This window comes from Porcisia hertigi, chromosome 31, assembly GCF_017918235.1.
Source record: "Porcisia hertigi strain C119 chromosome 31, whole genome shotgun sequence".
NCBI classification, from domain to species: Eukaryota; Euglenozoa; class Kinetoplastea; order Trypanosomatida; family Trypanosomatidae; genus Porcisia; species Porcisia hertigi.
This window is the reverse complement of record NC_090590.1, coordinates 570,878-688,753: the sequence shown is the minus strand read 5'-3', so window position 1 is coordinate 688,753 and position 117,876 is coordinate 570,878. Positions and strand designations below refer to the sequence as shown.

The window sequence follows — 117,876 nt, the reverse complement described above, 5'->3', positions numbered from 1 at the left end:
GTGTCTGTCTGTGTGTGTGTGTGTGTGTGTGTGTATCTGAACCTCGTGTGGGAGCACAGGGGGGGGAGGAAAGATGCAAGCTAAAGCCAATGCACATCAATCTATCAAAAAAAAAACGCAAGATCTCTCACGAACATGAGGGGAAAAAATTAAAAAGCAATTAATTCTAGGTGAACATCTTGAGGGAGAACAGAACGTTCAAATTTTTCGAGATGGTGGTCACGGTGAACTGTTGCCTCTCGAGGCAGAGTGCCATACTCGTGACTCCGTCTCAATTTTCTTTTTCAGCATTTTCAATGTTTTTCGCGCGTCCCAACGCCCTCCGAATAAAATCGAAAATGTGTGCTTTCTTCTCTCTTCTCCCCCTCCCATCATCATCATCATCCCTCCGAATCTCCCTCAGATACAAAGCAACACACGTTTATCGTGTTGACTCTGTCATCCCCTTCCCTCCCTTTTCTCCTTCCCTCTCTCATGCCTTTGCATGTTTGTCTTGTGTAATTCTGGTTTTTGTGTTGATCTTCAGTCTCATTCACCACGTACTCTCTTCCTCTTCATTTCCCTATTCGGATGTAAGGTCCATCGGTAGAGGTGCCCCCCCCCCCCTCTCTCTCTCTCTCTAAGCCTTTTACTTTTTCTTTTGTTTACACAAATCGTTTTTGAACCGCTGAAAAGGCAAAGCACACATGGAAACATATGAGCATCTTTTTTTTTTTTCGTTTTTTTTCTCCATAGCAGCTGTGCATCTCCCCCCTCCCACCTTTATCTTCTCTCCCCCTTCCCCTTGTCTTCGTCTCCACCCCAAATATATGTTTGACTATGAATACTGTGACCAGCTGATGGAAACAGAAATGAACCGGCACCTTCCGATGTCTGGCCTCTATCTAGACCGGGCCATAGAAGGGAGAGAGGGAAAAAAAGGGGGTCACACATAACTCACAAGTACGACTACCGGGATACAGGCAAAGTCATACGTAAGGGAAAGTGTTGGTCGACTCTAACACAGACCCATCCCACTGTATTGCCGTCCCTCTGCCTTTTTTTCTGTCACTTTATTTTGTTTTGGCCCTCTCTCCTCCCGCCCTCCCTCAGATACGCGCACATCTCCACTGTACTCTTGGTTCACTCCATTTCTTTGTATTGCATGTTATGAGTGCTGTGTGTCACTTCCGCTGCAGCTTCTCTTTCAAAGTAGAGTGTGCGCGTCTTTGTGGTGTTTATAGACGTTTTCATTGCGCTTTGTTTTGATTTTTTTTTGTTTCCTCTCGCTTCACTGACATCGTTTCTTCTGCCTGCCCTCACCCCAATGGTGCTGGCACTGTTTTTTTTTTCTTGCTCGAGTGGTTTATATATATGTATATATAAATATTGTTGCTATTGTTTCGGCTACATGCGCCTTCTTCCGCATCCTTTTTTTTTTCCTGGGGGGGAAGGGGAGGGAGTCTGTACGGTTTTTTTCTGTTCACTCGCAGCGTCTTCTCATGCTGCGCTTTTTTCACTATACGCACTTCTCTTTCTATCATGAAAAAAAAATAAAACACACACATACACACACAAAGAAATGCGTCTATTCTCTGTATATGCATTTGCGTGTGTGCCTCCCTCTGCGCCTTGTTTACGGCGTGGCTCAGATCGTTTTTTTCTCCCCGTACGCCCCGCCCCTTATTTTTGCCCTATTACACGCACAGATGTGTGCAAATGCTAGTTTGTACGTATACATATATATATATATACATCCATATGCATAGGAGTATATATGTAACTATATATAATTGCTGTATTAGTTTTATCCATTATATATATATATATATTTTTTGTTCAAATCTTTAACCCTTGTGTGGATCCATCGGGCTGCTTTTGTAGGCGGTAGACCTTGCTGTTCATGTTTTCGTTCTAGAGACGTACCACACCCATACTCACCTGCTTCTATGCACATCTGTTAAGATAATTCATGAACTATTTTTTTTCTAGGCAACCATAATCGTTTCTGGTCTTTTGGATCGATAATTACTTTTTGGTGGTCCTTTGGACGGCTCTCAACCCGCCCTCCTCTCCTCTCCCCCGCTTCTCCCCCTTTCTCGAGTGATTCTAAAAGTCGAACATGTCATCGGCTTGTAGAAGCCGGCCAGACGGGGGAGAGAGGGGGCAAGATCTGTCTCTGGTCTATTTTGCAGCTCAAATATGCATCGTGTGTCTGCTTGAACGACCAAAAAAAAGGGGGATGTTTTTTTTCTCCCCCCCCCCATAATAGTCGCTTCCGCGACGTGGGGGCCGATACGCATGTCTCTGGACGCGCCCCATAGGCCTCTAAAAAGCCCAACAAGAAAACGTTAATAGGCTCGACGATGGCTGAGAGGGAGAGACGCATCCACTCATACTATTTCATCTTCGTGGAAAAATACAACAAAAAAGAAGGAGGGTAAAAACAGAAAAACGAAAATTTTTGTCTTCTCTCCGTTCCTTTGCTGGGGTGGGAGAAGGGAAGGGTGTATGTGTGTCCGGCAGATTTTTTTGATTTTTTTTTCGTACTAATCAGTCCCCCCTCTCTCTCTCTCTGATCTAAGCATGTTCAAAAAAAAATGCGCGAAAGACAACAACTGTCAGTAAAGCTAGACACACACTACAACACAGGCTGTGCGTGTGTGTGTGTGTCTGTATTGGAGGGGGGGGGGGGGGGAGGCATCTGTCAAAAAAAAAATGTTGAATGGACCCCAAAATGGATGTTATGAAAAAAAGTGGTTGCCTTTTTTTTTCATTTTATTCTATTTTTTCTAACGTTCTCAATGTTTTCTCATTCTTTTTTGTTGATGTTTTTTTCCGTATGTGTGTGCGTGTGTGTTGTTGTTTCTGTTTTTCGATTTGTTGCGAACAGGTTCCCATGCTCGTGTGCTTGATCTTCTGTGGATACACGGCATATTGCTCCCCCGCCCACCCACCCACGGAGGGAAAGAAGGAGGAAAGGGGGGTGAGTGAAACCCCGACTCTCGCGGCTTCTCTGCGCCCGACACCCTCCCCTCAACACCCTCAACACCCCTCTCCTATAAAATTATATACCTGTAGACACGGGTGCGTACGCGCGCTTGTCGACCGATGAAGACTGTGCATTTAATGAAGCAACGTGATTTTTCCCTCCCTCCCTCCGGCCTTCCCCTCCTCCCCCTCCCCCATCCCCATCCCCCCTTCCAGCCGTCTAAACCCATCGCCGGTATGCGCATCGATGATCATCGCACACACACACACACATGCACGCACGCACATATGTGAAGTTGTGGAAGGGCCGCTGCTAAATGGGCCGGAGTTTTTTTTCAGTCTTGGGATGTCGCAGCACACACACACACACACCGCTTTCATGCTCACTTATGTGTGGGGGGGAGGGGGGAGGGTTACGGCAGTTTTTGTTAAATTGTTCATTGTATTTTTTTTTTGTGTGTGTGTTGGTTTATTGACAATTCCCAGGCCGTCCAAGCCTTCGTGGCCTCTATCGCTTTCTTCCCCCCCTCCCCCCCCCCCATTTGCAAGCCCACTTTCCTCCCTACATATCGTTTATAATCTGACAATGAAAAAAAATTGTTCAACTAAGCACACCAATTCAAGTGGTGTGGACTCTGACTCGCCGCCACCTCTCACAAATCCATAATGCTTTTATATTGATGTCCCCCCCCCCCTCCCCTCCCTCCCTTTATGTACTACCAGGTCGAAACAAAGAAAAGATGAAGCGTGTTGGTAGATGTGGGCCGATTCCATTTTTTTCCATCACCATTTTTGCCGCTATCGCTCCCAAGATGAGGTCGGGAGGCCAACACATCAACCACTCGTTTCTCCGTCTTCGTCAACCTCTGTGAACCCTCTTTTTATCGGTCCTCTCTGAAAAGATGATTATGTTGATGGAGGGAGGGAGGAGGAGGGGGTGGGGATAAAGATAGAGTGAAAAGGGAGCGTGCGTATGTGGGCCATCTCGGCTGGCTCTCTTCCCCCCCCCCCTCCCTCCTTCTCCAGCATCAACAGACGAAGGATTTCGGACTAATTTATGTCTCCATGGCCGTTAGCATGTGTTCGGGGTGTCTCTCAGAATAACAAACATGTATCGTTTCTTTTTTTTTGTATGCTCTTTGTTCGTTTTTGCTTTTGCAGTTTTCTTCATATCTTTCCAGACTAGCACTGTCTTCGTGCTCCATCAATCCTCCACTCTTTAGACACATACACGCACACAGTCTCCCGCCCCCTCCCCCCTACTCCCGCTCCATCCTCTGTGCATCGTTGTCTTTTGCGGCTGGGAGTAACTAAACATATGAACGCACGCCCTCCATCCTCTGGAGCCTATTCTTCTTGGTTCTCTTTTGTTTTTGTTTGTTTTTACTTTTTTGATGCGAGAATAGTAGACACATTAGCAGGGTAAAGTCAATGCTATTTTTTAAAAGAAAAAAAGAAAACGTAAACGGAACCGATCAAGCTCACCTCCAGATATCTGATTTGAGGGGGGGGGGGGGACCAACGACGAGAGGCGAGACAGTGGCGCATATCTGACTGCGTGCACATCTGTGGGCGTTCATTTTCGCGTGGCCCAGCCCCCCCCCCCCCCGGACTATCTCCAGTAATGGGAATGTGCATATGGTGCGATCTGAAGCAACCGGAGTACAGCCGGGTGCCACGTTTCCGACCTCACTTCACGGAGATACTTTCGGGGCGGGCGGGGGGGTGTTATAACCACATTGTGGCTTATGCCTCACGCGTCTTTGAGAATCACCACTAGCACACACACACACACCACTTTGTGTGCTTTTTTCTCGAATAAATCCACGGTGCACACCTCCTGTATCCCTCATCGATGTATTTTTTTCATTCATTCATCTCGTTTCCCTTCCGCCAAAAAAACAAAAACGCACATTTTTCTTTTTTTCCCCTCGATATTCACACGCACACGTGCGCGCTATCAGACAAGGACACTCCTACTTTTTCTCTTTACCGTACCCTATCCTCATACACACACACACACGTCGATCCTCCTCAGCATTAGCGCAGTCTTAACTCACTCTTCCTTTCCCACGGACCATATCTATTTTTTTTTACTTCGATCTCGTCGGATCTTATTTCTGTTCGATCTTTGTCCTGCGAGCATTCAGACATCTCCAAAAGCAACCCCCCCCCCTCCTCCCCCCAGGCGGGCCTCTCTGGAAGTGGACTACCCAACGCTGTCAAACACAACACTGCCCTGAATCTGCAACGCCACACGTGAGCGGGGAATGTACACCTGAACCGTTCCACCCCCCTCCTTTGTGTTTCCCGCGCCTGTCTTGAGCAGAGGCATCGGTTCCCCCCTTTGAAGGAACAAAGGAAGGAGACTAATTAGGCGCATCCCCATCTGTATCCACGCCGAACACACTCCAAAAAAAAAGGTCTGTCGTCTTTGGGTGTTTGTTTTTATAAGGGGGAGAGTGCTGCCTTCTCGGTGCACCTCCGCCCCCCCCCCTCTCCCCTCTTGGTGTCACCTATCGCCTCTCTCTGTGTCTGCGAAATTCTCACGCCTACTGACAGTCCTGGTCTGCCTCCACCCTCCTCTCTCTCCACTCATTCCTCGTGTTGGTGCACGCGCCCCTTTGTCGGCGTGTCAGTGCGTGTGTCTCTGTGTGCTCGTGTGTTTTTTTAGGCCCTCCCTTTCTATTTTTCAGGTTTCCCGGAGAGTACCTTTGTGGCCGTCTATCCGCTCAGCCCTCCTTCGCGCCTTCGTTCTCTCCTCCTCCCCCTCCTCCCCTTCCTCCCCTTGTTACCTTTACAAAAGTTCTTTTCCTTCATTCTTTTTTTGTTTTTTTAAGACAGTGCGTATGACCTCTCATGGGTTCACCCTCTCGCCTGTTGTCTTACTTTCTGTTTTTCTGTTGTCGTTTACTCACTGACGTCTCGAATAGCCGCCGACCGCCCCCTCGCTGACTAAGCTCACCCCTCGATAAGAGAAGTGGAGTGGAGTGGAGGGGAGGGGGAGCAGAAGGGGGGGGGGGAAGGTGATTCGAGTATAGCACACACAACAAAGAAAGCGAAGAGAAAGCTAATAATTTATATACGACAATATGTTATATGGATGTATTTGGCAAGCATTATTCCTTCAGCTTGGCCGTTTTACTTTTCTCACACACCGGCTCATTTTCTCACACATCAACCACGCCGCACTTCGTTGGTGGAGCTCATTTCAAGTCCACACGGTTTGGATCTCGTTGCTCACACTCTGTACGCATAACCTGCGAGCACTTTTTTTTTCCGGGTAGCCGTGCTTGACTTCGAGAGAGAGAGAGTGTGTGTATGTGTGGTGAGGAAGGGGGAGATTCTTTTTCTGTTGTTCGCTTCTTTGGTTTTGATTTCTGTTTTTTTTTGTTTGTTTCCACATCTCTGTGTTTGCTGTCGAAGTCGCTTGCATTGGCAGTTCACAGAACAATATCCAATCACCCCACTTTCACATCGACCTTCTGAACGGACGCTGAGCTGTCTTACGCCACATATTCAGTTTTTTTGGCCGTTTATTCCCCACCCTCGCCCCCTGCCCCCTCCTGTCCTGAAAGGGAGAGGAGAAAGAAAAGCGAAGCGCAATAGCGAGCGGTTTGTACACATCCCATCATTTTCTTTTGTGTCGGTTTGTTTGTTTGTGTGTTTTAGGGAACGGCCTGGGGCGGTGGTGCCTCTTCCCCTCTCTTTTTTTTATTGTTTCTGTTCATCTCTTTGTATTACTTTTTTTTTACGCTTTTGCCTCGCCTGTGACTCCTCCCACGTTCGTCACCCCCCCCCCACCACAACCACCAACAACCCACCTCTTTTTTTTAATTCCACTTATCTTTCTCTTCCTTTCTTGTTCGAAACTCGTCTCTATTTTGGTTTCCTGTGCTGGTCTATTTTTTGTTCTCTCTTCCCCCCCCCCCCGCCTCTCCCTCCCACCCCTCTGTGTGTGTGTGTGTGTGCACGTGTGGGCATTGGGCGCTCTATCCGCGGGGCAACACCGAACGGTTCATTCCCACCTCTCTCCGCCTCACTTTAGTCGAGTGTGCCCATCCTTTGTTCTCTTGTTTACCCCATACATCTTTATATATATATATATATAATGTATATTTATGTATATATCGATACTATTATTATTGTTTGCCCTGTACTTTCCGTCTTTGATTTTTTTATTGGTCCCCTTTGTGGTGTTTGCCCTTGATCGCATTACACGAAGCGTTTCTTCGTATTCATCTCTACACTTCTGACGAGTCTCCTCCCCCACCCCACCCCACCCCTGTTGTACAAACCCCCTTTCCCCCTTTTTTTTTGATTACCGTGTCATCACTGAGAACTCCCCTCGCTGAGGGTGTGCGTTTGCGCTGTGTGTGTGTGTGATCCTCTCTTCTTCGATCCCTCCGTTTGATTGTTTGTTTTCTTCCCTTCCCTTGCGTCGTGTTCGAGGAGACCGCGACTGCTGAGTCGAGCGCACAAATCAAATCACACATTTTATTTTTCACATCCCCCCCCCCCCACCGACTTACCCTTTCATCTCCCCCCTCCCCGCATCTCGTCAGCCTCGAATGTTGAGCCGTCGCGTTGAGCGTTTTCCTGCTACTATTTTTGTTTCTTTTACTCTGCGACAAAAATGAGGTCTGGTGGGCGCAATACCTGGAGTGGTGTCGGCAGGGGTCACACGCGCACCGGCACCGAGGGAAATCAAATCTACCGCAAACTGCCCGATCACTTGAACCCTAACGATGACGAGAGATTTGATCATGTGAGTTCTTTGCCGAGGAGAACGCAGCCTCCGCATAGGCTGTTGGGTAACCCATTCTCGCACCGGACGTCAATCAGTGCTGATCGCACGTCAGACTGCACACACCCCTCTGGTGCAGCGGCATGCTCCCCCCTCAACGACAACACCGCGAACTCGCCGTCGCAGTCGTTTCACAACTTTGATCGATGCAAGGACCATGGAGTCCCCATCCCTGTACAGGTTGACTCGACAAATCTCCATTGGACTAGCATGTGCCAGGAAGTGCCAGCCTACTCACACCACCATTTCCGAGCTGGGACAGATGTTCGCACTCCGCAGTCTTGTAGCACGAGCCACGCTCAGAGCGGCGTCGGCTTTCACACGACTGCACCCGCACCCCTGTCGTCTCCGCCGGCTGCCTCGTGTTTGGTATGGGGTTCCAACAACGGCGGCTACCCATGCGTCAATTTAATTGGGGATGTTGCTGTGGCTGCAGGTTGCGGTACTGTGTCGGGCGTGAAGGAGGGAGAGGGCATTATGGTTCGGCCGCAGTTTCTCCAGATGCTTCTTCAGCAGCAGAACCAACCACAACACACGATGGCCCTGAACGGCTTCACACCCTCCAGTGCTCCGAGGATGGATGCACCGAGAGTACCGAGCAACACGTCTGCTCTCGGCAGTGCTGCAATAGTGTCCAATACGGACGCATCTCGGATGCAACTCCTAAGTGACGGTGTAGCCAGCACAGCCCAGCTGCCGCTTCCCACACCACCCCAGCAGAAGCAGCACCTCGGCTCCAGCCAGCCACCGCTGTCTTTTCCGTTTACGGACCCGGTTCTAGAGGCCTCTCACCTGAACAAGACCATCGGTGTAAACAACAGGAGGACAGCACATTGTCACAGTACCTGCAGCGCCAACAGAATCTACGGCGAACCCCAAAAGCAAGGCAGGAGAGCGCCTGCATCGGCGGAGAGTAGCCGTGGCACCAACCCAGAATCAGGGTTGTCCACCTCGCCAGACACGACAAAACTTTATCACCACCACTGCGTGTGGTCGACACCCCGGACACCATCAATAAAGGGCTCCGATAGACTCACTCACATGGATACGTTCTCCCCCGCAACTTTTCTCGCTACAATGAGCCCACTGCCCTACTTGTGTGGACTCGCGCTCCCTTCAGGAGAAGTGACGGCGCCGGTCTTGTGGTCTAAGGTGGGAGAAGTGTACCCCGCTTTCATGGGCTCCGCGCTGTACGGCTCGCCCACCATCCCTTTACCGCCACATCCACTCCCACCATCGACAGCTGCACAATCGCAGTCCCCCATGAAGCCCTCGAAGCGTAGCGCGAATCTCCATGGAAGTCAACACATCGCCAAAGCGCCCATTACCGAAAACCTATACACCACCGCCGCTGATGTGAAGGGCCGCAACGATGTCCAGCTTGAGGATGGAAGCGACAGTTGTCACAAAAACAGCGGGGCGGGCGCTGCTGTCGACGCGGTCGTGGGTGAGGCGCACGCCGGGCAAACGAATGGTGAAAACTTTGTCGTTGGCGACTGGTACGAAGGCATCGTGAAGCGTTACAATCCGCTACGCGGCTTTGGCTTCTTGACGTGCACACACCGGCTGCACTTTGACCTGCACGCCTGCGAGAGGGCCTGCACTCGCGACGCCGATGCAGTGTACGCGAAACAGCAGGAGTGTGAAGTGGTGAATTCTGTGACTGCCGTCATTTCTGGCATGAGGGCAACATCGAAGTCCGCCAACGAGGATGGAGTAGAGCAAGGCACGCAGAAACTACAGGAGCTGGAGTCTTCCTCAAACAACAGTAAAGCACAACACACAGACGACACCAGTACGACACCACTTATGACCTCGAAGCAACCCGTCAAGGAAACCGACACTCACTGCCCACCTGCGGCTGTTTCGACGACACACGCAGGGAATGTTCACGACTCCGATGCGGGTGATGCCGCTGCGCCGCCGCCGCCGCCGCCGGAAGTACCGTTGACTAGTAAGGCCCACAGAACCGTCGTGTACAGCACGATGCAGCGATATCTCTCTCTCATAGACACGGCAGGGAAGGAAAGGCTTCCCCGGGATGCCGGCGACGAATACACCAGCCGTGCACCGGCGAAGGAGCTTGGGAAGCTCGAGCGCGAGCCGGCGCAGCTGGGCGACATATTCGTGCATCACTCCTGTATTTCCATGAGCGGCTTCCGTGTCTTTGCTCATGGCACAGCTGTTCGCTTCAGTGTGGCAGTGTTGAAGGAAACGGTCCAGGCGGTCGACGTCGTCCAGCTAGGCCTCGAGTCGGTGGAGTCGCTGTCAGTGAAAGCGCTTCCACAGCCTCCACCTTACAAGGTCACCCCCGCCGCAGCAACCGTTTTGCGATACCACCGCCTGGAGGCTGAGCGCGACAACAGGGAATATAGAGTAGGCGACGGCAAACCGCAGAGTTGCGTGGGCAGCACGTCCGTGCAGTGGACTGACATGGCGGTGATTCCCTCCCCTGCCATACCGAACTCTCTCGAGGGTCAGAGTGAACTGCGCGTTGTGCATGTTCCCCCACCGCCGGGGACCATGTCACACGAGACAACTGCCGTGGTGACAGGGGAAAGGCGCAACCACGGAGATGGCAAGGACTACGGCGTTAAAGCGCAAACTGCCAACGCCACCGATCCTGCAAGCGCCACCACGAGTACTAGTGCAGCCGCTGAAGCCCATGGCGTCCCTGAGTGCCTCAAAACACCCACCGACATCAGCTCCGTGAAGGACCCCGACCACAAAGCATCGTTGGTCGTCGTTGTTGCTTCACAACAACAAAAAAACTGTCACAACCCAGAAGAGGAACACAGACGCGACGGAGCCAAGGACCCCACGACAAAACTCAACTCTGGAGGTCGAGAGCACGGCACCTGTGTGAAACGCGTGTTACAACAGAAAACGAGTGAAGATTCGAACAGTTTTTGTGGCGGTGATCTGACGAGCAGCAGAAGCGATCAGACAAGCGGAGCCGGTGACTCCCGTTTCACCGGCGCGCAGACGAGCAGTTGCGGCTCGCGCAACAAGACGACGACCACGACGACGGATCTTATGCAATGCATGTATGAAGACACGGACAAGCTAAATCTGGTGCTGCAGCACTGCCTCGAACATAGGAAAGAAATCCCCCGCGACGTAAAGTGCACAACTTCACACGGCTCATCCGGAGGTCGTGCCGAGACCGTCTTGACTCACTGCATGCATGAAAAGACTTCCTCCTCATCTCAAAGCGCAGGTGCCGGCCACGGAGACGAGAAGAACCAACTTAAAAACAGCGAAGCGGCACCACTGGCCGCTGGCTCCACGGCAACCGCACCGGCGCGCACATGCGCTGCAACAGCTGGAGATGGAATCGCACCGGCGCCGGCTAACGTAGAGTTCTCTGCCTCTCAAACAAATGACGACACGGATTCGCCGGCAGAGCACGTGTGTCAAGGCGGCAGTGGCAGCGGTGATGGCAGTGACGAGGAAAAAGCCCCCACGACGACTACGACGGCGCCCACTACACCCTTTGGCAACACGATGCCTGGGTGCAATCGTGGACCGGCGCCTGACTGGACAGATCTGTTCGACCTCAAGATGGCCACTGAAAGGGAAAAAGACATCGTCATGCACAAGACAGACTTCAAGCTGCTTCCTCATCAGAGCTCGAGGGCGGCAGCAGTCACAGCGGCGCCAAACCACCAAAAAAGTGGTGCCGTCGTCAATGTTTGTGCGCTTGTGCTAAACATGGTGTCGTTTACTTCTGGTGCGGAGCTCGACAGCACCTCTTCGCCGGGTATCGCGGAAAACGAAGACGTCCAAGACGGCGACTCGCGCCCCGCCCAGAGGCTCCCCCGCCGTGGTCTAGGCGAGTCGAACAAATATGAGATGAACCCATCGTCGTCGCCGCAGCAGCTGACAAACAGCAACCACAATGGGGAGACAGACACAAGGCCTCAGAGTCCGCCAGAGGCTCACCGCCAGTGCAATCATGCCCACCCACTCTAACAGGCAAGACGAAGGAAATCCACGGCGCCGATGACAAAGAGAAGCCGCGTAATGATGAAAGAATGCCTGAGCTCGTGGTGGTGGAAGTGGCTCGCATGCCCCCCCCAAAAAGCTGGTAGTGCCGTTGCCATCCAGTGTTTTCATCGTGGCGCTGCCACAGCACACACAGTGAATGGCCTTAGCATCACGACTGTTTCCCTGACCATAAAATGCGTGCAGCCATTCCTGCACTTCCCCGCCTCGCGGTGGTGGAGCGTACTAAGCTCACACTTCCACAGCGCCACCATCAGGCGGCGGCGGCGGCTATCGGTAAAGTGCATGCAGAGTTCTTAACGCAATGGCGCGAGCGGCTGGTGGAGACCCCCCCCCTCCCGCTTCACCTGTATTGGACACTCACAAAAGAGGTGATAGTGTTTGGATGCAGAGCTCCGCAGGGGGGGGGGGAGGAAGAGGGGAGCACTGAGAGTGAGGGTTTTTTTTTCACAACCTTGTGGTCACCGCCGGCTGCAAGGACGACTGCGACGAGCAGCGCATACTCGAACATTTGTGAAAAGTCTTCACTGCCATGCAACCAGGAGAAAAGCCGTAGACTTTTTTCTTCACACTTTCCGTCACACTCAACAGTCCACCAGGTCTCGCAAGCCATGCAGAGCGCATCGATGGGGAGGAACTCCGGCTCCAAAGTGATCAAGAGCAGCGGACACAGCATGGGCGCCTTCAACATCCCAGCACCACCATGGTATGATGAACACATCTGTTTCATCAAAGTCCCTTCTCTACCCCTCAGCAGACCGCGCACAGCCGCTCTCCCGGAGGACCAACTCACCCCTAGAAACCCACCACCACCACCCCCCCGACACCCCCGTGTGATGTCATGAAAAACACTGCGCCTCCACAGGGCCCAGAACCTTTGAATCTCGTTACCATCTCCTCTCCCCTCCCTCAAAGACGGCAGAAACCTCTGTAGGCGATATACTGTAATTGCCTCAGGCCTGAATGCCTCACTGGGCAACCAAAGACTTCATCCAAGACAACACGCAGACCCGGACGCTGTTACCGGTTCCGATCAGCGACTGCTCCTCGAGACTTCCAGGCCGGCCAAAGCACCTGCCGAATCCACGCATGTGATTCCTTCATTCTCAAACCCATCGCTGGCGGGATCCCCCGACAGAGCGGGATCAGCAGTCCCCCACCGTAACCCCCCCCTCCAATGTGGGACCTCACCGAATGGAACCAGAGTTTTTTTTTTACGGTGGCCCTGTAACTGGCTTGTTCCTATCACTGTGTTTCTCTGTGTCCGCCTTGGAGTAATTTATCCACACTCCCGCGCCCCTTCTTTTTGTTGTAGGTTTGAGTGTCTCTCTTCGGCAAGCTTGACATTTTATTTTTTTCCGTTCTTGTCTTCAACGCCCTTTTTTCTCCATACTGGCTGTGGTCTGCTCACTCTCGTCGGTGGGGAAGAAAAGGCGAGGTCGGGAGTGTGGGCTGTACGTCTTTTTCCTTTTTTGTCTTTCTCCGGTGTACTTTCTCTCTCAAAAAATCGTATCTTGTGTGTATGCGGTGGTGTCCTCTGTTATCTCCACGCCTCGTGCGCCGTCTTGTCTGCATCCCGCGTCGATTTCTCTGGTCGGTGGTCCTCCTTTTTTTTTTTTAAACCTCCTATCTTCACCTTGGGGGATCGCGTCTTCTCTGTGAACGTGTGTGTGTGTGTGTGTGTGTGCTATTATCGTTTCTTCCTCTCCCTCTCTTCCCCTCTTCCCCTTCTTCTTCCCTCTCCCCCTTGTCGCCTTCTGACTTTCTTAGTGCTGTACCCATGCCTGCTGCATCTCTCTTTGCGGGATGAGTCCCACTCCTCTTCGTATTGATCTGCAGCCTCGCCTCTTCGCACAGAGACGGTCGCCATGGGAGCAGTTACAGCAGAACACAACAATCGTCGGTTGCCTACAAACACGTCACCATTATTTTAGGTACCCTCAACGCATATATTTGTATACATATTTATATATATTGTGTGTGTGTGTGTGTGTGTTGTCGCGGTTGTTTCGACGGTGCAGTGACCCCCTTTTGGGAATCGTATGCCCCCCCCCTCCCCGAATGACCTTCGAGTAATCACTGAATTGCCCGAGGTGCGGAGCATACCTCGTCTCCTCCACTGACGATTGACATCAATGACTTCCATTCACACCTCCTTCCGCCCCCCTCCCCCCCTCCCCCAAAGTTCCGCGCCCGCGTATCCCGGTGAGGCATTCACCGTTGTACGCCATGCCTCCTTCAGGACGGCGGACAACACGTCTTTTGCGCGTAGTGACATCATCACCGACGATATCCACGCAATTCACTCACTGCTGCCCAAAACGAATGAGCTCAAAGGAAAACGCACCCCTAATGAATAAAAAAAAACAGCAATTCACCCCTCTCAGCCAACTGCGGAGTCGTTTGGTGAGCTGCTGCCACCCTCCCTCCCCCCCCCCCACACACACGCACACAAGTGCTGTGCCACAAAAACTTTCTTCTATTTCTGGGTTCTAGTATACATATATGGATATATATATACATATATACCTTCGTCTACTTTTGATGTAGGATAAGCGTGGTTGTAGATGCCGCAGCCACATTTTATATTTTTATCATTTTTGTTTCGTATGTCTTTTTTTTCCCCGGTTTCTGCACTGTCTCGGCACTTTTTGTTGTTGTTTTCAATTGATTTTGTCTTTCTGCAGTTTTCTCTACGCCCCCCCCAAAAAAAAAAATATATATATATCGGGTGTGTCCAGGGTGTGCTGAGTTTTTACCTTCATAGTGTTCCCCCTGTGTAACCTTCTCCCCCCCCATCCTGTGTTATGGCTTTGTGTGCCGGTGTGGGAAGGAGAGGAAGGTTCCTTGTTATTGTTTTAGGGCTGCCGCGCTCCACCTCTCTCTCTCTCTCTCTCACAGGGCCATATACACGCGTATATATATATATATATATCTAAACAGGATGTGTATATATGTGTGTGTGTGTGTGTGTGTCGGGTGGGGGAGGGGGGCGTTGCTCGAACAGAAATGCGTCGATTATCACCATGAATATGCACCCATAACGATGTACGCACACACGCACAGTGAATCACTCTTCATGGGAGTAGAAAAAAAGAAAACAGAAACGCACGCAATGACATTAGAAATCAAATGACTGGATAAATTAAGTGGTTAGTCATGGATAAAGCCGCACCCATGCCAAGTGGCGTAGCCTTTCAAATGCTTAGACTGTGTACTCACTCGCGCACCCACAGCAGGGTGACAGAGAGTACGTAGTGGCGCGTAGAAAACGCATGGGTGCCCCTTTTAGATTGCGTCTTCTATTTGGTGGTGACCGTTACTGCGTAAAGAATTCTTCCCTGGAACTATGAAGCCTGATCCGCTGCTGCTCCGCTCAGGGTAAGGGCTCCTCCTCCCCTCCCCCTCTGGGGAAGTGGATGTACCCTCTATGCTACTCTCCGCCCTCACTCCTCTCGCCTCTCACCGAATCCCTCGCTCGCTCTCGCGGTCTGTTTCTCTCACCCCTCACGCGAATATATATATACTTATGTTTATATCCATATGATGACACACACACAATGTCACACAAACACACATGCACAATATGTATATGCATATACTTCATTATTTTTCAAACACGACACATGAAGCACGCGAAACTGGCAGACCCACAATAAAAAAAAAACGATCCCCTTTCTATCTTGCCAACGCTTTTGTGTGTGCGTGTGTTTACGTGTATTTTATTATTATTTTTGTTTCCCGTCTCTTTGTTTGTGTAAATACCGGGTGGGGGAAATACTGCATAATTTGTTTTTTTATGCGTGTGTTTTTGTGCGTTGTGGTTTTTGGCCTTTGCGTGAAGTGGTCGAAATCTGCACACCCTTCTTTACACGCCACGAAGTGAAAAACTGAAGGGGAAGAGGGTTGTACACGCACCGCATTGCTTTTTTTTTGGGAGGGTAGTTAGTTTGCGAGCTCGCGCTCCCTCCTGTGGAAAGTTTGAGCTGTTAATCGGCACGGATTAGCTCACCTCTCAGTAAATAAAACAAAACAGGGTCTTTTGGGAGTCGTGTGGCACGTCCTGACTTGCAGAGAACCGCTTTTGACTTCGTGCGCATAGGCGCCAGATAACCGCTCAACTCTGCCGACCTCTTTCTTTCTCTCGCAAAAACTCGTTTGTGTAGCCTCCTATACACCTACAGTCCGCCCCCCCCCTTGTTTATCTTCATCTTGAGCACGCCTCTGTGCATCTACAGAATCTCTCCGAGTGTCGGTATTCAGGGCGCGTGAAGTGTCTGTAACGCGCAGTGAAACACTCTCTCCCTGCGTGTGACGCTCTCCGTGCTTGCTGGTGTAAACACCCAGGCTCATCTCTTTCGATTGTTTTTTTTTGTTGCTGCTTGTTTCTGTGCGAGGCGTTACCTGTGTCTTCTCCCAAAAGCAGGGTCGTCTGTTTTTTTTTGTTTGTTTCCTGCGAACAACGGTGCAGCGAAGGTTTAGTCTTCTATACTTTCTCTGTGTGTGTGTGTGTGTGTTTCTCGTTTGTGGGGGACAGTCGCTGATCGAACGATGTACTGTGCCTAGCTACCCTTGCTGCTGCTGCCCCCCCCCTCCGAAGCTCTTTTCCCACTGCGCTGCTTGTTTCTTCTTCCACATAATCTCTCGTTGTATTATATATATATATATACTGTTGGCGGTGGCATCTCATATCATCTCCGTCACCGTTACAGTTGAACAGCAGACAGTCCCTCCCCCCCCCCCCAAAAAAAAAAAAAGGTGCCACGTTGACACCATTTTCCCGTCTCATCTGTGTGGATTTTTGTTTTGACTGTTGTGTGTGTGGCGCAGGCGTTTTATTATCGTTTTCACTTTTTGTTGCTGTTATTGACCGGAGACTGACGGTGGTTCAGCCCCCTCTACTCTTCGTCACGTGTCCCACTTTTTTTTTTCGGACCCATCACACGGAGATCAGAGCCGCGGTTAGGAAAACATATTTGCATTGTTTGCTCCCGGACAACGCACCGCTGATCTCTCGGTGTGGTGAGTAGGGAGTGAAGGTGATTTACCCCGCTTCCTTTTGGGTGCGTTGGACACCAGAAGATCTCCGAGGATATAATATTATATATATATATATATCGCTTTGGTCGCTTAACTACCCCACCACCACCACCACCACCACCCTCTCTTTTTTTTCTGCCTTCGTACCTAAGGTGATCATCGCACTCCTGCGTCCTTTTTTTCCCCCCCTGCTCCGTAGTCACCCTTGTTGTTATCGTTCCCCGATCCCCCTCTACACCGACACCCCACCCTGATAAATAAAGAGAGAAACAGACGAATACAGAAAGAGAGAGAGAACTCCTTTGCTATTGCCACAACTGCTGCACGTGATTATACGCAGATAAACAGACACACACACACACACACTCAAGTCCTAATAGCAGAGAGAAGTTTCTAGACAGAGGCAGAAGCAGCGTTACGGCGTCGTCTTATCATCCCCATTTGTGTTTCTGTACTGTAAAAGGTATTTTTTCTCAAAGTGGGTCATTGCCTCCTTCTCTCCTCCCCCCCCCTCCCTCCCCGTCTTCTCCTCCTCCCTCCTCCCTCCACCCCCCCCCCGCAAACCTCCTTGAAAATTACTCCACAGCCCTATTTTTAGTCCGTCTTTGTTGCTTTTTTTTTTCGATTCCTCTCTGCTTCTTTCTTGGTTTCGTCAAGTTTTTTGTTTGTTTTATTATTAATATTCTGTGCTCTTCCACCAACAAATCTTCTCCCCTCTCTTTGTGGCCCCGCCTCATTTTTATTTTTTTCTCCTTCCCTTTTTGTGATCATACGCCTGTGAACGAAGTCCGTACTCCCTTTGCAAGCGCTTGTGTATCGACACACGTGCCGTCTTGTTTGCCTTCACAGACCGTTGTGACACAACCTCTTTTCCCCGACAAAGGGGTTCGAGGCCGCATTTCGCAATGAGCTTCAATACCAAAGTCAAGAGTCCGGTGTCTGCCGACACCTCGGCGACTTCATCGCCTTCGGCTGTGGAAGCCCATCAGCACGGAAGCGAGTTCACCTCACTACCGACGCTTCGCACAGACGCCACACCATCGGGCGCGACCTTATCCCCTGTGAGAAACACAAGCAGCACTTCTCAAAGTGATGCATCCCCTCAGCGTAAAGAAAAAAAACTCGTCAGTTTCAAGGACAGGCAACGCCAGGGCACTAGCGCTCACGCTGGCGCAGGCTGTGAGTCCGGCGGTAAGAACAGTCTAGCGCGGACCTCGGAGACGAGCACCGCGTCTCCGCCTTCGCCATCCACGTTGAGTCTTGCTCCCTCCCGGGAGCCTCCCCATCAGCATTCCACCTTTAGGAGGACCACCGAAGCCGCATCATCCTCATCCTCCACCGGGTGTGTGTTTACGGCGGTTGAGCCTCCCAGTCGGGATGGCCGATCCGGCGTGTCCCGTGCACCCAATCCGATGCAAATGAGAATTGCCGGCCAGGGTAGGATTTCCACGACGACCGCCGTGCGAAGGGACTTGAAGGCGCCTACCTCGCTAGCTTTGCAGGCCTGCTCATCAAGCTGCTGCTCCCCAACGAACAGGCAGGCTAGCCCACCACACGCGCACTCCGCCAACCTCGAATCTTCGCCGTTATCGCAAAGTCCGCGCGATGCCTCTCCAGTGGGTACCACCCGCATTGCAGCAGTGGCGTCGGCCCCCAAACTGCGTTTAAAATCGTCATCTGACTGCTGCACCTCTGCTAACTCGTCGTTTGGCGCGATGGCGACGCAGATGAGTGGAAGCGACACGAAGGCACAGCGCCTCGTATTACGGGCCCCGACGATCATTGGTGGCGTGATAACCCCCCCCACTCAGTTCAGCAGTCCAGCATCTCCGGAGGATTTCCCCGCATTGCTATCCGTGTCGTCCCTCTCAACAAGTTCCCCTAAAATGAGCTTCAAGGACAGGCAGCGGGCCGCTGCGGCTTCGCGGACGCCTCTCATCGCTACGGGCACCGCTGTTTCAGGTGGCCTACCCCCCAGCGCAACTGCCCGATCCTCTGCTCCTTGGGCCACCCCCCTACAATCCACCGCACACAGCCCCGCGGCTGGGTCGGCCGAGATGACGCCTTTCCTTCCAGGGGCGCCTGTAGTGCAACATCACGGTCCGTCATCGGGTTTTCTTTCTTTTAGCACTTCACCACTGCTACCCGCACGAGCACCGGCTGCAGAGGCGGACCACACAGCACGGACACCGGGGAATCAAGATGATAAGACGAACACCGAGGGTACGGGGGAATCCTCAATGACCCGAACACCGTTACAACTACCGCTCGCCGAGCACGCAGCCATCCGGAACCCCAAGCCAGTCAGCCCCTTGCAGACTAGCGTTCCGCCTTGGGCCTCATCTCCGAAAAGGTGTGCGAATCTCGCACACCCACAAGCGACAGCCCCGAGACCACACTTTCGTTTCTTCGCTCAGAGATTACAGGCGCAGGAGGAGGAAAGCGAGAGCCGAGGTGTCATGGAGAAGAAACTCGCCGCGCAGACACCCGAGTTACACAACCGTGTCTGTGGCGCTGCAACGGTCTACGTCGATCCCGTTGACGCGAACGAAGGAAACAAAAACCGCACGAATGAAGCAGATAGCCCGCTAGCCTGCACTCAGAATGAGACCCACCTGCCCTTTTACAACCCGGATATCGGGACATCGCCGATAGAGTTCACAATGGCAATCCCATCTCAGCGGCAAACGGCGATGTGTAGCGGAGCTGCCTCACGAGAAAGTGCTATCTCTGTCGTAGAGACCTGTGCACAGCACTCTGACACGGCGCTTGCTGAAGGACAGCGATCGTCACAGACGACGCAAAGTGCAATCACTAGCAATCCGGAGACGATTCTGGGAAGCTTGACCTGTTCACATGACCCTGCCCGGTTCTGCACGGGAACACACACGGAAAGCCTCGAAGCAGCAGCATCAGCAGCAGCAGCAGCAGCGTCTACTGAGAGTCGTATACAGTCTCGACGTGGTTCTGCGGAGTTGTCTCACATGGCGTCAACGTCAGGCCCGCGACGGCTGAGCTCCGAATTTGAGCAGCAGCATTACAAGTGTGAAGCATCTGGCATAGCCAACTCAAAAGCTGGCGTTCGTGACCAATTTGCGCGGACCCATAGTAAGATTGTTGGTCGGTGGAAGCACAATCATCAGCCGCAGGCTTCGCAGCATGGTTCTTGGACGCCTCGTGAACTTGCCTCAACGAGCTCAACCCTGGGACCTGCCGCCTCTACCAAAGGCTTACCGTCTTTCAACGATGCGCACCAGAGACACACCGTGCGCTCACGCAGGGGGCAGCGCAGCAAAATGTTGGCTCCGGACGGCGCCCTAATCACCACCCCGCGCAGCAGCCACGTGGACGGCCCGGAGAGCAGCTCCTTGCCGAAGTCATCGTTCCCGAAAACTCATCAGCGCAGCCGCACAGTCGACAACTTTGCATTAATGGCGAGCGCATCTGGGAGTTGTGGCAGCGCTACACTGGGATCTTTCACACAGGCTCCTGGGTCGACGTCTTCACGATCTAGACTGATGTCGCAGCCCACCCTCAGCCCTGAACTGCCACCCCATGCGCTTCGAAGGGTGATGACAGCTTCACAATCCTCTCTCGTGGGCTCAGCCGACATGCGCTGCAGTCGTGAGGGGGTGCCTATTTCGCTCTGCCAGGTCCCACCTACCGCACATCTGGTGACTGAGAAGTCTGCGATCCCTCCAGAGATGCTGTTAGCGAAAAAGATGATGGATACCGGCGGTGTCCAGGCCTCCCCCTTTCTCTCCCCGCTGCCCGCAGTACATCCACGAACGAGTAGCCACATCAGTTCGCTTTCCAAAGCTCCTTTTGCGATGGCTGCCGTGCTGGTCCCGCATACGCAGTCAGCTGACGACTTATTTTCGACGACGCCAACGATCCACACGGACACCCCCATGGGGTTCGGCTCCGTGGATGAGGCGCACACCTGCTCAACGCTTCGGCAGCTGAGTGTAACGCACACCAGCGCCTACCCCTCCACGGGTGGTGGCATCGCCCCCATCACGGCACCTACAGACGAAGCTGAGGACTCCGATGGTGACTATATGCTGCGTACGGTCAATAGCCACCTCAGTACTGACAACGTGCTAAATACAACCACGGCAGAGCTGCGCAAGTTGCGTCGCCGCAGCACTTACTCCAGTCTCCACTACGGCACCATGACGGGCTTTCATCACAGGCGCAACAAACAACCCCTGGGCAGCCAGTCAGACTTGCGTCACGTCCGGCGCCACAGCAGAAGTGGTGTTTGGCGTCGCCAGCAGCATACCAAGGCGAATAATGGCAACGCGGAGGTGTCGATGGTACTCTTCTCAGAAACAAACGGCTCTGGAGAGGACGGCGCCCTTAGCCGGGCCGACAAGGAGTACACAGATGACGACGATGAGACGATGTTAGTGCAGAAGGGCAGCGACGAAGACTTCGCTTCGGATGAGGCGGATCGTACCAGAGAAAGGGGAGATAAACACGGGGGGCGCTTCCCAAACAGAAGTGGGGAGAGAGGTGCCGCGGCCACTGCTGGAGTGGCAGCCGAAGATGACGATGGCAGAGAAAACGCCCACCGCCGCACTGTAGGCTTGTGGACATCAGTCGAGCACGTCTTCCTTCCTCGATACGAACTCGTTCCAGAAAAAGCGTCGACAGTGCCGCTCACCGTTCCCGCGTCCCCAAAGAGTAACAGAAACCCCAGCATCAGTGCCGTAAGCAGCGACATGGACGCAAAACAACGGCAGCACTCCCCGCTGGGGAACACTCTCGACAAGAAGGAAAGGGTAACGCCGAGCCTGACACCTCACAGTGACCCACAGCCCGCTCACCCCGCGCCTGCCACCGACTCCACCTCCACATCCCAGCGGCCCAGCTTGGTGCTCCTGGGGGCCCCCAGCAGCAGTTTCGTAATGCCGACGCCCCTCAGCGCACCAAGAAGTCAGTCCATGTATATCGGCGGCAACGTGAGCGGCCTGCAGCCGAGCGGCCTTGTCGTGCTACCAGATGCCAACTGCAGCGGTGATGCAAGAGGAACTCCCTCTCTTTCCTGTAGTCAGATCCGCCGCACTTCTCCACAGGCATCCAGCGCGAAGCCTCTTGAGCCCGAGGATTACACGTTCGGCACCGTTGCCAGCGTGTACAACTTGGATCCGGCAGAGGAAGAAACGCTCCAGGAAGGTTCGTGCGATGCCAAAGTGGCAGCCCGCCTCGTGTTCGACGTCGCCAACGGTGTGATGCTCATGGACCCGGAAGACGAGGTGTCCCGGTACGAGCGGCAGGGATCCATATCGGTTGACGACCAAGGGAGTCCGCTCTCAGGGCCACCGGAGCAGAAGGAGGAATCGCTAACAAGGAACAGCCAGGACGCAAGCGATGACGAGGACAACGGAGGCGCTTGCCACTGTGATGCAGCCTTTATTGCGAAAGACTTCAAAGGACCTGACTGTAGCCGATATGATGCGAGAGACCTGTACGATCACTGCAGCCGTTGTCAGCGCCGGCCAGCCGCGTTCCTGTGCTTGCACTGTCTTGAGGCGGTATGTCCATCGCACGTCCGACAGCACCACTTACGGAACTCAAGCGAGTGCACACTCTTTCTGAATCTCCTGGACATCATGAACAGCTTCGACCGTATCTTTTGGTGCGAGAAGTGCCATCTGTTCACTTGGAAGTACACCGACGTCTACGACGCGCTGGTGGATCAAATCGCCAGCACGCACGGCACGTACCTAAAGCAGCCAGCACGTGACATCCACTGCGTCGGCTACGAGGTGCGACTTAAGGATGCCACCCTTCCGGCAGCGGTACGCCGTGCTGCAGGATCTGTGGTCGGCGCTGAGAGTCTCCCCTTTTCACAGTCGACTCACGCTTTTTCACCCGTCACAATCCCCAATCATGCAACATCTGCCTCCGGACCGGCTACCGCGGCAACGGCAGCGTCAGAAACGCCGCCTGAAGCCCCAAGAAATCTTCAGTTGGGCCCAAGCATGTCTTCACTTCCAAATGGAAGGTCGGAGTCGACGAGGAAGGTGGATGCTGGTCTCCTTAGTTGCACCCCCGGGTCTCCCTTTGGCGGCTCCGCGCTCATGCGGGCGCTCCCCACGAGTGCGACTAGTCCCTCCCCATCACAGCTCCCCGTACACTCGCCGATGCAACAGTTCCTTAGCCGAGACCTACTCGAACTCTCTGTTGGCAACGCAGTCACCGTCGGCGAGCCGGTCACGAAACTGTCTGCACTCGGCGCCAGCGTACAGGGTTGGCGTGCTACTCAAGAAGACGCAGAGGCTGTATTTTTGGTCGACATCCCCGCCCTCTCGGAGGAAGTAGTGAACCGCAAGGAGCTCCAGGCAGTAGTGGCTGCCGCAACAAAAAAGCCCGTCGAAACGCTGGACAGTACAAGTGCCACCCTGCACGACCCCCTCCCCAAGGCGCACGGCTGCTGCGAACTGAAGTCGTCACACTCCGATAAGCCCCTCATTCTGAACACGACACCACGGACCAGAGACCTCAAAGCGCACAAACATTCCTTGATGAGTGCAAATGGCGCAGGGGCTGCTGCTGCTACAGAAGCTGCAAAACGAGATGAGCTGGAGGTAACACCGAGGGAAACGATGCCAATGGCGGTGTTCTGCATGTTTGACGGGCATGGCGGCGATGCGGTGGCAAAACTGGCGGCCCGTCACTTCGAAGCGCATTTGCGGCATGCAATCAAGGAAACGCGCCCCGATGACGTGCGCGCTCGCGCACTTCTGTTTTTTCTGGAGGCTGAGACAGACTCCGCGGTTGCCGCGCGAGCAACAGCACCCTGGCCGCCTCTATCCTTGGCATCCGTGCAGCCAGGCGATGGCACCCTTAGCTGCACCGATCAGACTACTGCTGTGCTAACCACATCCGCATACCCTGCTGCGGCTCGTGTGTCCAGCCCTTCAGGGTCTCCTGATGTCTTTTCCGGTCGAGTGTCACACGCACATTGCCTCACACCCCTCCACAAGCCATGTTCGGCTGAAAACCTGTTCGCTCCGGACAACCACTCCCCTGCTCAGCCATCGGAGCCATTCGGCCACAGAACCTCTCTACTCCCCGACGCCGTTGATGTTGGTCCTTCCCTAGCCGATGAGCTGCGCAACGCGCCTAGCACTGGGTCCCTCTCCCTTGTTGTCCCAGTCACAGCTGAGTCACTGCGCCTTCACGTTGCAGGCGGCGCGCACGGGTTAGAAGGAGCCAGTGTGAAGGATACGTTGCCTGACACTGAAGACGCAAGTGTTTTTTCGAGAGGCAAGAATCGCCACTCCCCCAACACACGGGCGGACTACTCCGGCAATGCGAACAGCCTCCCTGGAAACTCAAATTTTTTGAAGCAATTTCGAAAAACTGGAGCAACGCTGGATACGTGGGATGCAGTAGAGGAGGACCTGCAGGACCCCATCTCCGCCTCGGCCAGCGTGATTTCACCCCTGATCGGGATGCACATACCGAGCTCTATCGTGGCCGCAGAGAACCTGCGGCGTGAGAGTGGCTCGAACTTCAACACGAACCTGGCTTCCGGCAGCACTGCCGCATGCGTATCCCCGGCGGCGGTGGTGTCGATCCCGGAGATGGAGATGCTCCGCCAATACTTTGCCAGCATCATGGAGGACGCTCTTATTTCTCTCGATGACTACCTGCGCTCGACACCGGAAGGGGTTCGTGGGGACTACGACAAAGTGGGCTGCACAGCGTGTGTGGTCGGAATCACCGCCAACTTTGTGCTATGTGCGAACATCGGGGACAGCGGTGCGGCTTTCTACACAAAAGACCGCATTAAGGAGATAAGCGTGAAGCACCGTGTGTCAGACGAGGCAGAGCAGGCCCGTATCCGTGCAGCCGGCTATGCCATTAACAATAATCGCATTGAGGGCATGTCTGCCGTGCCGCGTGCGCTAGGCGACTTCGACTTCAAGCAATGCGGCGGGGTGGGGCCGCACAAGCAAGCCGTCTCTGCAGTGCCGGACGTCACCATAATGCCCGTGCCAAACGACACGGATCGGTGGGGTATCGTACTGGGCTGCGATGGCGTATGGGACACGGCAACGTTGCACCAGGTTCACGTGGCATTGACAAACACCGTCAACGATCTCACCGTCTCTGGCTCGGCGATGGATGCTGTAATACGTGGTGCCGATCTCTATGAGCGCCACCTGCGAGGCACAGGCACTGATGGGGAGATTACACTGCTGAGCTTGCCCTCCAGGTCGCCCCCACGACCAGGCTGTGCTTTGCACAGTAGTGGAGCTGCTGGCAACAGCCGCAGGACCTCGTCACCCACTCACCGTGAAAACCTCGTTTTGAAGACAGGGACAAACAGATCCATCAGCGCCCACGACGATGAAGACGAGTACGACGCGGTGCCGCGGCTTCCCCAAGTTGATCCAATTCTACTCACAGCTGCTGCGGGCGTATTCGCACAGTGTGTTGCCCCAGAAGACAACGACGAGGGCATCGGTCTGGACAACTGCAGCCTCATCATCATCGAGCGGCGTAACGTGCAGGAATGATAACGACGCGTATCGCACATGGAGATGGGCTGGTGCCAGTACACGCACCCACCCCCCCCCCACCAACCCCCGTAGTGGAAGTACAAACATGAGCCTACAGTGTTTAAGCTCTCCAATTTTTGTAGTCGGCATCGCAGAAAGTAGTCGATGACGCGCCTCAACGGGGCTTCTCCCCCCCCCCTTTCCATTTTTATTGTCTTCAACGTGATCAGGCGGCCACCGTGGTACCCTTCTCTTTTTTTTTTGCGGAATACCGGCTCCGATCTTCTGTATAGTGTTTATTTTTTGTTTTTGTGCTATGTATGCTTGCCTTCCTCTTTTTTTTCGTCATGTTTTCCCGTTTTGTTTGTGCTGTTTGTAAGATGGATCGATCTCTTTCGTGTGTGCCGTTGGGAAAGGATGTCCTCTGTAGTCAAAGTTGTTTCAATGAAGACTTTCCTCTTCCCCCTCACCTCTCTGTATACGGCTGGGAACGCTCTGCGAGTGTATGTGCATGTTTAGCGACTGCTCGCTGTGTTGGGTTCAGATAGCGTAGGTACCGCAAGCGCTGTCTCCTGTCCATTTTTTTAGGTATTTATTGTGGGTTTCTTCGCTGAATCGATGATGTGGTGCAATAGAAAAGCAAACACACATACATACACACACAGCACCTTCGAAATGTTCTTTTTTTTGACAAGTGCTGCACAAGTCCGTGAAGCCCCCTGAATCATGCTCCTGGGCTGGATTGCGATCATCATGTACATACATATATATATGATGTAGGGGAAGGGGGGCTTCTCCATGCTGTTGTAACCGCGACAGATAATGTCACCCCTGGCAATGCATGCACCTCACCCGCTCTCTCTCTCTCTCACTCGCACACACAAACGGCTGTCTAATACCCTTTTTTTTTTGATACTCTCCTGGCCCCTCTCCTCCTCCCCACTCTGGAAACGCTTTTTTTCCCCTATCTGCTGGAGAAAAAAAAACGCGTTTGTATCTTCAAACCAATCGCGATCCACCCCACCCCCCCCAAAAAAAAAAGAAAAAACAGCCAACACAAACTTGAATCACCAGTCTTTGAGCTTACGACTGGGTGTAATCGTGTGTGTGTGTGTGTGTGTGTATCTCCTGTAAACTCTCGCATATCAACGCTGTGATATACACCTCACCTCACACCGGCAGAGACACAGCAGACTCGCTCAGGGAAAACACACTGTGAGGACCACGACGTTCACGTCCCCAGCCAACCACCTCCGTCCATCATTCAGTCATTCCTTTTCAACCTCACTCATACACGCCAAATCTCTGCAAGCAGTACAGGACATGCAACGCAGGGTGCACGTCAGATCTTGTCACTATTTCTATCCTCCTCTCTTCCCTCCTCCCTCCCTCCCCCCCCCTCCAACGGTCTCCTTCCCCTGTAGCGCCTGAAACCGTCTGCATCCTATACCAGCTCACAACGTAGGACTGTTGCACCTTAAGCGTGTGTGTGTGTGTATGTGTTTTTTGTTGTTTCTCTTGTCCGTGTTTGTCTCCCTGAACCCTCGATTGGGCTAGTTAAACGCTTTCGGGCATTCAAGCGCTTTGTTTTGGGTGCTGCTCTCATCCCTACGCATCCTCTCCACTCCACTCCACTCCCAACCCCGGAACCTGACACAGTGAAGTAGAGGAGCTCCGGAGCGCCTTGTACGTAATATCACACACACACACACACATGTATACATCTATATAGTCGCCCCTCCGACCCTCGACAAGGAATATCTTCTCTCTTTTTTTTCTTTTATACATACACACATATATATATTTATCCTTTAGGCCTTTCGTTGGTGTGTTGTAGTGTCGGCTTAACTTGGCGTGCTGTTCTTGCCGCCTTGTGTTGTTGTTGTACTTCAACGTTGCCGTAGTCCCACTCTCCGCTTGTGTTTTTCGTGCACCTGTTTTGTTGTTCCAGGGCGCTTTGTGTGTGTGTGTCGTCTCTGTTCCGTGATACATCTTTTTCGTGCGTCTCGCGTGCATCCTTCTTTTCCAGTCGGGTGACGTGGCTTTTTCACCACGTGAGAGTCGATACGCACAGGGCCTATCGTGCACGCACAACTTATGTGTGTGGTGTCGTCCGCTCGCGAATTCAAGCGCTTTGTTTTGGTGCCCGCTCTTCACTATCGTTGTTTTTGAGAGGGGGTTGTTTGCTATCTCATCACGCTTTGGGGGGGAGGGAGGGAGGGAGGGAGGAAGAAGAAGAGGGGGGGAGGAGGCGTGGCACACCAGCTATTCATTTGTAGTGGTGCAACCATGGGCCGCAGCAATGGCGTTGCAGAGGTCGCCCGGCCTTACGGGTCTTCCCTCTTGTCGTCGTACATCCTTTCAAATTTAGCTTGCTTCACGGAGTACAGCACATCTGAAAGCGGTGCTGGCGACCCCTGCCCCTCTTCTTCAGGTGCCACCATTGCGCCCCGGCACCAGAGTTACAGTGCAAAAGCGGCATCACATGCACTGCGCTCGCCTACGCCACAGCCACGGCTGGTCCCGGACCCGTACTGTGGCGGCCTTGTGGATCTTCCACCTCTAATAGGCACACACAGACCACAGCGGCACCACAAGGATTTCAACGAACTCCCACCGCAGCGCCGAACGTCTTTTGGGGTGCCCGCCGCAGCGCGTCAAGAAGTGGATGCCGCGACGGCAAAAGTGGATGTGTTCACATTCGAGCCTGCGAATTGTGGCTCATCAGCGTCCACGTTCGACAGACGGCGCACATCTTTGAACTTCGCTCCGTTCACGACAACCACAGCTTCCCCGACAGCATCGACTGCAGATTCAACCCCAGGCCCAAACTCTCTCTCCAACGGGTGCCACCAATCTCCACTGTCGCGAACAGAACCTGCATTGGCCAAGGCATCTGTAAACCGAACAGCCGACGGTAGAGAGGACCGCATCCGCGGCGATTCTCTTTCAAGTGACAATCCCCACGATTGCCCTGCTAGGCTGTCGTCCTCGCATCCCCGCGCTATGAACAGCCACCACCATCATCATCGCTACGAAAACGTTGGTGAACCAAAGTGTATCATCCGCAGCGATGCCGGTCTGGCCGAGAAATCACATAGAGCCCGACGACCCACAAACGTATCGACCGACCCACCGAAGGCGACTCACCATCTCTCTCCACTTTCAAGACAAAAAAGGATTCTGCACTCAGCTGGCGTAGCCCCACCCCAGCGTCACGAGAACCTCTCTCACATTCCCCCTGCGGCCTCCTCCATGGGAGCGGGGACTCGAGACTCCACCGCAGCCTCCCTCTCGATCACCGCACGGTCTGCCAGTGAGATGTGTGCTCGGCCACTGAAATCGCTGCCTCGCTCCATCCGCACCGCCCCGGAGACCCGCACGGAATGCCTGAATGTGCCACCATCGGGCACGTCACATCCTCGAAGGGCTTCCCATGAGCCAATGCCATCTGTACGGCTTTTCTACACGCGGTCCGCCAGCGGCAGTAGGGCTCGAAGTTCAGAGAACATCACAGATCTTGAGATGCCAGCGTCGCAGACCGCACCTGCCGATAGCACTTGTGCGGTGGCGGCAGCTATTGTGTCGACCAAGTCTGCAACAACGAGTGTCGAGATGGGGAATCCCACTGACAAAGGGGTCGCGGTCAACACGATAACCACCCCCGCTCCGGAGGCGCAAGCAGGACGGCTACGCCCCGGGCATGGCACACCTCCTCGGCAAAGACCGAAAAGAGAGGTGCGGCGGCTGAGCCCAACTGACCGTTTTACATGCCATCTTCTCACCACATCTGTATGCCCAGGGGAGACATCATCAGCGGCTCGGTCGCCCCATGAAGAACAAGGACGGACGGCCCGTCAGAAGTGTAGTGGTGCCACAAAAAAAGATGTCGGTGATGTGGCGAACAAGGCGTTGCGGTCCACATGCGCGAGGAGCTCCCAAGACCCATCGCAGTCGTGCCTGCAGCGGTGGCGCCAACGCCAAGAAGAAAATGCCGCCAAGGTGCACACTGCGCCGTCAAACAGCGTCTCGGCGACACTGAATGTGGAGATTGATACAACAACAATAACACGAAGAGACGCTTTAGTAAAAAACGAGGCAGGCGCCGCACCAAAAGACGATATGCCGCCCCCGTTGCGGAGCGTTCCAGAAACGAGCGCGGCCGACTCCGTCAAAAGGGACCTCGTCGTTGCACCACAGACGCCGGCGGTGGAGGCTGAAGGACAACACACGCCCCCTTTCATGGCAGACTCCAAAAATCATTCCACTGTGTCCACCTCAAGTGACTACTACAGCCTCCTCAGTGAAGTGGGACGAACCAACGCTGAAGCGAACACCGTGTCAGTTGCACTGCCGTCTCTCCGGACCAAGCGAAGATCAGAAGCGTCAAGCATACCACTCCCGCAAGCCCCACCTACTGTACACAGCCCGATTGGGGTTAACGGCCCTGCACCCGCACTCACCAGCACGTCTGAAGTACAGGCCGGCATATCCTCCCATGTGTCTACTTGTTCTTTGCAAAAAAAATCCCCCCTCACCGTCTACCTGGCAGAAGATCGGGTGGATCGAGCGGTAGCGGAGGGATGCATTCCGGTGGGCCCTGCACGGCAGTCATCGTCGTCGCCGCCACTGCGGGCCGAGCCCACGACTACGATTACCGAAAAATCTCCACGTCAGGCGCGAGGGCATCACGCAATCGCCTCTCGCGTTTTGTCAACAGCGGTCGAAGACATGGCTTCGACTACAGGCCGATCCCCAAACCGCTCATCGACGCACGAGCCTGCGTGCCGCATCGTCGCACAACAGCCCACTGCAACTGTCAAAGAATCTGCTGCGCCTTACCTATCTGTCAGCGGTGCCAAAAGGCAAGAGATGCACCGCACGATGCGCGAGTGCCGTGAGAAACGGACCCAGCCGCAGGACTACCTGAAAACTGCTGGTCGCGCTTCTCCTAACCTGCATACCCCCAACGACGTCTACAGTAGAGTGTCTAGGGATAGCGCAGAGGTGTCATCAGTGCCCTCTGGACACAATCAGTCAAGCCCATGTCACCTTACCGCCACCACTCCTCCCTCCGCATCTCCAGGGAACTCGACACAGGGAAAAGCCGAGGTATTCCCACTGACAGCCGCGTCTGCGTGCCTGGCAACACATGCGGCCCGCACTATGACTTCCAAGGGGCCCCGCACGCCTATTGTGCCGCACATGGCAAGTCCGACAGCTGCGCCCGGGCCTGACGAGTGCGCGCCACGCAGCAACAACGGTGCTTCAGCAGAGACACTCGTTGAATCCCCTCTCCCCGCCCATCTTATGAACCGCGATACTCGTGGCTCTGCCTCGGCCACGGAAACGGCCGTTGAAGAAGCGAGCCACGCTCTCACCACAGAGAAAATATCAAAAGGTAACCAGCTAGACAGTTTTGACTTCATCCGCCAGCCGCCTGCCGAGTACACTTCCCTCTCAGAGCCCATTCGCCTAGATAGAACGCAACCGCCGTACCGCACTTCTATTATGGCAACACCCTTGGCATCGGTCGATGTAGAAGCTGGCCTCGACACCGTACCTACGACAGGCGAGACTGAACAGGATGTTCACCATTCCAGGCGACGAGCCCTCGTCAACAAGTATCGACCACCCAGCAATGCCACCAGTGACGCCGAGTTGAACAGCAAGAAGACGAGGATACCTGGGGCGGATGCATCGAGGCACACTCCGAGGGCATCATTGCCACCCGTCTCAGAAAAGGCGTATGAGGTTCTTCGAAACGACGCCAATAGCAGCATATTGTGCATCCCTCCCTCTGTCAAGAGGGAGGCAGTCGAAAGGCATCTGACTCCAACATCTGCACACCCTCCGGGGCAGGCCGCTGCGGATGGTCGAAGCACTCCGAAAGCGGCTGCAGCGCAACCACCCGATGCACCCCGCTCCACCGCGCCTGCTGACACAAACGGCACCTCCTTCCCCACCACGTTTTCCCTTTGTGACATCCAGTTGGATGATCTGGACAAACTGGAGGAGAGCGTCGACGCCCTTTTGAGGAATTACAGCCAAACCAAAGAGACGAGAAACGAAAGCGCGCCTGGCAATGTTACGCTCGCAGAGGCGATAGTTCGCGCAATGCCGCCGCCTGACAACAAGACTGCAACCACGAACGCGATGCACGAGGTGGGCATGAGGACCTCCAAGGTACCGAAGAAGAAAGAGACACGGCTGCATTGCGATTCTGGAGATGAGCGCCCCGGCATGAACTTCCATCAAGGCGCTCGAAACGAAACCGATGACGACGACAGCTGGCTGGAAGGAAGCCGCCTTTGGTGTGGAGATGAACCCACGCACGAAGCCAAGCCACCACCAGTATGCGTGCCGCCGCTGGATCTGACACACCTGCTTCGCCCGACCAGTGCGCCTAATGATCTTCAGCAGTACCGCATCCCGCTACCCTCGGCTGTGCCAAACCCCGAAGGGGCACACCAGCAATTTCTTCGCATCATCGGCACCTTCTCGGCAGCCCTCGACAAAGAACGCACCACCGTAAAAGTGCCTGACAGCCCCAACACCGGCCCCCCACCCGAAACGCAAAATGCGCTCTCACCGTTGACGACTGAGGCCCACTCCGTGCCGCAACTCCCCAGTGTGACATTGTCGAACAGCTCGCGCACTCCTCCCGCACAGCCGGCAAACAGCGGCAGCACGTCGCTGGGAGATTTCTCATCGCTTGTGAATGCGCGAATCGGACAAATGCAAGCGTCGCGTCAGCGGTCATCGTGTTCATCATCGTTATCGTCGCTCGTGACGTACACCGCGGCCGCGCAGTGCCACAACGCACCACCCAGTGAAGGCGGCACTCTGGAAGCGAGTGCCAACCGAACGACAAGCCAGCCGGTCTCTCTTGGCAACGCAGCAGGTCTGGATGGATCTGCGTATGTGATCTCCATGGAAGATAAGCCCAAGAATCTTTCCAAGGAAGAGGTTGGCAGTGCGCAGCCCAGCATCACTCGTGTCGCCTTTCTCGCCGAGGATAGTGGACATACCTTGACATGGAGTCGCAGTGCAGAACACGATACGCGCGTGCGCCGTCAATGCAATCGTGTGCAACGGACTCTTCTGTGCTGCCAAGAGCAACATGAACGAAAAGACATTCTCCTTGAAGAGACCAGCGCCTTTGATATCCTGACCATGCCCTTCCATCGGCACAACCGCTACTATAAGTAGTGTGTGTGATAGCATCTGTCTGTGTGCGTAGGTGAATGTGTGTGTGTGTGATAGCTTTATTCCTGTGTCGTGACTTCACATTTTTTTTTCATCGGTTTGTGCTGGGCCCCTGTGATGCGCTGACAATATCTCCGTCTCGCCCGCTCCCTGCCCCGATCTCCCCCCTCTTTCCACATCTCGTTTAACCGCGATATCACCGACCTGAGCCATTGTTAACTGTGAGCTTCTCAGATATATAGCTGCGTTTTTTGTTTATTTGGTGTTTACCCCTCTGCTCTCTGCCTGCCCCTTTCTTCTTCATGTCTCCCCCTCCCCCCTCCCCCGACTTAGCCCTTTGCTCTTTTCACCATTGCCCTTCTTGTTGCCCCTTGTTCTCCCCGCCTGAGTTTTTGAGGAGTGCCAAGAACGCCAATGCTTTTTTTTTCCTAGCCCATATCATGAGAGCGACTACTACTCGTGACGTCACTGCAGGCGCAGTCTCTCATTTGCGTGCAAGCAGAGGCCCCTGCTTTTTTTTTAAACTGGCAAAGCACAGAGGCACTTCATTCCACGTCCGCCCCCGCCCCCCTTTTCCGTCTGTTTTTACCCCCCACCTGCTGCGGGAAACCTTTGGGGAAAGCTAGTGTTCGATGACGGGGCGGCATCCTCAACACTCCCCTTGCCCATCCCACCTCCATGGGTCTCTCTCTCTCTCTCTCTCTGGCTCTCCTCTGTGTCTTTTCTTTTTTTCTTTTTCCCCTCTCGGCTCATGTGCACCCAAGGCACTCGTGGTGTGACGGCGTCGTGTATTTGTGTGGGAAATGTTTATCCTTTTTTTTTGGGGGGGGAGCCGTTTGCTATTATTTGGATCTTCGCGGCTGCTTTCGTTGTCCTTACCGAGATGTTTTTCTCCTGTGCTCTTTCTTTCTGTGTGTGTGTACTGGTGGTACTCTGAGGCTGTGGATTGAGGAGGGCGGGGGGTATCCCCCTTCGTTTTTCCCACACGTTCATTCAACCTTTTTTTTCTTCTGAATCATTTCTTGTTCGAACCTCAGGCCTGGGGGGGGGAGGGGGGGGTGCCGCACTGTGCGATGAGAGAGCGACCGTTACCACTGCATCACGGAGAAAGGGGAGGAGGGGTGGTATCAAACAGACAACAAAAGAAAAGCACGACAAGTTTAAAATATTGAGGAACTGAAGGAAAAAATGTCGATCGATTCATGTAACCCTGCGCCCACGCGCACAGCACACCTTTCTTGTCATTTGAGACACTGTTCCTGTGTTTGTCTTGCGTTTTGAATAAGTGGCCCTCCGCTTCTTTCGAGTCCTTCTCAGCGTCTCTCTTCCGCATTCATTTGCGCAAAGGCAACACACGTACATGTCCACTGTGTTATGTTCCTGCAGATCTTGTTGTGTGCACGTATACACATATATGTACCGGGTTTTTTCTTCACCTCACCACCCCTTCCTTTCCTGTTCATCGTGTCTTTTTCCACATTCACATCAATCCAACTCAACTGTGAAGTTGTCAACATCACAATCACAAACCATTCTCGAGTCGCAGCAGGAGTCGGACATGCATCTTCCATGTTCCGAGCGGCTGTGAAATGCACTTGTGCAGACCACAGCGACAACAAATGCAAATGTGCACCGCCGTAGACGAAAAGTCAGGAGTACTGAAATAAAAAAGGGGCAAAAAAAAAGGGAGTTTCGCTTCACTGACGCTCAATAGCGCCACTATTTCAACTCTTGCGTCGCAGGGCAAGGGCATTGGTTGGGGTAGAGACCCATGATGGTCAACTAGTGACCATCTTTCATGCTACCCATCGAGGGAACAGCGGCAGCCCCCCCCCGTATCAACGCTCTCCCGCTGTCCACCAGCGTGATGAATCACAATTATCGTCTGAGAAACACGTCACAGTGACACTCGTATCCTCCTTTGAGGATACGCCTCTGGCGGACACAATGCCTCCTCCGGTCAGGCACGCATCGCGTCCACTCACGACTCCCCACCCTCCACCCCGCCCCGGTGCAGCCCCCCCCTGCACCTCCGCCCTTCCACTCCTTCCAGACGAGCCACAACCAATCGAAGAGGGATGGACAGCGCATTCACGCGCAGAAGTGAACCCAGCATTGGATGTACAACGGGGTATTTCGAGCTAACAGCGCCACGATGTCGTGATGCGGCACTTATTATTTCAAGTCCATGAGGACACCATTCGCCGTTATACTCAGCTGCAGCGATTTTTGTTGCACCGCGATCACTGCAGAGCTGAGCTCCGCATGCGCCTTCGGACACCACCAGCGGAGCGGGGAGAGGCCTGCGGCTGTCATGTGACTGAGTCTAAGTGCGAAATCGAGCCGCTCCAGGCAGCTCTTGCGCACGCAGCTGCCACTTCCCCGGGGCACGCACGGGCCTTGTATTGACCTTCACGACTCGCCCACGCCATCCCCCCCCCCCCAGTGAGCGCTACGCCTCCATCCAGCAGCGACGGCAAACTGCAGCAGTCATATCTCCTTTTCGGGAAATGTGGCGCGTGCGGGATTGCTGGACACCAAGGTGTGGCGCATCACTCCCCAAGTAGATGAGGTGGGGGACCCCGCATCTAACAACACAGCACTCGCGCCAGGCCCCTCGATCCGACAACTCGCAGGACATGACCGACACCTCAATGCTGAACATTGCCTCCACTGCACAAGTGGAATGTAGCAGGGACCCGCTCGGTAAGTCTCGGTGGCGCCACACGCATCCAACAACTCTGTGAAGCGATGCGCAACATCGCAGCAGCGCGCGGCGCTGGTGGCGTGGCGCAATGCTCAAAAGAGTGCCCTGTCGAGCGTGGCGCAGACGGCAAGAAGCGGAAAGCGCTTCTCGAGGGATAGTGCTGGAGCCACGAGGCGTCCGTGCACTACACACTGTGTCGTACTGGTAGCGGCGCCTCTCCCACGCGGCCTCCTCCCAGCATCCAAGTGGCACCGCACGCCTACGGTTTGAGGCTCTCAGTAGCACTCCAGAGCGCCTCTCCCTCGTGCACACGCTGAGACAACCCACAAGCGCCGACCCGCTCCCAATCGCAGACACCATCGACGTGCCCTGTCAAACCTCCTCTATGACGGCTAGCCCACAATGACAGGCAGGCGCCATCGACGATACCAGCTGCTCGCACCCTCGAGAACATGGCAAGGACTCCTCCATTGTGGCACCAGCTTGCGCCGAAGAAAAAAAACCGCATTCCAACTAGGTGGTGAAGTCACATCCATCCGTACATAAAGAACTGAGACCTCACGCAATCACAGGCACCTATGCTGCAGAACAACAGGAAAAACGGCTGACCTCGGTTGAAAATTCGCTCGTCGCACCCCGCGCTGATGCACTGGGGCGTTTTTTGGATGCCGAGGTCTCACTTTCCAGACTCCGTGAACTCCTCGCCGTCTCTCTCGCAGGTTTCTGCTGTGTCGAGAATGGGGAACCTGAGAGATCCCACCCTCGTTGTATCCGCGATAACCTCCCACCCCCCCCCTCAAATCCCTGAAGCGCACCACGCCTGTGCACTACCCAGCACTCAGCATCAGTGGCCAGTGCTCTACCCGTACGGAATTAGTCCCCGCTGCCATTTCTCATCTGCAAGGCACATCGACGTGGTTTCACGTTCCTCGGCAACGAATTCGCCAACTGTCTCCGATATTTCCACACATGCGATGGGCACGCATTATCGCAAGCCGCACAGGCGGTGGGGATCGCCTCCGACATCGCGCTCATCGGGCCCATCGCACTCACAGCCGAGAACTTTCCACAATGTCGCTGCCCCTGCGAAGCATTTTCCCTCCTGCTCTCCCCCACTCACCCTGCGCATCAATGCGACCAATAGCGCACCTTGTGTGTCTCATATATGAGCGAAATGGATGTCCCCCGGGGATCTGCCAAAAGTCGGGAACAAACCCTGGAGTCCCAGCCGACACCTTTCTGCACAGAAAAGGAGAGACAATGGAAGCGCCCCGTCCTATACAGAGGCGCGTAGATCCGTCTGGGGTGACTGCCCGGCGCTGGAGCATGGCAGTGGAAACCCCCAGATGGCCTGACTGCGGACCTACAAAAGCGTGCGGAGAAGCGCTTCGTCCCACTGGTGCTGCAGTCTGACGTCTGCCCTTTGCGTGACAGTACTCCTAATGTTTTTCCAGGTTAAGCGGGGGTGGGTGTGGGGGGTAACGCACAGGAATGCGGCCCGGCTCTTCTTTCCTCATTCCTCCTCTCACTTCCTATACAACCCACAGGACGTAGCGCGTGCGGGGACCTGTTGTGCTTCTTCCTCCCTCCGCCCTCCTCCCCTCCCCTCCTCTTAGCTGGCCGGCGCTATTCGTTTGAAATCTGCCGTGAAGACGTGGATGAGCAGTGTGACGCGCGTGCTTCACCCCACGGACAGCATCTGAGCTGGCACGACCTTGACAGCGCAAATGAGAGTCAAAGTTTCCCTGAAGGGACTATTGGTCGCTTCTGGGGTGAGCTGCCTGCGGCTCCGCCTCGTCGACTGAAGTCCGGGACCGTTGAAATTGGCTGTGTGTTCGACCACGTGGACTTGAGGTAGTGGTCGTGAATACCGCTGGTGTTGCGCGACGTGTGCTTTGTGGTGGCGCTGCGTGGCGCACACGGTCAGCGGCACGCCAACACCTCCACTCGGCTTCCCCGAAGCCGATGTGAAGATGTGTGCAAAAATAGTGGTTTGCGCACTCAACAAAAACGCCAGAATGTTCCTCTGCGTGACCTCGAATGGAGGCGCTGGCGAGCTACTCTTTGCGTTTGACTGTTTTTTTTTTAGCCTCCTTGCCGAGTATTGATTTTCTTCTGAACAACGGGCCATGTGCGCTCTCTTTTCTCTGGCTTGATTTATGTCTGCTTTGGTGCCCCAGCGCACACCTATTAGTAGTCGGGCTCCAGTCGAAATCCTTGCGTATTCTCTTTTGTTTTTTTTTCCATAGGGGCCGCTACCGTTGATGACCGAGGAGTTCCTCATCATAGGCTATCACGGGTCAGTCGCCCTTTTCCTGGGGGGCTTGAGACACCTTTGAAGTATGCACCATGTGGTTACCGGCATCGTGGGAGCTGCTGTTAGCCAACCTGCGAAGCTTATCTCGAGGTGGTGTCCGAGGCACGAACCCGTCCAAGAAGGAGGGGGCGGGCTGATGACTGAGTCGGCGTTACTCTGTAACACCAAAACAAATGCCGCTGCTGGACAGAGCGGGATAGCGCTCCGTCTCTTAAACAACCCGGTAGACTCTGGAAATTCATTTTGCGCGCTAGTATCGCGGAATGACCACATGGAAATAATTGATTGCAGGAGTCCCTTCTCAGCCATTATCTGCCATCAGCCGTGCATCAGCGCGCTCCCTACTGGGGTCAAGTGGTGAAAAAAAAACACTTGGTTGCTATTCCATTGCGTTACATTAACGTAGTGCGGCACAGCTCCGTCTTTTTTTTTGTTTGGTATGTGGTGCCTCTGATACTGCAAAAAGGAAGACGGAAGCACTCTGGATTCGGCTTTTGCCGCCCTCACCTCCTCTTTACCTTTCACCTTCACATGAGCACTCCTCAATTCCCCGCCGACCCTCCCTACCCACTTCATCTCCGTAGCAAAGCGCTCTCCTACTCGGAGCGTGGCCTTACTTCTGCAGACGCTGCTGTCACTTGTAGTTTTGGGCCTCGCCCCGTGTCCCCATACAGACAGTTACATCACCGTCATCCACATATTTTTTCTTTTTTGCTGCGTGTGTTCACGCAGTCAAGCACGGACTTCCCTTTCCCTGTGGTTTGGTTCGCCCTCCCCCCCCCCTCCATCCCCGTATATATATATATATATTTATATATATAGATATATACTCTCTCAGTTGTGGAGAGTGGCCTTCTACTTTTTCTAGTTTAGTCAATCGGGGGAACGGCCCCCTTTTCAGGGCCTGGCCCGCTCTTCGGATTCCCTTTGCAAAGATATCTCTGTGTGCACGCGTTTGTCTGACGTAGTTCTACGTGCGAGCACACACACACGCGCGTGCGCGCAGACCTGCATAAATACACGCGAACTGGAAAGGCAAAGCGCATCGTATCCCTCCCAGTGATTTAATCGATGTGTGGAGTGTGTGGGGGCGGCCCGTGATTTCCTTCTCCACTACACCGCGTTCCCATCTGCGATTCGCTGTACCGTTTTTTTCCTGCAGCGTTTGTAACACGGCCATCCGTGCGTACTGCACGTCGCCTGCAGTTTTGTTAGGTTGCGTCGGGTTTTTTCTCTGCGCGCCATATCGCTCCCTCCCTCTCACCACCTACTCTGGGGAAGGCTTTGACTCGCTTCTACTCTTGGGAGTCCGTCGGTGCAGCAGTAGCAGCAACAGCAGGAAAGAGGGAAACAACAACAAAAAAAAAACCGAAAGCGGCCGAGAACCAACCCTTTTTTCTCTTCACCCCATGCAGCGGGTGCACTCGACTGCGTCCGCCGCTGCCAAGGACGAAACCGTACAGCAACTCGCAACTGATCATCTTTTGGGGATTGAACGGGAATCCATGCATCCACTTTATGGGGCGGAGCCCCCGTATGTCAAGCAACCCGAGGACCATGCCGGGTGGCTCTTTGAAAGTCTCTTTCACACTTGGCTGGGTAACCTCATACACCGCGCGGCGCGAGAAGACTTGCCCATGAATGAGCTCCCACGGCCCATGCGCGAATACCGCGCCTACAACGCTGGTGTAGCACTCTCTGCAGAGCTGCAGCGCCAGTGGGTGCGCCGACACGCATGGGACGGCCACGTCGGCGCGCGCGTCGGTCTGCGCTGCGACGACGCCAGCGATGGCGTGCTGCGCTGGATCGGCGTGGTGCAGCAGTACAACACGCCGGGGCAGCTGTACGCGGGCGTGGAGTGGCGCGTGGCGCCGTCGCGGCGTCCTGGCGGATGTGTTGGCCGCTGCATGAGCTGGCTTATGCGTTGCGGCAGAAGCCGCAGCACTGCCCCTGAGCAGGGCCCCGGTGCGTACCACCGCGGCGAGGTAGACGGCGAGCACCTGTTCGACCCTGTGGAGGACGACACGGTTCTGACGTGCGAGCGGGTGGAGGATGTGATTTTCTGGAATGATCGGCCATCCACAGACAGTCGTGGAGCAGGGACGACAGTTGAGGACTCTACCGATGACGTGGATACCAACAGTCAGAGCCCATCGCAGCAGAGTGACAAGGATAGTCGCACCCCACCGGCGTGCATGTCCGTAACACGCGCCGTCGTGCGCGTTTTTTGGTGGCGGTTGGTTCTTCTGGGACCTTTGCGCATAGTGGTGGAGTTCTCCACACTTCTAACTCCAATGGCACTTGGTTGGTACATCCGACTTCTAGAGAGCAGCGCAGAGACGCCATCTTCCGGGGATGGAAGTAACGCAACCATGAATGCATCTACTTCGTCTTCGGAGTTATCCAGCCTCCCGCCAAGCGGGGGCATGAGTAGCGCTGCGTGGCGGCCTCTGGCGAGCGTGCTTCTTCTCTTCCTCATCTCGCTTGTGAGCAGCGTCTCCCTCCAGAAGTACCTTCAAGTTGTCTGCCGCAATGCGTACGCCGTCCGGTCCGCCTTGTCGTCCTGCGTCGCTGACAAATGTCTGCGTATTTCCCCACGAGAATTACGCCGACCCGAGCTGAACCCCGGACGCATCGTGAATTTTATCTCGACGGACGTTGCGAGCGTGGAGAGCATGATGTATGTTCTGTGGATGACAGTGACGATACCCGTACAGGTATGCGCAACTGTGTTCCTCCTCTACCGAAGCATGGGCTGGACAGCGAGTATTAGCATCGTCATGCTGTTACTCTCCTTGCCGATACAAGCCCTACTCACAAAGATGACTTACACGTGTACTGTAGAGATGGCGAAGCGATCTGATGCGCGTCTTCGCTTCGTCAACGAGTTCCTGTCAGGTATCCGCTCCATCAAGTTCATGGGTCTCGAGGACATCTTCGCGCAGGAGATTGACAATCGACGGTCCGCCGAGCTCCGTGCTGTGCGGCGATACCAGCTCATTTCTATCTTCAACTCAGTCATTTGCCAGTGTGTGCCAAGCTTCACGGCCGCAGCAGTCATAGTGGCCTACTATCGCACGGGTCACCCCATGTCCCCCGCCATCATCTACCCCGCGCTCTCCCTCCTCGGCCTCATGGATACCCCGTTCGAGCTCATCACCTACCTCATTGGCGTGTACTCGCAGTTCTTCGTGTCCATGAAGCGCCTCACTTCCTTTCTCGCCGCCGACGACGCTCAGGCACGCAACATCCTTGAGGATATGATGTCACCTCATGAGACCCCACAGCCTGGCGCCGTTCTCTCCCACGCTACGGTGAGCTCCTACAAACCCGTGCCGTTGCCCCCACCCCGCAGCAGCAAACAAACCTCTGAGGACGACACGCACTACGTCCTCGAGGCAAAGACCCTGCTGGCGGACGTGGACCTGCGGTTGCCGCGCGGGCAGCTGACGGTGGTGCTGGGGCCGACGGGCAGCGGCAAGTCGACGCTGCTGGACGCGCTGATCGGCGCGCTGGCGGTGACGCGCGGCCGCGTGGCGTGCTCGCGCAGCGTGGCCTACGTGCCGCAGCAGCCGTGGATCATGAACGCGACGCTGCGCGACAACATCGTGTTCTTCGGCGCGTCGGACGCGGCCACCTTTGAGCGAGCGGTGCGCAGCAGCCAACTTGCCACGGACCTGGCGATGCTGGCGAACGGCGCGGAGACGGAGATCGGCGAGAAGGGCATCAACCTGAGCGGCGGCCAGAAGGCGCGCGTCAGCCTGGCGCGCGCCGTGTACGCGGACCGCGACGTGTACGTGATGGACGACCCGCTGTCTGCGCTGGACGCGCACGTGGGCGAGCGCGTGATGCGTGAGTGCGTCTGCGGCGTGCTGGCCGGCAAGACGCGCGTGCTGGCGACGCACCAGGTCAGCGCCGCCGCATACGCGGACCAGGTGGTGCTGCTGGAGGAGGGCCGCGTTGCCTTTCACGGCAGCTACGCCGCCTACCGCAAATTCGCACACCTCCACTATGAACGCAGCATCAGCGGCCTGGGGAAGGCGTCCATGTACGCTGCACGCACCGTGAGCGAACTGGCACCCACTGTCGACCCAACCAGGCTGGATGATGTGTTGGACAAGGGATCGGTGTCAAAGCCTCTGTCAACGGAACCGACGCTAGGGTCGAGTGATGATGCACCATACGCCGCACAGCCACGGACGCAGAGCGTGTTCAACGACCCGCTGGCAAACGCCAACTCAGATGTGACGGTGATGGAGAGTGGGGAAGAGAAGGCCGTCGGTGCCGTCCCCTGGGCGGTTTACCGACGTTACGTGGAGGCGTGTGGTGGGCGGTCGACTCTCTACAGCACTCTGGTTTTTTTCCTCGTGACCGAGGCGCTGTCTTGCTCAGCGAACCTGTGGCTCTCTCTTTGGTCTGGTGGTATGCTGGACAGTATTTCGGCTAGTCGGCGTCTCTTCGTTTATGTTGCGATTGTTCTCGTGGCAATCGTTGCGTCTCCCTCGCGTGACTTGTGGTGCTACACATTCATGCGTCGTGCCTCTTATAACATTCATGCGGGGCTGCTACGCGTCTTGGCCAGAGCGAGACTTTCCTTCTTCGACGTCACTCCACGTGGCCGGCTGATCAATCGCCTGTCACGTGACATGGGCCTCATTGACTGGGACCTGCCGGCGAGCATCGACGTCTTTTTGTTCTTCATGTTTTACCTATTCTCGTATCTTGGAATCATGATAACATCGCAGCCCTTCATCCTTGTCGTGCTGGTGCCCGCAGCTGTGGTGTATGGTCGCATTTTTGTATTCTACTGCGCCGCCAGCCGCGAGGTGCAGCGCCTGCTCAACATATCCAACTCACCCGTCTTCTGCATCCTGAGCGAGATCCTCACGGGGCGCTGGACCATCAGCACCTACGGCCGCGAGCGCGCCATGATGCAGCAAGTGCTGCAGCGGCTGGACGACCTCTTTGCCTGCTCCTACATGCGCTGCATGGGCAGTCGCTGGCTGTCCGTGCGTGTGGAGCTGCTGGGCAACGTCGCCGTGTCGGGGCTGGCGCTCCTCGGCGTTCTGTCGAAGCAGCTGCCCTGGATGCACATGAACCTTGGATTGATTGCCCTCAGCATCAGCAACGCATCATCCATCACAAAGGTACTTTCGCGCTTCATCAGCGTTGGCGCGTCCGTGCAGGCGTCCATGAACTGTGTGGAGCGCGTGCTGTTCTACACGGATAACGCCGAATCTGAAGTGATGGCCGGCCTGGAAACCACCGTTGAAGAGTACGATGACGCCCCACCATTGGTAGTCGACGGCATTGGTGAGTCCGCCGCTCCTGAAGCCGCGGGATCGATTGTGTTCGACCACGTGGACATGCGGTACCGGCCGGGGCTGCCGCTGGTGCTGCGCGACGTGTGCTTTGCGGTGGCGCCGGGGCAGAAGGTAGGCGTGGTGGGGCGCACGGGCAGCGGCAAGTCCACGCTGCTGCTGGCCTTCCTGCGGCTGGTCGAGGTGTGTGGCGGCCGCATGCTGGTGTGCGGGCGCGACGCACGCGACTACGGCGTTCGAGAGCTGCGCCAGCTGTTCTCAATGATCCCGCAGGACCCGCTGCTGTTCGACGGCACGGTGCGCAGCAACGTGGACCCCTTTGGACACTGCGACGACGCGGCTGTGTGGTGCGCGCTGCGGCAGGTAGGGATGGAGGAGCGCGTGCGCGACGGCGCGGGCGGGCTGGACGGGCGCGTGCAGGAGGGCGGTGCCAACTACAGCGTGGGCCAGCGCCAGCTGCTGTGCCTTGCGCGTGCGCTGCTGAAGCGCGACAGCGCCTTTCTGCTGATGGACGAGGCAACGGCCAACGTGGACCCGGCGCTCGACCGCCAGATCCAGCGCACCGTGCAGCACGTCTTCCGCAACTACACCGTGGTGACAATTGCGCACCGCCTGCACACCGTCGCCGCCTACGACGCCATCCTGGTGATGGACCAGGGCCGCGTGCTGGAGTTCGGTTCGCCGCGCGAACTGGTGGAGCGTGAGGGGTCTGCCTTCAGTGAGCTCGTGAAGTCTCTCAGCCGTGGTGCTCTTCAGGCTTTTCACGCGGCACTGGATGAAAACTCTGCGAATAGATCAGTGTAAGATCCTGTGCCGTAATGAGAAAAGAGGGGGGCACAGACGCACACACACACACCAATAACAAAAAAAGACTCAAAACACACAGCGGACCATCACCAGCACTGCGTTCGTTTCGTGAACACCGCCGCGTGTGTGTCGTTATTGGTGCGTCAGAGTATTCCACCGCTGTGATTAAATCTGTCTATTGTCCCCCTCATGGTCAAAGGGGGCCTGTTGACATCATCGCTGTGTTTTTTTTTTGGTTTTCTGTTTTTTCCACTTTTTTCCCCTGATTTTCTTTGAGGATCCCGTGTTTGCATACAGTGGACAACTCCGCTTTCAGCGATGTCGTGCACGGGAAAAAAAAAATCGCTGACTTTTTTTTAGGTATTATTGTTGTTGCTGTTTGCGTGTGGGCGTGGCGGCGGGCGAAGGGGTGGGAAGCATTTTTCATTGGAGGCCGTTTTTTTTTTTGTGTTGTGTGTTTTTATTAGTTGCATGCAGGCGGCGTAAAGCCCCTCGACAGGAACCCCTCCCACCACCACCACCACCACCACCGTATATTCACCTCGGTGTGTCGTAAACGTGAAAGACACAAATTAAAAATCGACTTAATATGTTGTTGTTGTTGCAGCAAATGTGGGGAGAGGAGGGGGGGTGATGTTGCCAAATTAATGTCAACGCGACCTTTTTTTGACCATGTATGTAATCCCGGCGCTGAGAATCAGCGCGCATTTATTGCTGTCGCACGGCACGTGAATGAGGAGACAGGCTGTCTCGCTTCTTGCTGACCCTCTCACTCAGTTCCCGCCCCAACCAGCATACCGTGCACAGCTGTAGTGTCGCTTTTTTTTTCACAGCAGCTCCTCACTCCCACAAACCTACACTCGATCTCCTCCACAAGTCTTGTGGGCGTTGGTGTGCTCTCCCTCCTTTTTTTCCACACTGACACGCACACAAAAACATTTGACATCGCAGAATGTCAACCTCGGATCCCTTTTTTTCTCCTCTCAGTGCCGCACCAGAGATCCCCCCTTACAAATGATCGTGCGGGATGTGCTCCCTACGCACTCTTTTTTGTAGCTTGATCTCTCTCTCTCTTGATGCCACGGATAGTATGGATACATGTGTACACACACACGGTGATGAGCACATTTGCAGGGAACTCCCCCCTCCCCACTTTTTTTTCTCCTCCCCATGCCCTTTTTTTATCAAAGGCTCTCCCATTGTTGCCCCCGCCCCGCCCCACCCACAAAAAAAAAGAAAAAAATGGTCTCTGTTTGTTTTTCATGTCATCGATACCTCCAGTCTTTTCCTGCCGTGAACTATCGTTTTCTTCGGAGCCTAATGAACATGGCGATATATTTCATTGAGGAGATGTGCGGCAGAGATTACCCGTACAACCCCGTCCCCCCCCCCCCGAGAGGATACATGACGAAAGAGTCTGGGAGGAGGGAGGGCGGGGGGGACTCCTAGTTCGAATCGGCCAGAGGTTTTGGTCGGGCGCACATCCGCTCAATTTCATTGCTTACCCTCTGAGCGGCTCACTGGACCCTGCGGTTGACATCTCCATTCGTGTGTTTTCACCTTTTGCGACGTCTCGCCTCAACCGCCGAATTCTCCTCTCTTTATGCTCTATTTTTCCCCTTGAATCAACAATTGTCGGCACTGTCATCCGTCGCACCGACCTTCCCTCTCCGCCATTCTGTCAACTCACCCCAAAAAAAAAATTATATATATATATATCCCTCGACAATGCAGCGCCAGCAGTGTTTCTTGCACCTCTCAGATCTCTACACTCGGGCTCACATCCGTAAAATCCATCCTCTCCCTTCCCTTCCCCAGCTTCAGAAACACACACACGGGGGAGAGAAGAGGCCGCCTGGTATTACAAACCGTTAATATCCCCCTCCCTCCCTACCCCTTGGCGCAGTCTGTGCGTGTTCCGCACAGCGGTATCACCAACCCGTATCCATCTGCTGTAGTCCACCTCACTATGTCTATTGGTGGACCTGCCAGTGTGGCACATGCTTTGTCCACATCGCCGCCGCCGTCAAGCGGGGAGGCCACAGAGAGTGTTCTCTTCCCGCTGTCTGCAGCGGAGTATGACCTGGAGGAGTTCAAAGAGCGTGAAAGGGAGCAGGATATCTCCCTCGCATTGTGGAGAGAACGCTTGAGCGGCCTGTGGGGCACAGAGCCGCCTTACGAGGAGCAGCCCGAAGACCGCTCTGACTGGATTCTCGGTACGCTTTTCTATCGGTGGATCGGATACTATATTCGTGCGGCGGCACGAGAGCAGCTGACGGAAGACGCGTTGCCAAAGCCAACAAAACAGTATCGCGCCTACAACGCTGGTGTAGCACTTTCTGCAGAGCTGCAGCGCCAGTGGGTGCGCCGACACGCATGGGACGGCCACGTCGGCGCGCGCGTCGGTCTGCGCTGCGACGACGCCAGCGATGGCGTGCTGCGCTGGATCGGCGTGGTGCAGCAGTACAACACACCGGGGCAGCTGTACGCGGGCGTGGAGTGGCGCGTGGCGCCGTCGCGGCGTCCTGGCGGATGTGTTGGCCGCTGCATGAGCTGGCTTATGCGTTGCGGCAGAAGCCGCGGCACTGCCCCTGAGCAGGGCCCCGGTGCGTACCACCGCGGCGAGGTAGACGGCGAGCACCTGTTCGACCCTGTGGAGGACGACACGGTTCTGACATGCGAGCGGGTGGAGGATGTTGTGTTCCGGCTCGGCATCTCGGGTGAATTGAGCCAGTCTGCGTCAACGCGGAGGTTCTTGAAAGACTTGCCGCTGTCTGTGCAGCGGAGTCCACGTCTTGTGAAAGTCGAGTGGGCGGTCTGGACACTTTTCCGCCAAAGCATTATGCACATCGTTGCACTTGGCATCTTCCGGAACAGCTGCGAACTGGCAATTCCTCTCTTGCTGAAATACTTTGTGACGTACCTCAACGACGTGAGCGAGCACAACCGTCAGAGCACCGTTGACCCAATGGCCAGCAGCGCATCTGCAGGGGATCCATTTAGCGCTTCGTCTGCGGCGTTGCATTACGTTAGCAGTGCAGACGCACCCGACGTCAGCTGGCGGCGCGGCATCTGGCTTTCGGCGCTTCTGTTCGTTGCCATGATCGGCAGTACGCTTGCGAGCAACAAGCAGTACCACGTTCGCCGCCGTAGCGCTTTGCAAGTGCGCAACGCCCTGTCGGCGGCTATGTTTGAAAAAGTTTTCACCATGTCCGTGAAAGCAACGCACCACCCCGCCTTCAACACTGGTCGGCTAACGAACCTAATGAGCACCGATGTAGAGACGGTGAGTCGATTTTTGATGATGTTTTGGCTGGTGCTTTCGACACCCTTTATGCTGGTGATTATTCTCTACCAGCTCTACCTTTTGCTGGGCATGAGTGTGTGTGTCGGCACGGCATTGATGCTGCTACTGATGCCCCTGCAAACTTTGACCGTCAAAGGGATGAGCTCAAACTACCGCAGCAAAGCCCAGGCTACAGACCACCGCGTCAAGGCTACGACAGAGTTTCTCTCGGGCATCCGTGTGGCCAAGTTCATGTCGTGGGAACCGTTCTTCATCTGCCGCATCGAGAAGCTGCGCGACGTGGAGCTTACACACCTCAAAAAACTGCAGTACGCCATTATGATGGTATTCTTCCAGCTCAATGCAACGCCAGGTCTCGTCGTCGCCAGCGTCTTTTTTACATTTAGCGTGACTGGTCACATCCTGACGCCCACCATAGTCTTTCCCGCCATCGCGCTGTTCAACCTGCTCATGAGCACTGTCTCCATGCTACCTTTCGCCTTGCAGCTTGTGACAAAGATACTCATTTCCAAGCGGCGCTTGAATATGTTCTTTGACGCGGACGATGAGCGGGTGCCGGTCATTGAAGACATCTCTGACGGAAGAAGTTGCACTACACCCACAAACCTTTGCCGCGCCACAGCTGATCAGAGTGAAAAACAGCAAGCGCTGACCCCTCCCCTCATTGTTGATGCGGCAGCGGAGTTTGTCAACGCAAACCTGAGCACTTATGTGGTGGAGGAACTGAAGAAACCGGCAGGTGCTATGGACGACAATAGCACACCGGCAAACCCTGACGAACCACCGCCGCTTTTCGACGCCGCACCCTCCTCGCCCCACCCCCACTCGTCATCAGCGCCCAGTACAACCGCTGAACCCAATGAAATGAATTCACCCTCAAAAGCTGAGACCTCTCATGCAAGTCACGGGGACGCTCCCGCTCCAGCCGAGTCCCCGTCACCGTCTTCCCAGAAATCCATCGCGGATATTCACTTCAACGAGGACTCAATCTACGTCCTCAAGGCAAAGACCCTGCTGGCGGACGTGGACCTGCGGTTGCCGCGCGGGCAGCTGACGGTGGTGCTGGGGCCGACGGGCAGCGGCAAGTCGACGCTGCTGGACGCGCTGATCGGCGCGCTGGCGGTGACGCGCGGCCGCGTGGCGTGCTCGCGCAGCGTGGCCTACGTGCCGCAGCAGCCGTGGATCATGAACGCGACGCTGCGCGACAACATCGTGTTCTTCGGCGCGTCGGACACGGCCACCTTCGAGCGCGCGGTGCGCAGCAGCCAGCTTGCCACGGACCTGGCGATGCTGGCGAGCGGCGCGGAGACGGAGATCGGCGAGAAGGGCATCAACCTGAGCGGCGGCCAGAAGGCGCGCGTCAGCCTGGCGCGCGCCGTGTACGCGGACCGCGACGTGTACGTGATGGACGACCCGCTGTCTGCGCTGGACGCGCACGTGGGCGAGCGCGTGATGCGTGAGTGCGTGTGCGGCGTGCTGGCCGGCAAGACGCGCGTGCTGGCGACGCACCAGGTCAGCGCCGCCGCATACGCGGACCAGGTGGTGCTGCTGGAGGAGGGCCGCGTTGCCTTTCACGGCAGCTACGCCGCCTACCGCGACGAGTATCTGGCACGGGAAGGGAGCCGGCAAGGAGCGGCAGCGGATCACTGTGCTAGTAGTGAAGAGGAAGGTGCGCATTCTGTCAGGACGACGGCAGAAAACAATAACCACATGGATTTGATGTTTGACAGTCCCCCGGCTACGAGAAGCACAGCAGCGACGGGCTCAGAGGCTGGCGGACACGCCGCACAGGACAACGGGAAGCTGATGACAGAAGAGGAACGACTCAAAGGAGCCGTCCCCTGGGCCGTTTACATCCGTTGGATGAAAGCCTGTGGTGGAGTGGGGGTTTGTGTGAGTGTCGTAGCACTGTATCTAGCCACAGAGGCGGTCATGGTGTCGCCGTCCATATGGCTGGCGGTATGGGCCACCAACGGGCTCCCCATTTCCACTACGCGATGCAGCGGCGTCTATATCGCCCTCTCCTTTTCGAGCGCGCTGATAACGCCGCTGCGGTACTGGCTTTCCATGACCGTGATGCGGCGGGCCAGTCGTCAGGTGCATCGTGAGCTTCTCCGCTCCCTTTCGTGCGCCACGCTGGGGTTCTTCGACACGACGCCGCTCGGCCGCATTATCAATCGCTTCGCAAATGATATGAACAACATCGACAGCGACCTCCAGAGCAGCTACTGCTATCTACTCTCCACCATATCTAAATTTGTCTCCACTGTGGCAATAATGGTGGCAACGCAGATTTTTGTAGTGGGCATCCTTCTACCGTGCATGGTGGTGCACTACCACCTGCTGAAGTTTTTCACACGCGCCAACCGCGAAATCAGGCGCCTTGTCAATCGGGTCAACTCCCCGATGCTCTCCGTGCTCCAAGAAGCGCTCGGTGGTCGTTCTACTGTGCAGGCCTACGGTGCCGCTCCGGCAGTCATCCAGAAGGCACTTGGATGCGCCGATGTCGTCTTTAGCTGCTCCTACCTGCAACTCGGCGCGGAACTCTGGCTATCTGTGCGTATCCAGCTGCTGAGCACGCTCATCGCCCTCGCCGTGGCTCTCGGTGCCGTAGCTGCTATGCAACTCAAATTCCTGCCATCGCACGCTGGCCTTCTGTCGCTCAGCCTCACCCAGGCCCTCGAGATCAGCGGTCTCTTGGACGGTATTGTCTCGGTGCTGGCCTCAGTGGAAGCGGACATGAACAGCATTGAGCGCCTCTTCTATATGATAGACAACAGTGAGCAAGAGGACCTCCGAGAGGCCCTTGCAGAAGAAGTGCTGCGCATCGCGGCGGCCGGTGAACCCACAGTCCGACGAGGTGCAGACGCGCTTGTGGAACGTGGCACTCAACAAGCAAGCCACACACAGGTTGGATCGATTGTGTTCGACCACGTGGACATGCGGTACCGGCCGGGGCTGCCGCTGGTGCTGCGCGACGTGTGCTTTGCAGTGGCGCCGGGGCAGAAGGTAGGCGTGGTGGGGCGCACGGGCAGCGGCAAGTCCACGCTGCTGCTGGCCTTCCTGCGGCTGGTCGAGGTGTGTGGCGGCCGCATGCTGGTGTGCGGGCGCGACGCACGCGACTACGGCGTGCGAGAGCTGCGCCAGCTGTTCTCGATGATCCCGCAGGACCCGCTGCTGTTCGACGGCACGGTGCGCAGCAACGTGGACCCCTTTGGACACTGCGACGACGCGGATGTGTGGTGCGCGCTGCGGCAGGTAGGGATGGAGGAGCGCGTGCGCGACGGCGCGGGCGGGCTGGACGGGCGCGTGCAGGAGGGCGGTGCCAACTACAGCGTGGGCCAGCGCCAGCTGCTGTGCCTTGCGCGCGCGCTGCTGAAGCGCGGCAGCGCCTTTCTGCTGATGGACGAGGCAACGGCCAACGTGGACCCGGCGCTCGACCGCCAGATCCAGCGCACCGTGCAGCACGTCTTCCGCAACTACACCGTGGTGACAATCGCGCACCGCCTGCACACCGTCGCCGCCTACGACGCCATCCTGGTGATGGACCAGGGCCGCGTGCTGGAGTTCGGTTCGCCGCGCGAACTGGTGGAGCGCGAGGGGTCTGCCTTCAGTGAGCTCGTGAAGTCTTTAGGCCGCGATGCTGAACAAATGTTTCGAGAAACGATGCGAAGCATTGATTCAGAGTAAAGCATGACACTGACGTGTGGGCATGGACTGACCAGCGGTGTGGGTGGTGAACCTCTACTTTTTCGTGGTGGTCGCTGGTTGGGCTTTGCGCTCAAGCCTCGGTGGCGGACATGCGAGAAACACATCAAATGTCCTCCCCACAACCCGTGGAGCACACTGCAAACACGGAGGAAAGGGAGAGGGCACACACTAGAGTCTCCTATGAGCGTGTTTACAAATACATATATATACATATTTATGTTTATATAGGGAAATAAAGTAGCAGGTAACACACGGAGAATATCACCGCACCTGCGCGGAGACGCCCGCTTTTTGTTTTTCCAAATTGTTTTTTATTTTATTGGTTTGAACCCCAGCGCCTTATCTAAACAGAAAAGAGGCCGCTCTCTGTCTCACTGCCTACATTGTGTATCTATGTCTTCCTCAGCATAGAAGTACCCCACCCTCCTTCCCGTGGGTCGATGCCCGGATTTAGCAGTAGAAGGACACACACACTAACATGTTCGAGCATGCTCTCGAGGTTGTATTACACGCCCACCCCCCCCGCATGCCCAAAATAGATGGAAATGCTGTAGTTCACTAGTCCGTGCACCGGGCTCTAACGCCGATTCTCTCTCCCCCTTTTTACCTTCTCTTTGACACCCATCACGAGCACAGCCGGTGTTCGATCGGATAGGTTGTGCAGCAGGAAAAAAAAAAGAGGGGGTGGGATGGTGTATCTAAAGGCCTAAAGTTTTCTTCAACTAATACTCACGCTTCTTTTTTTTTCCGGGGGTGGGGGAAACCCTTTCTCCAGTTTTATCGCTATCTAACAGAAACACAACACGCACACCGAATTCGCCTAGACCTTTCTGTGCCGTCATACCTACAAAGGCATCATCCCCTGGCACAGCCGCGAAGTCTTCATACCACCATCCTGTTCAACTCCCCTGTATACGTTTATTTCTCTCTCTCTCTCTCTCGACTCTTTGTTTTCCAAAGAAATCAGAGAAGACTGTCAAACTACAAAAGAAAAACGTCTGGGGGACTCTGTTACGTGTGTAGTGTGTGTATGTGTGTGTATCTTCTGCCTCTCTTTCTCATTACTCCACAGGAGTCTGGCACACACGTGGTCTGCCTTTTTCCCACTCCTGTGTTCCCTGTAGAAATTCTCTCGTGTTCCAATTTCTGTTGAGGCAAGGGCGGCATTCAGTCGTCAATATTTGTGACCCCCTTTTTCCTTTGGTGGCTCGACCCGCATTACGCAACTGCTGGGACAGACATCTCTTGTTGTTGTTGTTGCATCACGTTTCAGTGATCTGTGGCTCGTCCTTCGACTCGTCCTATACCACATTTCTGATTGGGCTCCGTCGCCACGGCATTGAGTTGCTTCTGTTCCGGTTTGACTTTCTACTTTCTCTCATTGTACACCGCCCCTTCATTCCCATTTCTCATTCTACATATATACATACATATATATGTATATGTATATGTATATTGGTGCCGACTGATTTTTTAAAGTGTATTGGTTTCTTTGTTCTCGGGCATTTCTCTTCTTTCGCGACACACACATGCGCATACACGTACACGCATTTTATCAACTTCTGCCACCACCACCACCACCCCCACTTTTACACATTGATCACCGCTTCGTTTCGTGTGTGTCACCCCATATTCTACGCGACACCTAGAAGCTCCATTTTTATCTTCAGTGGGTATTTTGTACACACGCTTAGAATATATATACATATAAATATATACTTTTTTGCCGCCCCTTCACTCCCTCCACCCCCCCGCCGCCCTCGTTTAAATAGAGTATCTCCGCCCTCCTCTATTACCGACAACAACGAAGATATACACCCCCGTGAGTGTACGGTGCACATATAAATGAGTGACGCCTCACCTCACAAGGTGAGCCCTCTTACAGAGGTGCTACTCTCCTCCGCAAGGACGCAGTACTCCGTGCTTGACAAGATCAACAGCGTGGCCCACATTCGTATCGCTGTCAATGACTTAGTGGCGTTTGAGTATGTCTGTGAAAAGACTAAGGAGTGGAAATGGGGCCTCGGCACGGTTGCCGCCATCCCCGGCCCCCGTCTTGTGCAGTTGATGTTATGGGCCGGCAGCAGCGAAGAAATGCCACCCGAAAATTCACCCATATCGAACGCCGACCGCGCAGAAGCAGTAAAGAAGCTCGAGGAGGTGCAGAAGCGGCGGCAAGAGGCAGAGGAGGAGATGGAAGATCTGAACAAGACGCTCACGGTGCAGCATGCATACTACAACCAAGGCCGTGCTGCGTATGAGGCCAAAGCAGTGTATGCGGAAGAGGCCGCAGCAGAGGCGCATGAGGAAGTGAAGAACCTGGGGGAAGCGGACTGGCGTGAGATTCGCAGCTACGTGAAGCCACCAGAAATTGTGCAGCTTGTGACAGAGGCCCTGATGCTCATCCTGGGCGAGCGGATCGTGGACTGGAACTACACTCTCAAAGTGATCCGGCAACGGTCCTTCTCAAAGCGCCTGGTGGAATTCGACTCGCAGAGCATCTCCCTGGCAGCACGTCGCCGAATCCGCAAGGAGTACTTGTCACACCCTCGCTTCACCCATAAGGACTCGATGGAAGGCAGTCGTGCGCTGGGCATAGTGCAGCGCTGGGTTGCAGCGCAACTAGCCACCAGCGAGGCGAAGGTCAACATCATGGAATACGACAAAGCACGGGTCTCTGAGAGGAAGCAGATTGAGAAGCTGGAGGGCAAACTGCGGCAGCGTCGGAACGACGTGGAGGAGTACAAAAACGAGGAACTTCGACTTAAAACGCAACTGGGGGACTTGGCTGTGCGACTCGACTACGACAGGCACATGAAGGACACCCCAAAGACTGCCTCTGCACCGCTTAGGAAGCTCGGTGTCACCAGGGACATTCTGAGCCCCAGGACCAGGAGGCCTAGTATCAGTCCGAATGACTCGATGGCTCGCGGTCGCCCAGGGGCACCGCCGCTGCACGAGAACATCCATGGCTCGGCGAACACATGGATCTTCACCGACAAAACCAAGATTGTTTTGCACAGCAGCATCCTGGTCAACTACGACAAACCCGCGTCGACGGTGATGGTGCTGACGCCAGAGCAAATGGAGCAACTTTTAGATGCTCTAAAGGCCCGCGCCGTGCTGTTTGCGGAGCAGCAACGCGTCGATGACAAGAACAAAGAAATGCAGGACTACCTCGAGAACCTTCGCGGCGCTCTGGCAGATGCACTTCTGGAGTTGGCAGATTCAAAGGCTCTTCTGGCAGCACACGGTGCTGAGCTTGCCGCAAAAGACCGGGAAGCTACAGAGGACAAGAAAGCTACGTCCACTGCGCCGCCGCCGGCAGACACGAACAAAACGGAGCCACCCTTCCTGGTGGAACTAGAAAACGAACCTGCCGACAGGAACAGAGATCTCGGTCCGCTCACCAACGCCCTTGAGGATGAAAAGAAGAAGCCCAAAGACAAAAAGAGCGCCGGCAAGCGTGGCGGTGTGGCTGACGTTGAGCTGGAAAGGGAGCCCGTGATGAACATTGTGCCCCTTAACGACGCTACGCAGGCCCTCCACCACGCGAGGGATGACCGGCAGCTAGAGAAGATTATTGACCGACTAGAAAAGGAGATTTATATATTGCGCAACGAATCCGAGTCCGCCCACTGCGTACTGGAGGGAGTTCAGGACATCATCCGTGCCACTCCCGAGCTGAAGCAGTATATTGAAGATGGGAGATAAAATTGACTGGATAATGTTTATGCTTGCCTGAGGCAATAGCGAAATTGACTTGAGAAGACTTGACTTGGTTTCCTCTAACGTGTTTCTTCTTTTTTTTTCTGATATCCCTGTTTGCTGGCTCCCCGCTCCCCCCCCCCCCATCCACCCGATACTCACAGAACTCACTCACACCCACTCTCCTTGCTTGTGACATTCTCCTTTTTCCCCTTCCATGAGTCTCTCTCTTTTCTCGCGCAGCCGCTCCCACTGCTGTGGTGTAACGATTGCGACGGTTTTTTTTTTCCGCTGTCAGTCCCCTTTTGGAAGGACGTCGCGTTTTTTTCTCGATTTTAATAGTTTTCTTCTTGTCAGTGCGTGATTGGGGTGGGAGATTTATCCCAACGCGTCGTGAAACGTGGGAATTGTACGTGCGTGTGTGTGCGTGTGTTTAGCGAGAGGGGAGGAGGGGGGGACGATCGTGTGTACTGCTGCGCAAATACGCGTGTGTTAATATTAGATAGAGTGTGTTTAAAGCGATTGTATCGGTTTTTTTTTTCAAATCCCCTCCTCCTCCTCCATCTCGCCCCTATGGTTGCCTCTGTGTGGTGGATACAGCGAATACGTTGAGACTTTCTTTTCCCACTGAATTGCAGGACAGCACAGGATGTCGACAGTGACCACAGACAACTGGTCAAGAACACCCCGCCCCCCCCCTCCCCGACCCTCTCCTCTCTGGGCATGGCAGATGAGCATGCAAACATACGGGAAAATTGAAGGGGGGAGAGAAGACACTGTGAAAAATGTAGGCGGTGCGACAGTGGAGGCAACTCTACCCCATGTCCCCCTTCCCTCCATTTGCATTGGGGCCTTCTGCGCTTGTTCATCTTATTTTCCAAAAGTGTATTTTCAAGCTGTACGTGCGCCATCGTGTCCCCTCCCCCTCCCCCCCCCGCTCCACCTCCACCTGTGTTACCTCCGTGTGTGTCTCAGAGGGATGACGAACATTTTCTTTCGCCTCCTTTCCCTAGTTTTTGTCTGTGTGTGTGTGTGTGGGTGGATGCAGTCGCTACACGCGAATACACCACCACCACCACCCTCTCCCAATGTTCAACCTCTGCTCCCCATGGTGATGTGTCGCTCTTCCTCATTCTGCGTATTTAGCAAAACGAAAATCATCGATTCTTTTCAAATAAAATCGATGAGTGCAAGAGTGGATTCACAAATCTTTCGGGGAGCTTGGAGCGATGCACTGTCCTTCGGGATCCGCCAACTGACGGCATTCTCATCAAAGAAGAAAATGCGGTTGGCACTCAGTTGATATTGGACTCTTCACGGGCGCTCGGCTGTCTCGACTTCCCCACACCCCCCCCACACACCCCCTCGCTAAGTATAGCCCTTCGTTTTTTGCGGTGCTGAGTAGACTGAGTGGCCCACCACAACCCACGAGGAGTTGGAGAGAAAATGTGTGAGGTGACGGCGCCGACGATACGCGTGATTTTATCGAACCCTTTTTTTTCTCTTTCTCTCTCTTTTTTTTCCCCCTCGTCTCCTGGCCCGCCTACGCACACATGACACATAAAGCATTGGTGCAGAAGTCCCTCTTTTCGCTGGAGGGAGGAGAAAGAAGGTGTGTGTGTTTTTTTTTGCTTTCGGTTTTGCCTCTCGCGCTGCCCCCTGCTAAGATGCCTCCACACACAGCGACTGGTGCGCATACCGAGGTGGTCGTAAAGCCACGCACGGCCATTGTGTTCGTCACTTCGGCGGACGGCAGCCACTGCCTTCTCGGCCTAATCGCCTCTACACCCACCACGACCCAGGAGAATGGCAACGTTTTTGCACTCGTGCAGCCACGCCCCCTAATCCTCCTCTCTCCTCAGCGACGACAGGATGAGGGAAAAAACAGTGGACTGGTAACTGGTTGCCTTGTCGATGCCAACCATCCCTGCGTCACAGGCCTCAGCAGGGTCCCGATACCGTCTCCCAATAGGGAAACCCTCAGCAGTAGTGCTGCGCTGCCCCTGAATGCGGATGATTCTTTCACAGTATTATCAGCTGAAGAGCTTCGAGAAATGCGAGAGCACCGCGACAGCCTTCATGCGGACTTGGAAACGAGTAAAGCTCGAGTACGTGAAATTGACGTGCGTCTTCAGCAGAAGGCGCAAGGGAAAAACAGCAGCGCGGTAGCCGTTTCTAAACTCAGTCCGCTGCGAGGAGCGTCTCCGCTGAGGGCGCACTCCGATGCGGTACGAAGGGCCGCTGACGCAGAAAAGGCCGCCAGTATTGCAGAGAAAAGCTTCCGGCTCGCACGCGCCAGGCTTCGAACGGTGAATCCACACGTATGGATGGATCTACAGCGGCACCGACGCTGCACGTCCTCACAGCCGTTGATCAATCTGATAGAAATCGCCGCAGTGCCGCTGCACGACAGCGCGTGTGCACTGTTTGATGATGTGGTGGCGCAGGGAGCCTCCCTGCCAAAGCGTCTCATGGCCGTGAAGTCGACGGGTGTCACTGCAGAGGATACAAAGTACATACTGCGCTATTTGGAAGCGTGGCCGGTCGTGTCGGCCGTTGAGAAGAAGCACAAGGCCGCCGCTGCCCTCTACCAGTGGGTCCATAAGCTAGTCAAAGCGACGCAGGCTCAACAACAAGTAAAGGAGGCTCACAGCACACTCGTAAAAACACTGTCACAGGGCTCGGATGCGGCGCGGCGATCGAAGAACTCGACGAAGTCACTTGAACTTGCACCGAGGCCAGCAAATCACTACGGTTGTGTGGAAGAGGCGTCACTACAAAAGGAGCGTAAGGATCAACTGGAGTACGTGCAGATGGCAGAAGAGGAACTAGCTGCCATTGATAAACTGATAGCCGAGGCCGAGACTCTGGCCACCTCACCCCACCAGCGTGCCCACAACTCACTATTGGCCACAAAGACTATTGTGCCAGCATTGATGGTTCCGACATCGTGGGTGATCGGCGCCTTGCCGAAGGACGAAGCACTGCAACTAGCAGCGTACACGGAGCACCCATGTGGCAAACCAGTAGTGTTTTCGAGTGGTGCGAGTCGGATGCTGTCGAGAGTAACAATGGCGCCCGCGTCGTCGCTGGCGGCTACTATGGCCCCGCCTCAGGGACGTCTCTCTTCTGGGCAATACCCCACCATCGGGCCTAGAGGATCCTTCCACGGCGACAACAACCGTAGCAGCCACGACTACGACACTGCCGTGCCCCAGTCCACCAGAAGCCGTCCGAGCACCCCCAAAAGTGCGGTTCCTTCCCCTACGGCTGTAAGTGACCTGGCCATCGCCTCCGCACCCAAGAGTCCTGCTGAAAAGCAACTTGGAGAAAAGGAGGAAAAACCCCAGCTGCTTGAGGCCCGCCTCTCCGCTGCTCTTCAGCAGAGCCCAAAGGTGGCAGAGGTGCAGCTGCTGCGCGACGAGCTGCATGCAAAGCGCACAGAGCTGCACCGTGTCCTGGAAGAGCGAAATAAGCTCCTCGATGAGCGGTATGAGCGGAGACTTCAGCACGTCTCCAGCACACGGCGTTTCATGACGAACGGCGCTCCTGGCGATGGCACATCGGAGTGGACGTCTGAGCAACATGCGGGGCAGTCATCAACCCCGCGCGAAATTGTCCACCGGAGGATCGTCGAAGAGCTCGAGGATCAGCTGACAGCAGCGCATCAACGCATATCTGAGCTTCTCATGGAAGCTAGCCAATCGCATCGTCAATCGCCAACACTGACAGGCTCCATTGCAGCACTGAAAGCAGTCCAACAGAGTAGCAATGGTGCAGATATGCAGAGCGGTCGTTCACAGAGCTCTGCATACAAGCAAGCATCCATAGATGAGATCGAGAATTCACTTCATTTTACCAGCGACACATTGAAGCAGCCGTCACCGAAAAGTAGGTCTGCATCGCCGAGTCAACTCTATCCTGCGATGGTAACGCAGCAAATGTATGATGACCTGGAGGCTTGCTTGCGTAGTGTCTCGGCGGAGCTTGAAACAAAGCAGCAGCAGGTGCACCGCCTGGAGGAGCAGCTCAACGAAGCCCTACATTGCTGCATTGAGACAGAGCACATCGTGTCAGCTCAGAAGCAAGAGCTCCAAGAGGTTTGGGAAAGGCTTGAGGCAGCAGAAGCCCGAGCTGAGGAGAAGAGCATCCTTTCTCAACAGCGTCTCCTCCTCGATCATTCACACGCCTCCCCACAACCGCAACAGCAGCAGCCACGCCTACCCTCGCCGCTGCACCCTTCGTTCACCTTGGACGACTCGCACCTTTCCCAATATAATGAGCCCACCCCCAACTCTTCGAGCGCACAAACGTCCTACGCCCATCCCACGCTTAACAAGCATGACGTCTGGACGAGTGGCCCAGTGTCCGGAGTCGCCGACGCCGAGATGAGGCCCCAATCTAGCGAGGATATCATCACGACTACTGCCAACGCGAACACACCCCATAGCACCGCATCTGGACAGTCGACAGACGCACGCACATACTCATCTCAAAGACGGGGGGATATCCCCACCTTTGTGAACGGCTCCAGTGGGGCGACAGCAGCATTGGCATCCAGTACAGTGGAGTACCTTCCTTTCAGTCCGTACAGCGTCAGCGCCTCACTTCTTCATTCACGGCCAGTCGAGCAGTTGAGTATGATAGAACTGCGGCACGAGGTACATCACCTCCGTGAAGAGGTAGAGCGTCATCAGTCCGTGGAGCTTCGATTCGCGATGGAACTCCAAACCCTACGCGAGAAGCAGAAGGCAGAGGGCAAACGCCGCCGTGATGCACGCTCGGCCCGCTTTCAGATGCTTACACGCATGCAGTGCGAAATCACTGACTTCATTGAGCAGTCCATGAAAGGGCTGGAGGAGATTCCAACTCTACTGGAGCGCAGCCGTGTGGAAGCAGACGCGCTCACGGCGAGGCGTCAAATATAGCAAATAAAGGCTTCCCATTGGGCCCAGTGCGTCTGCGGGCACCGCGTACTTGAATGACCGATAGAATTTGGTGACTTCTCTCTCTCTCTCTGGACTTGAGCTGGGCGCATCTCGTGAGCCAATTTGCGTGCTCTTTTTTTTTTTTCTGTGTCTGCCTTTTTCTTTTTGCAGATTCCGTGTACCGTAATTGTAGCCCATTAGGAAACCGTGGCGCCTGACCCACAACGTCTTTCTGCGCAAAAGGGAGCGGGACAAAGAAAGAACGTCCCCCTGTCCCGCTCGCCTATTCTTGTTTTTTTTTTTTTTGCACCCCTCCCATCAGCAGTTGCACTAGCTGCCCCCACACATATACTTCCTTTGGCTGCACATGGTAGGGGGGAGTAGCTATGAAAGGCTTCGGCCCTTCGCGTGCGGTCGCCTCCAGTTCTGATTCTTCCACCTCCAGAAGATGATCTACGCTGCTATTCCCTCCATTCCGCTCGTTATTCCCCTCCCCGTTATCATCTGGCATCCTTTGCTCTCACCCATCCACCCACACCCCGAAAAAAAAAATCACTACACATCCCCAGCCAGGGAGAAGGAAGACTAGCCGGAAACCCCCTCCTTGCCCCCTCACACACACACACACACACACACACACACACCGTGTGCATTTGTATACCCCGTATTGACAGGGAAAAGGGGGGGAAGGACGGGGACCTGCGACCCTCGCCTCTCCTCTTTCTTTCTTTGTTCCCTCTCTTAGACGCCTGGTAGGTCGCGCGGCGTCTCTAGTAACCCCCCACCACCACCACCATCACCCCTACCGCAGCCCAAACCCGAGTGACATACACGAATATAGACGCGTCAAAACTCATCCATGCCCTTCTGCTCCTCTCCCCGGGGTAAAAAAAATGCCGCCGCTTCTCTGAAACACTCGTCATCCCCGGTGCAACCGACTAGCGATGCACTGCGGAAGAATCCACCGAACGCAGTCTTCAGCCCGAAACACACCGCCAAAACTGTTCGAAATGACAACGACACCTCAGTCAAGTTGAGCCGACGCTGTTCTGTCAACGCGAACGCGGCGGATCAACAGGGCAATCCGAGGAACAGCAGCCGCACCAATACCAGCACCGAGTGCTGTGCATCCGAGTTGTTGTTGCCAGGACCTGGGCCTCTGCTCACGAACGACCGATCGCCGCATGACACTGTCAGTAGGAGCGGCCTGCCACAGGAAGCGCAACAGACAGCTTTGAAGTCTGGGAAGAAGTGGGATACCCCAACACTGTCATTTGAAGGAGGCAGTGTCGCACTTCCTGCCACCCCAAACCCGCGTACAAGTTTCAGAAAATGCTCTCCGGTGGATGGTGTAAACGCTGCATCGTCGAATCCGACATTCCCTGCAACGACAACCCTTCCGGCCCCGTCATCTCCGTCGAAGGGAGCTCACCACGAAATGATAATGCTGCCAGCCGTAGACTCTGTAACAGCGCTACGTAAACTGATTCACCCATCTGACTCCTCCGCGCGTGCCTCGAACAGCGGGAACGCTGTGTCACCGTCATCGACCTCCTCCACGACGGGTAAGACACCCGCTAGGCTTTGGCTGGAAGTGTTACCCCCACAACAGCAGCCTGCCGTGACGCAGCCGTCACCCTCCGACGCCCTCACAACGCGGCAGCCTTCTGTGCGCTCGTCGGTCTCGCCTCCAGGTGCCGGCAGTGAGACGTCGCCGATGGGACTCCTCAGCAAGACAGCAGTCCCCTCACCACCGAGTTTCACCACCACCATTACCTCAAGACAACAGCATTGGACTGGTTCGAAGCCGTGTTTGTTGGACATGGCAGTCGATCCGCCCTCTTCAACGCCTCTGCCAGCGATGAGTATCCCCTCTCCCATTTTCTCTGCGATGGAGTTGGTGCCAAAGCAGCGCGGATTCCTCTTTCGCGTCTTCAAGCGCTGCCAAAGTGCCTACAAAGAGGCGAAAAGCACTTCTGGTAGATCCACCCCGAGATGGCCGAGCAGCAACGGGGGCAACGATGCCACAGAAACCGAGATCAACGGTATCCGGACTACAGGCGCACGCAACCGCATCAGCGGCACCACCACCAGTAGTTTCCGTCCGGTGAACATCAATCCCAGCCTCAAGGACCGCCACGCACACAGTGAACGCACAGGTGGTAGCGCTCACGGTAAGCGACGCGAACCAGCCGCGATGTTTTCTCCCACGGTGAACGAAAGCCCTCGGTGCGCACAGAACAACGCCTCTATCGTCTCAGACGATGCACCCCCTTTTCCACAGAGGAAGGTGAACAACCTGAGCTCTTTAGGCGGCAATGTCGGCACTTCACCGACCCACATACGTTTAACAAATGGCACACCCAGCGATCCCAGCGAAGCGAGCGACACGGAGGACGTGGTTCCTCTCGATAACCCTTCCTCTACCCGCCGACTTCCGTGTTCGGGCACACGCTTGGCGACACCGCGCACCGCATCCCGAGCTCCCAGCAACTGCAGCCTCAGTCTAGATGACGTGCCACGACCGCTAACACGTCACGCATCAACTCTATCAACAGCGCAGCAAGAAGCGCTGCGCAAAACACCATCCTTCATCAGCCGCATACACACGCCGCCACCGCCGCCGAGTTTGACAGAGTCTGTGCAGTTGCGCAAAGGATGCCGTGTGCTCCGGGCGCAGTGCGACTCACCGGATGTGCACACCTCCGCCTCTGGTGCCCGTTCGGTAAACGAACAGTCGCTTAGCAGCACCTCCACAGTGATCGTCAGCGAACCGCTTCCGTCTACAGTCGGTCATGTGGAATCGAGGGTCTTTTTATCGGCAAGAGGTGACAACTGCGGTCTCCCGTTGGCTGATAATGACAACGATAGCGTCTTGAGTCCGTGGCCTTCGAAGAAGCCGCCAACAACGGTGTTTGGTGTCGCGTCTCCAATTGGTTCCTCAACCCCAGGCACCCAGAGCAGCACCACAAACGACAGGGGCGCAGCGGAGCCGAAGGCCAACGGTGCGGCGCTACAGTCGGTGGCAACAGCGTCGCTGGATTTTCCCAAATCATCGTGTGGTAAGACGATCACGTCCCCACAACCGAATTTTTGCGTTCCCTCCCCACCGCCTCTCTCCTCCTCGCTGGCGTCGAGGACCGCATCCGCGCCAGAGATTCGGAGTGAGCTCGAGGTGGCCACGAGTTCTCCCCCAGCGACGAAGACGTCGGCAACAGGAAACATGAAGAGTGACTCAGTCCCTTCAGTGAACCAGGACCTGCCGAAGAATCCGTCCACAGGCATCTCCCTCCTCCTCGACAAGTCCGCTGCCTTTGACTACTACAGCACGTATAGGCTGTTCGCGCAGCAATTCAACACAAAGCCACAACACTACATCGCCGCCACCCTCACACCCATTGAAGAAAGTGCTAGTATCGCTGCCATTGATGAAGTGGCACGAACTCATCTCGAACAGTCACAGCAAGGGCCACAGCTGCAAACGCCGGACACGTCGCGCAACGACACTCTTAATAGCATCGCCGTCAACCCCCAAAAAGAAAACGATGTCAACATCAGCGCATCCGGGGGTGCGGATCTGAGTCGCTCCGACTTGTGTGTAACCTCCTCTGTATCGCCCACTGCCGAGGGTTCCGATGCAAGAGCGGCCGGGCGCTCCACTTCCCCTTTGTTACCTATCCAGAAAAAGTCAAGACCAAACGATGAACAAGTGGTGCAACCTGCGAACCGCCGGTGCGTCGTCAGTGCGCATATCGACATAGAGGAGGACACCTGCCTGACGACGTCCACCACCGGTGTGGCACCCACCAGCGCATCTCTGGAGCTGCAAGGGACTTCTTGTGGAGTACCCTTGCCCGTGTCCGCATCGCCGAGCGTGACTGGGTTCAACTACTCGATGGCCCTTCCACCCTCATCAACGAAACCCTCAACTGCACAGTTTGAGCTTTCCTCGGACAATCACGACGACGACGACGACGATAGCGAGGATGAAGAGGAGCCCGAGAACGTGCTGGAGGGTTTCTACCCGGCGGGCTTCGACGCCCGTCGCGGGGCTCGCAGCGGGAGCTCCATCGTGTTCTATCTCCACAAGGGAGACAGTGTAAATAGCCTGGACATTGTTGTGAGTGGAACCGACAACGCATGCGCGACCGCTGCGACTCTGCCGCCGCTTTTTTCTTCTAAAACGAAGCCACTATACAAGCCCCCGCAGTCCGAGTACTCGATGCTAAAGCTCTGCACCACAGAGGCAACCCGCTGTAGCAACGCACGGCCGCACGTCACCTTTGACCCCTACATCATGGAAAGCGCGCATCTGCTAGGTCATCGCATGGTGCCTGTACCCAGTAGCACGCCTGCCGACTCTCACAAGTATAAGGACTTGATCTCGGCTACCGACTTGGACTCGTACAGCGTTCTTGTGGAGACGAGCACCCCTTCGGCACAGCTGAGCGCGAATGGGAGAGAGCCGAAGACACCGATCAGTGGGCACTCGGCGTCTGAGTCGCAGAACAAGCCTCTTTCCCTCTGCGCTCCCACCAGCATCTTTCTTGGGACGACTGCGCGCTTCGCGCCTGATAAAAACAAGATGCACTGTCCATCGGCAAACACGTTTGGGCACACAAATGTACAGCGTTGCGCCCCCGCGACTGTGATAGCGACACGTGTGGTCGCAGAAGACGGGGAGCAAGATGTCGGCATGAATAAGAACCATGTAAACAGCGAGGAGGGTGTCTACGGTGAGGTGTACACCGATGAGAACGGCGACGAGTGGTACTGGGAGGAGGTGGAGGATGAAGATGAAAACGCCAGTGATACGGAGTGCCCTCTCTTGAACTGCGGCGCAGTAGTAGATCACAGCGTGAAGCTCGACTCTGTCGCTACCGGCGTCACTGTCACCCGCTTCAACTCCTCACCAATATGACGCCTCGGTGTGGAGTATGTGTGCGCCTTGTTCTGTTGTTCTGTAGATTCTCTCTCTGTCTGAAGCGCCGTGCCGCGCTCTGATGACGGAGTACCCCCCTCAGCATGAGTTACCGGCGATGGGGAGGGGGAGGGGGAGGGGATTCACTTTACCTTCAATGGAGAAGCTACGCACCCCCTCCCCCAAAAAAAAATCTCCCTTGCCAACGGGGAGCGCCCCTACGGGTGTTGGCACTCCAACCAAGGATGGTGCTGCGACGCGGCACCCTGCACCAGTGGCCACGTCTGTGCCATCCATGTCGATCGGTGAAGTGCCAATGCATCTTACCCAACCCCTGACTCTAAGTTGGTGGGAGGCCTGGGGCCACACCTGAAAAGGGGCCCACGCAGACGGGGGGCGGGGGCGGGGTGGAGGGGGAGGCAGCGGCGGTGCTCAGACGACTGTGTCGGCATTGGTGGCGTATATAACGTGTGTTCAGATCCGTTTCGTCTCTCGCGCGATGTGGGACTGCAGACTCACCAGCGCCAACGTGTGGCATTACACCACCCACATATTGCTCTGCGACAAAGTGAACACGTTGAAAGAAAACTTTATGTCGCCTTCAGGGCTCGTGGTTTTTCCATTGGTTTTTGGTCTCAACTATTTGACTCGCCGCCCCGGTTGGAGTCACAGAAGAGGCCTCTCACATCGACCACTTTCGTTTGGCTGTTCTCCCCCTCCCCACCCCCACAGATACACACACGGACGCCCCTGCGACCCTTTGAACGGCTTTTCTATTCTGTTCAATGTGAGGTGGATCGAGCTCTTCCACGATTCATCGCCCATGCGCATGAGGCCTGGCGGTCTCTCACAGTTTGAGTGGGGGGGAGAAGGCAAAGAGAAACCACACGGCGGGATAAAAGTGGGGCGGAGACATCAAAAAGTACGTCTGCCGATTGTATCGCGCGTGTGTGTTGCATCTTTCTTTTCTGTGCTGCGAGGCAATTGTTTTGTACAGCTATGCGTGTGGCGCTTACCTCGAAGTAGATGAGGACTTCCCGTTCTAGCTCCAGTGGAGGGAGAGAGGATGAAGGTATCATTGTGAGGTTAGTAGGTCTCATGATCATCTTTGGTATGCCATGGCCATTGACGATGAGACTCACCTTCTTAGTGACTCACTTTCCATTTGTTCTTCTATATTGCCCGCGATCTCATGGGCGGTATGCGTGTGCGGATACGGTGTACCCTGCTGTCATAGCAAAGGTGTGTGACGCGCCGCATTGCCTGTCATTTGTTATTGTATTTAGTTTTTTTCCCTGCGGTGGTGAAGCGGAGACGTCACAGATGCGCTCACCAGACTTCTCATTCGGTGTACGCCACGTCCCGCATCAATTTCACTGCCTATTCTCCCGTCCCCCCACCCCCCTCCCTTCTCCTCCTCTCCGTTCTCATGTTTTTTTTTCCTCACTTGTATGTGCATCGTAGCTGTTATTCCTCTCTATTTTTTCTCTGCACATTGTTTCTTTTCTCACAATGCATCCTTGACATCTCCTCACGAATATCATTGATTGTTTTTCTTGGGGGGAGAGGGGGGTTGCGCTTTTGCTCTCTCTACACTCCCCTGTAGCCTCCGCCTCCGCCCTCCCCCCACCCCACCCCACCCCACTCATTTGCACATGTGGTGCTGTTGCTTCGGCGCTCACTGGGCCCATGCGAGTGCGTGCTCAGGTCACAATTTTTTTTTTCTGTGTGCCCCCCCCCCCCGGTGTTGTCTTTCCCTCTATTTTTGGTTGATGTGAGCCTGACCGCTTGTTTTCTTTTACCGACACACAGACGCGAAAACAAAAATGAAGACTCGGAAGCCCCCAGTTGCGCCCAAGGGGCCGTTTACCATGATGATGGCCGTGGCTGGAGCCGCGCGATCGAATAACGCACCACACCAGGAAAAAAAGGTCAAACCCCTGAAACCATAATTTGTGCTTCATTCCCCCAATAATCCATATCCCGATGATGGGGGAATACCCCAACTCGGCATGAGGTTTCACTATATGGCCTCTTGTGAAACCAGGCGACCCACTCTGCCCCCTGCCAATGGCGCGCCGCATCGGAGGCCGACACGGCTCCGTACCTACGATGTGGTTCACTCAGAGCAATGTCGCTACGGGCGTTGGCGCTCCAACAAAGGATGGTGCTGCGACGCGGCACCCTGCACCAGTGGCCACGTCTGTGCCATCCATGTCGATCGGTGGGGCCCCAATGCATCTTACCAAACCCCTGGCCCTAAGTTGGTGGAAGGCCTGGGGCCACACCTGAAAAGGGGCCCACGCAGACGGGGGGCGGGGGCGGGGTGGAGGGGGGGAGGCAGCGGCGGTGCTCAGACGACTGTGTCGGCATTGGTGGCGTATATAACGTGTGTTCAGATCTGTTTCGTCTCTCGCACGATGTGGGACGGCAGCCAGAGACAGAATTGAATACTTTTCGGGCGACATCGCAACATGGCCACTCTGGCACCAAAAAGAATTTTTAAAACCCCCCCTCCCCCACCGCTAGGACCCAAAAAAAAAAAAAAAAACGCACAAACCCGCCAGGCTTCCCTCCACGGCCACTCAATTCGCCACGTGCCCTAACTCTGACCCTAACCATTGAGTCTCTCAGTTCCGATGTGGTATAGTGGATAGAACAAGCGGCTCTCACCCGCTAGACCCGGGTTCGATCCCCGGCATCGGAATTTTTTCCCTTGCTCCAGCCTTTTTCAGGAAAGGGAGGAGGGACGAAAAGGCTGCGCAGTCCGGGAATCGAACCCGGGCCTCCCGCGTGGCAGGCGAGAATTCTACCACTAGACCAACTGCGCTTCGAACACGAGAAATTTGTTTCCAAGAAACTTAACTGATCCTTCCAAGCCCCTTCTCGCGCTATTCATCCTCCATGCTCTTGTGCTGAAGCTTTCTGGGGGCGGGGGGGGGGGGAGGGGGGCAGACGTCAAGCGCGTCACCACACTGCGCCACAGCGGGTCCAGCCAAGGGCTTCTTCCGACGGGGAGTCCCACACACCTTCAAGCCTTGTGTTGGTGTCCTAAAAAAAGACAAGTGGCAAAGATATAAAACAAATGAGTCTTCTCCCCCCCCCACCCTCGCACACATGCGGCAGGGAAACACCGGAGACAAGCAGACTCCACACGCATCCTCCGAGGTACGAGCATTCCAGAGATGAAGAGCAGCAGAAATCAACCTCAGAGCTGAGCCAAGATGCTGCCGCCAAAGTGAACTGGAGGGGGGTGCCATATCCCCAGCAAAATCGCATTTGCATCCCGCTGTGACACTCACTCGACGAACTGACGCGCACTTTCTTCTTCACCTCTGCCCATTACCCTTGCCGCTCGTTTCTCCACCCTCAACTTTCTTCTGCCCTAGTTTCTTGTTTCCTCAGCGTGGAGAAGCATTGGAATGGAGGCCGAAACGCTGTTGTGGCTCACAGCGCTGAACCTGGGCGACACTGCCCTCCAGTCCGCTTCTCCCATACCACAAGAAAATACTCCGGCGACGCCGATGCCTCTCATTGCCATATCTGCAAACATACGCTCCTCCTTCATCAAACTATGGACAGAGCAATTCTACCATACCATTTCGGACAAAGATTCTCTGCGTAGTACACTACTCTTCTTTTTACCCGGACACTGGTGCTCCGACCCCTGTGACACGCACAACCTCGAGCTCTCCGAGGATGTCTCAGTTGGTACCAGCTCATTAGCGCCACCGCTTGAACAGTGCCACACCCGCAGGGTAAAGAAACAATGGGCAGAAACCCCTCTTCTCCGTCATCTGGAGACGCTTGTCGTCTATCTTCAACCCAAGCCACCGCACTTGCAGTTGTGGTGGGAGGAGTGGTTGAATGGGCTGGATCGTGTTCTAACAGCTTTGCAGAGGCATATTATTCAACTACACAGCGGATGTTTCAGGACCTTCTGCGACATTCACAACACCTTCTCCAAGGGCGACATCAAACTCAGCTGGCAAGATGTACGTCATTCTTACGCACTCACCGTGTGCAACTTCTGTCGCACCATCGAATCAAAACTCGTCACTGTCGTGGCGCACACAATCGCTGCCAGCATAAACGCCTGCAAGGAAAACGTCAGGCTGCAGCTTTTCCGCACGTCGAAAGCCACCAATGCTGACAAAGTTGCTATTGCTCTAACATCATTGCTGCAGGTCAAGCTGGGTACCGTTGCCTCAAGTGCAGCGCTGAATACCTCCTTTGTGAAACTCTACCCGGAAACAGCAGCATCTTTTGCTGCCGCTGAAGAGAGTCGTGACGAATCACTTGCGATTCTCCAGAAATCGACATCTGCCTATGTTGAAAACCTGCTAGCATTCAACGCTGAGAGAGGTCGAGAAGAATCAGGTCTCAGGGAACCTTCTACCTTTCTCCCTACCCAATCAGCCACCGCTGACCAACCGAGCACAGCTTCATCGACCCTTGTAATTGGCCAAGACAAGAAAACGGTCCTTCAAAGTGCGGGAGACTCCCCGTACACCCTTCGTCCTGTTTCCGCCGAGGACGCCCTAGCACTTACTGCTGTGGTGAAAGAGAAGGTCTACTTCTCCGGAGCCACACACACCGTACCTGTCGAGAACGTGGAGGGAGGCTCATACAGCGTTTTGGCGCAACCAAAAGCAGATGAACGAACGAAACTGGATGCAATATCCAGTGTAAGCAGAAACCAAGAGAACAGGTTTAGCTGTGGTGAAAGTCCTGAGCCGATCCCCCCAGATGTCAAAGGGGAGCGAGTCCAGTTCTCCAGTAACGACACCAAGAGTGTCCTTATTTTCTGGAAGCGGCTCCAGAAGAAACTCGACCTGGATGAAGCCTCGCTCGCCCACGCAATGGCACTGTGCACCTTCCAGGACGGGTCTCCATATCCCAATGTGTTCCTCAGAGACCTTGACGTCTGTAATAATGACCGGGCGTCTCGGGACTTTTTGGAGGAGGTGCGTCCACTCTTTGCCTCCGAAGGTTCGTCAATGACTGAGATGAAGAATGCGCACCTTGTCTGCAAAGCCTGCACCAAGTACGGCAAGGAGCTGTGGGAAAAGACAGTTTTGATCCGTGAGACGTTACCGTTTTTGCCAGCTCGTGTGTGCGACATTTTGCTTGGGAGAATGTACACAGCATTGCGAGCAGACAAACAGTTTGAGTCTCTCAGGCAAATTCACGCGCAGGCTTGTCAGACAGCCCCCACAGAAGGCGACATCCAGAAGAATAGAGCGACGTTGATCCGCACCCAAGTGCTGTTACTCAAAAGAGTTGAGGTTCTTTCCCACTCATTTAGCTGTTCCGATTATGCTACAGTGGAGGAAAAGTGCAGTTCGGCACTGTCCAGTGTAGCAACATCAGCTTCACAGCCGGAAAGGCAGGTGAAGACGAGGCTGCAAAAAATTGTGGAGGACACAATCAGGTCTAACCAGGGTTCGCAGACTTCTACCAGGCGCTCTTCGCCTCTCTCTCGAGGCCTGAGGTTCCTGAAGTTGTTTCGCACCAGCTCTGTTAAAAGCGCACTGTGTCAGTCCTCTGTCGCCGAGGTCTTGACACAATCGCAAGAAGGCGTTGCAGATGTGCTTCCCGCGGACCTCCCGCCTAGTACTCTTCTCGTCGATGTTTATACCGAAGCTTGCCGGCGCCATGGGGTAAAACCGAACTCCATCCTGTTGCAGAAGTTTAGATGTAGTAATGTAACCTCTTTTGCTACTCTTGATCTCCCTAGAAGCTCTGCGGGTCTTAAGGGTTTGAGACCAGTGCTGGACTTGTTATGTTACAACGCCGAGAACCTTGTCTCGCTCTCTGTTTGCAACAACAATCTGGAAAGTGACGACATCAACAGCCTGTGCTCTGTGCTTCGAGGGCCAGCTGGCACAAACCTGGTTTACCTGGATTTGTCGCACAATCCGTTTACAAATACCGCATTCGCTTCACTGAAAGAGCTGCTCTTGTCGCTTCCTTCTCTTACGACGCTAGTGACGAAAGGAACGCTTCTCTCCCCAGACGCAACATGCAGGTTGCAGGATATCCTGAAGGGGAAAATGATGGGGGAGCGTTCACCGAAGCTATAGGAATCCGAATTGCTTGTTGGGTGTACACTATGTGCACGTGCCTGTTGCATCGGAGGAGCTACTTGGTTTTTTTTTTGAATCAGACAGTGACATGGACCCGCTGAACAGCGTCTCATTTGGCTTTCCCCCCATAGAGAGCTCCGTTCCTGTTCTCGTGACTTTCGATGTTTTTTTTTTGCCGTGCAGCTGCCAGATGTATCACTGAGCCTCTGCAATCGGGAGGATGGAAAACAAGGGCATCACACGTGTCGTTATTGGCTGGAAATATCCCTGAGGGCTCTAGGCTCCTGACCTACGACTATTGGCAGCAGAACGGTACACATGCACCCGTGACGTTACTGGATGTCTCACTAGCGTGAACACGCAACTTCTGCTTCTCGTCAAGAGTAATGTGGATACACACGCACTGAACTTCTTTCCTCCTGCCCAACATTCCTCCCTTCCGCTCCTCCTGTTTCAGCCCATACCGTAGTATTATCATACCGCAACATATCGTCATTTCTTCTCTTTCTTGTGTTCTTTTCTGTATCTCTTCCCATTAAAAAAACGCAGGAGTCGCCTGCTCACACATTTGTAGTTTTCGTCCTTCTGATGCCAAACGCACAGATGGCTGGAAGGACCTGGATTGTTCTTCTTGCCGTGGCTATCCTAACAGTCGCTGTTGCGGCCAAGGGCGGAGCCAAGTCCAGTGCGGTGCCGGTGAGCATGATTCGAGAGACAGACGTGATACCTCAGCTTCGTACGGCGAGCCCGTCGAGGCCAGAGATGCACCCGCTAATGTCGGACGAGACGACGTCTTTCGTAATCATCACCTCTGCAGCCGTGGGCTTTGCCTTCGCCATGTACTGGTGGTTCGTCCTCTCGTCCATTAAGATTACCCCTGGTAAGGATCAGGGACTCCGCAATGCCCACCTCACGGACGAAGTGATGCGAAACGTATACGTCATTTACACCCGCATATCTGAGGGGGCCACTGCATTCTTGGTATCCGAGTACAAGTATATGGCTGTGTTTATGACCGGTTTCGGCACACTGATCTTTCTTCTTCTTGGCATTGCTCTATCTTCACCACTGGATGACCAGTTGGCCCCGCAGTCCCCGTGGATGAACGCTGGTCTCTCTTTGTTTGCTTTTGTGACTGGTGCGGTCACGTCCGTCGCGGCGGGATGGATCGGCATGCGCATTGCTGTATACACGAACGCGCGCACAGCTGTGATGGCGACCTCCGGCGGCGACGATGGAGACCAGAGCAGCGGCTACACGCTCGGTTTTCAGACGGCTTTCCGCGGCGGTATCACAATGGGCTTTGGTCTCACCTCAATGGGTATCTTTGCTCTCTTCTTGACCGTCAAGGTGGTGGGAGCATATTTTGGCACCGCTGTCGAGACGATGCCACAGCTCTACGAATGTGTGGCTGCGTTTGGTCTTGGTGGCTCAGCTATTGCGTGCTTCGGTCGTGTCGGCGGCGGCATCTACACTAAGGCCGCGGATGTTGGCGCTGATCTCGTCGGCAAGGTGGAGAACAATATCCCTGAGGACGACCCGCGCAACCCTGGCGTGATTGCCGACTGCATCGGTGACAACGTGGGTGATATCGCTGGCATGGGCTCTGATCTCTTTGGCAGCTTTGGCGAGGCGTCGTGCGCTGCGCTGGTGGTGGCGGCCAGCTCCGCGGAGCTCTCGGCCTCGTTTACCTCCATGATGTACCCGCTGCTCATCACGGCTGCTGGTATGGCTGTGTGCATTCTGGTAGCCTCGATTGGCGCCACGAACAGCGGGGTGCGCCGCTCGCAGGACATCGAGCCGGCCCTGAAGCGCCAATTGCTACTGTCGACAGTTGGTGCGACAGTCGTGTTGGTCATCCTCACCGGAGTTGCGCTGCCGCCGACCTTCACGGTGAGTGGCACAGAAAGCTCACGCTGGGGTGCCCTTACCTGTGTCCTTTGCGGTCTTTGGTCCGGCCTTATCATCGGCTATACGACCGAGTACTACACTTCCAACGCGTACCGCCCAGTACAGGAGATCGCGGAGGCGTGCGAGACGGGTGCTGCAACAAACATCATTTACGGTCTGGCCCTCGGATACCTTTCTGTAGTGCCGCCGATCCTCGCCATCTGCGCGACGATTTATGTGTCTTACCGCATGTGTAATGTGTACGGGTTTGCCCTGGCCGCGCTCGGTATTCTCTCGACAATGGCTGTTGCATTGACAATTGACGCGTACGGCCCCATCTCCGATAACGCGGGCGGCATTGCGGAGATGTCGCACATGGGTCATGAGATTCGTGAGATCACAGATGCGCTGGATGCGGCTGGCAACACCACCGCTGCCATTGGCAAGGGCTTCGCCATCAGCTCGGCAGCTTTCGTGGCGCTATCACTGTACGGCGCCTATGTGTCGCGTGTGGCGATCCCCATGGTGAATATTCTCGATTCGCACACAATGCCTGGTCTGCTCTTTGGCGCGATGTTGCCATACTGGTTTTCTGCAATGACCATGAAATCTGTAGGCGTTGCGGCCATGGACATGGTTAATGAGATCCGCCGCCAGTTCCAAGACCCCGAGGTGGCGGAGGGCCGCAAGGAGCCGGACTACGAGAGTTGTGTGGCCATTGCTACTCAGGCCGCTCTGCGCCAGATGATTCCGCCGGCGGCATTGGTGATGCTGACCCCTATCGTGGTGGGTATTCTCTTTGGCAAGTACACCCTAGCTGGTCTGCTGCCGGGTGCGATTGTGTCTGGGGTGCAGATGGCCATCTCTGCTTCCAACACCGGCGGTGCGTGGGACAACGCGAAGAAGTACATTGAGCAGGGTGGCCTACGCGACAAAAACAAGGGTAAGGGCTCTCCGCAGCACGGTGCTGCCGTCATTGGTGACACTGTCGGCGATCCGCTCAAGGATACCTCGGGCCCGGCGCTTAACATTCTCATTAAGCTCATGGCCATCATTTCCGTTGTGTTTGCACCGGTGTTCCAGTCAAAGATGGGCGGCGTGGCACTGAGACTGATCGAGTAGTATTAGTAGTAGTAGTCGTTTGTGTGTGTGTGTGTGGGGGGGGGGGCTTTCTTCCTCTCTGATCTTAGCATCCACCTGCGCAGGGAAGCCAGATGAATCCCCTTTCCTCTCGTGGCTACTCTTCACCCTCTCCCCTGCCCGCCCGTACGCTTGTTCATTGTCCCGGGAAGAGGGGAGAAACGGGAAGGCCATCCGAAAACGGCCACGGCAGCGCGTTTCTTCGTCATCCCCTTTTCTCTCGTTTTTCTTTTTTTTTATTTAGTGGTTTCGGTGTGTTTTGTCACCGTCTTTGCACCTTTTCTTGTGTTCTACCGCTTCCAAAAATGGAGGCGACTGTAACTGAAACGGAAGCGAAGGGGTGCACTTGACGCAGTAGCTGGTGGTTGAGTCCGGCGGGTGGGTGGAGGGAAGAGAGAGGGGTGAGGTGGGGGTGGATAGGTGAAAGCGGGTATATTCATCTCTGTTTTTTTTTTTTTCGTCCCTACTCTCTCTACTTCTTACCCCCCTTCCCCCCTCTCCCTCTCTCTATATATACATATGCTATTGCTGAGCATTACACACTCTTTTTCGTATATATATATATATAACTGGTGTTTGTTTGTGCTCTGTTTCTTCACCCCCTTTTTGTAATCATTTTCCCCTCTCCAATCCCCATTCCGGAATACACGAACACAATTACTGACGTACCTGTTTTTGTATTATGACATTGGTGTTCATCAAGCGCGAACTTTTGCTTCTCTCTTTCATATATATATATATATTTTCCCTCCTCCCCCCCCTCTCCCGTGTATCGTGCTCACTTCTCCATCTACGCCTCTCTAGATAATATCTGGGAGGAGGGGGGATTGTCTCCGGTACGTGTTCCCCCCCTACTTCCCCTGATGAGAATAGACACCACGTTGTGGTGATCAGGGTCCACTATTCGCTCTTTAAAAAAAAACAAAGACCTTGTATTTTTCTCTTTTGGCTTCGGCTGCGGACTCGTGGTGTCAGCGGACACGTCTGGGGCTGGCTCTGTGCCTAACGGGACTTGCAACCGTGAGAAGCATTGCATCAGTCCACTAGGCGCTGTGTCGAAGGTGTCACAGACATTGCCACACCTCTGGCTGTGCCAGGTGTATGGGCTCACGAGGAGGTTATTGTGTGTTTCTGCTGGCACTGAATATTGTAAAATTTTTACCCATCGCCCGAACATGCGTGCAATACCATTCAGACAGACTTACCTCCTATTTTCCATGGCATCGGCAGCAATCGAAGATGAAGGCAGCGCGCATTCCCCACAGAACAGCGTCATCATGAAAAGGACCGCAAGGATCCCTCAGGCGAGAGAGCGTTCTCCGCGCGCGTGATCCTGCATAACCGGCGTAGTACATTCCAGGGAAGCAAAGCATCCAGAGGTCAAAGGAGGTACAAGCGACAGGCAGAAAAGTTGCGAAGGAATCCATGAAATGCATTCCCCGAGTATACATGTCTGCTGAACGTGGAACCTTTTTAAAATATTCGACTTGGTGTGCTGATGTGGCGCGGGTGGCTGTGAACATGGCGAGAGCACGGCAGGTCACACTATCGAACCCACTCAGACTCCACTGTGGAGACTCTCCACGCTGAAGTCTCGGTGTGCAATGACCTCAAGTGACTCACGGACAGCCGGGATGCACGGACCAGATACGCGGTGTGAGAGGTCCCTGAGACTTGAGGCTGCCCCAACATCCTACTCGAACACTACCAGCGTGCGCGTGGATTGCCCCTCTCTCGTATCCGCACGCCAGACGCTACCGCTTTTGCCTTAGAGGGGTATCCTGTCCCCCCAGGGGGAGGGGGGGGGGAGGGGGCTGGCATAAGGACCGCCGCTTCATCCTATTTTCGTTTGATGACGATTGCGCATTAAATATCCCAGGATAGGGCAGATAAGAGCAAAGAAGAGCCCCCCTCCAAAAAAAAAAGATGCATGAGTCGGACTGGATGATAGACGGCTCCTTCTCGAGAACCTGGATGTGTCTGTGATGCAGCAGAGGGTGGCTAAGCTGTGATGATATGTGGGTGTGTGTACTTGTTGACTTGTTCTCTGTAGAATGACACGTCGACGCAAGAGAAAAATGAACCATTTGGGTGGAGGTGTTGGAGGGGGGGGGTGGGTGGATGGGCAACATACCGTAATATCTACGGAGCCCAACTGCTCACAAAACAAAGAAATCAACAGGCAGAGGCGGTCCACCCTGATCTGGTTCAACGTTGGTGGGAGCCAGATAAGAGGGGGGGGGGAAGCTTATGTGCATGTGGGTGGGTGGGTGGGTCATTGGGAGAGAATGAAAAAAACATATTACTCGTTTCCCTTCTTTCTTTTTTTTTCTCTTTCGTGAGTGTGTGTGTGAGGGTGAGTGTGTGTGTGTGTGTTTCCGTTTTTTTCGTGTTACTCCGTGAATGTCCCTTCGCGGTGTGAGCGGATGAGCTCATCCTTTGGGCCAAACTGCGCAACGAGAACGCAGGGGCGTCATTCATCACACCAAAGGACCCCCGGCCCAGAGGAGTACATCAGCACTGATCATGTGCTTTCTTTTTCGTTTGTTTTTCGTTTTGTCTATCGCAGGCGTTTGCGGGAGCGAAAAAGCCGAAGTGAGAGAGAGAGGGTTGTGAGGCGAAGAAAAGGGTATAATGAGTAAATGATTGAAAACAACAACAACAAACATCAAAAATATCATGGACATTCAAAAACAAAACGGAGGGTATACACTGGCACAAGTACAGACTTCATCGTGTCTTCTCGCACCCGCTAGAAAGCAGCGATAACTTCTGTGTAGCAGTGGTCATGCTTCTTTTTTTTTCCTCACCAGCCTCTGATCACGCTCCATTTCAGCGTAATGCGCTGTTGTGTTTAGTGCCTTGGGGAAAACGTTGCCCCCCCCCTCCTCTTGCCTTGGCTCTGTCTTACCCACAGGTATCTTCCCGTTTGCGGTTCTTGGCTTATCACGTTCAGCTTCGCAAAGATCTTTATGCGTCGTACTTCAACTCTCGACCGCACGTTTCACTTAGTTCCCTGTCTTTTTTTTTCCCGTTTCACCTCTCTATTCACACACGCGTTCTCATCCCCTCCTCCCCTCCCTCCCCCTTCAAAAAAAAAACAACAAAAAAAGGATAAAGGGAAACATCCAGTGAAGGGAAAGAAAAAGTTGTACTTTTTTTACTCCATCCATCCATCCACCCACCCACCCAATCTCGTTTCTGCATTTTGATTGTCTTCATATCTCAGAAAACATTTCCCCTACTATATACGCCTCTACAGTTTCCTGCGCTTTAACGTATTGTTCTACTGCCTGGTCATTGGCCTTTGTTGAAGCAGAGGTGCCGACACGCTCACTCCCCCCCCCCACTTTCTCCTCTCCATCTCCATCACGTACAGCCTTCTTCCTTAGGTACACGTGAGCGCTGACGCCTCGTACTTTATTAGTGGAAAAACAATCCTGAGACAATTTAAAGGCAGGCATTCGACGAAAAGAGTGAAGTAGCGAGGGCTCAACACCCAACCAGAGAGGGAGACACACTGAGAGAGAGAGAGATCGTCACTTGTACATTGCCTTTCATGTGACTGCGCCTCTCAATCCGTTCCAATCATCTTTCGCTCACTCACTTCATACTCAAGTCACGAAGAAAGCATAGGGGAGGGGGTAGGAGACCTCAATTGACCACTGACAGAGGTCTTATTGTACCATTCTTTCTGTCTCTGTTTATTTGGTTTTTGTTGTTCTACTTTTTTCTCAACCATCTCTCTCTTGTCCCTGTGTGTGTTCCTGTGTGTGGTGGTGAGACAACTTTGTGTCTGCTTGCATCGAAGTCGACAGGGGAGGGAGGGGGGAGGGGGTAACATCACAGGTTGAAGCGGCTTCGGTTTTTACTATTTCATGCATGTGTCTTTACGTACGCAGTGGCTTCGTTTTTTTATATATATTTTATTATTCGATTCCCTTTTTCTTCTCTACCGCAACCGATAGCCTCTGAACCATTTCTCTCTCTTTTTCAAACAAACACACACACACACACACACACACACACACGCACACACGAGCGGATTCGGAGGCTCCTGTACACTCATACGTACAGAGACGTCTCTTTTTTTCCCTCACGTCTGCCCCTATTCGAAGATGCTCATTGAGGTGAAGTTTGGTTCCGCAAAGCACAACATCGAGGTGCCGGAGGATGCGACGCTTGGTGCACTGAAGGCGGCCATCTACGATGTCACCAACGTCCTTCCTGCTCTACAAAAATTGCTGGGCAAGCCGAACCTGCAGCAAAAGCCGGATGACACGTTATTGTCTTCTCTGGGGATCAGGGAGAAGACAAAGCTGATGCTTATTGGCTCAGCAGCGGCGGATGTCGTCAAAGCAAATGTGCTTTCGGGGGAGGAGAAGAAGAAGGAGGAGGAGCGTGAGCGCCGGCTGCGCAACCTTCCCTATAACTTTTGGCTCCTGCCGGCGTATGGCGGCTTCCTTGCGGACCCGTACGTCGCCGGTTGCGGCGAACCCCTGGAGGGCGGTACGCCACAGTTGACGCTTCTGTGCATGGATGTTATTCTCTGCCGTTTGAATGCCCTCGGCGCGGGCAGCAGGCCTAACCCATCGGCTGGAAGCACGAAGCTGCTGGAGGCGCTGGGCCAGAAGGGTGCCGCCGAAGTGTCTCATCCTTTCCTGCAGGACATATCTGCCGATCTGCGCACCGCCATCCAGCGCGCACACGGAGCTATCCGCTCCTGTTATGACTTCACCGCTGAGGCTAGTAAGGCGGTTCAGCCGGCGGCTGTTTTGCAGGTGATTAACAGGTGCGTGCAGCGGATCGCGAGCTTGCCGACCGGGGAGTGGACGATGATTCCGTCTGGCTGGATCGGCACCCGCTCGTACAACATTATGTTTCTCCTGGTGCACCGAAGGAAAGCTGAGGTCTTTGACTTTGTCGTCGTGAATCGTGGAGACGAGGGCCAGAGCTACCACCCGCGCTGGCAGACAGCCGAGAAGATATTGAGCTGCCCAATTCTCAAGTTCCAGGATGTGTCGTCATCCCGGCTGCAGGACAAAACGTTTTGGCTGCTGCTGCTGTCGCTGTGGATGCGGCGCAACGACCCGGAGAACCAGTCGGAGTTCATTCGTGCTGAAGTTTTTTATGACGTATTTTTGCCGTGGCTGGTAGAGAAACTGCCGGATAGGCGATGCCCCGACGAGGGCATCAAGACCGCTGGTGTCAGCCCCACCGGCTCCACAAGCCTGACGACCACTCGCTTCACCACTGAAATGATTCTACAGATGACGGGTGTCGCGGCAGATGATGAGCAGCAGATGCCGCCCTGGCTTGCGTCGTCGACCGACTCCCCCTTCACATCGTTCACATACCGTAATGCCGCGAGCCCCACCTACAGCTCCTCTAGCGGCATCAAATCCTTGGTCACTTCCTTTTGCTACTTGCTGGAGCAGTACTATCCAGCGTTGACGGTTGTTGAGAAAAAGCGTGTCAAGTACGTACTGAAGTACGAGTTCTTTGCCAGAGCCGCTGAGGATCTCTCACGCTACTCGCGCCGCTTTCTCTCTCACCTGACTCCTGCGGCGTGTGTCACCAACTTCCAGGCTGCATCGACGACATCTGCATCCCCGACTCTGATCAACAGGGACGCACAGCTGCGCGCAGCACTTGATCGCCTCAAGACAGCAGGCATCAACGACACAGCTACCAATCTTTCCCTCAGTTCCCTGTGGCTACGCCTCACGGAGAACCGTGTGTACATAAAGGACAAGCAGAACAAGATATTGTCTGACGCTGACTTTTTCAACAAAACGGTTTTTTTGTTTGTCGGGCGCCTCAGAATTCCACGCGGCAGGGAAACGGCAACACTTCTGGCGGAGGCTGTGACGCGGATGGAGCAAAAGTGTGGCCCCGACGCTCTCCAAGTCATCTTCCTTAGCTACGATGACACGCGAGAGGACTACGAGGAGCACTGCGCCCTCTTCGACTTTCCGCGCGCTACATACCCGTGCGTCGAAGTCCTCGAAGCGCTTGAGTTGGTCCATGTGCCGGAGCTGCTCGTCTTCCAGAGAGACGGGGAGCTGCTGCACCGGCAGGGTATGGCCGCGCTGCGCTCTGACCCCGAGGCGGCGCAGTTTCCCGACGGCGCGTGGAAAGGTGCGGTCCCTCTCTCCGCCACAGACGTGCGGCTGCTGCGCGTGGGCGCGAGTCAGCTTGCGCACCACACGAAGAAGCGACTGGACCGCGGTCAGCCCCCGTTCGTTGGCAGTGATGCCGTGGTGGAACATGTCGTGGAGCTCGTGCACGCCGTCGAGGCCGTTGTGGACGCACTCCCACAGGACGATGTGCAGGAGCTGATTCAAGTCGTTGGCGAGGTGCGCACGGGCGCAGCGACGGGCGTCGCAGGGACCACCGGCGGCGTAGCGGCAACGCTCACGGGCCCGCTGCGCACAGTAGATGCCATGGTTCAGGAGCCTATCGACGCAGTCCGCGAAGGGGTCTTCATGAACGCCGAGCTTCTCCCGAAGGTGTCGGTTGCCTCCTACTACGGCCCAGTTTTCGAGTCGTCCCTTCCATCCCTGCCTGACATCCATGATTTAGCAAAGGCGACAAGCTACGCTGAATTGTACGCGCTTCTGCCGCGCGTGCGAGGCGTTGTGGAGATGCTTTGGATCCGGGCTGGCAACAGCGGTACCGCCTCTCGCGTTGCTGTGCAGTTACAGATAATTGAGCTCATCACGTGGACTTTCTCCACACTAATACCCGTGCCTCTGCCGGAAAATTGCGTAATCGATACCGTGCCGCACGAGGAGCGGTGGTGTGTGTCTAGCTTCTACACCAAAGATATCATACCACCGGCGCCACTGCCCCCTTCTGAGGCGGGCGGTGCGGCGGAACCGGACGCGCAGCTGACGATGCTGGAGTGTATCTACTACCTAATGCTGTCGCTGGCTAATGCCTGGCAGGCTGTCGAGACGCCGACGCGCAGCTTTGATGCGGAGCGGTGCCTCATTTCCGTGGACATGCTGCTTGTCTTCGATGCCATTCTGCGACAGACGAAGGGTGGAAACAAGTGCCGCATTGTTTCGCAGCTGCTGAACCGTGGTGACGGCTGCGGCTATGTCCTTTCCACTACGCAGGGAAAACAGAATATCGCCTTCGCGTCCGTGGCCTCGACGCTGCAGCTGACGCGTCCGCACTTGCTGCCGATTCGCTCAGCCATGCTGCGGTACATTGAGGAGCAGCATAAGATGTGTCCTGGCCATGAACTGTTCGACCTGCGCATGCCTGATAAACTGGAGCTGTTCAAGAATAGCCACACCGTTGAGTTTCTCAAATCAGTACTGGCGAACGCGGGGTACTCGTTGGAGCAGTCTGGCGGTCTCTTTGGTAAGGGCACGTCGGAGATGGAGAAGCTGATGGAGTGGTTGTGTAGCTATCGCACACCTTTGGCAAGAGAGCATCCGGAGTTTGGAATGATGCGGGACATGACGCTTCTGGCAAAGTTCATGGGTACCATGGAGATGCGCGACGCACAACTCCTGCACCGCCGCAAGGAACTGGACTCACTCGCGTCGTGGCGTATCTCATTCGAGGAAGACGCGCCGGGGCGGCAGATGAGCGCTGGCTGGCGCACTCGCCCAGCGCCACCGCAGTGGGAGTGCTTAATGGTGCGCGGACGTGACATGGATATCGCTGATATAGCTGTCAAAGGTTTTGGTGACCGCGAAGTCATGTACGGCGAGGGCCTGGCACTGCACTCGCCCATCGACGTCTCACGAATGATAGAAGTGGACCGCCCTACCGAGGACGATGTACTCCACGCAAGGGTGCTGCCGAGGTTTGCTGGCACAATGAGCGCAGAGGAATCGGAGGTGCTGTTATCATGCCTGACGGCGCCGTATGTGCGCATTCCACTCGTCCTTGACTTCTTTGCTTCGCAGGACCGTCATACGTACCTGTTCGTCCACGAAGTGCAGGAAGTGTTGCGTGCGGTGTTGTTCGAGCCGGCTGCATACGCCTCACCGGCTCTCCTGGACCATGCCGATCCCCGTTCCGTTCCCATGCGATTGACCAAGGAACAACGCGAGATGGTAGAGCTGCGCAGGCTGCGCGGAGATCTGAGCGAGCAAAACTACGAGGATTGCCTGGGCACCACGTATGGGCTGCTTATGAGTGAACTGACACACGCCCCGACAAGCGTCCTTCGTCCGCTGCAGAACCTCTTGGAAAGTATCACAGAGCTCGGCCCCAGCTCTGTGTACAGCAGCAATGCCTCCTACGTCCTCTTTGTTGTTGGGCTGTTGTGTGACGTGCTGTCTTTCTGCTGCTTTATTGTCGACCTGCATCATCAGCGACAGGCGGACACCTCCCGTCCGGCAGCGGCCGCCTCGCAAGAGGCCGAGGAAAGCGAGGAGGCCGAGGAGAGCCGCCGCCACCAGGCCGCCGTGTCTGTCATCAACGAGTATCATCGGTGCTTTCTGGCGTTTTTTGTTGCAACGGTGCAGCCGCTGTTGTGGGTGTGGCTCGAGGAGAGCGAGGAGAACACGGATACGCCGACGCAGTGCGTGATCCACGCTCACATGAGTCGGGTGGACCGTGCACTATGGAAAGGGTACACCTCGATGCCATCACCGAGGTCTCCCGACGCGGGTGGTGGGAAATGCGGTGGTGTGCACTCTGGGGAAGCCGGCGCCTTGCTGGCGGAGGACCCGCATGCGTACCTGATTCAGATGCTCCAATCTTACGCATTCGTGCGAGCGCGCCACGGTTTTGGCATGGGCATGCAGCGCAGCCAGCTCGCGGCCCAGGAGGGGGACAACCTGCTCACGCCCGAGGAAAAGATGTTGCGTTTCCTGCAGGCCCAGGGGTTGAACACTTCGCGCGTCTCCAAAGAGCTTCTTGAGCAAGGCAAACAGCTCATGATGAGTGGGGGACGTCGCCGCGCTGTTTTTGTGCAGATCCGCAGCCGCAACTACAACGACACGGTGCGTATTCCGAACTTGGTTCACAGTGACCCGAGCAGCACGACCGAATCGAAGCTGCTGAAGCTGCCGCCGGCTGATGTGCCGGAAAACGTGCTCTTCCGTGATCTGCTGGAGGATCATCACCTCATCGCAAAATATCTGGACGAGATGACACCACAGCGGCGTGGAAAAGTGTTTCTCTCGATTGTCCAGGCCGTTCTCCGAGACCACACCGAGTCTGCGTGTGGTGCTACGGGCCCAGGCGCGCCCAAAGACCGCAAGCGCCCCCGCCGCGGTAGCCGCTCTAGGAGCGTGTCGACCCGCGCGAGTGCCATGAGCCTCGACACTATAATGGGCGACGATGACGAGGATCGCGTCGTTCGCGAGGGCTCCCCGCAGGACGAGGTAGTGCCACTGTGGTCTCTCTCGGCGCCTGGTGTCTACAAGGGCCCATCATCGAGTGGACTCTTTTTCCATGTTCAGACGTGCGAGTTATTTTGGCGCAACGATGAGCTGAAACCCGTGCCGGACAGTATGTCACACTTCACCGACTTTGAGAATATTTTAGGGAAGGACGCTCTCCAGTGTGGGCTGGTGAGTCGCCACGAGCACCGGCACTGGGTACACCTGGTAGGCACGCCGTACGACGTGATTGAGTGGACGGCACCGCCGGACCCAGCCAATCAGGGTGTGCATCACCCGTTTGTCATCGCTGGCAACTGGCCAGCGGAGTCGGTCGAGAGCGCGCTCTTCGAGAACGTCACCTACGATCGTGTCGTTGATGTGAATGACGATAATCCGTGGCCACAAAAGGAGGAGCGGTGGGCTGTCAACATGCTGCGAGACGTGCTGCGAGCCGCGTTTCCAAACGGGATAAAATTCTACCCGCTGGCTCCAGCCTTATTGGTGGTGGCCACCAGCGATACTGGCAACGAAGAGGAGGGCGAGCACTTGGGGGTACCTGCGGTGCACCACTACGAGATGCGCTTCCTCATGAACGACGCCTCGCAATACGAGAATGAGAAGGAGCGGGCGACGTGGAAGGAGGCTGTCGCCTATCGCTACCCGCAGCCGCGTCTGGAGGTTTACAATCTGGTACCGCACGCCCGGAAGATGTATCGCTCACTCGTGTACAGCACTAGCCAGCACTACTGTCTGCACAGCATGGCGCTTCTGACGGCGCCACGGACGCGCGAGTCGTTGGCGGTGACGGCGTTTCAGGCAGGCGAGCTGAAGCGGCGCATCTTCAATGAAGGCACACTGGAGATCCACCGCTACAATCAGGCGATCCGTGGCCGTGAGGTGTATATTCCAGCGCGTCTGCTCCAGGGGTTGATCCCGAGCGTGTTGCTGGAGTCGTTCTTTATGTGGCAAGGCGAGGACGACGTGTTGCGCGGCTACCCCCTTTCGGAGGAGAACGAGGCTGCCTCGGTCCTCCACGACTCGGTGGCGGTCAGCACAGGAAAGCGTCAGCTGGCCCGAGCAGAGGTGATGGACCACTGGTTCAACTACAGCATCGAGGTCCACCTGCATGTAGGTCAAAGCGATAGCGGTGCAGTTGGTGAGGCGGCCTCATCGCTAGCAGCAGCATCGCCGTGTGTCGTGGTGCGCCGCAATGACAAGGGCCACTCTGCCATTGTCGAGGCGAGGTGTTTGGCATCGCCGACTGACACCGCAGCGAATGTAGCGCACACCGAGACCGTCGAACAGGCGCAGGCGCAGGGCGCCGCGCAACTCCTGATGCTGCGACACTCAACGAGCGCAGACAGTTTCATGGATATGTCGACTGAAGCCCTTCACACAAACGAAGATGACGAAAGCTCAAGTTCCTTGACGCAGATCGCTGACGCCGATGTGGCGCTGCTTCACGAAGCTCTCTCTCACCTGCCCAGAGGTGTATGCGTACAGCTGTTGCAGCAGGCCCGAGGTGACATTGCTTCCGCCCTGACTTGGGCTTCTTCCGAAGCAAACATGGCGATGCTGCACGCCATGGTGGAGAAGGACGTAAAGACCAGCGGCGAAGTTGGCGCCCACAAGAGGCGTCAGCGAGATCAGATGGCAGCCAAGACACAGCGGGCAGTGGACACATGTGACTACGTATTGGTGAACCTGTTACATTGTCGGAACCTCTCGTATCTGCTGCAGATGCTCACGCGCATTGAAGACTGCTCTCACATTTTAGTCTGGGGCCGTCGCCGGTTAGCGGCGGACACGACAAAGTGCAAAGGTGCTGGAGAGGAAGGAGGCTCAGAAAACCCGTTGTGCGTGCAGGACGCGGCTGGTGGAGACGGTTGCGTCCAAATCGAACTGATTGAGATGCCGCGGTTGCGGGTCCGCTTCTACACGAGTACAGACGGCGCAAGCAGCCGCGTTCGGCTCTTCTTGGCGGATCAGCCGGGCTGGCGCCTCGCCGAATGGGACGACTTCGACACAGCACGGTGGCGGCAGCTGCGAACGTTGCAGGAGCCCTTTCAGCAGTGCCTACTGCTGTGCAACAGCACCCATGAAGTCGCCTTTTTATGCCCCAATCACGATTTTGCACCAATGGACATCGACGGTGATCCGTTCAACCCGATGCTTCTCTTCGACCGCTCATCCTACACATGGAGAGAGGCGGTGCCGTCCCCTTTTTACCTTTACGTGGTGCACAGCAGCGGCAGCTTTGTTATGCCGCCGTCTCTGTCGGCGTCGCTTTACTATGCCGTCATGCAGTGCGCGACACAGCACTACGCAGGCGCGATGCGCACCCTTGAGTCCTGTTACACAGACAGCGGCTTCTCCACTGAGGAGGGATTCATGTTCGCGCTGTTCGAGCGCACCATGTCGGATCGTTTCCCCGACGCGTGCGCAGTGCGGCTGAAACTGGCGCATGCGGTGCAGTACAGCTCAAACACCTGCCAGTGGCCCTTGGCGACCGAGCTGTCAGGCTATTTGATGACAAAGCGCCACGTGACAGAGGACTGTCGGCTGTCGCGTAGCGAGGTCCTAGACTTGCTGAAGCGCTGTCCAGAGGCAGTTCCGATTGTGCGCAGCCAACTCGAACTGTATGCCGGTTTAATGAAGCTGGGTCACCCACAATCAAGCGAGTCGGTGAAGGTGCCGCTGGTGGTGCAAACTCCCGCGCTGGAGCGCTGTCGGTTCCCATGGGAGCGGCTGCTTCTGTATCCATGGGAGCGCATTGCCCCACAGAAGCTGAAGCGCATCTCTTATCATCTGCAGAGCCCCGAAATGATCAAGGACGAGAAGCTTGTGGAGTTTCTGTGGACAGATCAGCTGCTTATGGATGATGAGGGCGGCGCCAACACCAAGAAGGGGTTTTACTTTCTCTACTGCATGAAGCGGAACACAGTAGTGCCGACTATTGGCAAGGAGGACGTCGGCGTCACCCTCTCGCAGCTCCTTGCGCGCTGGTTCCAGCTAAGGCACTCTCGTTGGGGTCGTGAGGCGCAGCAGGGAAGTGAGACGGAGATGGCACCGTCTTGGTGCAGCACGGTGCTGCAGCTGATGGAGATGTTCCCGAATGCTGAGTGGCCCGCGCCGGAGGACAGCACTGACCGCTACATCCTCGCTCGCGGTGTGTCACTGACGGATGATGGCGAGACGAATGAGCACCTCCATTTGATGACTTTAGGGGACCGTGATTCCTTCAACCGCCGGCGCCGCGGCGCCCTTCCGGAGCACTTCAACGCTATCCATCGGCTGGCGCAGGAGCTCTTCAAGACAGACCGCATCACAGAGCAGGTACGCGAGGCCCGCCAGACGAGTCGGCTTCGCACACCGGAAACACGCAAGGTGACTGTGCCTATGTGGGATCACTTGCGTGGCCGCGTGGTGCCCAGCAGCACCGGTCGCGAGCAGGTGGAGTTGCGTGAGGTGGACATCTCAATCGACTACTTCCAAGATGTCAAGGCGAAGAATAACTCCGCCGCCGCAGCACTCCGCCGGTCGTCGCTACACGCCCTTTGCACCGAACCTCTGAGTTCTCTGCCACTGGCTCAGAACGTTATCGTCGAGGATGAACCAGCTGCGTTATCGGTCTCTGCGTCGTCGTCCGTGCTGCCTTTTGATGTGCGGAGCCACGCTCTCTCTCGCACCCCACTGGCTCAGAACATGCTGGACCGCCTGGAGGAGGACTCGGTGCGCTTCCGCAGCCAGCAGCAGGCTCAGAGGCTTTACTACTTCCGGTGTCTGTCTAAGGACGTTGTGCAGAAAATATTAACCACCTCCGATGCGGCGACCCTGGCGGCGTCTCTCACGACAGCGGTGACGGTGCTCGGCGACTGTGTGCGGCAGCTGCACTCTCTGGGAGAGCAGGATGCCGACCGTGTCATGCGCTTGCGCTCGTCGCTGTTGTCTTTAGCAAATAACGTTCACCCAACGCCGTCCACGGTGTCATCGCACGACGGCAGAGTGTCCTCCGCTCCCGCGGCCCCACCGCTTGATCACGGACGCCTGCTCCATTGCCTGCAGCGAGTGGAGCGTTCTCGGGTGGCCGTCCCACTTGAGTGGCTTTGTGCGGCGTTGCTGAGCACTACCCTTGAGAGCGATTTAAAGGCCGAAAACCCGTTTCACGGCTCCCTGCACCAGATTCAGGGGGAGCTCATTCTTCTTATGCTACTCAGTAACCGCATGTACTTTGCGGAGCAGGCAGCGCAGGCGGTGCAGCAGCTACTCCTGTTCTTGGAGCTCTGCGGGCTGCTTCGTGGCATCGCGCCTCTCAGCACAGAAAAGGCAACTGTGAGCCCTAAGGTGACGGCCCAGACACGCGCTGCACGTATTCGTGAGTTGGTGCTGCACTTCTCATTGGAGATTCATCCATCTGTTCTTGAGCAGCTCACCAGAGAAGGGTCCGCAACATTTGGTGTACACAGTAGCACTAGTGGTGAGGAAGTGGCAGGTGCGTCGAGCAGCTGCGTCGCTCTTTCGGGGGAGACGTGCCGGGTCGTGACGGGCCGACTGCACCAGCTGGCAAACACTGCTCTCGATGTGCTAAAGTCACGTCGCACCTACGTTCACATTCATCCGAGTTGCTCCATGGCGTCGTCCTCTGGGGCGAAGGATTCGACTGGCGAGTCCAGCGGCTGCTCCTTCAAGGCGACCCTTGATCCCCGCTTTCTTGTCTTCGAGTTCCTTTTTAACATTCTCCTGCGTGCCCGCCAGGTGGAGATGGTGACGTGGTTTGTGCACAATATCCGTCATGGCCAGTCGCGTGTGCAGCAAATGATTATGGGCCAGGGCAAGACAACCGTCGTAGGGCCGCTGCTGGCTCTCATTCTCGCCGATGGGCAGCAGCTTGTCACCCAGGTGATGCCGACGGCGTTGCTGGAGCAGACGCGTGGCATTCTTCGCCGCTGCTTCGGCGTGGTTGTAACGAAGCACATCTACACAGTGCAGTTCGACCGCAGTAACGAAGACGGCACGAGTGATGGAGTGGAGCTTCTCTATCAAAAGCTGAAGTCTGCTGAGGAGGACCGCTCGGTTGTGATTGCCGCACCCGAGTGTGTCAAATCACTCTTCCTCAAGGGGATCGAGCAGCTGCACATGATGGAGAGCGTGGCGATGGAGGACATGGAACTGGACGAGACGGCCGATGACCGTCATGTGGCCCACATAAAGGCACTGCGTCGCACCATGATGGAGAGGTCTGCCTTGGCCGATGCTATCACGCCGATTCTGGAGTTGTGGAAACGTGGTGTGCTGATCATGGACGAAGTCGATGTGCTCCTGCACCCCCTGCGCTCGGAACTGAACTTCCCAATTGGCCTCAAGCACCCCATCGACATGAGCGGCCCTCGTTGGCTGTTGCCTATCCACCTTTTAGACGGCATCTTTGCACCTCAGCAGGGAAGAGCGTGCGAGGACGTCCAGCGGCAGCTGAAGTTCGGATCTTCTAGCCAGACCGTCAACCCAGTGTACGAGGATCGCTCCTCGGCGGCGGCGATGGGGGGTGTTGAGGAGGAGAAGCGCCGGCACGCATTGAGTAGCATCCGCAGCGTCATCCTCACTGGGTTCCGCCAGCGTGCCCTTCAGCGAGAACCACACTTGGTCTTGCTTGACCCTGCCCACTACTACGTTGAGCAGCTGCTCCCAGCGCTTGTGCCGTGGCTGCAACTTTGGCTGCACGAGCATCTGATGACCCACCTTCCAGAGGAGGAGCGACAGAGCTGGGCCCACGTATCGCCAGAAGTGTTTGATGAAAAGACAAAGTCGTTCCTTCTATGTCCCGTGAAGTGCGGCGACGCGGAAAGCGGAGTATCTCGCGAGCTGAATGCATTCGTGCCTCACTACGGCCTGCAACTCCTAAACCTCGCCCACGACTGGCTGCATCGGTTCCTGCCACATGTGCTCTCCAAGATCAACCGAGTTAGCTTTGGCGTGCTGCAGCCGAACGATATGGCCCTCAGCGGCGATGCAGCACGGGTTCCGTACAGCCGGAGGATGATGGCTGTCCCCTTCATCGCGAAGGACGTGCCGAGCCGAAGCTCTGAGTTTGCACACCCGGATGTGGTCATTGGGCTCACCATTCTCGCCTTCCGCTACGAGGGGCTGCGGGTGCAGGATGTAAAGGAGCTGGTGACGCAGCTGAAGCAAGACTTTGCACGGCAGGCAGGGCCGAAGGAGCACCGACCCGCAGCGAAGCTGTACACGCACTGGCTCCGTCTGAGCTCCTCGGACCGCGCCGCCGCGGCGAAGAGGCCAGAGATGGCGGCTGCTGCAGCCGTGGCCACTGGGAAAGGTGTTTCTGATGACAGCGAGGATGTGCTTCGCTCATTCGAGCGCGCTGGTGTACCGCTGTCGCAGCTGCAGGTGACGGACAGGGTGCAGATGCACTCGCTCCACCACCTGCTACACAGCGTGCCAGAGGTGATTCACTACTACCTGTGCTCCACGATCTTCCCACGAACCATGAACTTCCAGCGGCTGAAGATCAGCGCCTGCGGCCATGAGCTCGGCTCCTCGATGCTCTTCACAAAGCGGATTGGTTTCAGTGGAACACCAAGTAATCTTTTGCCATTGGACCTGGGCGAGTGCTTCTACGAACCTGGCAGTGATGGGCGTATACTGTCCGTTCTCACGAACCCCGAGGTGGTCTACACCGAGGTCCTGCCGGACAGCTGGACACCGCTCCGCCTGCTAGACCGCATTGCGGCAGCGCAGCCGCCGTATTCAGCCCTCATCGACGCTGGTGCCCTCATTACAAACATGGATAACGAGGCGGTGGCTCGATACCTTTTGCTGCGATTGCCACCTTCGCTCTTCGACGGTGTCGTTTTTTTGGACCGGCAGGACCGGCAGATGATTTTGCAGCGAGACAACGGCCTCGTTGTCCCGGTTTCTCAGTGTGGTGTGCCACTGGCTCGCCGGTTCACCTTCTTCGACCAGGTACACACGACCGGCACAGATGTCAAACAGTCATCCACGGCAGTGGCGGTCATCACATTTGGCAAAGATCTCGTTTTCCGGGACTATGCACAGGGCGCGTATCGCATGCGCGGCATTGGCAAGGGGCAGCGGCTTTGTTTGTATTTGATCCCAGAGGTGGTCTCCCGCATTCAGGAGGCACTGGGGTCTCGGCACCGCACTGGCGACATGCTCAAGGACGTTCCGGCATGGCTTATCCTGAATTCCATGAAGATCGAGAGCTTGCAGTTCTTTAAGCTCTCTCTACAGGAGCTGGCGAACGTGTGGCGCAAGAAGGCGACCGCGTATCTTTTGCAGGATGCCCAGTACGCCAACGCACATGCGGATCTCTTTACTGAGTGGATGCGCTGTCGTCGTTTCCAGCTGCCACGACCAACGGCATGCACCAGCGGCGGCGTAGCGGACAAACATGGCGGCGCAGAAGAGGACGCAACTGCTGTGATGGCTGATGCGGCGCTGTCGCTTCCATCCGTTTCCCTTCTCCGCGCCGCTGTTGCTGAGTTCAGGGAAGTGATTGAGTATCCCATTCCTGGAAGGATTATCCATGCCCCATCCTTTAGCGAGCACGTGGAGGAGATGCTTCAGGCGCGTTCGCAGGAGCTGATCGAAGGTGACACGGTCTCTCAGGGTCTGGTGGCGCAGTTGCTTGACCGAATGCGACGCACCATCCAGGCTTCACGGGAGGCCGCTGAGGGAGGCAGTGGCGCCGCCACCAAAGCCGCCAGCGGCAGGGAGGGCACCACTGGGTCGGAACACGAAGGTGTCCACAACACGATGGACTTGAACGCGGAGGTCGTGCACGAGCAGGAAGCGGAGGAGGAGCAGGAGCAGGAGGCAGAACAGGAGGAGCAGCGCATCTCCGCATATTCTCGCGACGACGAGCGTCAGATTGGGTGGGCTGTGGACACGCTCCGGGTCTGCGGAAGCGTCGCCTCAGACACGCTTCGGCCTGCACACGGCAGCTGCTTCTACCAGATGAACACCTTTCAGATTCGGCCGAACCAGCCAAAGCTTCAGGTGTCGCCGCAGTATCTCGTGAGTGACAACTACTTCAGGCTAGACTGGCACGGCGTAGGAGAGCGGCGGCTGAAGAATGTTTTTCTTTTCCTGGAGTGGGTACCTGTACATACGGCCTGCGGGTTTTCTGCCACAGAAGCGGCCACTGACGGGATGCCGTCCGAGGAGTCGACAAGGGTTTGCTCCGGCCTCGTCACTCTCGCTGAGGGCGAGTCCATTCGTTGGCTCATTCATCATTCTCGCTACGTGCAGAAGTATTTCCGTTTGGCGCTGCGCTTTGCTTCCAGTGGCGCCTACATGGATGCCACCGGGCTTTTTTCGGCGACTGTCCACCGACGAGGCGTGCAGGCTCTTCGCCACATGCAGCTGGTCTTGCCCAGCTCTTCCCTCGGCGGCTCTGACATGAGTGCGTGCGATGCCGTGGCAGACCGAGCGGTTCTGCTCTATCGCTTCTTGAACAGCGACATGTTCTTCTCCGCCAAGCAGCTTGCCATCTTGGAGGAGGTGCTGGCGGCGATGTCGCCATCTGATCGACTTGGCTTCTTCACAGAATGTCTCCGAGTGCGCCGGCGCAGTCGCAACCACTGGGAGGACTCCCCTATCGCAGCACTCTTCGTCTCCGAGGCTGAAAGGCCGTATCTTCGCCAGCTGGCCATTGGAAGGCGCATTCAGCAGGGCATAGAGGACATGGCAGAGCTCGTGGTGCGCGCCTCGCGTCCGAGAGCGTCGGAGCGCATGCGCCGCGAGGCCGAACTGGTGCAGCGGAGTTTCAACAGCTTTACTGAGGCTCTCTCTCTCGCGGTTTCATCTTGCAGCGCTTCGGCTGGGCTATCCGCAGGGCGTATAGCAGCGATACTGACGGAGGTGTTCCCCATTGTCTTCAAAACACTCAGTGCGCAGGAGGTGGAGCAGGCGCTTCTCTTCCTGGTCCAGCAGAGGCGTGGCGTGACTGGTGGCGCTGCGACGTCTGCGCCATCCACAACCAGCACCTCCTCTACAGACGAAACAAAGTACGTCTTGGTCGAGGAGCTCTTTGCCGTGATGCCGTCCCTGGACGCAAAGGCGCTGAACGGACGGGTTGAGGCGGATCACGCTCTTGCACAGTCTGCGGCTGAGGCGCACTCTTCTGGCATGACTCTCTGGTCGTGTGAGTCGTGCACGTTTCAGAACCCGATTTCAACTTCTACATGCTCGGTGTGCATGGCCCCAATGCCGAGGGTTGTGAGAGAGGCGCAGGATGCAGAGAGGGCCGCTGCCGCGGCGGGTGGCGCTGGGGAGGGGGAGGAGGGCGACGACGTGGACGCGCCGTGGCAATGTGAAGTGTGCACGTTTATTAACGAATCCCGTGCACAGACCATGTGCGCAATCTGCATGGCACCAAATCCGCGTCCACTAAAAGAGACAGGTATCCGTAGCGGTGGAGGGGGGGAGCCATTTGGCGGCGACTTGCAGTGCCCAGAGGGGTACTGGGTCTGCTCGGTGGAGCATGGCGGCTGCAGCAAGTTTAATCCCAACTCGGTGTTCTACTGTCAAGTCTGCGAGAAGGCACGACCGAATTTGTCCAGTGTGCGCTTTTGACAGATGCGCAACGCAAGACAGGCGGCGCAAAAAAAAAAAGAACAGAAAAACGTCTATGATGTCAAGAACAACAACGAAAAGTGAAAATGTCGACTTTTTCGAGTTTGTACGCGTGTCGGTGCACATTTGTTTTTTCCAACTTTTTGTTTGAGTCGTGTTTTGCTGTCGTTTTCCCTTTATTACGTGTTCGCGTGTTTTGTTTCTGCGCCTGCCACGGCGACCACGAAGGGGGCCTCTTTGTACGTTCTTGAAAAAAAAAAAGAAAGACTGGTCAAGTAGATCTCGTTTCCCCCTCCCCCTTCTTCACCTCCCGCGTCACATGTTTATGCATGTAGATTTTTTAAAAAATTTTATTTCCTTCAAAGATGTAGAGACCCCACCCCCCTCCCCTCCCCCTTGCTGGATGGTGAAGTGGCTGTGATGTTGGCCTTCTCTTGGTTGTTCATTCGCCGATGGGGGTGAGCGCTGCTGGATAGTCCAGGGAGGGTCTGATTATATGCTGCGCTTTCTCTCGTGGAGGGTGTCTCCCCCGCAGTGGAGAGCCCCGATGCGGTCACTCTGTCTTGTGTTTGGCGAGGTTTCTTGCCCTCCTTCCTTCCTTCCCTTTTGTGGTCTCTTGCGCCGCTCCTATTCGACACTGTGGGCGGTGGTCATCTACGAGTGGGTTGGTGTCTCACCCGCGCAGGCCAAAATAACGAGCCGAACAAGAAGAATAATGCGAGGTGAAAAAGAGGGAAGCAAAGGGAAACGGCAACAGGATTTTACTAGCCTGTGTATGTGTGTGTATGTGTGTGTGTGTGTGGGGAGGGCTCCATCATAGACTTGTGGTTGGATGCAACACCCGTTCCAAACTCCTTCGGTGTAGCGTTGTCCTCTGTCGATGTTTATCCTTATATATATATACATATATATGCATATATATGCATGCATCCCCCGCAGTACTTCTGTATCGCATTCCAGTGGTTACCATTCTCCCTTTGGGGATTGTCTACCCTGAATCTCTGACACAGTTGACGTCTAATAGAGGTATCTGCGGCACCGCGCACCGCTCGCCTGCCGTGCCGATTTCGGACCTCGTTTCCACTAATGATTCTCTTTCCCCTCTCCCCCCTCCCACTCCTTTGTATCTTCCCCCCCTCCGCTGAATCTCGTTTGCGTATTACTGTGGTGAATACACACACACACACATATATAACATATATAATATTTGGTTGCTTTGAAACCATTGGCCCCCTCCCCCCTCTCCATCTCCCCATCTCCTCAGTTCCGCAGCCACACAAAGACACTGCGAGGGTTTCTGCGAGCACGTGATCGTGAAGCGCATCAAACGGCGGCTGGCACTTCTCTTCCCTTTCTCCCCCCCTCTCCCCCCCCTCCCCCGCCGTCTTATCGGTAGTCACTCTTTATTTTTTTTATTGTGGTGCATACACAAAGGCTTACCCTTTTACCGTTTTTTTTTCTTGTTCGGGAAAAAGACCTGCGCGCACCTCTTCTACACGAGCACCAGACTTGCTGTGCCGGTGTCATTTGTCTTGAACGCGCACTCTGGCGGAGAGTGGGGCGGAGTACATCCTGCAGCACGCGAATCAGGACATTGAAAGGGTCTTTGGGAATATGAATCACTCTTTCGACGCCCATGCGCTACCCAACACCCATGAGGAGGTCGCAGAGGAGGAGGAGGACTCAGCGAAGGACATCTTTAGCGGTGAGGAGTACCATGGTACGAATAACATCACGCCTAGCTGGGAGGAGGAGGAGTGTCGTTGCATCGGGGAAGTGCGCCAATGGCGCCGAAGAGCCACTTTGGTGACCGCGGCGACAACCCTGACGGCGATGGCGAGTGCTTTCTACGCACTGCGACGTCATGCGCGCTGCGCATGATGTCAAGACGCTCAGTGTGTTCGCGTGTGAAGCGGAAGCGGCAGAGGCGATGCCAGGGGTGCGCTGGTTTTCAGGGGTGTCTCCCGTGCCCCAATGTCAGCTGCAGCTGCTGTGTTATTCATCTTTGCTTCTCTGCTACGTGGAGGAGCAGCAACACACGGGGTAGATGTTACTCGTAGCGCGTGTGCTCTCTCTTCTTTTTCTTCTTCTTTTCGCTCGTCTTTTGCCACTCATATTGGCGACGTCTTTCTCGCTTTGCTAGCGCTCCCATCTGCTGCGAAGCAACACTTGTGCTTATCCGCACACACTTTCCATGATCGTTGAGCAGATTATTTCACTGCCCCCCCCTCTTTCTCGTTGTTTCTTTTTTCTGTTTTTTTTCTAATAGTCGCGTCCTGCACTACTGTTGGTGATGCGGTCGTTTGCGTCGTTGGTCGCTCCTTTTCCCGTGTGTGGGTACGACTCACATTACTCGTTGTTGTCGTAAGGGGGCGACAAAAACGGTTTGAAGCGCTCGTATTCTCGCGCGACGCGCCTGCGGAGGTCTACCGCGCTTTGTAGCACGTATACCGCCTAATGTTTCTTTTCTCTGCCTCCCAATTGGGAAGCGGTGGCTTTAAGGGGAGAGCCTTTCTGTCGTATGTGCATAGTCCATCTGTCGTGTTAGGCTGGAGCTACTTTTGGGTGTCACTGGCGCTCCCCTTTTCCTCGCCCCCCCTTTTTTTTTCATTCACTAAGGGTGCCAACGCGCTTTCCCTTCCTCCTACGGTTGTGGGGTCGCCTGCTGTTTGCCTCAGCCTTTTTTCTTCTCTTTATGTGTTTACGTTGCGCGCGCTGTCGGATCATTTGCAGATCTATTTATATACATTTTTTTTTCTTTTCCTACTTTGTGGTGCGCTTGTACTGCCCACTTTTGTTTCTCCACCGTCTCACCTTTCTTTGCGGTTTCCCTTTCTAGCACGTGCCTGTGTGTGTGTGTGTGTGTGTGTGTGTGTGTGTGGGAGGGGGGGGGGGGGGCAGGGAGAGCGGGTCTGTGTGCTCCCTTTAGATATACGCGCGCATCTTTCCGTACACAGAGGTGCATCACCCCAAATAGCCCCCACCAGCGCGCAACCAAAAGTGACCAAACAACTTTCGTGCATGCATTGGCAATGTGCGCGCACACCAATGCGATTGCGCATGACGTGGTCTGGGCTCTCTTTTCATTTGTTTTCCTCCTATCCGAAAGAAAAAAGGAAAAAAAAGGGGACTCCAGTGACCTGCGCCGAAAGCGCGTGTGTAGTGCTCGTAACGCGCATTCCGCATCGTGTGTTGTGGTGATCTGTATATTCTCGTGAGGCTGTGGTCAACTTTTAGTTTCTGTTTGATAAGTCAACATGGTCAACGCTTTAGCCCCAACAGGGGGTTGGAAGAGGAGGTGTGCGGTGTATAGCTGGGCTGCGGGGCTCACCGATTTTAAGTGCGTTGTCTCATGGATGTGTCTCTTCCAAGAAAAACAGATCTCTCGTTGTTGTTCTTTTGGGCTGTCTTCACCCTTTTCGTCATGACCTCCCTTTTTCGATCCCTCGCATGCGCCTTGGATGCGTGACACTTGCACTCTGTCTTCATGCACGTGCTGGGTTGCAAGCCTTGGCCATATCCAAGCCACAAACTCAACACGTACACACACACACACACACACACACACACACACCAAAAAAAAGCCCACATTCTCTTACAGCGTTGGCCTCCTTTTTTTTTTTTCAAAGCCTCTTCATCAAGTTTTCTCACCATGTCAGACGTCGCGACGCACCCCGTCACACCCTCGACAGGGGCCGGTAAGACAGAGGAGTTTATTTGGCACGTCTATGACGGCCGCACCTACCGCGTGCCCATGTCTTTTGTGCGTCGCCACCCAAACGGGCCGAAGCTGCTACTCCCGTATGCGAACGGCGACATCACAAAGGCCTACAACGAAGCGGGTCACTCGAAGAAGGCAATGCGCACACTGTCCAAATTTCTGGATGAGTCCATTTCTGTCGAAGAGTTGCAACTGCTGTGTGAGAAGGCGTGTGAGTGGCACAGCCAAGACACCTGGAATTGGTATGTACGCGTAGGGAGTCTTCTGAGTGTGTTGACAGTGATGGGCGCTGTCTACGTGCGTTGTAAACAGCGGTCTGTGTAGCGTAGCCGCCTGTACGTATGGCTACCATACGGAGTTTTGAAGGAGGCTGCTCTCGTAGACGCTGTAGAGACCCCCCCCCCTCCCCCCCACAACATCCCCTGTGCCGTTTCAGGCGTGCCTCTGTTTCTCTTCTTCTCTTCCTGATTGTCTTTTTTTTTCGTTGTCTTTTCGTCTGCCATCTCACTAGCCAACTCATCTTGCCTTTCAACTTGTTTTTTTTTACTTGTGTTTGCGTGTGTGTGTCCCACTGAGTCCTCTTCGCCTCGCTTCATTTTTTCCTCGTCCCCCCCCCTCTCCGAGTCTCTTCCCGTTTTTTGTTTTGAGTAGGACGATTATTATTGATATTGTTTGGTCGGGGGGGGGCGGGTGTCTTGGGGTGACGTATAGGCATCCCCGCATCTTTTTATTTTATGTATTCACCATATAAGTCTTATTTTCGTGGTAGTGGTTTTTGTGACTGTGTGTCAAGGGGGTTTGGCCGCGCGCTGCCAGTACCTTGTTTAGAGTCGCTGCTGTGATACTCTTGCGATTCGTATTTCTCTGTGTGTGTGTGGGTGTCTTGCTTTCTTCTTTCAAAACACACACCACCACCACACACACACACACACAGACGGACTGACTGACCGACTGACTCCTCCATCTCATTCGAGAAATTCCCGCCATGATTTTCTTTGGGCTCCCCCACACACTTTTAGTGGCGTGCTGTTCTTTTTCTTTCTACATATTTATATGTGTTTGCTGTTTCTTTTCCCCCTCCATATGATTGTTTCTCACTTTTCCGTCAAATGTCGCGGCTCATTCTTCATCACCTGGACAAAAAAAAACGAGGAGGCCGTTGATCTGTTCAAAATAGGAGAATCGAAGCTCTCAGGGGTGTCGGTACTGTCTCTGTCTGCGCCTCTTCTCGCTGTTGTCATGGTTTCGGGCTCTTTCTTTGGCTCCTCGCGTTGCCGCCACAGTCGCGAAAGAGGGCCCTGCGTGTGCCCATGCGCCAGTCTCGTGTTGCACGTCTTGTGTAGCGGCTTCTCCTCTGCCCTGTGCAGCTTGAGTGGACAAGGAGATGAGCATGCGATTGCTTTCTGCACTGGTTTTCGTGAACCTGATGCCACCTGCGTGCATCATGGCTCATCTATTCTCCGTCGATTTCGCATGCCGCCTCATTGGACAATCCTGTCACCGCGCGTAGACGCTGTGTCGCCGGACTATCCCAGAAAGAGGCCCACAGACACACACTCACACAGATCTACACCGACACCTCTCGGTGTGTGCCGTAGTCTTCAAGCAACACAGCGTATCTGTGCATTGCACCGGCAGCTGCGGGGCACCCAAGCACTACAAAAAAAAACATATTTTTTTCAAAGCAGCAGGCCGAAAGCCGGCAGAGGAGAGGAGAGGAGGGGGCGATGCCGGATGGGATTCGATACCGCTTTTACTTCAAGGGGAAGAGCTACTTGATTCCCAAGGACTACATCGACAATGAACACCCTGGCGGCGCTGATGAAATCATGCCTTACGTCGGCAAGGAAATGACGGAGGCGTTCGAGGATGCGGACCACTCGCTGGATGCCGTGGAGTTGCTGGGGGAGTGGCTGGAGGAGGAATATGATGCAAGTATCCCATCTGACCTAACCGAGGCGGTCTCTCGGGAGGAACAGGACACAAAGGCTGTGGACACAGCCCCGCAGATCTCAACACCAGAGACGGCAGTTCTCCCTGAAGCGCCCAAGTTAGCACAAACTCTCTCGACGACACCGACGATTACCGTACGAAGAAGCGTCAGCGAGCCGTCAAAGCGGAGGTCATATATCTCCTCGGTAGTCCCTGCTGCTGCAGCTGTTGTTGTTGTGACGTCTATTGCCGTCTTCTATGTACGGTTCACCAGGAGATGATGGGGACAAGGTAAGTTGAGAGATACGCGATCTCCATCACCGGCGTAGCTTCACGTACGCGTACCACATGTTGGTGCTTCTACCTCTTGTGGCAGCTCCCGTAGGCTCATCCCCTCCCCTGCCCTCCCCAATCGCGGTTTGATTTTCTAATCCCCAGAGGAGGTGGCATGTGGTACCCCACTTCTTCTCCTTCTTTATCATTCTAGCTCTCTTTGCAAATGGCTCGTGCCCTGCCTTTTAAATAAGTAATCGAAAAGGGAGAGGGCGCCACACTCTCAGCTGTGGAGAGGGGGGGGGGCTCTTGAAGCTGCTGCTGCTAATGTCACCGCAACAGCGGGTGAGGGGGAGGGAGGAGGACGCTCCAGAGTGAAATATCAGGTTGGTCTAGCACCACCATTCTCTCTCTGGGAAGGCTACGCAGCCTCTGTGCTGCTACCAATGCCGAACCACTGCTGGTGGTGATGGGGCCAGTCACCCTCGACGTAGGGGAGTGTGTGTCGGTGGGGGTCGGATCGATCCATCGTGACTGACGTCTGCGTCCTCAGCCCCTGGATGGTGCGGCGGGAGGGGGGGGCGTTGGTGTGTTTCCTGCCACATTGAAAAAGTTTATGCCGCCCACACATTGGGGAGAATTTCAAAGTGACTGAAGCGTATTTCACCCGACCCCTCACCGCCTTCAGGTCGGGAGGTTGAAGAGTCTCCAAGAAGAAGCCCTCTCCCCTCCCCTCCCCCCCTTGGTGACCTGTGTAGTGGGTGATGGATAGAGTGTGATGCAGAGTCCGCGTTCAGACGACTGGGTCTGCATTGCAGTAGCGTCTCTACACGGCTGCTTCGCACAGCGCGATGTGTCTTGGACTGAAAGGGTCGTGTGAACTCGAATAGACATGTTGTTGTGTAGAAAAGTGATGAGCTTTAAAGTCGGGAACAAAAAAGAACAGTGTTTTTCTCACTTTCACCCGCAAAAACCGCGTGTTGGGCTTGGTCTGGTTGCTTTCTTTATCACCCCAAGTTGCCCCGCCTTCACGCTTCCCTCCCAGGTCACTGTGCCTTCTCCGCGGCTTAGTGGCTGCAGCAAAGCAGAAGATCAAGTAGGGTCTGAGTGGATCTTCATTGGATTCACGATCCGACCTCTGAGATCCCCCTCCAGAAGGATCAGCTTCTCCCCTTGATCTCTTCAGTGTCCTCTCTTTTCTTCTGTGCGCTAACTTTTCCTGCTTCTCCACTCCCCTCTTTTCGATAGAATCCCCGCGTTCAACAGCACAACACTCTCTATCCTTCCATCCATCCTTCCTTCCATCCATTCATCCTCCCCCCCCCCTGCCTCCCCCCTGCCTCCCACAAAAAGAAAGGCCCAGAATCTTTTTTCCCCTCCTCCGTTTGTGTGTGCGTGTATTTTCGACACACATTTGATCATCTCGAGTTGCTCTTGTAAATCTTCGGCATAACCAACTGATCAGGATGTCCGCCACAGCCTCGCTGAGCTTCGTTTTTAAAGGGAAGAAGCACATGATCCCCGAGAGCTTCGTGACAAAGGAGCACCCGGGCGGCAAGGCCGTCCTCATGGCACTTGTAGGTCGCGACATTACTGAGGCCTTCGAGGATGCCGATCATTCGCAGGACGCCAAAGAGATGCTGGAGGAGTGGTGCGTTGATGTGTCTACAACGGAGAAGGTCGATCTGCTCAAGCGCGCGGAGGCGCGCCGCGCTGAGGAGGATGAGTGGCGCTGGCGCAGCACGGCGATAGCCTTCAGTGTGGCCGCCGTTATCGCCGCCGTTGTGCTTCGAAAGAGCACGTAAAAAAAAACATAGAAAAAAAGAAAAGGCGTGCGATGCTTTGCATATTCGCATTCCGTGTGAGGTATACGGGGGGGGTGCACGACGCGGTCCCCTCACATATCCCATCCCCACATCTCTGCAAAGACCGTCGCCTGTGGGGAAGCGAAAAGGAAAAACACAAAAAACCGAAATTTCAAATATTCATTTTTATATTTATTTGCTTCATTTGGTAAAAGGAGGAGGGGGGGAGGGAGAACACTGTCTCTGTGTGTGTATGTGCGTGTGTGTAGATGCGTATACCATCCGTGGTGCATTTCTGTTATATCTATATGCGCATATCTACACACACACACACACACATATATATATATATATTTATCTATATATATTGATATATACATGCACGTAATCCTCTGCCTATTTTTGTGGGTTGGCTCCTTTTTTGTCTGCCGTGTTTTCCTCTCTTCTCCATGACTCCTTTTTTTTTCTTCTGTTTCGTGGGGAGAGTCGTATGTAAACATGTATGCGTGCCGACGAAGTGAGTCCAGAGGTTTCGGCACCGGTGAGACGGAAGTGTCCTCCCACAGTTGTGTGTTTTTCCCCCCTCTCATTTATTGCTTCTTTGGCAGGACGACACAAGGTGCGTACGACTCTTTTTTTTCTTGCGTTGTTCCCCCCCCTCCCCCCCTCTCCCCCCCGGTAGGACGTCTCTCTTAATCCTGCCATCCACCTCATGAACTGACCGTCAAGCGTCACCATCACCGCCACTGGACGCTTCCGGGATGGTCTGTCACGCGCTGTTACACAAAGTCTTTTGCTTTTTATTTCTGTGTTTTTGTACGTGTCTGCGTATGTTCCTCTGCGTCCCTCTTTTTGGCCGTCCCAGGGCAGAAAGGGAAGCGCAACGTTCTGCCGACCTGAACCGCTGTGATGCAGCAGAAGATGGCCGTAGGCTCTCGGGTTCTCTGCTCTGAGCGGGTAGGCGAAGGGGAGGGGGGAAGAGGGAGGGAGAGTCGAGTAGGACTATTAATTGTACAAGACCTGTGGATCCACCCACAGTTGTGGTTCTTCGACTCTTAATCTCCCCCGCTTTTCTTTTTGTCTTTCCTCCGACTCGGCAGCGATGGTTCACTTTCTTCTCTCTCTCTGCTCTGGCGTCACCTACGTGGACGCAGACTTTGGGGAGGGGGGAAACCTCGCTTCTATCTTGTCGCACACCGCACTCGCTCGATGCCCTTCCTCGCCCGAATGAAAACGCAGGAGTCTGTGGTCGTTAATCTCCCCCCTCCCCCTCTCTCTTCCCCTCAAGAAAAAAAAGGGAGGTGTGAATGATGAGTTACCCGAGAGTCTTCGATTTTCCTCTCTGAGAATTTCATTTGTCGATTTCGCAGTGTGTGGGTCGCTTTGTGTGTGCCCCGCCTCTTTTTTTTCTTCTCCCTTTCTATTAAAAAAAAACTACACACACACCCACTGTTACGTTCGATACTTCTCTCTGTGTGTGTGTGTCTTGTCGTGCTCTTCTTCCCCCCACTCCACCCCTCCCCCTCTCCCCCTCCCTACCTCCCTCCCTTCCTCATGGCACCGGGGGTGGGGGAAGAGAGGGCAATTCCTGCTTTATACGCCTTTACCCCCCGCCCCCCCGCCCAAGCTTTTCTGTGATGTCATCACAACAAGAGAATGAGGTCCGAGAAGGGCAGATGGGGGGAGACATCGCAGAGGATGTAATCCGATGAAGGGGGTGACGGGTGCGGTTTTTCTGTGGAGTTGTGGTGAAACAAAAGGCGGTGGATTACACACACACTCTTTTGAGGCCGTCTTACTTCTGCACTTCTCAATCCTGTCTGGATTTCTGTTCGCTTCTCCCACTTTCTTTGCGTTGGCGCCTCGGAACTCTTTAAGGGGGTGAGGAAGGGGGGGGGGGGGGGGGAAGGAGGAGGAGGAGGATATATATATATATATTTATATGTATTGTGCAACACTCGGTGAAAAAGAAATATTTACTGACAAGAACTCTAACTCCGGTAGCGACCGACCAAAACCACGAGGTCGATGCTGCTGTTGTGGTTCTGTTCCTCGGCTTGACTCCCACTCTGCAAATATCACAGGGTCAGCCATCGTTGCTCAACTCGATTCAACGATTTGTTGGATGTATCTATATAACCGAGTTACCCACATGGCTTCCCGCCCTCTCACCTCGATGCTTTTCTGTTGCTCATCACCTTTCTCCCCCCCTCCCCCCTCTCGTTGATTGCCCAATGATTGTTTTCTGGCGCTCTCAACACTAGACGCACCCTCCCTGTTTTGTTGTATTGAGGTACATTCGAAGACCATGCCAACCCCCGCTGCGCGCGCGAAGGATTTTTGTTTTTCTCTACCACAGTGATGAGCTCGCTGAAAAAGTGCTGACAGTCGAAAATCTTTTCACACACACACACACACACACAAAGCTGAAGGAGTCGCGCAACCAAGGGGAATTCAAGCGTGTGCTCTTCTCTATTTTCTCATCGAGAAGGGAGGGAGCGGAGACAAGGCGCTCATGGCGGCCACGTGAAACTTCAGTGAGGGTTTCAGGGGCAACATCACCTCTCATGATTCGATTCCTCTACTTTTTTCCCGCCTTGTTTATCCTAGTGCACTTGTGATGCCTGAGTAGCGACCCGCTCACTCTCGTCTTTTCTCTGCCTTGCTGCCTCAGCAAGGCGCGTATGCGTGCCTGCGTTTCCCTCAGCTCTCCATCGATTTCTAATCTCTGCAGCCCCCCCCCCCCTCCCCCCTGCCTCTTCATTTTTCCTGAGTTTCGTTTGCGTCTGACTGCTCGCTGCTTCCACAACAGTCGACGGAAGAAAAAGTCGTCTGAGTTCGAGACCCCCTTGAGGCTCACGGCCGATACGGACACGCATCTTACACAGACCCTCCTCCCCCCTCCCCTTCCCTGCCCACACATTCCTGCACCGCCTACACGACACCGACTGGGTCGGGTGAATTCCGACCTCCTCTCACGTGCATCCATTTCTTTTTTTTTCTCCCTTCAGGTTTTTTGTTCTGCAGATTCCATCACGAGGTGTCAACATGCCCCCCACGAATGGGCCCTCTGTACGCTTATCGTACAAAAACAACTACTATATCGTGCCTTTGACATTCATTACGGGCGTGCACCCGGGCGGAGAACGACTTATTTTGCCGTACGTGAACCAAGACATCACGCAAGCTTTTGTGGACGCCAAGCACTCCGACCATGCAGTGCAGGTTTTGGAGCAGTGGATGGAGGGTACTCCAGCAGGTCAGTCACGGGTCACTTCGCCGCTCTTTGCTGCAGGGAATGCGCTACCGAGTGGACGGGGTAATGGCGGTCATTACGCACAGATGATGTGGGATGCATTTGTCTTTGGACTCACCGGCGCCAGCGTTATGGCAGCTGTGCTCTGCCGTCAGTTGAAGCAATAGGATCTCTCTCTTTCTGGCTGTTTTTTTTTCGAGTGAGTGCTCTCTCTATCAGCTTCGCATCCTCTTAGTCGCCTGATGTCCTCTAACAAGGGCGCAGGACGTCGTTTTCCTTGTCAGTTCGCTTCTTGTGTGCGTTTTGCTCGCAAGTCACACCTCGGTGGACGGGTGTCGATTAGACGGCGGCGGCGGTAGTGCGAACAGAGGACGTCAAAAAAAAATGACTCAGCAGACTGCATTTCCGCGACTCAGATGGGCGGCCTCTCCCCCCCCCCCTTTTCTCCCCTTTGCCCCCCCCCTTCACGATAGCAAGAATATGCATTCAACCCCCACACACTCATATACACACTCACCAACTCATTTTAAACAACTTTCCCCAACGGATCCCACTTAAGATTGGCCTTTTCATTTGGATTTCTCTTTTACACATGTTTATATCTTGCTTGTGCGAGGACTCTTGCACACTCTCAGCAGGTGTTTTACTGTTGCCGTGTATTCAAAGCTAGGGCTTTGTTTTACCCCGGCCCCCACCCTCCCTTTCCCTCCTCCGATGGACGCACACCGAGTGATCTAAGTGCGTGTGTGTGTCTGCTTGTTGGCTGGGTGAGTGGGTGAGTGAAGAATGTCGAAAGCAGTGTGTGTGTGTGCTGATATGTCCGTGTGTGTTTCGGATGCTGGGCGATAGTCGATATATATATATATATACACATACATGTGTATGTATATACATTTTCTTTCTAAACGCCAATTGTAGTTGTTGCTTGGTGTAGAAAATAGAGGAGCAGCATGGGTAGCGGTGAGGGCTCCATACACTACACTCTATCCTGAGAAGGGGGCTCAGTATCCCATGCCCCCCTTCCCACCACCGCTTCTGCGTGCGCATCTCAATAAAAGTAGCAGCAACGACCGTGGCAGCATCAGGGGGGGGGGGAGGAGGAGGAGGGCTGGGGAAGTGCCCCCACTTTGTCTTTTGAGCCCGCGCCTCTTGTGTCGCGCGTGAATGTATAGTGGAATTCCAACTGCGAGTTATCATGTCGCTTTGCTTCTGCCTCTCATTCAACCCCCCCCCCCCCCGCATGCCCATGACCAAACCGCGATACGTAAAGGATGTACGTGAGGTCACGAGAACGCGCTAACCGGATATACGTCTGTCTTCATCTCTTCCATTTCTTCTCTCCTGCAGCCATTCCTTTACCTCCATACGGAGTAACACTAAGACTTCTGCATTTTTACACACACACACCCACACACACCCCCACAAAAAAAAACATATCTCGATCATCAATGGCGAAGGGAGGTGCGGCCGACACTACAGTTATCACGCCCGGAGGGGTCTCGGAAGGCTCAGAACATTGGGCGAGGTCGCTTTCCAGGGCAGCGGTAACCCAAATCCTCGAGTACACTCCGCATATCCCGTCGACTTGCTGCGCCGCCGCTCACCCCTCCCTGCGCTACGCGTACGAAACCATCAGCGGTGTTCGAGCAACACACTTTGGGGCCGACCACCGCAGCGATCTCTTTGTGTGCTGGGACTGGAAGAGGAATCGCGAGTATCACCGCCTCTCGGGTACAGAGGAGCAGCTGGAGGCCGATCTGATGCGACTGGGGTGGTGGCTAACCCGGCCGTTCACCGAATATGGCGAGCCGATGATTATGGAGGTGAATGTGAAGCCACAGGCTTCTTCCCGCTCAAGGTTGGTGCCTCTTCCCTCCCCGACTGCCACGGCAACTGAAGCGCGGTCGACAGGATTGGAGAGAGTTTTGCTCATGCTCACCCAGCCGCCGTTTCAGCGCACCGACCTCGGCATCTCGTGCCTGCGCTCACTCGTCGTGACACACAATCGCGCAGAGATTTCAAAGACAGCTCTTGGTCTTCTTGGGCAGTTGACCCGCATCGATCAGTTCGAGTCCTTCACACCGTTTTTGAGCCTTCCACTGCCTGCGTTACAAAGCCTTGGTGTTCTGCGGCTGCACAGCGCGAGGTCCCTCACGAATCTCGATCCGCTGCGGGCGCTGTCTAGACTTTGCCACCTGAGCCTCTCTCGATGCACTTCTCTATGCTCACTGGAGGCGCTTTCTCAGTTGTCTGAGCTGAGGGAGCTGCGCGTGGACAGCTGCCGCGTCCTGGACGTGCGCGGTGATTACTCGGCATGTCGGCGACTCACCTCCGTATCGATGCGCCGGTGTAGCCGTATTCTGCACGCGGGGGACTTGGCAACCCTTCCGATGCTGCGCGACCTGGACTGTAGTTATTCTCGCTTGCAAGATGCAGAAGCTCTGATGCAGTGCACAGAACTGCGCAGGTTGTGTCTGCGCGGGTGCCAGTCGATTCATGAGCTGTTCCGCGTCACAGACGTCTCTGCTCTTCTGAGCAAGCGGATGCGTGATGTGGCTGCTAACGCTGTCGAGATGGTCTCGGCAGGTGAGACGGCTGCTGCTGCCGGGCGGAGCTATGACGCATGGCTCCCTCCAGCAACATCCGTTACCGAAGGCGACGCTGCTGATACTGCGGCTTCAGCTCCAGATCGCGCGTTTGTCTACCCTTTTCTGAGTGCAACAGGGTCTCCCTCCGCCACCTCTCTCTCTCAGCTAGAGGAGCTGGATCTGGGTGAGAGTAACTTGGTCTCACTCGTTGGGGTGACGCTGTACGCCCCTGAGCTGCGTCACCTTATTGTGCGCGAGTGCCAGCAGCTGCGCAGCCTGGGTCCGCTAGGCGTGCTGCTGAAGCTGAACTCAGTAGACGCCTCCTTCAGCGGCGTCGAAGACCTCGAGGGGTTGTCCAAGAGTGTATCTCTGCAGTATGTGAACCTGATGAACTGCGTTCGACTCCGCACAGCTTCCCCTTTGGCAAGGGTCAAGTCGCTGCGCGAGATTGACCTGAGCGTGTCGAAACAAAACTGTATTATCTGCGTCCATAACTTTGATGTTGAACCGCACAAGGACAGGGCCGGTGGTGGTTGTACGCCACGCCGCCGGATTGATCTTTTGGAGGAGAGCTCATTTATGTTTGCCGAGCCGGTGAGGGGGCTCAATGACATTTGCATGCACACAGCACTGACGCGTCGGTCAGGCCGCGGATTCGTACAGCATCACATTCCGTACCAGGAGATGGAGAGCCTTTTGTGTCTACCATTGGAGCAGCTGTTGGCGGCAGAAGCCCATCCGAAGGGTGGGGTGTGGTGATGGGGGGGGGGGGGTGCATCGTGAGATGCCGACAGGGAGTGCGCCTAGAGCGGGGAGGCACTCACGCGGTTTCTTCCTTCCTTCATGAGCTGCTGTTTTTTTTTGCAGAAATCTTGACGAGTTCTCGGGAAGGCGGTAGGCGCTGAGCTCTTTTCTGGCTACGTTTTCGTTTTCCTAAGAGAGTACGAATGCGGTAGTAACGAAGGCGCGCACGGTTTTGGAGTTTGCCGTCCCCTTCTCTACCATGCATCCGACATACAGGCGAATGTTTAGACATATACACACACACGTCTGTATATATATATGTGTTCATTTGCAGGCACCTCTTTTTCTACATCCATGTCTCTCTCTCTGTCTCTCTCTATGTATTGTCTACATGTGTTTCTGTGTGTACATACGTGTATGTCTTAGTTTGCCTAACGTGTTTTCTCTTTTTTTTTTCGACAGTTTGGTGCGTCTCGATATTTCTTTTCAGCTCCCTTCCCCCTTTCCCCCCCTCCCCCTCCCCCTCTCACCCCCACCCTTCATCCCCACCCTTCATCCCCTTTTCATCAAAAATAAAAAAAAATCAAAAACCAGTCGCCAGTTTACCCCCCCCCCTCCCCTTACCCCTTGAAAAAAAAATTGACTTTTTTTTCTTCCCCCTTTTCCAAGGCTCTCTTTTTCTTGTTGTATTTACCTGTGTATGCTCATATATATATAAATATATATATATATATTATCTTTTCCATATTCCCGTGAAGTGCGCTTCTCTTGTTCTTCCCCCCTTCTGGTTTATCAGATAAAATTGCAGCGCGACTGTCTGCCCAAGACTTCGAGAAAGGTTGAGGTGTATTGGTGTGTGTACGTCAGCCTTCTGTGCGTTTTTATTCCTTTTTTTCCCTTCCGGGGTGGGCGGGGTGAGGACATTTTAATATTTACCTGCATATTTTCTCCCAGTTTTACGCCGCTCTCTCTGTCTTGCTACGGTGGTCGTTGAGGGAAGTCCGGGTTGTGAGCGCTTCTGTGGCGTACGTACAGGTCTGTTTTTTTTTTCTTGTGTGTGCATGTGCGTGTGTGTGAGGGCGCGATCCCTGTCCTGCGTCTCCGGCAAAAACAAAAGAGCAAAGAAGTAACAATAAAAGTGTGTTACGGTTGTTTTATACTCTGTGTGTTCCTCAGCGCCGAGTGCTTCTTCTGCTTCCCTCTCGCATTCTAAACCACAGCACACAGACAGGCTCTAGTTACCTAGCACCCCTTCCCTCCCCCCGAATGTTCTCTCATGCGCATCTTTTTTTTTCTCCATTGTCAGCCCAGTCGCTTGTGACGAGCCAACTTTATTCAGATTATATATATATATTGTCCTGTTTTTTTTCCTTGCCTGTTGCTATTTGCTCTGTATACTTCTCCTCGTCAAATATTTGCACTCCCCTTCTTTCTGTTCCCTCCTGTCCCCTCCTTCCTGATTTTGCATCCGATCTTTTTAATTCCGCGTCACATCCCATAGAACCTCCTCTCTCTTTTTTTTTTGAATGCTTTGGGTTTCTGGTAGTTTTTTTTTTCTCGAGACCGGCTTCTGTCGGTCTCTGTGCATGTGCGTCTCTCCTCTCAATGCATCAGCGCTGGTGCGTTTGTGAGCGAGGAAGGGAAAGAGACACGCATCTCTATTGCTCAGCTTGGGTGTTGCCCGCTGAGTTGCTTCCTCGTTGGCACCAGTAGTGTATGCGTGCGATGATGAGTCTGCTCGCTTTTACCCCCCCCCCCCCTCCCTCTCCTCCTTCCTCCTCCCCCCCCCCTTGCCGTAAATACTTCATTCTTGTCTCTGTTGTTGTCATGCCAAAGTCTCCTGTTTACTCTCGCTCTCTCATGGCGGCCTTTCATGGCCCCTTTAATACTGTTGTTGTTATTTTATTATTTTATTATTGGAGTTCTTTCACCTCTGCTCTGATATCTGTTCAATTACGTACACCATCTGGCGCACATACACGTTGAGTGATGACGAGCTGACGTGGTGACTTTAGTTGTTCACCGTGTTGTCACTGCTGAGGTCAAAAAGGATAGAGTGTGTGTTTTTGTTGCAACCCCCGCTCCCCCGCTCCCCCTCCCTCCCTCCTCCCCTCCCCCCACCTACACACAGACAGACACACAGAGAGAGAGAGAGCAACAGTAATGTCTGTAGGGAGGGGAGGAGGTATTGCTTGAGAGGCCTCTTCTTTTTTTCTTCTGCCGCGTGTCCTTTGTAGACGGGTGCTCCTTTCTTTCTACCTTTCCCTGTACCGCCTCCGCATGACGGCCCGCATTTGCGCTCGCTCGATGCTCCAATGTTTTTTTTTTTACGTTTGTGTTCTCCATTCGATTACACACACGCACACATATATATATGTTTATATATAAACTTTGATGGAACACATTTCTGTGCGTGCATGTGCGTACACGTTTGTACCCCACACGTTGGTCAAATGCGTCTCATCCGTGTCCCACCCGCCGCTACTGGACGGCTGCGGCTGGTGATGGAGAGCGCTTCCCAATTTAGCCGATTGCATCCACTGGCGCCAGGCTGCAGATGTGTAGCCGTTCCCCCTGCGATCCTCTGGCGCTGCGCAATGGTCGTCTTTTACGCTTATTTTTGTTTTATCTTCTTTCCCTAATATCGGCATCCCCACACCTCCCTGCTGTGCGTCTGGTTAATCTTCTCGGTGTTGCCCCTCTGTTGCTCTACTCCGCATCTCAGTCCTCATGGATTTTACGTCATCCCGCTGCCTCACTTCTCTGTCTCCTGTTTTGTTTTCCTTCGTGAGCACATGCGTGTACCCGTGACGCACTCTCTTTTTTTATTATTATTATTGTGCACTGCACCTCAATTTTGTGCAACAGAACAGAGCAGTGCTGTTCGCATATATTCGCGTTTTGTGTGCTTATTTTCTTTTCTCAAAAGTCGAAGACTCCACCAAAGAAAAAACAAAGACACACACACACACACACACACACACACACACACACACGCAGATCGCATGCCCATGTAACCGCACGTGGGCATATACGTGTACATCTATATTTATATTTATATCCACAGACTCGCTATATATATTTATATATTTATATATTTATACAAATAGAATAAGGGGGCTGATATAAAGCACAGATCCCTACTTGATAATTGCTTCATAGAAACGTCGGGCTGAGGAGGCAGCGAGAGGAGACTCGATCTTATCGTGTGTTCGTCATCTTCGTGCTGCTCATTTGTGCTTCCCCCCCCTCCCCTCCCCCTCCCTCTCCCCGCCTCCTTCACACATTCACTGAAGGGTACCTGGCATGACATTCCGCTGGGGAGTAGAGGCGGCTCGCTCTCGTGTGGATTCGCCCAGGCGTTGCCTCGATGCGCCATGTTTCCCCCTTGCCACTGCTGAAATCCGTTTTTGAGAAGGTGCCGGCTGTGTCTCCAGCAGGCGGCGGTACTTCTTCACCGGAATGTCGAGATGGTGCAGATCGGGGGGCATCTCCTGGAAAGGTCGGCAGTGCATTGGGGCGGTCAGAGAGCGTTTCTCAATCTACCCCAACATCTTCCTCTTCAAATGGCAGGTTGGGTACACATAGGGGCAAGGACCACGGTGGCATCGCCAAGGACGCGGCAGAGATGGAAGACTTGGATCCGTTAGGGGGTTTGCCATGTGACTTGAGGACACCCATGGAGTTTTCGAATTCACCAGAGCGCCCAGAATTCTGGACTTTGTCAGCGGAGGACAACGTACGGGCTTCGTCACTTGCCGGCAGCGTTCACCGCGAGGACAACCACGGGGGCGAGGCCAGCTCGCCGGCGACGTCACCGGTGCACAATGTATGGACGCGCCATGTCAGCTTACACCCCAACTCCACGCCTGGAGGCACCAGCGTTGCGGTACTTTCTGATGCGGCCGCCTTGATGATTGCGCATGCAGTGCACCGCTCCTCCCTCTTACAACGGTGCTTTACACGGTGGCAGGTGCAGCACGCACGTCAAGTGCAGTTCCACCTGCATCGTGCACGTTTCGCCGACGGTTACTTCCAGCGCAATATTTTGTATCTTTTCTTTCGCGCGTGGCAGTGGCGCCACTTTCGACGTCTCAAATCCAAGGAGCAGCGGCAGGCGCTTGAGGCGCTACGCGTGCTTTGTCTTCGACGCCGGTGTTTCTTGGCGTGGAGGAAGTGGAACGGCCGGCGAATGTTGCTCCGAAAAAGACTCGTTGAGATACTGGCGGGGGCAACCGCCGATCTCACCCGGCACTGCTTCGAACGATGGCAGCGCACGTCGAGACTTCGAGCGCTCGCTTGGACAGTGACTCAGGTGTCTGTAAATGTTTTGCGAGGCGTGCGATTTCGTCACTGGCTGCGCGTTGTTCTCCGACGCAGGGAGGAACATATTTTCGCGGGTGTCTTGGCGATTCACACGCCAGCGGCATGGGCGACAGCGCAGAGGGGCCGTCTCGATGATCTTTGTCTGCGCTATGCCTGGATCCAGTGGCTGCAGGTCACGATGCACCGCCGCGCATGTCGGCTTCAAATTTATCAAGGCACCGTCTCAATCGTGAGGGAGCGCACAGAAAAGGCCATTCGACGGAGATGTTACGTGAGATGGCTGCAAATTACGTGCTCCTCTCTCCACTGGAAGCACGCGCGGCGTAGACTTTTGCAGAGGTACTACAGCCGCTGGACCACCTTGGGCTCTCTGAGATTGATGGGACTGCGGTGGGAGAGAGAAGCTCACTGCGTAGACGTGCAGCGTCGCTGCCTTGCGAGGTGGTGTAGTCGCTTTCGGAAACAGCGAAGCAGTCGCGAGCATGTGCGAATGGCGGAATACTTTTTTGAATCTGTGGTGCAGGTGCATGTGGTACGCGCTGTCTTTTACTCTTGGCTGGCCAGGCATTCGAGTCGTACAAAGGCGCAGCGAATGCGTCGTGTTGCGGAGGACTACGCGAGGCCGGCGCTTCTCCGGCACCTATTTCTGCGTCACGTCGCAGACGGTGTGCTGGCATCACCACTGGGCCTGGAGGACGCGCTGAAGCACGAGGGGCAGCGTCGAGGTGGTGAGGCAAAACCGGTTCAGCCGACAAGCAACGTTGTTTCTAGGAAGGAGGGCAGCGACGTCGAGGACTCGAGGAAGACAACGAGGTGCACTTCACGGCGACCACGACCACCGATTCCCCTGTACAATCGCTCTCACGGTGCCTCCGGGGTGTTATTCGTCACTGCAGTCTCCCCCGATGCGGCTGTTGAGCATACCCGACGGTCTAAGCGCGATGAGGATGGTGACACCGAGCGGGCGACCACTATCTCAGTCCCTGAACAAGTCGCTGGCACAGAGGCGTTGCCGCCGCCACCACCACCACCGCCGCCACCACCACCGCCGCCACCACCGCCGCCACCACCGCCGCCGCCACCGCCACCGCCACCTTCCTACGAGGAAGTGGTGGGCACTTCACTTGTAACAGGCCCGATCGGCGAGGGCAGGGAATGTGTGCCCCCAGTGCGCGTGGATGCTGGTGTGGGCACTACGTGCGAGGCACCAAGGCCCGTTCAGCTCGATGCGGGGAGTGCAGGCCGAGGTGGTGGTGACCCCCTGATTGGATGTCCGCGTTTTTTCCACCAACAGGAAGAGGGTCCCTCAGCACTTCCAACTACTACGATGCCTGGTGATGCCACGTTGCCTGTTCATGTTGGTGCGTCCAACATCTGGCCAGTCGCCGTCCATTGGCACGCTCTCTCAAATGGTGCCCCGGTCAGCTGGACTTCAAGCGTAATCCCTGCTGCGAGGAGCGGGTGTCTGCCTCTTGGCGCTGTTGCCCAGCCGTCGGCATCTGCGGCTTCATTTGCCTGCGCTACACCCGCCTGCCAGAGTGTTTATTCTGTTCCTGTGCCAAGTGACGTTGCCTCCTCAGTGGTCAAGCCCCCCGCATGCGCTCTTTCTGGTCAGGCTTGTACCGACGGTGTGGTTCAGGCCTCTGCTGGCAGGTACGCAGGGGGAGCACCCACAGCACGAACGTCACCAGCGTTTTCTCTACTATCCGAGGGGTTCTCCGTCGGGCCGCCATCACCGCGGGCTCACGGTGGCTTTGACATGCAACGCCACGGAGATGCTCTTGCACCCCCCATTCCGTCGCTCAATCGTGCCCCAGGCTGCAGTGATGAACGCGACTGCAGCGGGCCTCGTGACCCCTGGGAACATCAAAGTCATAACGCGTGGCAGTGGTGCGTTGGATCTCCCACGGAGGCCCTTGGGAGTGCTATCCTTTCGAGGGGCCGCGTTCCCCTCAGCTTTGTGGGCGGGCGTGTAGGAAAAGAGATGCAGCACGCCTCAAACTCTCCAGAGAAGGCACCGGCACGTGATGCGCAGTCAAGGCGCTCCCTTCCTCTCCCGCCGCCGTCGTCGTCGTCGTCGTTCTTTTCCTCGTCTTTGTCCTCGCGTACCTCGCTGGGATCCGCGGCGCCTCGAGCGAGTGATGCGACAACGTTTCCGCTGCATTTTTCTTCATCCGCTGTCGACTGCGCAACGCTCCGAGCGCGGGCACGAGGTGTACTTGACGATTACAAGGTCCGCACACGTCTGATAGCGGCGGAGAAAGCTGAGCTCATCACTATCGAATCACAGCTGGAGCTGGAACGGCACCCCAAGCGTACCTCCGTCCGGAAGGAGCTCTCTAGAAGGCGGCAGTATCTCCAGCGGCGCATCCTCGAGTGGGAGCAGCGGCGTGCGCAGGTGGCTCAGCTTGCCGTCTGGCTGGAGGATCGTGTAAGCGCTTCCACATCGGCGACTGTGTCTGAGGCAGCTGTTGGTGTCCCATTAGCCTAGGTATAAACAGTTGTATGCGACACCGCAGACTGGGGAGCCATCGATTTGCATTACTTCTTGGCTCTTTTTTTCTCCTTCACTGTATCTATTCCGTGCCTACCCACTGCCATTTATGTTTTACTTTTGGTGGTGTTCGCCCATAAACGTACATCGACTGTCCCCCCTACACCTGACTGAACGACAGGCGTCGTTGCCCTGCTGAAAGTGCTACTCTCCATTTTGCGTACTACACGTCGATCGCTCTACTTCGGATCCAGGGAAAGGGCGCTCGACGCACTGAAAGGCGCCGCATGGAAAGTGGGGCAGCGCTTCGACAGCTTTCTGCCTTTTCCTTCCCTCCTTTATGTTTTTTTTTTTTTTTACTCGTATCACCGCCAAACTCTCCTTCCTCCTCCTCCCCTCTTCGCTTCGAAGTTGGTTTCGTCCACCACGTCCTCAGAGAGAGTATCCACACCTCAGCTGCACTCATACGCGCGTGACAGACTTTGCTGAATGCACAAAAAAAATTCGCCTTGATTGTTATGTAGAAGAAAGAAAGAGCTACAGAGCGCATCACTCATTACTTCTGCACACGCAACTCGGTGCCCACCCCATCTTTTTGGTTTCACTGATTCCACTTGCTCTCTAAAAGCCTTCCCTCCTCCCTCCCTTCCCCCCCTGCGCACGCCTTGCTCTCCCCTTCTCTTCTTTCCTAGCGCACACTCCTATACGCAATGCCGTGCTGCTGCTCCCGTGGCCATGACTTGCCATACGCTACGTCAGGCCGGGCGCCACCCGACCCGCAGCTTTTTCCCCACTATATGCAAAACGCGCAGAACCTCTGGTTGCACTTCAGCGAGTGGTGGCCACACGGCGACGGTGGCAGCAGCCCGGTTTCGTGCATCAAGGGTGTTGTGTTTATTGTGCCTGGTTTAGGCGAGCACACCGGCCGCTACGACTCGGTTGCGCTCCTGCTGAACCAGGAGGGTTATGTTGTCTTCTCCCTGGACAACCAAGGCACTGGCGGCAGTGAGGGTGTGCGACTCTACGTTGAACGCTTCGACCACTTCGTCGATGACGTCTGTGCGTTCATCAAATTTATACAGGCACGGTATCCACCTCTCGAGGGTCAGCCAACTTTTCTCCTAGGGCACTCGATGGGCGGACTTATTTCTACTCTTGTGGCGCAGAGAGACGCGAGTGGCTTCCGCGGGGTCGTACTGAGCGGCCCAGCCTTGGGCCTACCGAGGCCCATCCCGGCGTTTGCACGGTCGATTGGACATTTTATTTCGGTGTGGTGCCCAAAGATGCCGGTGTACAGGTTCAGCCTTGACCTTGTCAGCCATAACGCCCCCGTTGTGCAGCTAGTAAAGCAGGACCCGTTTTATCCGAAGGTGGCGCTCCGAGCGCGCCTCACTGATGAGTTGCTGCTGGCGCAGGATCGTGCCGCAGCAGCCATATCAACCTCAAAGTTTCCTTTTCTCATTGTCCACGGCGAGGACGATCAGCTCTGCTCACTGGAAAAGTCTCGGTGGTTCTACGAAAGCGCGCCGTCAAAGGACAAACACCTGGTCTCCTACCCCGGTGCCGCACACGAAGTATTGACAGAGTTGTGCCGCCATGATGTTATGACGGACGTATTGAAGTTCATCAACGAGCGAGCGATGTGAGGTTCGTAACATATTCTCTCCCTCTCTCGACAAAATCTGTGGGGTTCTGCAGGACGCCGAAAAAACACCGCAAACAGCAACACCAACAACAAAAAAAAGAAAACGCGTAGGGATTCCACAAGCGCCGCATCTTCTCGAATTTCCCTCGGAGCGTCATGAAAGGTGAAATTTATTCGCATTTTGTGCATTCAAACACCGCCCGGTAAGTCCTTCGATCCTCCTCCCCCGCCTCTCCTCTCCTCTCCCCTCCCACCCCCTCGGTATTCTCTGCACAGAGGGGGACACCACGGGTTTCTTACTTACTTCCACGTTCGTGCCCCTGTCTCTCCCCTCTCCTGCTTGTCGTGTGTGTGTGTGTGTGTGTCCAAGTTGGACAATCCCTGCGTTCCGCCTTCGCTGTGACTCTCACATTTTTTGCATCCACAACCTCAGCAACTGCATTCGTCTTCGCTGTCGTTCGAGCCGTCGAGGAGCTCTCTCACTCTCCCCCTTTTTTCATTTATGCGTCACGATTCCATGCGGTGATGGACGCGAGAAAAAAATATATATGAAAAGAGGGGGAAGTCGTATATTTCTCAGAGACGAGTTTTTTTTTATTATCGAACGTCCGATAGGAGGACAATATGTGAGGCCTCGTCTGCACTGCCTTCATACACAAGCCTAGCGACTCTCTCGTCGCGTACATGATGTCGTGTCAACTGCTTCCTCGAATGCATAACACGCAGGTCACGTCTCAAAACACGCACACATTCACACATCACGCCCCCTTTTCTCCCCGAAAGAATTGTGCAACACGTGTGCTGTAACTCAAGAGGAAAAAAGAGAAAAAGGGGGCACTGCACAAACATTTTATTCCGCACTCAGTTGTTCCTCAGATGAATATCTGTAAGAATTGATCAACAACGTACGCAAAGGTTCTATGAGTTATACGAAGTAGAGCGCTGCTTTCTCTCCCCGTTAGCAGAGCGGTGAGTGTTGCGGTCCGTGCGCCAGTACGCTTCTCTTTTTTTTCTTCATTTTCTCCTGGTACGTTCTACTCTCTCTCTCTCTTGAACCTCCCATCTCTTTTTTTTTTTTTCTCTCTCACAGTTCCCAGCTCAACACTCTTTTTTTTTCTGTCGATCTTTCTTGATCAGCGACGGTTCATCAGGAACTTGCGCGTGAGCGTCGAAGTGCCCCCCCCCCCCCCCCCACACACACACACCCAAAAAAAAAGAAGCACACTCAACTACTTGACCCCTCTCCCTTCTTTTCTTTTTTTATTTTCTCCGTTTCCCTTTTTGTACCGCTTTAGAATTTCACTTCCCTTACCGTTTGACGCATCACGGAAAAAAAATGAAAATGTACTGCGCGCGTTTGCCTGCATCGGTGGTGGTGGTGGTGCTGCTGCTGACAGTTTTGGTTATCACCGCTGCTGTACCCTCGAGGGCGATGATGATCAAGGTCAAGCCGAGGGAGATGTTCACTTTTACGGAAGAGGTGCCACCAGGCAACGTGGTCTTGTTCGCTTACCAAATGAACCCCGATTTTGTTTTCTCTGTCCGCATCCGAGATAAGATGACAAGAGAGCTGGTAAAGGAGTGGGAGAAAAATGCTCGTGGATACGTGAATATCCCAGCGTCCAAGAAGTTCTCAGAATTGACGTTTGAGTTCGACAACTCCGATTCGATGCTGACGGGCGCGAAGGTCAACTTCGATATTCGCGTTCTTCCTGATCCGAATTACAACCTGCACACGGGGGATATCGACCCCATCGAGAAGAGGATAGGGGCTCTCCACCACAAGATGCGGAACCTGCGCACTAGTCTCGAGGAGCTGCGGTACTGGCAGAAGTCGCACCGCGACACCGTAGAGGATGCCAATGGGCGACTTCTGTTGTGGTCTGTCGTGCAGCTCGTAAGCTTCTTTGTCGCAGCAGGTGGCCAGCTGTGGCTCTTGCGGCGTTTTCTGGAGAAGCGCCGCACTGTTTGATAGCGCTGATGTTGCACTCCATTCGGGAGGGGGGATGTCCTTTTGGATTCCCTCACTCCTCCCCCCCCTCAGCGGGGGCGTGTCGACGACGTCATGCTGCGTTTCAGAATCTGTGCGAAACGTTTGTCATGCAGAGGGTCCAGTGTCGCCACGTTTTGTTTACGCGGGTGGGGGTGGGGCGCAGGGCGTAGTGGATGAGTCGGGCAAAGAAGGCAGACTGCGACTTCCAATTGTTGCTCTTGTCTGCCCCCCTCCCCTCCCCCCCCCCTTCTCCCTCTTTTGTTTCCTGTTTCTCCCTTATGTCTCGCATACATTGTATGCCGTCGTCTCTACTCTCACCCCACAGGTACCCTGTATCCCCGCCTCTCTATTTTTCCCTTACGCCCGACCCACCTCAATACTCCTGTACTAGACACACGCGAGAGAGAGGGAGAGAAGGGAGAGAAGGGAGGGGGGCATATCGTCTGTAGGCTCATGCGCGCACTCTCCTGCCGCATTGTTGTGCTGATGTTGGGTTACGCATGTGCCATACGCAGAGCTCAGTAACTTTGAATGGATCCCACGCTATGTCAAGTAACTTGAATGCGCGAAGCATAAAAGAGGAGCGCTCCCCCCCCCTAAAGAGGACAGGTCTTTTTTTTTCACTAATTGCGTGAAGCGGTGTTGTTGTTTTCTCCGTCAAGCCGAGTTCTTGACTAGAGCACGATTCCCGTACAGCTCCCGTGGCCCCCCCCCTCCCCCTCACTCACTCAC

General features: G+C 55.0%; 18 protein-coding genes across 18 annotated transcripts; all 18 read left to right on the top strand.

Annotated features, from left to right (window-relative positions):
- Positions 1-9,040: 9,040 nt before the first annotated feature.
- Positions 9,041-11,752, top strand: JKF63_03860 (uncharacterized protein; the record flags this gene model as incomplete). The annotated part of the gene is made up of 1 exon (XM_067899857.1): positions 9,041-11,752. One exon carries the CDS (start codon positions 9,041-9,043, stop codon positions 11,750-11,752), a length of 2,712 nt encoding a protein of 903 aa, XP_067755063.1.
- A 5,978-nt stretch (positions 11,753-17,730) lies between these two features.
- Positions 17,731-25,362, top strand: JKF63_03859 (uncharacterized protein; the record flags this gene model as incomplete). The annotated part of the gene is made up of 1 exon (XM_067899856.1): positions 17,731-25,362. One exon carries the CDS (start codon positions 17,731-17,733, stop codon positions 25,360-25,362), a length of 7,632 nt encoding a protein of 2,543 aa, XP_067755062.1.
- Positions 25,363-38,986: 13,624 nt separating this feature from the next.
- Positions 38,987-43,702, top strand: JKF63_03858 (uncharacterized protein; the record flags this gene model as incomplete). The annotated part of the gene is made up of 1 exon (XM_067899855.1): positions 38,987-43,702. The coding sequence occupies one exon, from the start codon at positions 38,987-38,989 to the stop codon at positions 43,700-43,702; it is 4,716 nt and encodes a 1,571-aa protein (XP_067755061.1).
- A 1,972-nt stretch (positions 43,703-45,674) lies between these two features.
- Positions 45,675-50,702, top strand: JKF63_03857 (uncharacterized protein; the record flags this gene model as incomplete). Its single annotated transcript, XM_067899854.1, has 1 exon — positions 45,675-50,702. One exon carries the CDS (start codon positions 45,675-45,677, stop codon positions 50,700-50,702), a length of 5,028 nt encoding a protein of 1,675 aa, XP_067755060.1.
- A 1,866-nt stretch (positions 50,703-52,568) lies between these two features.
- Positions 52,569-54,437, top strand: JKF63_03856 (uncharacterized protein; the record flags this gene model as incomplete). Its single annotated transcript, XM_067899853.1, has 1 exon — positions 52,569-54,437. The coding sequence occupies one exon, from the start codon at positions 52,569-52,571 to the stop codon at positions 54,435-54,437; it is 1,869 nt and encodes a 622-aa protein (XP_067755059.1).
- Positions 54,438-56,098: 1,661 nt separating this feature from the next.
- On the top strand, positions 56,099-59,359 carry JKF63_03855 (uncharacterized protein; the record flags this gene model as incomplete). Its single annotated transcript, XM_067899852.1, has 1 exon — positions 56,099-59,359. One exon carries the CDS (start codon positions 56,099-56,101, stop codon positions 59,357-59,359), a length of 3,261 nt encoding a protein of 1,086 aa, XP_067755058.1.
- Positions 59,360-60,803: 1,444 nt separating this feature from the next.
- Positions 60,804-64,280, top strand: JKF63_03854 (uncharacterized protein; the record flags this gene model as incomplete). Its single annotated transcript, XM_067899851.1, has 1 exon — positions 60,804-64,280. One exon carries the CDS (start codon positions 60,804-60,806, stop codon positions 64,278-64,280), a length of 3,477 nt encoding a protein of 1,158 aa, XP_067755057.1.
- A 3,422-nt stretch (positions 64,281-67,702) lies between these two features.
- Positions 67,703-70,366, top strand: JKF63_03853 (uncharacterized protein; the record flags this gene model as incomplete). Its single annotated transcript, XM_067899850.1, has 1 exon — positions 67,703-70,366. The coding sequence occupies one exon, from the start codon at positions 67,703-67,705 to the stop codon at positions 70,364-70,366; it is 2,664 nt and encodes an 887-aa protein (XP_067755056.1).
- Positions 70,367-70,957: 591 nt separating this feature from the next.
- JKF63_03852 (uncharacterized protein) lies at positions 70,958-73,381 on the top strand (the record flags this gene model as incomplete). Its single annotated transcript, XM_067899849.1, has 1 exon — positions 70,958-73,381. The coding sequence occupies one exon, from the start codon at positions 70,958-70,960 to the stop codon at positions 73,379-73,381; it is 2,424 nt and encodes an 807-aa protein (XP_067755055.1).
- A 4,136-nt stretch (positions 73,382-77,517) lies between these two features.
- On the top strand, positions 77,518-92,367 carry JKF63_03851 (uncharacterized protein; the record flags this gene model as incomplete). Its single annotated transcript, XM_067899848.1, has 1 exon — positions 77,518-92,367. One exon carries the CDS (start codon positions 77,518-77,520, stop codon positions 92,365-92,367), a length of 14,850 nt encoding a protein of 4,949 aa, XP_067755054.1.
- A 1,614-nt stretch (positions 92,368-93,981) lies between these two features.
- Positions 93,982-94,248, top strand: JKF63_03850 (uncharacterized protein; the record flags this gene model as incomplete). Its single annotated transcript, XM_067899847.1, has 1 exon — positions 93,982-94,248. The coding sequence occupies one exon, from the start codon at positions 93,982-93,984 to the stop codon at positions 94,246-94,248; it is 267 nt and encodes an 88-aa protein (XP_067755053.1).
- Positions 94,249-96,019: 1,771 nt separating this feature from the next.
- On the top strand, positions 96,020-96,412 carry JKF63_03849 (uncharacterized protein; the record flags this gene model as incomplete). The annotated part of the gene is made up of 1 exon (XM_067899846.1): positions 96,020-96,412. One exon carries the CDS (start codon positions 96,020-96,022, stop codon positions 96,410-96,412), a length of 393 nt encoding a protein of 130 aa, XP_067755052.1.
- Positions 96,413-97,815: 1,403 nt separating this feature from the next.
- JKF63_03848 (uncharacterized protein) lies at positions 97,816-98,301 on the top strand (the record flags this gene model as incomplete). Its single annotated transcript, XM_067899845.1, has 1 exon — positions 97,816-98,301. The coding sequence occupies one exon, from the start codon at positions 97,816-97,818 to the stop codon at positions 98,299-98,301; it is 486 nt and encodes a 161-aa protein (XP_067755051.1).
- A 1,458-nt stretch (positions 98,302-99,759) lies between these two features.
- JKF63_03847 (uncharacterized protein) lies at positions 99,760-100,098 on the top strand (the record flags this gene model as incomplete). The annotated part of the gene is made up of 1 exon (XM_067899844.1): positions 99,760-100,098. One exon carries the CDS (start codon positions 99,760-99,762, stop codon positions 100,096-100,098), a length of 339 nt encoding a protein of 112 aa, XP_067755050.1.
- A 3,048-nt stretch (positions 100,099-103,146) lies between these two features.
- On the top strand, positions 103,147-103,521 carry JKF63_03846 (uncharacterized protein; the record flags this gene model as incomplete). Its single annotated transcript, XM_067899843.1, has 1 exon — positions 103,147-103,521. The coding sequence occupies one exon, from the start codon at positions 103,147-103,149 to the stop codon at positions 103,519-103,521; it is 375 nt and encodes a 124-aa protein (XP_067755049.1).
- Positions 103,522-104,802: 1,281 nt separating this feature from the next.
- On the top strand, positions 104,803-106,701 carry JKF63_03845 (uncharacterized protein; the record flags this gene model as incomplete). The annotated part of the gene is made up of 1 exon (XM_067899842.1): positions 104,803-106,701. One exon carries the CDS (start codon positions 104,803-104,805, stop codon positions 106,699-106,701), a length of 1,899 nt encoding a protein of 632 aa, XP_067755048.1.
- A 3,355-nt stretch (positions 106,702-110,056) lies between these two features.
- On the top strand, positions 110,057-113,503 carry JKF63_03844 (uncharacterized protein; the record flags this gene model as incomplete). Its single annotated transcript, XM_067899841.1, has 1 exon — positions 110,057-113,503. One exon carries the CDS (start codon positions 110,057-110,059, stop codon positions 113,501-113,503), a length of 3,447 nt encoding a protein of 1,148 aa, XP_067755047.1.
- Positions 113,504-114,216: 713 nt separating this feature from the next.
- On the top strand, positions 114,217-115,152 carry JKF63_03843 (uncharacterized protein; the record flags this gene model as incomplete). The annotated part of the gene is made up of 1 exon (XM_067899840.1): positions 114,217-115,152. One exon carries the CDS (start codon positions 114,217-114,219, stop codon positions 115,150-115,152), a length of 936 nt encoding a protein of 311 aa, XP_067755046.1.
- Positions 115,153-117,876: the final 2,724 nt, after the last annotated feature.